General features: G+C 30.6%; 4 protein-coding genes and 2 long non-coding RNA genes across 8 annotated transcripts; 4 read left to right on the top strand and 2 right to left on the bottom strand.

Annotated features, from left to right (window-relative positions):
• Positions 1-26,445: 26,445 nt before the first annotated feature.
• Positions 26,446-73,158, top strand: LOC129614887 (uncharacterized). The gene is made up of 3 exons (XM_055529839.1): positions 26,446-26,616; positions 42,458-42,655; positions 72,846-73,158. Exons 2-3 carry the CDS (start codon positions 42,521-42,523, stop codon positions 73,092-73,094), a joined length of 384 nt encoding a protein of 127 aa, XP_055385814.1. The 5' UTR covers positions 26,446-26,616; positions 42,458-42,520; the 3' UTR covers positions 73,095-73,158.
• Positions 73,159-82,711: 9,553 nt separating this feature from the next.
• Positions 82,712-84,274, top strand: LOC129614868 (alpha-soluble NSF attachment protein-like). 2 transcript variants are annotated; one of them, XM_055529818.1, is made up of 2 exons: positions 82,712-83,005; positions 83,059-84,274. In XM_055529818.1, exon 2 carries the CDS (start codon positions 83,155-83,157, stop codon positions 84,028-84,030), a length of 876 nt encoding a protein of 291 aa, XP_055385793.1. In that variant the 5' UTR covers positions 82,712-83,005; positions 83,059-83,154; the 3' UTR covers positions 84,031-84,274. The 2 variants fall into 2 exon arrangements, with proteins under 2 accessions (XP_055385793.1, XP_055385794.1); XM_055529819.1 differs by having other exon boundaries at positions 82,712-82,987.
• Positions 84,275-88,136: 3,862 nt separating this feature from the next.
• LOC129614871 (RNA polymerase II transcriptional coactivator) lies at positions 88,137-88,812 on the bottom strand. Of its 2 annotated transcripts, none has more exons than XM_055529822.1 (3): positions 88,739-88,808; positions 88,575-88,657; positions 88,137-88,511 (listed from the first exon to the last, which is right to left on the bottom strand). In XM_055529822.1, the coding sequence occupies exons 2-3, from the start codon at positions 88,629-88,631 to the stop codon at positions 88,245-88,247; spliced, it is 324 nt and encodes a 107-aa protein (XP_055385797.1). In that variant the 5' UTR covers positions 88,632-88,657; positions 88,739-88,808; the 3' UTR covers positions 88,137-88,244. The 2 variants fall into 2 exon arrangements, with proteins under 2 accessions (XP_055385797.1, XP_055385796.1); XM_055529821.1 differs by having other exon boundaries at positions 88,138-88,511; positions 88,720-88,812.
• Positions 88,813-99,270: 10,458 nt separating this feature from the next.
• On the top strand, positions 99,271-102,814 carry LOC129614873 (uncharacterized). Its single transcript, XR_008697415.1, has 3 exons — positions 99,271-99,350; positions 99,410-100,953; positions 101,001-102,814. It is a non-coding gene; the product is annotated as an uncharacterized LOC129614873 (long non-coding RNA).
• A 7,932-nt stretch (positions 102,815-110,746) lies between these two features.
• On the bottom strand, positions 110,747-113,475 carry LOC129614872 (uncharacterized). The gene is made up of 3 exons (XR_008697414.1): positions 113,338-113,475; positions 110,956-111,149; positions 110,747-110,886 (listed from the first exon to the last, which is right to left on the bottom strand). It is a non-coding gene; the product is annotated as an uncharacterized LOC129614872 (long non-coding RNA).
• On the top strand, positions 110,751-113,344 carry LOC129614869 (uncharacterized). The gene is made up of 2 exons (XM_055529820.1): positions 110,751-110,837; positions 111,426-113,344. Exon 2 carries the CDS (start codon positions 111,529-111,531, stop codon positions 111,964-111,966), a length of 438 nt encoding a protein of 145 aa, XP_055385795.1. The 5' UTR covers positions 110,751-110,837; positions 111,426-111,528; the 3' UTR covers positions 111,967-113,344.
• Positions 113,476-114,899: the final 1,424 nt, after the last annotated feature.

Raw genomic sequence — 114,899 nt, forward strand, 5'->3', positions numbered from 1 at the left:
GCTCAAAAGATATAAGACCTCAAAGGAATAATAATTATTTGTTTAATTATGTACTTCTTTGTAAGAATTTTTAAGAACTTTTCTTATTTTAAGTTTTGTCTTATTATTTATTAGTGTTTTTGAAGAAAAACAGTAAACTTAAAATATCTCAGACAAAGAATGGAACACAATTTCAAAACGACAGACTACAGGAATAATACTTGCAAGGCTTGCAATACAAGCATACACGACTTGTTTTATATATATAGATTTTTCTGTGGCGTCAAAAAGTGTTGGTATTTCTAGGAGTACTAGAAATTTGGGACAAAAGGCATTAGATAGGATGTTGCAAGTAGGGTCCTGACATTGGAACGTTTTAGTCCCAAAGCAGCCTTATTTTAAGAATTTCTATAAAAATTTTTGTGTAACAAAGACACTTCTTTTTTGTGCTTATCGAGTACTAAGTTAAAAATTTTGTTTATAGTTTCCTCATATTATAAAAATATTTTTAATTCGAAAAATCGAAATAAGCTTAGATAAATATATATTTAACCATAGTTTTGAATATTATTCAATTCATATAGTAAGCTCTAAAAAAATATACATATGCTTATGTTTGTACATATGTACTTAAAACTTTTGCAGTTTTCCAAATTATTGTAACAAATATCCGCCCGGCGGATTGGGCCACGAAATATCCGCAGTAAGGTATGCTTGTGGTAAGAGTTCACTAAAATCCAAATGGAAATCCGGACGCGACGGACTCACAATGAGCGGCTCTCTGGTCTGCGACTGATCCCTGGGAGACGTCATAAATTATATGTGCTGCCTTGCACTTATTGCATAGTAGATCGGCGTTGATGGACCCATTTAGATGAAGACCGGAGGTCATGCGATCACCCACATTGGTGATTGCAGAGAAAAAGGACATAGTTAAGGATGATGACTCTGAGAAAAAGTCTGATATGTTTGCGGAAGACAAAAAAATTAAAACCTAAGAGGGTAATTAGAAAAGGCATCTTATACAGGAGAGTAAATTGGATACTCAGGACTCAAGAATAACCGAGTTAGAGATTCTTTGTAAGGTGCTGCAAAACGAGATCTGCAAATTACAGGCAGGGAATGTAGATTTGAAAAATCAAATGAAATCTGCATCAACAGAAAAGAAAAACGAAGATGCGGAAGTTATAGTATATGAAACCGACGAGGAAGAACTGGCAAAAGAAACTGACTGGATCCTAAAACAGAATAATGCAAAGAAACGAAAAATGGAAAAGTCTCCTGAAATAAATTCAGAGAGGATAGTTAAAAAAAATAATGAAACCAGCCCTAAAATGAAGGCTGAAAATCTAAAAAAGCACAAGCCTCCTCCGGTTATATTGAGCAACATTAGAACTTTACAGAAGAAAGAATAAACGTTAGGGTCAATATGATGAATAATGCCCAATTAAAAATAAATGTGGAAAATGAAAATGAATACAGATTACTAACAAAAGCTATAAATAAGGCTAGACTGGAGTGGCACACGTATGAGAATAAACTGACGAGACCAGTTAAAGTTATGGCTAGAAATCTCCATCCATCGTGTGAGCCAGAGGATATAAAAAAAGAGCTTATTAGCAAAGTCTTTAAATATCTAGATGTTGTAAATAAAATCAAAACGAAGAAAGAAAATGGAAAATATATTTGAGTAAAACTTCCGCTCTTTATGTTGTCTTTTGACCATTCGGAAGAGATAACCAAGATCTATAAAATAGAATACTTACAGCACATGAGAGTATAAATTGAAGCTTAGAAGCATCAAATCCATTCCGCAATGCAAGAGATGCCAGAGATTTGGACACACAAAAGTTTTGCCAAAGAAGGGCTAGATGTATAAAATATGCTGGTAATCATATGACAGCAGAGTGCAACAAGAGGGATCATTTCCAGCCCAAATGTGCGAACTGCAATGAGGCACACCCTGCTAGCTTTCGAGGTTATTTGGTTGCAAAAGAATTGCAAAAAAAAAGATTGAAAAAGAATAAAACCAAACAAAGCAAGGTGTTAAAGGGGGTATCGTATTCACAGGCGCTTCAAAGCAAAACCCCATAAAACAGGAAAATTAAGGAACCTGAGAACAAAACCCTACAAATAAAAAGAATTGACGCAGACATTATGCAAATGATGCAGAGTATGTTGATTAGAATTGACGAGATCTCTAAAAGATCATTAAAAGTAGAAAATGCATACACTGAAGTGTATACGGGGACACCCAAGAAATTAAGAAAAGATTTACGTAAATGAGGTACGTATAGTAAGTTGGAATTCTAATGGTGTTCTTAATAAGAAACAAGAATTGGAGGTCTTTTCAAAACGAGAAATATAGATATTTGTTTGCTGTCGGAGGTTCATTTGACATATTATGCGAGCCTTAAAATAAAAGGCTATGATTGCTATAAAGCGGTATATCCCAGCAATCAGCCAAGAGGAGGTAGTGCAATACTAATAAAAGAAAGTATAGAACATAATGAAAAATTCAAGATAGAAACGGCTGAAACGGATTATTTCGATAAAAATTAAACCGACTAGAAAGGACTTTAGTGTTGGTGCTGTATGCTGTCCACGAAATCGCAGCATAAAGAAAAATACTTTTAAAGATCTCCTGTACAAGCATGGATACAGATATCTAATAGGAGGTGACTATAATGACAAACATACAGATTGGGGTTCTAGAATCATCTCAACTAGAGGAAGAGAGCTAAGAAAAGCTATTCAAGAGATAGGTTGTTGCAATCATTCCACTGGCACTCCTACTTATTGGCATACTGACACTAACAAGATTCCTGATGTTATTGACTGTTTTATAACAAAAAAAAAAAATCAGAAAACTTTCTAAGCCTTGAAGATAACTATGATTTTAATTCGGATCACTCTGCTGTCATATTAAAACTAAGTGAAAAAATAACTAAAACATTATTTAGGCCCAGTTTAACAAATAGCACTACAGATTGGGCGAGCTTTAAATACGAAATAATAAACAAAATTGACCTAAATATTAATATACAACCAAGAGAACAATTAGATGTGGAGTTAGAAAGATTTATTAAAATCATACAAAGAGCTGCATGGAACAATACAAAAATGTTAAAGTACAAACCGACAGCAAATAGCTATCCTGGAGAAATAACTGATTTAGAAGGTGAAAACAAAATGCCGGCCCTTTCTACGTAGATGGCAACGTTCGCGTCACCCTGATGATAAGACTGTTTCAAACAGACTTTCCCAGGTGCTTAAAAGAAAAATCCAAGAATTTAAATCGGCAACATACGAAAATTATATAAAGAACTTGTCAGCTGCGAAGGAAACGAATTATTCCTCATGGAAGGCGGCAAAGAGCAAAAAGAGATCGATTAGGCACGCTCCGCCAATGATGAAAGCAAATGGCAGTTGGGCGAGGAGCAATATAGAGAAGGCCGAATTGTTTGCGGATCACTTGGAAAGCATATTCACGCCAAACGGAATAACCTCAGATGTAAGTTTGGTAGAACCTATCGCAAATGAAGCAGACAGCATAGCTCCACTTACTCAATTAGAAATTGCGGAAGAGATAAGATCCCTGAAGTTGAATAAATCGCCAGATTTTGATCTTGTTACTGCGGAAGTACTGAGATAGCTACCAGACGAGGCATTGGAACATCTCACGAAAATCATGAATGCAGCTATGGATTTTGGGTATGTTCCTTGTGCTTGGAAAGTCGCGGGGGTAATCATGGTGCCCAAAACCCGGGAAATCCTTGAGGAAAACAAAGTCTTACAGGCCCATTTCACTGTTACCAATGATGTCCAAGCTTTTTGAAAAGCTTCTATTAAGGAGATTGAAGCCAATAATAGCAAAAAGGGCCTAATACCGAACCATCAATTTGGTTTTAGAAGAAACCACTCTACAATGGACCAGGTCCATAGAATAACGAATATTATAGAAAAAATTCATGTTTCCATGTTTCTGGACGTAGCACAGGCATTCGACAGGGTATGGCACAGCGGCCTTATACTTAAGTTAGGGCAAATGTTACTATCGTCATTTGTAGAAATTTTGAAATCTTACTTAGTATCAGTATTTAGAATAAAACAAGATGCTCAATACTCCACGCTAAGAGAAATAAAGGCGGGTGTGCCTCAAGGCAGTATATTGGACCCAACGTTGTACCTTCTTTACACGAGTGATTTGCCACAAATAGAAAATGCTACGATAGCCACTTTTGCTGACGATACTGCAATATTGGCAGTAGGAGCGAACATTGACGATTCGACAAAAAAATTACAGGAGGCAATTAACAAAATAAGCGAGTGGACTAGAGGGTGGAAGTTGAAGTTGAATGAAGCAAAATCGGTTCACATAAACTTCACCAATCAGAAAATAGTGAATCCACCACAAATTAACGTAAATGCAACGAACGTAGCGATGCATAACTGAGCAAAATACCTAGGAATAACTTTAAATATCAAGCTAAGATGGAAAGAGCATATAACGAAGAAACACATAGAATTAGAAAATAAATATAGAGAAATTATTGGTTTCTAGGCCGTACGTCCAATTTGGTAATTGATAATAAGATATTAATTTATAACCAAATCATTAAACCAATATGGCAATATGGCATTCAACTGTGGGGTTGTGTCAAGAAGACTCACATTTACAAAATTCAAACCTTCCAGAATATGGAAGAATGCATGGTAAATGCGCCATGGTATATACGTAACAGTGATATCTACGGGGACTTAGGAATTCCTTTGGTTGTGGATGAAATTAGGAGTTGTGCTACAAAGCATAGGGATCGTCTAGAACAGCATGTAAACATGGAAGCAGCTCGGCTGCTAGACAATGGCGTTATGACAGAAAGACTTAAATGAACAAGACCATTCGGTTTAACACGAAATACCAATTTCCTTATGGAAGGTTTTTAATTCCTGCGCGGAAAAATCTAATTAGCGCGGAGGTAATAGTTGGTCTGTAGGACCAGTTTTATCCGTTCAGAATTTAGGTGTCGGAGGAAAAAGGCAGATAGAGCCGTCCTTCTTCGTCTTTCGAGATTTTTTTACCTAGTAGCAAAAAAAAAATTATAACAAATTTTTTTAGAAATTTTTCTTAAACTTTTGTAACTACATTTTTCTGTTATATATTAAAATAAAGTTGGGTCAAACCAATGGTCTCTATTGTAGCATTTTTCCGTTCAACAAGTGAAAATACTGCTTTAAATACAGTTTATTTGTATCTACCACACTACTAAAATTATTTTTATTCATATACGAAACTATTTCTAGAATTGCATATATTTAGGATGAACGATTTATGCAGTCTTTGAAATAAAGCGGAGGGCTTATCATAATGCTCGATTCTAAGGATTGATTGCGTGAGTTAAGAAAATAATTATAATTTTTAATGTCATGGAATTTACCGTTAGCTTTTTGCGTTTATAGAAATTTGAAAATGCTTGCGGAAATATAAGGCGTCAAAAATTTTAGATAACGGTAAATTTGAACGGCCATTTTGTTTTTGAAAATTTACCGTTTGCAAAATTCTTCGTTTGCAAAATTTGAAAAATGCTTATGGTTTTATTGTAAAAAATAGTCAAAAAATGGCATTTTTAGGGTTTTGGGGCGGTATAACTTTTAGAGGGGGAGACAGGTAAAAATTTTCTTCTACGGATATAAGTTTCTAATTAAAATCTATGTACATATTAAATTTCCGTTTTCTATCTTCAAGGGTGTAAAAGTTTTATAAGCATGTCCACGCACTCACGGACGGACGGACAGAGTGAAATTGATATATATCCGACCATAAAGTGTATTGTCTAGTTAAGTGAAAGAGTTACAGAATATTATAAAAATGTCTGTTAAATACTTTTTTTCAACTTTTAGGGTATTAATAAGCTTTTAGTTAACAAAACTAGAAAAATGTAAATTTGGCACTAAGTAAAGTTTTACTTTGTGTTACGTAAATTCCCTGAAATACTCGCCAGCTAGTTCCAGTAACAACCAGAACTTAAATGTCAAATTTCAAGAAATTCCATCACTTCCCAGAAAAAGCAAGAAGCCTATATATTATTATTATTACCTAATTATACACTCACGCATTGTATTCGCATGCATTATAGAATCCAAATATATACCTGCATGGATTTTAGTAGCCAATCACTTTATGCGTATGCAGTAATTAACCGCCTAAAGCGCTTATTATATAGGTAATAAGCGCATAGGTAATTTACGATTTTATGCTATTTTATGAAATTACTCAAAACATATTAGATCTCAAAGGAACTAGTTATTTGTTTCATCATACACTTTTTTATAATTATTTTTTTAAATAAAGAGCTTTTCTTATTTTAAGTTTAATCTTATTATTTATTAAGAAAGAAACGTGTCTATATGGGTGTGTACTATGGGTGTGTTTTTGAAGAAAAATGTTAACTTAAAATATCTCACATACAGAATGGAACTTAATTCTAATAGTGCAGACGTTATACTTGCAAGGCTTTCAATGCAAGCACAGACGATTAGACAACTACAATCATAAGATACATTACAACTAATATCATTTTACCAAAAAATCTGCAAAAGTAAAATTTTTAATTATTAAGGAGCCTAAAAAGAAGTAATTTATAAGGAGTAATTTATAAATACCTTTATAAATTGTTAATTTTTCATATAATATACGAAAATAAAAAAAATTATTAAGCAAACGAAAAAAACCAATTTCTCCAATATTTTTTTTCAATCTAAAAAGTAATTTCAATAGAAAATGAATTCAGGGAAAACATACGAATTATAGGATTGAAGCAGTTCGGAAAAATTTTTTAATGCGTTGGCCAATGCCCTGGTATACGCACTTTGGTATGGAGTCTGATACCACTTAAAGGAGCCGTTTCCGGTATCACATATATATATATATATATATATATATATTCTTGCTCAGCGTAAAATTCTGCGCTGATTTAGTCATGTCTGTCCTTTCGGCAGTCCAGTCGCATGATAACTCAAAAATGAATAATGCAATCAACACCAAACTCTTACAAGTTGCTTCTTTTCTGACAAAGACGGTTGCTATTGAAATTGGACCAATTCGGACAACGGACAATTAAATATTTCTAAAGCCAATAAAAATATTAATGTTATATTTTACAAAAATGTGTCCAATTACAATTTACATATGTTCTGAAAATTCTAATAGAATTTGTGGATTGGTTTGGGTAACTGCTATACAACTCCAAAAGCTAATTTTAAATATTTTGCAAAATAGTAAAGTTAGATTAATGAAACTTGACAGTCGTGTGTCCAATTATAGGTCACATATATCTCTGAAGTTTTGGTGGAATGGCTTGACGGGATGCGGCAGCTGCCATACAACTCCAAAAGCTAATTTTAAATAATCGGAAAAATAATAAAGCTAAATAAAGTATAAATAATAAAGACAGATTCAAGCTACTTGGCAGTTGTGTGTCCAATTGTAGACCAGACATATCTACAATTGGCAACAATATCGTACAGTTTCTATGGAGTGGTTTTATAGATTCAAGTACTGCAGTTATACGACAATTAAAGCTAAGTATTTTAAAACAAATTTTAAATTAAGATTGCCAAGGTGCAAGGTATAATTCGGTCCGTTTATATCGACTGAAATGTTTTAACTTGTTTAAATACATTTTTGGAATTTTACCTGCTTTATAATAAGTATGAACTTATTTTGTTATTTCTTCTAAAAAATAGTGATTTCGATTTAAAAGAACCCATATGAAATAAGGAAGTGCTTTCATGGCCCTCTCTCAGCATTCTTGTTAGATATAATGACATTAGCATGGCTATTAACAAAGAAAGCTTTTAAAGCCGAATTTACAAAATTTCGAATCATTAATAAACCTTTATGAAGAAACAAAATACATACAAATGTATATGTACTTGCAAAGCATTTGGACTGAAATAATACAATATTAGTTGAAATATTTATATGTATATGCCATATACAGCAGATATAATCGTTTTCGAGTTACAACATGTTGAAAAAAGTACCAGATTCTTCATGTATACAAATAAATGCTTACAACTTTGGAATCATGTATCATAGAGAAACTTTTGGGGGCTTGCTTCACAAACGATTGATTGCTATTTATTTTCGGTTTTACAACCGATTTTTTTGAGCCATGGTTTTCGAGATAAAGCTCGTGAAAGTCAGAAACTTTTCTTTAAAAAACCGAAAAATTTTAGAGTTTTTTTAGAGTAACCCACATAACAATTTCCTCAATCGCTGATAGAGCTTCTAGGAAACGTGTAAGCTGCAGACATTTTATTGCTACATACATTTCATTCAATAAATTGAAAAAATAATGATCATAATCTAGTTGGCCAGGAGGAAATGGTGCAGAACTCATGAATTAATATATTATGTGCAAATGAAATTTCTTAATACTAAAATTAAATTTAAAATTAGAGAATTTAAAAATAATGGCTGGTCTAAAATGCTTCATGGTTTTGATAAGGCTTCAAAATCTTTCTGGAAAGTAACAAAAATTATTAAAAGTAAATCTAAACCTATTCCAGCTCTTAAGTCTGGCGGTGATTATTTTTGCACTGCAGAGGAGAAGGCTAAATTATTGGCAAGCCATTTTGCTAGTAAGTTTGGGGCTTCTGATTCTGAATCCGATCAGATAACAGAACAGGAAGTAATAAATTCTGTTAGATTTATTAACAATCAAAATATTTCAAATTTTAAATTTATTGGGCCAGAAAATGTTATTGATCTAATCGCGGGATTAAAAATTAAAAAAGCTCCTGGCTTGGATAACATAAGTAATAACTTTATTAAACATTTTCCTTACAGTTTTGTACTTTATATCACCTTTATTTTCAATTGTTGTTTTAAATTGGGTTATTTCCCTGAGATTTGGAAAGAATCAGGTGTGATTGCAATTTTAAAGCCAAATAAAAGTTATGATGATCCAAATAGCTACAGACCCATTAGTTTATTAAGTAATATTTCTAAACTATTTGAAAAAATTATAAAAATTAGGATAAGTAAACATATTTCGGATATAAATCTTTTCCCTGATGAGCAATTTGGATTTAGATGCAATCACAATACAATCCACCCTTTGTTAAGAATTAAAAAATTCGTCAAAGATAGTTTAAAAAATAAAAAATCAGTTGGCATGATTGCACTAGACATAAACTCTGCTTTCGATACTGTGTGGCACGATGGATTGTTGCATAAAATGAAACAGGCTAATTTTCCCGTATATGTACTAAAAATAATTCAAAGTTTTTTAACTGGAAGGAGCTTTAGAGTAAGGTTAAATGCGACTCAATCAGATAGGCTGCCTATTTTGGCAGGTGTTCCGCAGGGTTCAGTCCTTGGCCCTATTCTTTACAACATTTTTACGTCCGATATTCCTAAATTTCAAAATACATCACTATCTATATTCGCTGATGATACTGCTATATATACGGCTCATAAATTATCAATTAATATTGAAATACATTTGCAATCTGCGCTTATTGCGTTAGAAAAATATTTTAAAAAATGGAAAATTAGTGTAAATGTAGGAAAAACTGTAGGTATTTTTTTCACAAAAAGAAGAAAGGAATGCTATCTACCAAGCAACGAATTAAAATTGTACGATAAACATATACCATGGTGTCATTCCATAAAATATTTAGGAATCATATTTGACGAGAAAATAACATTCAAAAGTCATATAAGTGCAACTGTAGATAAAACAAATAAATTAATTCGATTACTTTATCCATTCATAAATAGAAAATCAAAGCTAAGTGTTAGCAATAAAATATTATTATTCAAAGCAATATTTCAACCTGTGATGCTTTATGGTGCCCCCGTGTGGCTAGATTGTGCTAGGAGTCATGTACAAAAATTGCAGGTATTACAAAACAAAATATTAAAAATGATTCTAGATCTTCCTTTGTATTATTCAACGACTAAGTTACATGAAAAAACCAATACTGATCTAATAGCTAATTAAGCAATCAAACTATATAATAACTTTTGTGAGAAGAATTTGCATTCCAAACACCCCATTATAAGAAATTTAACGGCAACAGACGACCAAACTACTTGAATCGTTGTTCTCTACCTAACTTTTCATATTATCAAATAAAGTAATTTTATATTCTGGCAAATTTTTTTTTGGTTGTAAATACTCCAATTATTTAGTCTTATTTAGAATTTTAAAGGCATAGTTATAACTAGTTTTAAGTTTTATATAAACATAATATTTATATGAGGTTTTTTTCCCATTTTTGCCTTAAAAAGTATAATTAAACAAAAGAAACTTAATATTAAAAATTATGTATGTATTGACAGCTGTAAAGACTCTTATAATAAGTCTAAATCTCTGTACAAAAAAAAAAAATAAAAATTAATACCTATGTAAATAATTGTAAATAATTTTGGGATAAATAAATTATTATTATATATAATCTAGTTGGCTTTTAAAAAATTGCTAAAGCTTTGACAAAACAAGAAAACATATTTTAATCTTTATACAAAATTATAAAATATTAAGAATTGCTTTTGTAACTGGTTCCGTTCGCTTCTACAAATTTCGTAAAATAGCTTCAGCTGTTGGCCTGATAGATACATATACAATATGGTATTATTTATCATGAAATTTTATAGATTATTTTATAGATTTTATGATAAATGAAATCTGTAAAATTAAACCAATTAAGCATATTGTTAGAATTATTATTTTATCCACTCAAGCAAACGGAGTTGCTGAAAGAGAAAATCGAACTCTAATGGAAATGACTTGGTGTATGATAATTGAATCAGGTGTCCCCAAAACTTTGTCGATTAAAGCGTTTTCAACAGAAACAGATCTGCTTCATCTAGTTTAAAAGATAACAAAACTCGATACGAAATGTGATTTGACCATTAACCGAAAATTGATCAGTTGGAATTATCGACATTTGGAACTATAGTTGTCGCGTTATATAAAGGTCCTAAATTGGAGTCGAAAGGTGATGAGTAGACTTTTGTTGGATATTGTTGCAAATTATAAAACGAAAAGACGTAAAATTTTTTGAAAAAATCAATTTAAGTAATTATTTATTTTTAGATATGGTTTCTGTAAATAATGGTAATTCGGTTGGAAGTAATGATGCAAGTGCTAGTACAAAGAACGATTTAGCAATGATTGATGACATACATAATAAAAATTTAAATGAGTCCTTTCACGATTTTGCAGAAAAATCAGGCGAATCATATTATAATGATGCTGAAAAAAGTTTAGAAGAATCATTTTATGGCTTTGAAATTAAAAAAGAAATAAAAGAGAATCGCAAAATTGAAAAACGAGGTAGGCCCAAAATAGAAAAGTCAGGGCAAAAAGGCAAAGATTATTAAACAAGGGCAATCTAATTTTACAATGTTAAGTAATCGAACATCGTTTAAAGAAGCGATAAATAGTTCACATAAATTAAATTGGTTAGAAGCTATCAACAAAATCAACAAAAATATTGTCCAACAGATGGGTTTTCAATACCAAAATTGGTAAAGATGGTTTAAAATACAAGGCAAAATTTGTGGTTTGCGGCTGTGAGCAAGAAACTTGCGTAGACTTTGATGAAATTTATGTACCAGTTGCGAGATATGAGACCTTGAGATTGCTGTTTAGTTTATGTGCTGAATATGGATTGTCATTACATCAAATGGATCTTGTATCAGCCTTTATTCAGGACGATTTACAAGATGTTGTATACATGGAACAACCTATGCAATCAAGCAAAGAAAATAATATAAACAAAGTTTGTTTATTAAAATGACCATTATATGGATTGAAGGAAGCAAGTAGACAATATCACAAATAGTTAAATAATTATTTGCAAGAACTTGGTATGACACAGACAACTGCTGATCAATGTTTGTATATTAAAAACACTAACTCACATTTATTAATTATACTTCTCTACGTAGATGATATACTATTAGCAACATTCTGAAAACCTTTTATTTGAAACAAAATCGCAATTATTAAATAAATTTCACATGACAGATCTTGGAAAGGTTAAAAATAGTTTAGGTTTAAACATAAAAAAGGATTCACCCACCGGTAGTATTGAAATAGATCAACAAAAATATATTGAAGAAATGTTAAATAAATTTAATATGTCTGAAGCAAATGCTGTTTGTACACCTCTGGAAATAAATCCAAAATTATTTTACAATAACGTAACTATTTCTGATGAAGAATAAAGAGATATGTTAAGTAAACCGTTTCGAGAATTAATTGGTGCATTAAGTTGTTTATCGAATACAACACATCCAGATATATGTTTCAGCGTAAATTTTCTTGCCGATTTACAGATCTACCAAGAAAAATACATTGGGAATCAGCTAAACGAATATTAAAATGTCTAATTGGAACAAAGCATTATAAAATAAAAAAGCAGGATAAAAATTTAAAAACTTATAGTGATGCAGACTGGGCAAATGATTTAGTTGATAGAAAATCATGCTCGGGTTTCTTGGTAATGATGGCAGGAAGTCCAATATGTTGGAAATCAAGAAAACAAAAATCTACGGCATTGTCTACCATGGAAGCTGAATACAGGGCTCTTTCAGAAGTTGTAAAAGAAGTAATATTTTTGCGTAATTCATCAAAAGAGCTAAAATTTGAAGAATACATAAATAAATAAATAAGAAAAATAAAAAATAATTAACATAAATTAAATTTTTAAAATTTTTTATTAAATGTAAATGTATTTGGTATTAAATAATAACTTTAAAAAAAATTTTGAATTGAAAATATGAAGTTTAAATTAGAATATGTTCAAAATGAAAGTATTGTTTCTCTTGAATTTTGAAAGATATTTAGATGTATAAAAATCATTGATAGGGAGGAATATTAGAATTATAATTTGACCCACTCTAATTAGTTATCGATGCTCTTTATACAAGTTAATGTCATTGTGAATATACATATATTATAATAATAGGTATGATCACACAATATATTTATGTATTTGTAATAATATAGAGTTATTATTTTATATGTAATTGCTTCACAATTACTTTACTTTTTTATAATGTTAATTTAGTTTCATAGAAAACTTTATACTATAAAGAACAATAAATTATGTATAAATTCTAACACATATTAATGTAATGCTTATAAAGGAAAGTGTGTGAACGTGACGTATTAACATAGGTTTCTTGTTACTCGAAGAAAGTCATAAACAAGGAAAGAAAAATAGTTAAAATATTCAAGGACAGCTTTAAGCAACATTGAATATATTTGCAACAAAATTTAATAGCCACATATTCCGAACTATACGATAAATTGAACATAAATTATTCTTTATAAACAAATAATTTATAGCACAATATAATTTATATACAAACAACAATTGTATACTTTTGAAGCGTATCTACACTCATTCATCATATAGAATGTTTGTTGAAAAGAAATATTACGTGTATTCTCCCCTACAACAAAACACTTAAACTTTAATTATTCTTGGATTTTATCACATTAAAATTCAATATCGACTAAAAATTACATATTCTGTATGTGTGTACATAAACCGTATTCTATAATAGAGAAATAAAATATTTTATAAAATAAATTTTACTTTTATTGTATGCCTTTAATTTGAAGAGGAAATTTATTTTAAAAAATATTTTATTCAAAATATGTGTAAAAAAAGTTTTTATTGAACGTAGTTTATATAAAACTTGAAAAAACTTTAAAAAAGAAAACGGTTACGTTTTTTTTTCTCAGAGAAAAACAAAAATCTGTCTAACCCTTTGTTGACTGGCGCTACTCTCAAGCATCACGAACTTTAAATCATTTAAAAATCGTAAGTATGCATTAAATTTCAATTTAAAGCTATTGATATTTAAAACTATTTCATTATCTCGCATATTTGATCAGGTTTTTTTTTGTGTCATTTAATTTTGGCAGTCGTATCGTAAGTTTAAGGGTAACCGGTCAATATTGTAAAACGAGAAAAAAAGTCCAAATTAATTTTGTTAATTTTTTGTTTTTGTGTTATGTATTTTGTTTTTATTATTTTTAAGAAAAAATAAAAAAAAATTGTTTTACAAATAAAAAATATACTTTCACTTACTTTTGATTATAGTCGTAGGAAACTTTATGATACTTATAAGTATCGGGTCTCTAAACTCAGACTTAACAACCGAATCCAAAAAAATTTTGTTTTGCAACAGATTTCGTCTATTTCTAATCTCCAGCAATATTTTGAATTTGGCGTTTATCACCTATTTATAAAGTTTTTAAAAGTTTTTTCAACTTTTCGTCGGGTTTATTATTTTTATGAGAATTCCTTTCTTTTTGCGAGATATTACGTCATTGTTTTTCTTTTTAAAGTTTTTTCAAGTTTTATACCTGACAGACCTAATTTTACTTTGGAAAACCTAAACAGCTTTAACCATTGAGAAAACGATTGCATCATTATTTTCTCTAAATTTTTCTTCAAAAGAAAATTATAATATAATAAGTTAAAAATTTTTTTTTAAGTTTTATAAAGTTTTTAACTTTCTTTTTCCCAGACAAACCTGGGTTAAATGAATGGTTTAAATTTTTCGTAACTCATGCATTTCCACGTTATAAAAGAAAATATTTCAGATACGAAATAATTGCCGAGATTTTTCTTCATCATTAAATCCCAGAATATATACATACACCCATATTCTGTTAGTATGTCGCCACTGAAATCATAAAATAATCTATCACATTTCGTCAGTAATAATGGTATCCCGAGTGTCATATCACTAAATTGTTGTCATATTAGCGTAAAAAATCCGATATTATATATAATATAGCTACTTCTCAGGTGGTAAAAAGTACGGGTACTTCTAGAAGGGCTAGAGACATGGGACAAAAGGCATTAGATAGAGTTTTGCCTCCAGGGTCCCAGAAAAATCTGACATTGGAACTTTTTAGCCCCGAAATAGCTCTATTTTAAGATTTTCTGAAAAAATTTTTGTATAACAAAAGCACGTTTTTCTTTTATACTTTTTATAATTAGAAACACAAACCAAGAAATAAATAATACGTTTTACGTTATTTTTATTATTAGAAACACAAACCGAGAAATAAATAATATTTGAAAATATAATGATCTCACATATTTTTGTTTCGGATAAACGAATTAATCTTAACGTAAATAAATGTCAGCTTTTATCAGACATCAGATGTTTTGTGACATCTGAATATTAATATTTCATTTGTTATTGTTTTTAACATTACGTTTCGTCAGCAAGCTTTAAAAAAATATATGTACATACAGAATATATGTATGTACGTATGTAGTTAGAATTTTATTTTTATTGTTCCAAACGGAAAACTGTAAAATGCTAAATTTTAATACATTTATATGTACATACATATATTTGAATAAAATTATTATTTTGTTTTTGCCTAAACCTTTTCTTTATTTGAAAAATTACATTCATATGTACATATATATATTTGAATACAATTATTATTTTATTTTAACCTAAACCTTTTCTTTATTTGAGAAATTTATTTCTATATGTTCACCCGCAGTTTTAAAAATACATTCATAATTAGGTATACATTCATAATTATGTATGTTTGCATTTATAATTTTATTTATAATTTTTCCAACAGCAAAATTTCAAAATTTTCGATTCTAATACATTCATATGTACATACGTTCATATGTTGGAACGAAAAATTTTAAAATCTTCAATTCTAATCCATTCATATATACATGCGCACATATATTCATATATTCATATATACATATATTTTTACATACATAAATTATTATTTTGTTTTTGACTAAACCTTTTCTTTATTTGAAAAATTAATTTTTGTAAGTTTACTCCCATGATATAATAATTATGCGTTTAAAATTTATTTCTATATATTCTACAGTTTTGAATATTATTAAATTCATATAGAAAGCTTAAAAAAAATTACTCAGGAAGCTTTAAAAAAAATATACATACATACATATTTATGTACTTAAAATTTTTGCGAATTTTTCCAAACTATTATAAGAATATTTTTTTGGAAATTTTCTTTAAACTTTTATATAACATTTATCTGTTATATATTAAAAAAAAATAAAACACAAAATTTAAACAAAATAAAAAAAAAATTTTAAAATAATGCAAAAAAATAAAAATACGACGACATCCAGGCAAGCATTGATCCAATAACCTTCTGGCTATGAGACTACCACGCTAACCACTAGGCTACGCAGTACCTTGAATTTGCCTTAATAATTCTATATTTTATTCATATTTCGTATAACTCTTCAAAAACCATCCTATTTTACATTATATATATATAGCTACTGCTCAGGTGGTAAAAAGTACGGGTACTTCTAGAAGGGTTAGAGACATGGGACAAAAGGCATTAGATAGAGTTTTGCCTCCAGGGTCCCAGAAAAAGCAAGAATTCCACCCGCCCGCCCTCCACCTTCACCCCCTCCAAAGATGTTTTGGTCCATTTTTTTACAAAATGGTACTACATACTTATGGGGGTAATGTTTGTATAATTTTGATGGCATATATATTGGAAATAAGTTAAATTCTATAAGTGCGAGTTATAACAAGAAAACAAAAAATTAATAATATCTACATATAGTTTTATAGCATGTACGATTACATACACATTTACTTATATACATATGTATTCTTTTTGCGATTTGCTACTAAGGTATAATCAATTATACTAAGGTACAATCGGAAAGTAATCGATACAGCATTGATATGCAATCATGTAAAAGACCTGTATGAAAATGTTTTAACAAAGTTTGGTCCCCAAAAATACGCATAGACATCGTATGCAATACGTATTACCAAATATACGTTAGAATTGGTGTTAACTCATTCTACAGTCAAGCGTTTTATTCGCATGTATTATAAACTTCAAATACATACGTGCATGAATTGTAGTTTATAATTAACAATAATTTATGGCTTAAAGTGTTTATTGTGAAAGGTATTTTACGATTTTATGCGACATAACTCAAAGTGAAGTTTTAAAATAAATTACTCAAAAGGTATTAGATTTCAAAGGAACTAATTATTTGTTTAATTATGTATTTTTGGGTAATTATTTCTCAGAACTTTTTTATTTTAAGTTTTAAGTTTTATCTTATTATTTATCAGGAAAAAAACATATCTATATGCATATTATGGGTGTGTTTTTGAAGAAATAAAGTAAACTTAAAATATCTCAGCCACAGAATGGAACACAATTTCAAAACTACAGGCATCATACTTGCAAGGCTTGCAATGCAAGCACACACGACTAGTTATTATAGTAAAGATAAATCAATCTATACAAATAATTCGTTAATAAGTAAATTATTCATACTTTTAAAAAGATTTTTGAAGCTTTTTCGATATCATTTAGTGACTCGATACTTGGAGTATCAAAGTATACTTACTTTACATACCTCAATATGTCTTTCTGGTTGTTGCATATGTAAAAGCGATAAATATTTTTTTAAGTCCATAACGCTAACAGTTGACGCGATGTCACAAAAAATTTAAAATAGAATTACGTAAAAATATTTTGCTTAAGTACATGAATAAAAAAAAACGAACCAATTTTTTTGGAAGAAATTTTGCAAAATCATGGGAACTTATTAAAGCATTGTGTAAATATTTTCTACATATGTACGTACATATTCAAATACATAACACAAAAAAGCGTAAAGTTTTTTAAATTTTTAGAGTATTTGTGATTTTCGAAGAAAGGTTATGAATTTTTCTTGAGAAAATTGATAGCAACAACGTGACATTTCTTTTAATATTCTGAAAAACCTTTACTTTTGAATCAATCTCTAATAAATTTCCAGTAATGTTATTAGGAGCACAAATTTATAATGCTTCAAATTTTTAATGCGTTTTGTCGTGTAAAATACAAATGTTCAATATTAAAATCAATAGAACCAAAAAATGTTAGCACCGCATGAAAAGTATTAAAGTTACTAGAATAGAGTTTTACTTTGTATTACGTAAATTCCCTGAAATGCTCGCCAGTTAGTTTCGGTCACAACCAGAACTCAAATGTCAAATTTCAAGAAATTCCATCGATTCGTTCCGTAGATATGGTAAAAAATGTAAAATCGGCCCTCAGATCAGTTTCCGAGTCCTGATCTTTCCAAAAAATTTTTAGTTTACTTGGTTAATACTAAGAATTTAAATATTAAATTTCAATGAAATCGGTTGATTATTTTTCTTTATATACGCATAAATCTATATTTGGCCTTTAATAAAAGTCCAGTTGCTAACGACCGATTTCTTCCAAAAGTTAGGAGGTTTCACGCATGGTCGAGCGAAGCTTATACATGAAATTTCAAATAAATCTGTTGAATATTTTCTTCAAAATGTTGAAAAATGTATAACAGGCCCGCTAAAAAGTGAAGTTCCCGAGGCCTGATATATCTCAAAGTTGATCAATCGGTGCACTAGTCAAAATAAACTTATATATAAAATTTCATTAAAATCAGTTCAGTCGAATTTGACATACACGCGTGCACACACAGACAGACAGACCGGCAGACCGACAGGTTGCCAAAAATAGTTTATTTACATTTCCCTACCATGGAGAAGTGCGTTCCCACCGAAAGCTCGATAAGTTAAATTTGTTGCCATCACATAACCTACCAATTGCATACACAATGCAATCGGTAAAAAATTAAAATTAATCCAAAAAATTAAAGATACAACAATATTGAGACAAACATCGATGTAATCACCGTCTGACTATCAGACTACCATGCTACTAAGCTTTGCAGTACCTTGAATTTACCTTTCTGATTCTTTATTATATTTATATTTCGTATAACTCTTCAAAAACCATCCTATTTTACATTTTATTTATATAGTTACCTTTGGGGTGTGAAAAAGTCCTCGTATTAGTGCTAGAGACATACGACAAAAGGTATTAGATAAGGTTTTGTGAATAGGGTCCCAAAAAAAGTAAGAATTCCACCCTCCCTCTACACCCCCTTCCAAGATGCTTTGAGATTGTTGTTTACAAAATAGTTCTACATTTTAAGTATAAGTATTCTATATAAATTAATTTTTGGAAGTTTGAGTTATAACAAAAAGTGTACACTTTCTTAAGAAAATTGTTAAAACTAATAAAATTTACATTGTTTTATATTATTACACATACTTATACTTACACATATTATACATACTTATGTATATACGTGTAATGTATGTATTCTTTTCGCGGTCTGCTGTAAAATGTATTAGTACGCAAAACATAGTTATATACATATAATTTTTTTGACAATTGTACCAATCACATTATATATTATTTGTATTACAAAATTATACATTCACGCATTTTATTCGCATCCATTATAGAATCCAACTGCATACATGTCATAACTCAAATCGAGGTTTTAAAATAAATCATTCAAAACATATTTTATCTCAAAGGGACTAATTATTTGTTTAATCATACACTTTTTATACCCTGCATTTCGTGAAGGATATATTCACTTTGGTATGGAGTTTGTAACCACTTGAAAGATGGACATATATATATATTCTTGCTCAGCGACACCAAACTTTCACAATTTTTTTACTTTTATGCCAACGACGGCTGCCGTTGTAATTGGACCAATTAGGAAAACGGGTTCGGTAGCTGCCATACAACTCCAAGAGGTTTTTTTAAATATTTCAAAAAGTAATAGAGATATTAATATAAAATTTTGCAAAGATGTGTCCAATTACACTTAACATATGTTCTGAAAATTTCAATTGAATGGCTGCACTGGTTCGGGTAGCTGCCACACAACTTCGAAAGTTAATTTTAAATATTTGGAAAAATATTAAAGTTAGATTCATGAAACTCAGCAGTCGTGTGTCTAATTTTAGGGAAGATATATTTCTATTTATTTTTTGTATTATTTTTAAGAGCTTTTCTTATTTTAAATTTAATCTCATTATTTATTAAGAAAAAAACGTGTCTATATGTGTATTACGGGTGTGTCTTTGAAGAAAAAAACACAGAATTTTTTTGAAGAAAAAACACACATTGCAAGGCTTGCAATGCAAGCACACACGATTAGTTTTTGTATACACATTACAACTTATATCATTTAGCCAAGAAATCTGCAAAAGTAAAATTTTTATTATTAAGTATCAGCTATCCGTTAATTGTGCCAAAAAATATTTTAAGATTTTAGTTAGAAGAGCCTAAAAAGGAGCAGTTAAATACCTTTAATTGTTAATTTTTCATATAATATACGAAAATAATAATAAATATTAAAAAAATAATAATAAAAACGAAAAAAACCAATTTCTCCAATAGTTTTTTTTCAATCTAAAATGTAATTTCAATAGAAAATGAATTCAGGGAAAACATACGAATTATAGGATTGAAGCAGTTCGGAAAATTTTTTTAATGTGTTGGCCAATGCCCTGGTATATTTACTTTGGGGTGGAGTCTGAAACCACTTGAAGGAGCCGTTTCCGGTATCACATATTTGGAAAAATATTAAAGTTAGATTCATGAAACTCAGCAGTCGTGTGTCTAATTTTAGGGAAGATATATTTCTATTTATTTTTTGTATTATTTTTAAGAGCTTTTCTTATTTTAAATTTAATCTCATTATTTATTAAGAAAAAAACGTGTCTATATGTGTATTACGGGTGTGTCTTTGAAGAAAAAAACACAGAATTTTTTTGAAGAAAAAACACACATTGCAAGGCTTGCAATGCAAGCACACACGATTAGTTTTTGTATACACATTACAACTTATATCATTTAGCCAAGAAATCTGCAAAAGTAAAATTTTTATTATTAAGTATCAGCTATCCGTTAATTGTGCCAAAAAATATTTTAAGATTTTAGTTAGAAGAGCCTAAAAAGGAGCAGTTAAATACCTTTAATTGTTAATTTTTCATATAATATACGAAAATAATAATAAATATTAAAAAAATAATAATAAAAACGAAAAAAACCAATTTCTCCAATAGTTTTTTTTCAATCTAAAATGTAATTTCAATAGAAAATGAATTCAGGGAAAACATACGAATTATAGGATTGAAGCAGTTCGGAAAATTTTTTTAATGTGTTGGCCAATGCCCTGGTATATTTACTTTGGGGTGGAGTCTGAAACCACTTGAAGGAGCCGTTTCCGGTATCACATATATGTGTATATATATATTCTTGCTCAGCGTAAAATTCTGCGTTGATTTAGTCATGTCTGTCCTTTCGGTAGTCCAGTCGCACGATAACCCAAAAATTAATAATGCAATCAACACCAAACTCTTACAAGTTGCTTCTTTTCTGACAAGGACGGCTGCTATTGAAATTGGACCAATTCGTACAACGGACAATTAAATATTTCTAAAGCCAATAAAAATTTTAATGTCATATTTTGCAAAAATGTGTCCAATTACAATTTTCATATGTTCTGAAAATTCTAATAGAATTTGTGCATTGGTTTGGGTAACTGCTATACAACTCCAAAAGCTAATTTTAAATATTTTGCAAAATAGTAAGGTCTAATTAATAAAACTTGGCAATCGTGTGTCCAATTATAGGACAGATCGCTTTCATCTAGCTTAAAAAATAACAAAACTCTATACGAAATGTAATTTGATCATAAACCCAAAATTGATCAGTTAAGAACATTTGCAAATAAAATTGTCGCATTATATAAAGGTCCCAAAAGATCTAAATTGGAGTCCAAAGGTGATGAGTAGACTTTTGTTGGATATTGTCCTGAATCCGGTGCGTACAGATTGTGGGATGGCCACAAGCAAATTATAAAACAAAGACACGTAAAATTTTTTGAAAAAGTCGATTTAAATAATTATTTATTTTTAGATATAGTTTCTGTAAATAATGGTAATTCGGTTGGAAGTTATGATGCAAGTGCTAGTACAAAAAATGGTTTAGAAATGATTGATGATATACATACATTTTGAAAATTTAAATGAGTCTTTTCACAATTTTGAAGCAAAATGAGACGAATCATATAATGATGCTGAAGAAAGTTTAGAAGAATTATTTTATGGCTTTGAAATTGAAAAAGAAATAAAAGAGTATCGCAAAATTGAAAAACAAGGTAGGCCCAAAATAGAAAGGTCAGGGCGAAAAGCCAGACCAAAGATTATTAAACACGAGCAATCTAATTTAACAATGTTAAGCAATCCAACATCGTTTGAAGAAGCGATAAATAGTTCTCTTAAATTAATTTGGTTAGGGAAACAGAATTAAAATCTTTGAATCAAAATGAAACACTTGGATCATAGTAGATCGTCCAAAATCAGCAAAAATATTGTCCAACAGATGGGTTTTCAATACTAAAATTGGTGAAGTTGGTTTAAAATACAAGGCAAGACTTGTGGTTTGAGCTGTGTGCAAGAAACTTGCGTAGACTTTGATGAAATTTATGTACCAATTGCGAGATATGATACCTTGAGATTGCTGTTTAGTTTATGTGCTGAATATGAATTGTTATTACATCAAATGGATTTTGTATCAGCTTTTGTTTAGGACAATTTACAAGATGTTATATACATGGAACAATCTAAAAAACCTTTTATTTGAAGCAAAATCGAAATTATTAAATAAATTTCACATGACAGATCTTGGAAAGGTTAAAAATTGTTTAGGTTTTAACATGAAAAGGGATTAACCCACCGGTAGTATTGAAATAGATCAATAAAAATATATCGAAGAAATGTTAAATAAATTTAATATGTCTGAAGCAAATGCTGTTTGTACACTTCTGGAAATAAATTCGAAATTATTTTACAATAGCTAAACTATTTCTGACGAAGAAAAAAGAGATATGTTACATCCAGATATATGTTTCAGCGTAAATTTTCTTGCCGATTTACAGATCTAGCAAGAAAAATACATTGGGAATCAGCTAAACGAATATTAAAATATCTAATTGGAACAAAGCATTATAAAATAAAAAAGCTCCTGCTTTATAGTTGCTTAAAAATTTAAAAACTTATAGTGATGCAGACTGAGAAATCAATATGTTGGAAATCAAGAAAACAAAAATCTACGGCATTGTCTACCATGGAAGCTGAATACATGGCTCTTTCAGAAGTTGTAAAAGAAGTAATTTTTTTGCGTAATTCATCAAAAGAGCTAAAATTTGAAGAATACATAAATAAATAAATAAGAAAAATAAAAAATAATTAACATAAATTAAATTTTTAAAATTTTTTATTAAATGTAAATGTATTTGGTATTAAATAATAACTTTAAAAAAAATTTTGAATTGAAAATATAAAGTTTAAATTAGAATATGTTCAAAATGAAAGTATTGTTTCTCTTGAATTTTGAAAGATATTTAGATGTATAAAAATCATTGATAGGGAGGAATATTAGAATTATAATTTGACCCACTCTAATTAGTTATCGATGCTCTTTATACAAGTTAATGTCATTGTGAATATATATATATTATAATAATAGGTATGATCACACAATATATTTATGTATTTGTAATAATATCAGTTATAATTTTATATGTAATTGCTTCACAGTTACTTTACTTCTTTATAATGTTAATTTAGTCTCATAGAAAACTTTGTACTTTAAAGAACATAATAAATTATATAAAATTCTAACACATATTTATATGATGCTCATAGAGGAAAGTGTGTGACGTATTAACATAGGTTTTTTGTTACTCGAAGAAAGTCATTAACAAGGAAAGAAAAATAGTTAAAATATTCAAAGACAGCTTTAAGCAACATTGAATATATTTGCAACAAAATTTAATAGCCACATGTTCCAAACTATGATATAAATTTAACATAAATTATTCTTTATAAACAAATAATTTATATACAAACAACAGTTGTATGCTTTTGAAGCGTATCTACACTCATACATCATGTAGAATGTTTGTTGAAAACAAATATTACATGTATTCTATTCTCTACACCAAAACACTTGGACTTTAATTTTTCTTGGATTTTTAAAAAAAAAAGAAAACGGTTTTTGCCAGAGAAAAACAAAAATCTGATTTAACACTTTGTTGACTGACGCTACTCTCAAGCATCACCAACCTTAAATCGTTTAAAAATTGTAAATATACATTAAATTTCAATTTAAAGCTATTGATGCTTAAAAGTATTTCATTTTCTCGGAAATTGGATCGGGTTTGTTTTGTGTCATTAAATTTTGGCAGTCGTGTCGTGAGTTTAATAATAACCGGTCAGTGTTGCAAAACGAGAAAGAAAGTCCAAGTTCGTTTTGTTAATTTTTTGTTTTCGTTTTATGTATTTTGTTTTTATTATTTTTAAGAAAAAATAAAAAAAATTGATTTACAAATAAAAAATATACTTTCACTTACTTTTGATTATAGTCGTAGGAAACTTAATGATACTTATAAGTATCGGGTCTCTAAACTCAGACTCAACAACCAAATCCAAAAAACTTTTTGTTTTTTAAGAAACTATAACTTCCATTTATTAAAAAGAAACAATTTAGCAACAGATTTCGTCTATTTCTAATTTCCAGCAATATTTTGAATTTGGCGTTTATCACCTATTTATAAAGTTTTTAAAAGTTTTTTCAACTTTTCGTCGGGTTTATTTTTTTTATGAGAATTCTTTTCTTTTTGCGAGATATTACGTCATTGTTTTTCTTTTTAAAGTTTTTTCAAGTTTTATACCTGACAGACTTAATTTTACTTTGGAAAATCTAAACAGCTCTAACCATTGAGAAAACGATTGCATCATTATTTTCTCTAAATTTTTCTTCAAAAGAAAATTATAATATAATAAGTTAAACATTTTTTTTTAAGTTTTATAAAGTTTTTAAAAACCTTCTTATATCAGGCAGACCTATTTGAAATAAATAGTCTAAATTTTTCATAACTCGAGTATTTCCGCATTATAAAAGCAAATATTTCATATACAAAATAATTGCCGAGATTTTTGTTCAACATTAAATCCCAGAAAATTTACACCCATATTCTGTTAGGGGCGTCACTGAAATCATAAAATAATCTATCACATTGCGTTAACTCAATAATGATATTCTGAGTGTCGTATCACTAAATGATTGTCATATTTATCGTAAAAAATCTAATATTATTATAGTAAACACAAATCAATTCATACAAATTGTTCGTGTCTATGAATAGATGGTGATATTTAGCGTAAAAAATCCGATATTATTATAGTAAACACAAATCAATCTATACAAATAATTCGTTAATATATAAATTATTCACACAGTAAGATTTTTGAAGCTTTTTCGATATCATTTAGTGACTCGATACTTGGAATAAGCCTCAATATGTCTTTCAGGTTCTCGCATACGTAAAAGCGATAAAAATTTTTTTTAAGTCATAGCACTAACAGTTGACGCGATGTCACAAAAAAATTTAAAATAGAGTTACGTAAAAATATTTTGCTTAAGTACATGTATAAAAAATATGTTTTTCGGTTAAATTTAAACCAAACGAAAGTTGGCAGTTTAATGGAAGTAATTTTGTAAAATAATGAGAACTTATTAAAGTATTGTAATTTATGTACATATGTACGTACATATTCAAATACATAATACAAAACAGCGTAAAGTTTTTTAGATTTTTGAAGTATTTCGGAGTTTCGAAGAAAGGCTATAAAATATTTCTTGAGAAAATTGATAGCAAAAACTTTACATTTCTTTTAATAGTCGGAAAAACCTTTAGATTTGAATTTATCTCTCACAAATTGCCAGTAGTTTTATTAGGAGCACAATTGCTTCGAATTTATTATGCTTTTTGTACAGGAAAATTTTCAATATTAAAATTAATAGAACCAAAAGATGTTAGCATCGCATGAAAAGTTTTAAAGAAATAGCACACGCAGTGATTTTGAAATTCACCTGACGCCAAAGTTGGTACCACTACAATGTCTACTAGAGTAGAACTTTGATGTGATGGTATCATTTCATGAGACATCTGTGTTAATCTAATCAATATTAAAAGTCGTACCCACCACTTTTTACTTTTTTTTAATCAACAAATCAAAAAATTTGAAAAGTTTCACAAACAAAAAAATGGACTTTTCTAAAAATTTAAAGTAAAAGTTGTTATTGCAATAGGAGTCAGATATAAACATATGTATGTATGTATTACATTTTATTATGTACATATTTGATTAATTTACAACTAGGGTTGATTTTTGAAATAGTCATCTAAGCCGTTTCATTTTAAGGTAATCGAAAACCTTGTTCTTGAAATATTTATTTACCTTGTTCTACTTAATAAAAAATTTCATAAAAAATATTTCGCAACATTATGGTATTGATTGGATACATTGTCAATATCTATTGTTAACATTCTTTTTTAATATTTGTAAAACAAACTGGACACAAGAATTTCGCCTTGATATAAAAAGGATATTTTACATCAATTCTATTTAGTAGTGCAAAATAATTCTTGTATAAAGCAGTTCTTCTTTACAAGGAAAATTTTCAAGATAAATATTTTTAAATTAGCAAATTATTATAATAACTTAATAATATACTTAACTACAAATATAAATTATTATACATATAAATTATTTTAATTTATATTTAAAAAAATAAACGACATTAAATTAAAAAAATAGTTGTGCAATTTTATAACTCAATTTATTGTTACGTAAGTTAAAGCAACAATTTTTGAAAAATTTTTTATATCAAATAAAATAATTCATAAATAATTTTTTGATATGCATGTATGTGCACGTTCTAAATTACATAGAACAATAGTAGATTTATATTATATTTTAAACGAAGTTTTTTTTTGAATTGAAACGAACGTAATCTTAGATAAATATAAAGTGTACAAAATATTCAAGAAAAAAGTTGAAAAACATCTGTTGCAATATTTAATTTATTTTTATTGGTAATTTTAACCAAATGATTTTTTACAAAATAAAATTAGATTACATGATGTTTTAAAAATTCTTTAGTGAAAACTTGAGAAGAATTGAAGCACTTTAAACTTTAGGGGAGAAAAGTTGTATTCATAATAGCATAATTAATAATTGTAGATGACGAAATATTTATTTATTTTCCAGACTTTATGGTGTCAATCAGCATCATAATGTACAATTTACTTGAATAAGTATGTACATAATTATACGAATCATTATAACGAAAAGTTGGAAAATATATATCATATATATGTATGTATGAAAAATATTATATGCGTGAGCACGTATGCATATACATTCATACAATGGTACACAAACATATATTATCTCCAAATGTTTTCAAGAAGTATACACTTTTTATGATTACGTACATATGTAAAACATATTGTGCGTCATTGGTAGAAGAAATTCTATTTAAATAAAAAATTTGTTTAACAAATTGATATTATAAATAAGGAGAATAGGTAAATATGACCGTGTCAGCTTTGTGATTCCCGTACGAATTAATGATTTTAAGTGCTATATGTTAATTTGCACACTATTCCATACATACTCCCGGTATACTGTACCACATACACTTATCCTATTTAAAAGAAATTTTATTGAAAATAATGGATATATTACAATATTCGTTTATGAAAAATTTCAGTACGGAGATTTCAAAAGTTTGCATAACATAAAGGTCAAATAAGTTTCGAAATTATATGTCAACTATCAATACAAGTCAAGAAATTTCAATTAGTTTTACTTTTTATTATAAAAAAGCTTGGGCAAGTAAAAATTTCGTGAAAATTCGATTCCCTGTATCTGTTGATACAGGGAAACTATTGACAAGTAGTTTCAAACAGGGAGTTTTGACAAGTAGTTCCAAACAAAAATTTTACCCATTTTTGATGCCCTAAATAATGATATATAAATTTGTACTCTTTACTGAATCACCCTGTATAAAATAAACATAATGCATTATTCAAATATTTTGTTAGAAAAAGTTGAAATTCAATCTTTTTCTATTCAAAAATATTTCAAATATATTTCAAATATTTTTGAAAACAGTAAAACTAACACGTTGAGCTTCATGACTATAGAAAATGTAAAAAAATAGCTCTAACCCATTAGCAAATCTAAAAGGCTTCGTACAGTCCGTACTCACCTGCGAGCGACTTATCACAGGTGTAATCCTGTAATTTAGAGAAACTAAGTATATGTTTAAGTAAAAGAGCTACATATATAAAATTTTTAACCTTTTTTTCCGTAGAAATTAAATTTGTCTCTGCGTTACATATATTTGCGTTAGTCAGAATGTTCAGAAAAAAATTCGTATGTTCAGAAATGATTCAACACATATTTTCTTATGTTACCCATTTTTGACATTTGAGATTTGCTCACTGGTATACTTTGATATTCAATATGTTAAAATATAAATGCATGTACATTAGTAATTCATTTAATAAAGGAAGGAAAATTAAAACTTAGTTAAGGCAAAATATAAAAATTACATCCATATCCCCAGGGCTCATTATAGTCAATCAATAAGTAATGATTTGAAATGAACTTGAACTTAAGCTTCAAAACAAAAATACAAAGTTGACCTCTCTATACATTGTCGGTTTGCTCTAGCATCCGTACCAGGAGGTATACATGAGTCACATTTTTTGTATGAATATAGCAGTGCTCTGCGAGAATAAATTCATATTGAAATGAAGCTAAATATACAGATGTCATACACATTTTATTAGGTTCTACATAAAGTTAACATATTAACAAACATAATACATATGTTATAGTACTCTTCGCAAGCATTATGTTGATTTACATAAAAAAGAAAATCTAATACGGTAACATATGACCGCAAGATATTGTCTAGTTCAGTTAAAATTTTGCATAAGACTACGAAAATGCCTCTTAAATACTCCTCACAAAATTTAGGGAGGCTAGTACGCTTTTAGTTAAAATACCTAGAAAAAAATAAATTTAGCTATTATCAAAGGTTCACTTAAATATTTCTTATATACGCCAAAATGTATACTTGTCCCATATTTTTTGTTTTATTTACTTTATACATATTTATATTATGTCAGATGTCTCGATCACCTCGGCTGTAAACGAATTGAACATTAAATATTATATCCATATATACTCATTTACATGTACATAAATATTATTTTTTCTATCATAACGTAATACAAATGCATGTAATTAACGCAAAACTTTCTTGGCTGCTTAAGTTTATGAGTAAAACCAAACATAAACAAACCCTTTTTGTACCCTGCACTCCGTGAAGGGTATATTAACTTTGGTATGGAGTTTGTAACTACTTGAAGGAGTCATCTGCGGTATGGACATTGTTAACATATATATATTCTTGCTCAACGTAAAATTCTGCGTCGATTTAGACATGTCCGTCCGCCCGATCGAACGATAACTCAAAAACAATCGACACCAAACTTTCACAAGTTTTTTCTTTTGTGCCTAGGACCCTATTGTAATTGGACTAATTCGGACAACGGGTTCGGGTAGCTGCCATACAACTCAAAGAGTTTATTTTAAATATTTCAAAAAGTAATAAAGTAATAAAAATAAAATTTGTATACATGTGTCCAATTATATTGTTCGGGTGTCTGCCATCCAACTCCAAAAGCAATTTTTTTACATTCGGAAAAATAATAGAGTCAAATTCATGAAACTTGGCAGTCATGTGCCTAATTATAGGTCAAAAATATTTCTGAAATTAATGGAATTGCTTGACTGGTTCGGGCACCTGCCATCCAACTCCAAAAGCAATTTTTTTATATTCGGAAAAATAATAAAGTCAAATTCATGAAACTTGGCAGTGATGTGTCTAATTATAGGTCAAATATATTTCTGAAATTAATGGAATTGCATGACTGGTTCGGGCACCTGCCATACAACTGCAGAAGCTAATTTTAAATATTTGGAAGAATAATAAAGTCAGGTTCATGAAACTTGACAGTTGTGTGTCGAGTTATAAGTCAGATATATTTCTGAAGTTTTGGTTGAATTGTACTCCCATACAAGTCTAAAAGCTTATTTTAAATATTTGGAAAAATAATATATGATTCATGAGACTTGGCAATTAAGTGTCCAATTATAGGTCAGACATATCCGTTAAGTTTCTATAGAATGGTTTCACAGGTTCGAGTAATTGCTGTACAATAACGAAAGGTGCAGGGTATAATTCAATCGGTTTATACCGACTGAAATGTTTTTACTTGTTTGAGTGTCACTTTGTTTCATATGCGTTAATATGATTCATGCACGAATTCTTTTTCTTTGTTGATTTTATTCAACAAAGCGCTCTACGCTGCGTAACAGGCTTATTAAACTTATGAGAAAATAAACATAACAAACATAAAAAAGCTTTGCAAGAAATCTGTGTACAATTTATAAAAAATAATATACATGCTTAAAATATTGGATTTATTTTTTTTGATTTTTTTCCTTTTCTTTTGCTATTTTATTCTTCCGAAGATAAAGAATATAAGCGAAAATACTCGATGGTTGCGCCATCGGATTTGGCTTGTATAATATAATATATGTATGCAGATTAAAAAATTTGTTTTAAAAACCGTTTAGGCGATATTAATCTTTTTAAAATTTCAATAAATGCTACGTTGTACTACGAGTACAAGTAAAAATTTCATACAAATTATTTTTTCCGATTATTGATTTTGTATTTTTTTACCGACCGTATTGTGTATACAATAGGTATATTTCATACAAATTTTGCATATCGAATTTTCGGTGGGAATTCACTTCTCCATAGCAGGGAAGTGTAAGTAAACCATTTTTAGCAACCTATCGGTCTGTGAGTGCACGCGTGTATCTCAAGTTTGGCTGAACCGATTTTGATGAAATTTTATATGTAAGTTTATTTCCACCATGGCACGGATTGGTCAACTTTTGGGATATATTAGGCCTCGGGAACTGCACTTTTAAGCCGGCCTGTTTTACATTTTTGACCATTTTAAATAAAAAAAATATTCAACCGATTTGCTTGAAATTTCATATATAAGCTTCGCCCGATCGTCAGGCGTCAGCAACTTGACGTTTTCTACGGGCCAAATATACATTTTTGCGTATATAAAGAGAAATAATCAACCGATTTCATTAAAATTTAACATTTTTAAGTTCTTTGTACAAAAACAATTAACATGTAAATTTTTTGGAAAGATCAGGACTCGAAAACTGATCTGAGGGCCGATTTTACATTTTTTATCATACCTACGGAGCGAATTAATGGAATTTATTGAAATTTGATATTTGAGTTCTGGTTGTTACCGAAACTAACTTGCGACCTTTTCTGGGAATTCGGGTAGCACAAAGCGAAATTCTATTAAGAGCCAAATTTACATTTTTCTAGGTATTTTAACTATAAGCTTATTAATGTCCCAAAAATTGGAAAGAAGTATTTAACAGACATTTTTATAATATTCTGTAACATTTTCACTTAACTAGACAATACGCATTACGGTCGGTTATGTGCTGATTTTGGACGAAGTATATGCCACTCAATATAAGTTAATATACTATATCGCTACAAACTTGTCAACATATCCCCATAAAAAATATTGCTATAAACTCATTTTGTTTTCTCATCAACATTATCCATGATATTTTTCGCAACATTTATTTCATGATATAATGTGGGCAACATTGTGCCCAGGAACATTCAGTTTTCATTATCAACGTCCTTGTACGTAATTACTACGTATTATATTAACAATAAAAAAATTTGTTACGGTCAGAGTCTGAATTTAAAATTTTTAGAGTTTTAATTTTTTTTGGTATCGACCAATTTTTACTCAGAACGAGAACATTTTGAGCTTCAATTCGAATATTTTTCAATAAATTATTGAATAATTGGAAATATTATAAAATAAATATATAATAATTGGAAATAATATATAAATTATTAAAGTGAATTGGAAATATTTTGTAAATTATAATTCATTTTAAACAACGTGGATATTCATCTAAATGAGAGAAGTGTAATTGGTTTATTATATTACTATCATCAGCTTACAATGACTACCGCATTGGTTCATACTGATAAATTGAAAACACAAAGATCTAGTGCAAGAGCTTCTTTAACAAGAATCAGGAAACTTCTGGAGCAGAAAAAAGACACATTGTCATTACCTGATTTGGAATGTAAGTTAGGAATATTTGAATCTTATTTTAAGCAAATCTTGTCGTATCATAACAGTTACGAAGCTCTTTATCCGGACGACATTACCAATGCCTTATATCATATATTTCCTAATGTGAGGAAATATATGTTGCTGCCAAGGCTTCACTTGTATCTCTCATCAATCAAAAACGAACTCAAGACTCGCATTTCTCTGAAATGAACCAATCCTTTGTTATGAAATCAGTTCCATCTGTAGATAATTTGCATAAAATAAAATTGCTAAGGTTTAATGGAAAATATTCTGATTACTCCAACTTTATTAGTATATTTCAAAAGAGCATGGACAATAATCCGAATTATGAAATAATTGAAAAATGCATATGTCGGTTAGCTCTCTACATGGAGTTGCAAACAACTCAGTACGAGAATTTTAAATTTTCGAAGATTAATACCAGAAAATCCTTAGGCATTTGGGCGCAAGGTTTAATAATAAGACCTTGGTGTTTCAGGAGCTGATTAGCGAATTATTTCAACTTCGGAAAATTCATAAGGCCACAGCTACGAATCATAGAAATTTGATAGATAATGTAAATGCGATCTTGAGTTCTATGCGGTGGTTTTGTGGTTATAAGCAAACTTGATCATGATTTTCAGGATACGTTGGAGGAATCTGCAGATCTTTTAAATTTGCTAATCTGGCATGACTGCTCCAAGGTGCTTAGGAAAAAATGTCAATTTTTGGAAAACAGAGAGACAAAACCATCATCACTGAATTCCGTTTCGAAACAAATTGCTCTCGCTTAAATTATATTCGGTTTCTCAAATGTCAAATTTTAATTCGTTTTCGTATTCGGTTGGTAATGATTCCGGTCATACAATGCTCCCGATTCGCAGAATTATCGGTTTTTCAACGATTTGAAGAGAGTTCTGCTGCTCGTCACTAAGGCAGCTAATACTCATATACTCTTTCGTAACTTCAGTTGAACATGAATCACAAGCTGTATCGCTAACTGCTGAGGCCCAATATCCGATTTACGAGACACGGCCTAGCAATATTATTTTAGCAATTTTTCATGTTAAAAATCATTTTGGTATGTTTCGGTTAGTTCGAGCTCTGCTGGATTCAGGCTCACACCTAAATTTTATAACTGATCGACTGGAAAATGAATTAGCTTTAAAGAAACGGCGGATGATCACTAAAATATTTGGTATATCAAATGCAAATGTTAAAATAAATTTTTCAATTCAAGCTATCATAAAATCGCGAATTAATGACTTTAAAGCCAATTTAGACATGTTTGTTTTATAGTACATTGCTGGGCCCTCGCCAGATTCACCTATGTCGGTTAAGGACAGGAATTTACCCAAATATCTAGAACTGGCTGATTCACAATTTTTTATTCAGCGGAAAGTATATGTTTTGATTGGCGCTGAATTATTTTTCTGCTTGATGTCTGTTGAACAAATCAAATTGGGTGAAAATATACCGGTTCTCTTTACTTGGATGGATTGTATCTGGCAAATATAATTCCAATGTAAAATGTCTTAATGTTAAAGCTCTAACAACCTCTGTAATAGATAATAACGCCGAAACTCTACAGGACTTGCATGATCTGTTTTAGGGATTTTGGAAAACTGAATATCCAAAGTTCAGTGCTATTAAACTTAGTGATGAGCAATGGAGATGTGAGGATTATTAGGCTATTTTATTCCTAAATAGAAATTCAAATCCGAAACAAGAATATTCTAAGTTTATAGACGAGTATCAGAAGTTAAAACATCTTAAACGAGTATCTCTAGAAAAGAAACATTTAGTTAAGTATTATCTTCCACATCACTGTGTTCTCAAACCTGATTCATGAAGTACAAAGTTGCGTGCTGTTTTTGGTGATAGCTGTACCCATCTTCTGGTCTTAGTCTTAATAATATTCTCTATACCATATAAATGAGTTTATATGGTAAAAATTAAGTTGATAGCACATGTAGTGCAGGAAGATCTCTGTTCAATTTTATTAAGATTCCGATTATAAAAATATGCTTTAAAAGTTAACATCTGCAAAATGTATAGACAATTCTAGTAGACGGTGATGATTCTTACTTAAAACAGTTATGTGGAGCTTCTACAGCTCCTTATCTTGCAACAAAATCACCCTCCTACTTGGCAACATTAAATTTATCCCATTGGATCGCAAAAACTTCCAAGAGATATGTACGTTGATGATCTTTTAGGAGGAGGAAATTCATTATCTTCTAATGAATTCTAATAAATCAAATAAAAAATGAAATAGAAACAATATTATCAACTGCTGGAATGGAATTGAAAAAATTGTATTTAAATAATACGTCATTTTTAAATCAAATACCAGTTTTTGAATAAGACAGTCTTTTAACTATCAACGGATTTTGTTGATCCACATCAGATAGTTTCAAATTTTGTATAGCTTCCAATCTTTTTGGGCAAAACAAGATTTCCAAACGTACAGTTTTGTATGATACATAAAGGTTATTTGAATTATATTATAAATCCAATTTATAAAATCCCATCACCGTAAGATCCAAAATATTTTTACAAAATCTCTGACTTTTAAAATAAGACTCGGATGAGCCACTTCTTTTCGACTTGTATTCCAAATGGGAAAAATCAAAAAAGATTTATACCTTCTTGATCAATTAAGCACCCTTCGTTTTGTATGACTCAAATTTTTAGTACGACTCGAATTTCACAGTTTTTGTGACGCCAGTTCAAACGTTTATAGTTGCTGTATTAATTTAAGATGCGTTGATAATGATGGCGTTGTCCATGTAAACTTGCTAACTGTTAAATATAAAATAGTCGTTCAAATTTATTGAACAAAATATGTCCTTTAATAGATTTGAAAATTGATGATGTGAACTGATTCAGAGACAGTTTTGTCTTGGATCTCGGCACATGCTTCAACATGGGTAATTTTCGTCACTAACAGAGTTTTCGAAATTCAGCAGTTAACTGAAAAATATAAAAGAAAACATGTAAACTCTAAGGCTACCACTGCAGATATCTAATCCAGGGGTGCAATTGTATCGGATCTTTTTGAATCCAGTTGGTTTGCTGGGCCACACTTTTTAAAGGAGATTCCGGAAAAACGTTCTTCGCATAGTCTTCTAGCAACAAAAAATTTGGACAATGATTTATTATTATTATTTATTATTATTATAGATAATTATTAATTTTTTTTCTTATATCATTCGTATTTCGAAAAACTGTAAATGCAAAAACAACATTTGTCTTACTTCCAGCAAGGAAAGAAATTATGCTTTACTTAAAATAATAGAAATAATACAATAAAAAAATTTCTATTCCGAAATTAAAAATTTAAAAAACAATAAAGATATTCATTTCAAGTGCATTTTAAATAATTCAATCCCTTTTTATAAACTGAGGATTCCGTGTTGCTACTAAAGGTTGGAGGAAGGCTCAACAATGCAAATGTTCCACTTAGGAAGCTTGCAATTTTCTTACTTAACGATAATCATTTTGTACTGATTACACACTTTCACATGGAAAATCTTCGTGCTGGGCCTCAAGCACTAATAGCGACAATTCGTCAGCGATTTTGAGTCACAAATGTTAGAGCAGTAGTGTTCAAAATTGTTTTCAAATGTATTCCCTGCTTCAAATTCAAGCCAAATTAAGCTGAGCAAATTATGAGCGATTTACCCAAGTCCAGAATATAATTGGAGCGAGAATATCTAACATCAGTGCAGCGTAGAAATAAATGGTTCATTAAATCAAGTAATTTAACAACTGGTACGTTGGTTTTAGTTAACGATGACAATTTACCACTGCAACAAAGGTTAATTGGAAAAATTGTAAAACTATACCCTGGGTCAAATAACTGAGTCCGAGTAGTTGACGTTCAGTGTCGCAACAAGATTACTAGGCGCCAGATTCATTCGTTAGCGCCATTACCAATTGCTGATTGAAATCACGTGGCTACGTGCTTCCAAAGGCGGTGGAATGTTCACACCTCAGCTTTGAAATATATATCATCATAAATTAGAGAAACATGAAAGTTATCATAACATAATATTTGTAGCAGATATAAGTAAGAGATTTTGAATTGAAACATTTTTTGGTTAGATTTCGCTACGTACACCGAAATCAAATTTCCCAGGAACTAAAAATTAACAAGTCAGTATAAACCGATTGAATTATACCCTGCACCTTTCGTTGTTGTATAGCAATTACTCGAACCTGTGACACCATTCTATAGAAACTTCACGGACATGTCTGACCTATAATTGGACACCCGACTGCCAAGTTTCATGAATCTAACTTTATAGTTTTTCCAAATATTAAAAATTAGTTTTTGGAGTTGTATGGCAAGTACCTGAACCTGTCAAGCAATTCCACTAAAACTTCACAAATATTATTCAATATCACACTGATCTATAATTGGACACACAATTGCCAAGTTTCGGGAATCTGACTTTATTATTTTTCCAAATATTCAAAATAAGCTTTTAGACTTGTATGGGAGCTATTCGAACCTGTCAAGCAATTCCATCAACATTTCAGAAATATGTCTGACCTATAATTGGACACACGACTGCTAAGTTTCATGAATCTGTTTTTATTATTTTTCCAAATATTTAAAATAAGCTTTTAGAGTTGTAGGGCAAGTACCCGAATCTGTCAAGCAATTCCACTTAAACTTCACAAATATATGTGATCTATAATTGGACACATGACTGCCAAGTTTCATGAATCTGACTTTATTATTTTGCGGAATATAAAAAAATTTGCTTTTGGAATTGTATGGCAGTCACCCAAATCGGTGCAGCTTCCCATTAAAATTTTTAAAGCATATATATGTAAAATATAATTGAACACATGCATACAAAATTTTATATTGATATCTTTATTAGTTTTTGAAATATTTAAAATAAACTCTTTGAGTTTTATGGCAGCTACCCCAACCCGTTGTCCGAATCAGTCCAATTACAATAAGGTTCGTCCTTGGCACAAAAGAAACAACTTGAGAAAGTTTAGTGTCGATTGCATTATTCGTTTTTGAGTTCTCGTGCGATCGGACGGAAGAACAGACATGTTTAAATCAACGCAGAATTTTACGCTGAGCAAGAATATATATTTATGTCCATACCGCAGATGATTCCTTCAAGTAGTTAATATACCCTTTACGACGTGCAGGGTATAAAAATGATAATACAATGAATAAAAAAAATTTGGTGATATATTTTTTAGTCTAAATTTAAGTTTACATAAAATAAAGTTAATAAAAATTTCATTAGATTTTAAGTTACAATTTATATTTGTAATTATTAGAATGTTTCAAGTTATAATTGTTTGAAATTATTACAGAACTTTTGAATTTTATAACCATTATAAAAATGTGTCGTTTCATATAAATTATGAAGCATATTGATTTAATTAATATAGTACACGCATGAAAAATATATAATATAGATATGTATATATGTATGTGATTATATAAGAAGTATGCGTTGTATCATATCATACATAATTAGCAAACTAGTTAATATCAAAAATAAATTTTCTCAAATTTGAAAAAATATACAAAAATCTGCTTAATACTTCGAAAAAAAATTTGCACTATTTTTTTATCTCTTGCAGTATACCATTTATTGATTTTTAAAAACCAGGAATATGTAAATACACACATACATATAAGTAAAATTTTTGACGTTGCCAGAAAGTAACTCATTTATTATACCCTGCACCTGGATATAATAACTGAGTTTTTTTTTAAATCATTTTTTTAATGTTTTAATCATAGATCTTATTAGATATATGTGGATAGTTAGCGCTCACATATTTCTTTTTACTTTGTCTTGTTTTTAGTGCAACCATATTGTAGGCTACTTTAAGTTTTAATTTAAATTTTCGTTTTCGTAAAAGCGAAAAATATTTAAGGCTAGATTTTTTCGAAGAAAAATTTTCTGAAAAAATTAAATTTTAATTTTTGATAAAATCATGAAGTTGAATCGTAAACATAAATTTATGCTTATGAAAATATGTTAGGAAACATTTTTGATAATTTGTGCCGTCGATTTGGATAATGATATTTTAGATAATCACAGATTAAGTTTAATAAGTATTACAGCATCTGAGTATGTTAAAATTGTCTTTATTATGAAGGAAAACGCTTAATTTTAGATTTAAGAAGAAAAATATTCGCCAACATCTAACAAAGGCTTTTTTGTTTTTTTTTTTCGGTCACTTATTTAATGTACAATGCACAAAAGCAATAATACACAGAAATATTAAGTAAACGTCATTATTGTTTTAATTTTAAACTAATAATTCTAGTATGTCTAAAATTAAAATATATATGTATGTATATGCATTGTCGAAAAATTATAAACTTTTTATTGAAAAAAATAACTCACATAAATTTCTAACTATATTCATATTTCCTGGGAGACAAAGGTTGGTATGCCTAATATACTAAAGAGTAATACTCTAAAAAATTGACTAAAACTCTCATAAAACTCTCATACCACACTACACAATCTCATAATTTTTTTTTCTTTTTTTTTGTTTTTATGCAACTCTCGTAAGGTACTTATAATAAAGACTAAGCACTCGTAGTGTTAAAAATTCTGCTACTCTCATAGCAAAACTACTTTCAGCAAGCCATAAAAAATTTTAATTTTCATAAAGTATTTTTTATAAGGTATAATATATTATATAGAATTTTGTTCTTAGAAGATTTCCTTTAGAAGTCTAGTTGTTAGGCACGGTGATTTTAGTATTGTCATTATTCCTTATCTAAATTTTAACCCTATTGAAGTTAAATTTTAACCCTATTGATACTAAGGATTCTTTTTTTTGGAAAGAAGTCCGAAAAATATTTATTGTACAGAAATTATTAAATTATAGTAAAAGAAATGCAAAATTATAGTTTTATTTGTATAAATAAAGCTTTATTTGAAAATTATGCACATAAGTATATTTATTTTTTGCTTAACAATTTTTAAATTTTAAAATTTATGTAAAAAAAAAGAAATAAGATACTATAGGATTAAAAATATGTATAAAAATTTTTTAAATTTTAATTATTTTTAGTTGGCGTTGCTTTTTTTCGAAGTACAATGTCAACTTTTATCAATAAAATTTTAATGCCAGCAATTTTTTGATTTATAAACATGGGAAAAAATTATTTTAATTTCCCATATTTATAATTTTATAATATTAAATTTTTGAATACAAATATTTATTGATTACATATCATATAAGTAAACATACACATGTATGTATATTTTGTTTCATTTTTGTTAAAAAAATAATTATTAAAAGTGGAATAGATATATGTTTTATAAAGCAAGGCCGATAAAGAAGAACTTTTGTTCTTTTAAAGATCGCATTAGGATCTTTTACTGTTTTACAAGACTAAAATTATAAGAGTAATATTCTTAAAGAATTCCTAATAAAGCTCTCCAAGAGTCTTATGAGATAAAAATTGTAACTTGGGTGGGTCTCAGTCAGTTCACATTTCTAACATGTGATTTACACTACACCTTAATGCACCTAACTAATCGAGGTGTACTGTAAATCTATCTAATATCTTATAAAATAATCATCTATTGTAAATCTTATAAAATAACCATCAATTTTGCAATCTATTAATAAAAATTGAGCAAAATTAGAATTTTCAATAATTATGGTTATTGGTGATACCATATCAGTTTTTTTTCAAGAGTTTGCAATATTTTCTTCAATGTCAAAATTGTTATCAATTAAATTAGAATTTTTACTAATTTTGGGATTCCGATTTTCATGATTTTATTTTTCGGCATTTTCAAGTCACAATCAAGATCTTCAATGTTGATTGCAAAATATTATACGCCTAGATAGAATTTTATTAACTGTGGGTTTGTGTTATTTATTGTTAATTGTTTGCAATTTAGTAAATTTTTTAATTGTAAGTTTGTGTAATCAATTAAATCCTTTAATCTTAGTTTAATTCTATACGAGTAAGAAATTAAAATTAAAAATCAAAATTTTATATTCATACACACGTTCCTCACACATTCCTCTCTCATTAGTTGTACACATGGTATAATTAAACTAACAGGCTTTTTTGCTTATTTTTTTTGACAGGAAAAGTCCGGTACTTTTTTTTCCAAAACGGCAGCTCGAAAACGAGTATATCTGCACCCCGTCATAAATACAATTTTTTTGCTAGAAATTGATCAAAGAATCATCTCTGAAATTATTTGCCACCTGATACAAAACACCTTGTATATTTACGACTAAGCACATAGCTAGACCCCTCTTTAGGAATGTAACGATTAGATGGCTAAATTTTAAAATCAAAAAACTAATACAACAAAATGTAATTATTCTGTATGTGTAATAATACAAAAGTTTTTGGCAACCAACTTTAAAGCTTTCTTAAATGACTTTGAAAGTTTAATTTAGAAATTTTTAAAATAGTCAATTTACTTTATTTTTCATAACACAAATTGATTCTTTCAAAGAATTTAATGAAATTTTCAAAATTTAATATGTTTTTTTTTGTTGCGAATATCTTAAAAACATTCATGTTACACAATTATTAGTAAAAATTGTATAATTCATGATTTTATTAGAAAATGTAATGAACTGAAATAGTACAAACGGAACAACTAGATTTGTCTGATAGTACAAATTGAACAACTAAATTTTTCAAATTTTGATTATTGAAAAAAACAAAGATGTTTATATTTTTTTTAAATCATATTAAATTCATATTTAATATGATTTTATGAAAGTATGATTTGAAAAAAGGTTTGTTGATATAATTCTATCGAAGTTCATAATTGTTATAAATATGTGCGTATTATTCATATATGTAGTATATAATCTCGAAATCATCTGTCATAAAGAACATAAGTTGCAACAATGTTTAGTTAACATTTGCAACACGAAATTTCATATTTTCTTTTATATTTTTTTTTTCAAAATTCTTTTTAAACAAGTCCAAGTTTTTTTTAATTTGACACTTTTCACAAATTTGAACCATAAAGATAAAATTACACAGAAAAGGATGTCATAAAATTCAACACTACATACCATCGCAATACTTATAGACGGTGCTACAGAAACATGTCAGCAGCATTTATACACTGTAACATTTTATGACTAGTTTTTGATTTCACCGAAAACATTATCAAGTTTATAATATATCGATATATTATTATAATTTCCACACACATATATATATAACTATTACATAATTTACAAAATGTACCTACAAAATGTAGATTTATTCTATCATATTTACATACCACAAATTACATGAATATTACTAGACAAAAATTAAATAGTTGAGCATAAATACGTTATGTATTTACATATGGGAAATTTTGTAGATATTTTTTATATTTAAAATAAAAGTAAAACTATTGTGTGTAGCTAAAACACCAAATATTTTTAATTATTAATTATGTACGGTTTCTTACACTGAAATTTTCTAAAGGTTTTTAGGCCTATGTAGAGATTTGAACAATTATCTTTTATGTATTTTACCATTAAACAGCACTGAAAAGACATTAAGAGCTAAGCGATTGAAGAAGCAATTTTTTTACCGAGCGCATTGCATACAATAAGGAAGGTTATGTAACAATTTACCAATTTTCATATTTAACATTACTAAAGTTAAGGATACATTAACTAAGGTTACTTTTCAACTTTCTTAGAATTTTAAATAAATATTTAAATGAAATATTCATAATCTTGTTTCTCTTCTGTACCACAAGTTGTAGAAGTCTAAAACTTTAACTGCTTTTAGACACTAATAAGTAGTTCATTTCATTAAAAGAGAATTCTTCCATCTCCACTCCCTCTCAAGTTATAGCCTCTGCAAATTTGTAAAATTTGAATATTTGGCACGATATATTTTCGAAGCAAATTTCTGTAAACGCAGAAAGCTAATGGTAAATTCCTTGCCATTAAAAAATATAATTATTTTTCTTAACTCACACAATTAACTTTTAAAATCGAGCATTATGTTAACCCCTCTTTAAATTTATTTTTGCTTTATTTTAAAGGCTCCATAAATCGTTCATCCTAAATATATGCAACCCTAGAAGTAGTTTCTTATATGAATGAAAATAATTATTAGGGTAGTAGGTATACATACATAGATTGTTTCTAAAAGCATATGTTGTTTTATTTTCCATTCGTACATTTTTTATTTCCTTGAGAAAAATTTCGCACTCTGAATTTATACAGTTTTTGATCTGGCAGAGAAAAGGGAACTCATGGTTACATAAGTCTAAACTTATCAAAATCTAATTGTCAAGATATAAATGATTTTTATTTAACGGAACGTACTAATTTTGCATGTATCAAATTTTTTTTCTTTTAATTAAATTAACTAATATCGAATACTTTTTAATTACAGATTATTATAGTGCTTTTCTTTTAATTTGAAAAAAAGTGAAAAGGCCTAAATTTAGCAATAAAAATGAAAGTTTCATTAAAAACTGGCTTTATGGTATTAATTATTACTTTTGCTGTTTTGAAGTCAAATGATTGCAGGTACTTACCAACTAGATCGGAAGCAAGCAAGTTGGACAAGTTACGGGAACTGATGATTGATGTAAGTTAACTGTTTTTTGTTTTAATTATAAATCATATCAATATTAAAATATGTTTGTTAAAAATTTATTATTACAATCATAATCGGAGTAATCACAATCTCATTCAGTTATCATAAAATTTACTCTAAAAAGTTATAACTATTAGCGTTACTTTAAAAGTTTTATAGATGTAATTAGATAACCTTTTTACTGACCATATTGCGTATACAATAGGTAGTTTATGTGATGGCACTTCTCTATGGTAGTGAAGTGTAACTAAACTATTTTTAGCAACCTGTTGGTTTGTCAGTCTGTCGGTCTGTGTGTGCTTATTTCGGCCATGTCAAATCAAGAAAGATTTAATCATGTCGACCATTACATTTAATTAAAAAGGTTCGCAACACTGGTTTCAGAGAATTTGTTTTTGATTGGTTTGCGTTTTTTTTCTTACCTTTTAAACAGAAAGTTGAAATTGTAAGTAAGCACAGGACTTTATAAAACTTTTGCGTACGGCAAGGTTCTTTTTTCGATCTTTTATTTTTTTAAATATTTTATTAATGACTTATTTTTAAAGAAATTGAAGGGCGTTGTCACAGTTTTTGCGGATAACGCTACTTTTATTTATTGCTGCCAAAGTCATTTTGAATTAGTGGCACATATAAATGTTTTGTAACAGAAATAAGTTAAGAATAAGAAATAAAATAAAGAATATGAACTTCGACATTTATAGCACTAGCGCAACATAATTATAATTAATGTATTATGATCCTTTTTGTAAAAAACTCTCTCTATTACAAAATTGTTTACCTGTGGTATATATCACCAGCCAGTTTTTATTTTTATTTAATCAATTAATCAAAAAATTTGCACATTTTCTGTTGCACCATAAGTCCAAACGTTCTATATAAAAGATCCATATGTAAAATCATTATATACGTATGATTACTAGATAATGTTTTCTTACAAGCGAACCCTACATTTTGGTATAAATGAAAGGACCACATAAAAAACACTCTGCGTATTACACGTATTACATCATACATATATATATATATATATATTTATATATATTAGTTTTTTAAATAGATTATACATTTAAGACAGCAGTTCTTGCTTAACGTACAGAAAATAACAAAAACGCCAAGGCTTTTTCTTTTTTTTATACAGGGTGTCCAAGACTCAATGGTATTCCTGAAGCAGGGTGATAGAATGCATACAGACGAACAAAAAATACCTTGTGACATTTTTCTTTTTGGGCACTTGTATTCGAGTTGTGGGGCCTCAAAATGGGGACATGCAAAAACCGTCTGATTTTCACATATTTATTTATAACTCGGGAAATATGACAGGTAAATCCAACTTTGTATACTCATTTTAAAGCTAGTAAAATTCTCCTTATAACCAGTGGTTGCAAAGACTTTTTTAGTTTCAGAAAGATTCAAGTGCAAAATCAAAATTTTTAAAAAATTTTGATTCTAATTTTTTTTTTCATTTTGGAACAGCAAAAATACATGTTAATAATGCATAATACTGCGTACCCGAATTACTACTCTAAAAACCATTGAGCTGCAAAAGATCTGAAAAACTGTCACACTACCATTTATGATTTTATAAATTTTCAAAAATGTTTAGGGTTAGGAATAATGTCGTCTGAAGCTTTTTAAAAATACAAACTTATATCATAATGTGCTTTTGAGCATTATGATTTGAAATTATCGTATGCAACTTGAAAATTATTATAATAACTATTATTTAGGAAAGATATTTTATAATATTTAGCTTATGCAATCCCCTTAAAAATCATCGAAATTGATGTCATAAAACTTTCGTAGTACAAATTACTCAAGAGAAATCGCAAGAAGCAAAGATATCATTCATAAGATTAAAGGTATAATTTAAATTTATTGTACGCTCTATGGTCCCTAAAATGCAATAGAACTTATTGCTACATATAGAATAACAACATATAGGACAGAACATGCTATCATTCTTGGCACTTGCTTTCTTGATGGTAAAAATGGATTAACAAAGATTTGGAATGGAATATTCGAAAAGATCGCCGCAATACTCGAAAGAACTGTATAAACACGCCCATATAAGTACTCCCACGAACAAAGTTAGGAGTGTATTTTTAGAAAGTGTACCCTCACTCCCTAAAATAAGTACACTCACAGAAAAAGTTTGGAGTGTGTTTTGTTGGTAGTTTTGAGTGTATTTTTATTTTCGGTGTATTTCGATGTTACGAGTCTACCAAAATCTGAACAAAATCCAGACGCTTTTTGTCCAGAATGGGCAGTGTCTTGGACAGCGTCTGATCACAGACGAACGGCAGTAGCAAAAGCTAGTTTAGAACAGCATGAATATTTATATATTATATATAAAGTGAAATGTCCAATAATAAGATTATAAATGCGATAGGGATATCTATCAAAATATCAGCGCAGACGCAGCTATCGAACTACGTTCAAGCATTTCTGAAAACTTGTGTAAAGATATAAAAAATTAATTCTGGGTACTCCAAATTTTTTTTTGCCCATCTGCACGCTCCAACATAGCACATTTGCCATTGCAATGAGAACAACAAAAGGAAAAACAAATAAGAACAGAATTACGTATAAAGAAACTGATTGGGTTTTAAGAAAATATAATATAACTAGAAGCCCTTAGTGCAAATCGCACTAATTTCAAATATTTTTGGAAACAAATTTTTAAAAACAATTCTAAAAGACTTCGTAGAGTTCGTACTCAATTGTGGTGACTTACTTTAAGTCGCTATATCACAGCGATAATCCTACAATTTAGAGAAATCCTGTATATGTATAAGTAAAAGAGCTACATATATAAAATTGTAGCCTTTTTTTCGGAAAAAACAAATTTACCTCAGCGTTACTTATAGTTGCGTTAGTTATTCGCATGGCATTCAGCAACGATTCAACACATATAGGTTTTATGTTGACCATTTTTTGCATTTTAGATTTGCTCAGTGGTAATACACTGAGACTCAACGTGTTAAAATATGAATGCATATACGTTAGTAATTCATTTAATATAAGAAGGAAAACTAAAACTTAGATAAGGCTTGTCGCAAAATATAAAAAATTATATCCATATGCCCGCAGTGCTTATTGTAGTCAATCAATAAGTAATGCTTTGAAATGAACATGAACTTAAGCTTCAAAATAAAAATACAAAGTTCACCCCTCTATGCATTGTCGGTTTGCTCTAGCATCCGTACCATGAGGTATACTTTTTTTATAAATTCATATTGAAATGAAGCTAAATATACAGATGTCTTGTACACATTAGGTTCTACATAAACTTAACATATTAACTAACATAATATGTTATAATACTCTTCGCAAGCATTATGTTGATTTACATCAAAAAATAATCTGATGCGAACACTAAAAACACTTAGCTAAAATATTGCATGAGACTACGAAAATGCCTTTTAAATACTCCTCACAAATTTTAGCTAGGCTAGTACGCTTTTAGTTAACATACCTAGAAAAATATAAATTCATCTCTTATCAGAGGCTAAATGTATGCTAACCATTTGGTCCCTGAAAAATTCCTTACTTAATTTTGGCAGCAAATGCAAATGAGGCATAGTATGTTGATTAGAATTGACGAGATCTCTAAAAGATTATTAAAAATAGAAAATGCATACACTGAGGCGTATACGGGTACACCAAAGAAATTAAGAAAAGATGTACGTAAATGAGGTACGTGTAGTAAGTTGGAATGCTAATGGTGTTCTTAATAAAAAACAAGAATTGGAGGTCTTTCTCAAAACGAGAAATATAGATATTTGTTTGCTGTCGGAGGCTTAAAATAAAAGGCTATGATTGCTATAAAGCGGTACATCCCAGCAATCAGCCCAGAGGAGGTAGTGCAATACTAATAAAAGAAAGAATAGAACATAATGAAGAATTCAAGATAGAAACGGCTGAAATTCAGCTCATTTCGATAAAAATTAAATCGACTAAACAGGACTTTGTGTTGGTGCTGTATACTGTCCACCAAATTGCAGCATTAAGAAAAATACTTTTAAAGATCTCCTGTACAAGCATGGACACAGATATCTATTAGGAGGTGACTATAATGCCAAACATACAGATTGGGGTTCTAGAATCACCTCAACTAGAGGAAGAGAGCTAAGAAAAGCTATTCAAGAGATAGGTTGTTGCTATCACTCCACTGGCACTCCTACTTATTGGCCTACTGACACTAACAAGATTCCTGATGTTATTGACTTTTTTATAACCAAAAAAATATCAGAAAACTTTCTAAGCCTTGAAGATAACTATGATTTTAATTCGGATCACTCTAATGTCATATTAAAACTAAGTGAAAAAATAACTAAAACATTATTTAGGCCCAGTTTAACAAATAGAACTAGAGATTGGGCGAGCTTTAAATACGATTATTTCGTTATTAAACAATATTGACGTAAATATTAATATACAATCAAGAGAACAATTAGATGTGGAGTTAGAAGGATTTATTAATACAAAAACTGCATGGAGCAATACAAAAATGTTAAAGTGCAAACCGACAGCAAAAGCTATCCTGGAAAAATAACTGATTTAGTAGGTGAAAAGAGAAGGGCCAGACGTAGATGGCAACGTTCGCGTCACCCTGATGATAAAATTGTTTTAAACAGACTTTCCCAGGTGCTTAAAAGAATAATAAAAGAATTTAAATCGGCAATATACGAAAATTATATAAGGAACTTGTCAGCTATGAAGGAAACGAATTATTCCTCATGGAAGGCGGCAAAGAGCAAAAAGAAACCGATTAGGCACTCACCGCCACTGATGAAAGCAAATGGCAGTTGGACGAGGAGCAATATAGAGAAGGCCGAATTGTTTGCTGATCACTTGGAAAGCATATTCACGCCAAACGGAATAACCTCAGAAGTAAGTTTGGTAGAATCTATCGCAAATGAAGCAGACAGCATAGCTCCACTTACTCAATTAGAAATTGCGGAAGAGATAAAATCCCTGAAGTCTCCCCCACTTCCGGAGGAAAAGGGCAGATAGAGCTATCCTTTTTCGTGTTTCGAGATTTTTTCACCTAGTAGAAAAAAAAAAACAGAACTCAAATTTTTAATTTTAAGAAACTCCATCAATTAGCTCCATAGATATGATAACAAGTCCCTGGTTCAGTTTCCGAGCCCTGACATTTCCAAAAAATTTATAAGTTCACGGTGTTAACGAATGTAAACATTAAATTTCACGGAAATGGGGTGATTTTTTCTCTTTATACGCGCAAAAATGTGAACTTGGCCCGTATTTTTTTGTTTCATTTATTCTATATTTACATTATGTCGGATGTGTCGATGACCGTGTCTGTAAACGAATTGAACTCTAATTATTATATACATATATTCACATTTACATATACAGTATTTTCCTGTTATAACATAATATAAATGCATAAAGACCTTTTTGGCTACTTACGTTTATGAGTAAAATCAAACATAAAAAACTTTTTTGATTACTTTATTAAATATGCGTTAATAAGATTCATACACGAATTACATTTCTTTCTTGATTTTATTCATTTTGCAGAAAATGGTTAATAAAACAATAATTTTAGGAATAAATTATACAGATACGAGTGCCATCGCCTTTGTGCAGCGCGTAACAGGCTTATTAAAACTTGTGAGAAAATAAACATAACACAAAAATAAAAAAGTTCTGCAACAAATCTGTATACAATTTATAATATGATATCTGTACATACCTAATTTGTTGGCAGAATTCAGAATTATTTTTTTTTGTTTTTTCGTTTTCTTCTTCTATGTTATTCTTCCAAAGATAAAAAATATAAGCGAAAATACTAGATGGTTGCGCCATCGGTTTTTAGCTTGTATAATAACATATAAAAATAAATATATTTTCTTCAGAGAAAAATGTTGAGTGAGTAATAAAACTAATAATTATAATGTACATACATGAAATGAGTGTATATGCATATTGCATAGTAGACATGGATGTACTTATATAAAGTAGGTATAAGCAAAATTATTAATAACAATTAATATTTCACAGTTATTGCGGAAAGAAGAATGAAAAAGGAAAGACAAAAAAAAAATATTCTAATATTCTAATGGATTATTAATATTGTATAGCAAAGTAAAATAAAATTGAATTGAGTTGAAATTATTTATTTACCCAAATTATAAATTAAGATATTATTAAAAACTCTTTGAAAATGCCAATATTATTTATTGACTTTAATGTTTCTGGTAATTCATTATAAGTTTTTAAACAATTGTGCAAGCAATTACTCAATATTTCGGTTCAAAATAAATTTGTGCTTCAGTAGATTCTTTATAATTTTAAATGCAGCCGTGTATGGTTCAAATTTGCAGATATCGCGGAGGCTCAAGTATTTATTAGAATAAAGCGAACAAGTTGGGTAAAGTTTTGGATAACAATGAATATATTTTGTTGGTCTCTTATTAAATATATCTAATTTCCGCATTAGAAATCCTGGAAACCCACTCCAGTTAGGATTAAGGTATTTAATATGCGAAAAAATATAAGAAGAAAATAACACGTACAAAGCATCAGCATTCAAGAAAATTCGTATTATGAAACCATAGGGCGACACCTTACTCATATCGTAATTTATATGATTTCCTCAGTTCAACTTGCTTACTACCTACGAATATTTCACCACAGCATCGTGGACTTAAAGTTGTATGGTGCCACGCAAGGCGAGCTCGAAAAAGTCATCGACATAGATTTTAAACAGGTTCGGTTCAAAATAAAACTCTGTGATACTCATAAACATAAATAGAAGATAGAACATAAAAAGAAGAGTATCGTAGTCAACGCAGTCAAATGCCTCACCAAGGTTAAGAAACATCCATACCCTTTTTAAGGAAATCCGTCAAATTTAGACCTGCTGCTGTGGTGTTGCAATTCTTTTCAAGCCCAAGCTGCTCCCTGCATAAAATTTCACAACGTAAAGAAAACGCATCGAGACGATTCTTTAATTTCAAAAATTTTTGAGGAAATCAGTAGAACAGATGTGGGGCGATAATAAGATACATTTGTTCTATCCCCACCCTTAAAATAGGTGTGACAACAGCTGTCGTCAAACACTGTGGAAAAATCGGGCCTCGAAAAGTAATGTAACTGAATTTTACCAGCAACGAAACAAGGTGATGAGTAAATTGAATGATTAGTACCACAGATATTGACTTAATTCCAGTGGCCGCTGTTGTCGTTAGTAGTAATACATTATTCTGACTTCCCTCTCAGAAGTCGCACGAGGTCAAAAGTTATAAACATATTGCGAATGAATTGGTCAGGATAACGGTAGTCCAGGGTCTTGCAAGAAGGCCCAAATTCCCCGGCAGCTAAAAAAAAAATAATAAGCTATTTCTGCAACCTCGTACTCAGTATTATTCTCCCCAACTAAACTGGTAATATTCGAATGGGTTGAAAAAGCATCTGAGTTATATATTATTTCTCTATACAAGCCCCACAGTTTTTTGAAATAAAAATCCTTTTTAGATGGCGATCTTACAACTTTCACCCCATCACTATATGGTAAATATAATTTCTTTATATGCGCGTTATCTGAGTACCTTTTTTTATACCTCAGATAAGAATCCCTTACTTTCATACAAATTGAAATATTGTCTGTCAACCTAATTTTTGTTTTAGTTGTCGCACAGGAGCCCATTTGGCATTAACTTTTTTCACATTTGATAAATCGCAAACGAAATTTTCAAAATTCTCATACAAAGCAACACAACCGTAAATATTACTGGTCTCCACATCCTCAAAATTCAAAACGGTTTTAAATTCATCTATTTTTCATAAATTCATCTATGAAATCATCGAACCCAGTTTCATGGGATCTACATATGGATATTAAGTTAAGATTCAACTCGCATAAATTGACTGCTAAGAAATTAGATTTATTGGATTCGTCCTGGAAAATATAAGAATGCCTTATATCGTCTTTAACGTAAATTACCGGACCGTTTAAAGACTTCTCGCTATTCGAAAAATAGGGTGAATAACACCGGAAGCCAGAAAATTAATTTTTATGGATAGTAAAATTATAAGATAACAACGTCCCAAGATTATACATTTTATTGTAAAGACTTTATATATTGCGATACACCACATTCAAATTTTTAAGGTACCTAACACCCACAGAACCTTGTAAAACAATTCACCCTAATACTCTCCTCAATAAAATCGATTAACATGATAAAGAACAAAAATAACAAATTGCAATAATTTGCTAACACAAAACCAGCTTCAAAAAAATTAAAGAAATTATCAAAAATCAAAAAAATAAAATAGAAATTTAAAATAAAAAAATAGTCCAATCTAGTTGTAGTTGCGTGTAAAACTACAAAAATATGTAATTTAAAAAATTTGTAATTCTGAATGTACGAATTTCCAAGTTTTGTATAATAAAAATAATTAAGAAGGCTGACTGAGGAAGAGAAAAAAGCTAAAATTAAAAGAAGTTTTAAATATATACATATAATATAAATTTTTACATATATAAATGTAAGTTAATAACTTCTGATATTTATTTTAAAAAAATAAAAAATAAAATAATTTTCATATTTTCTTTTATTCTTATTTTATTAACAATAATTAGCACCGCTTCAACCAATTGTTACAATAATTAATGATCATCTTTTTTAAAATGTCAGAAATTAATATGAGTTTAGGAAAACTTCACCTGATTAAAAAAATTCGATTTGTAAAACTCCGTTTCAGCATTTTCAACACGCGCAATCAAAAATTCATTTTCATAAGTTGCGAATTCTGCAAAATAGCATTTTTCAATATTTTATTTTTGCGCGTGTTAATTTGCGTAACCAAAAGTTCGTTCCCCAAAAGTTGCGAAATCTGCAGAATAGCATTTTTCAATATTTTAAAAATATTGGAAAACAGAAAAAAAATAAATTCAATAAATGTAATAAAATTAATAAAATTGCAATTTCATAATTTAAAAGTGGTAAAATTTCTTTATAGTTATGCATACAATATGAATAGTATTTGCGAACTTTTAGAAGTTGATTACATTAAATGAAATTGAAAAATATTAACATATTGCAAAACGAAAAACAAAAATAATTAAATAAAATTGCAATTTCAAAATTACGAGTAAAAGACAGTAAAAAGTGTTTGTAGTTATACATTCAATTTAAGTAATAATTGTGAAGTTGTAGTAAACAGTTGAGTGGTTTACTTTGAACTATGGTGAGATTTGTATACGCTAGTACTTGAATGATTTTGCTTCATGGTTTTGGTATTGCTGTAGTTTTGGCTTAAAATTTTGCTTTAGTTGTGGTGAAATTTCCAAAACGTCACTATGATATGATTTAAAATCTGATGTAAGTAAAAGTAAATTTTTGTTTTTTTTTTTGCGTGAAGGAAAGATGTTGAAGTGATATATGCGTTGTAGATCTGTATAAATTGAATGACGAAAATGATGTCATTACGCAGTATTACTTTTGGAATGTCGATGAAGTAGCAGCGTTATAGATCCTTTTGATACGATCAATATCATAAGTTGTTCTAATTTTGTAAACTTTGCTAGCGCTATTTTCACGTAGTAATATTTGCTGCTCTTTGTTGACCCACAAATATTGGAAATTCTTTCTAAGTTTCATTTATACTGCTTCGTAATACAGTTTTTCCGCAAGAGTGTGAAATGATGGCGTAAAAAATTTGCTTATTATTTTGAGTTGTCACACCGACTTCATGCGTAAAACATGTTTAAATTGCCTTTTCTTTACAAGAATTATAGTTCAGTTTTAATAAATACAATTTATCGCTATTTTTTTCACTAATTATTTATGTTCCATTAAAGTCTTTTTATCAACGTGATAGGTAGTTCACCGCCAATTATGTTATTTTCATTTTTTTCATTCTGCAATTCATCTAATTCCATACTGTTAAATTCCTACTCTAAGAATTCAATTTGTTTTTTCAACAGTAGTAGGGCGTTGTTTTAGGATATTAGTTTCATTCAAAATTATGTTATTTGTTTGCAATAAACTATCAAATTGTAATGATTGCATACTAAGTGTCTTGTGTATTTCAAACATGGTCGTACCAAAAGTCTTTTAGTACTTTGCCATTGCAGTTTTTGGGCTTAAAACTGAAAAGATGCTGCGGAGTTTATCAAAGCTTTTCCTGAAAAAATGTTTAGCTTCTTCTATTAATAAAACGGATTTAATGAAGAAAAATAAATATGCGTTGCCAGATCTCACTGCATTAAATAGCATATCGTTCCTTTGCACACTTAATATGATAAAAAGTCCGGCACTCTCCAACACATTGAATTCCCCGTGCCTTTCCAGTTATGTTTTTGTTACAAATGGCGCATAATTTGCTCATTGTAATATAAATACTTTTTAATTATTATTATATTTAATCTTTTTGTTTCAACCTTTAATTCAGTTAAACTATAAAATTTAGCATGTTTTGTTCTGATCTTTTGTTTTAAGGGTCTTATGCAACAAAAAAATAGCATATGAACATTCTGGTTCTACGTGAATAAACTATATCTACATCCATGTGAGGGTATGGATAGTAAGCGTGAACTACTTCCTCAAATATCTTTCATCTAAAATCTGGAGGGGATTCAAAGGCGTATATGTGGAGATAAGTAACAAAACACAAAAAAAAATTAAAGTAACAAAAACAAAAAAAAATTAACGTAAAGGATTCCCCTTTTAATATTTCCTTCGATTATACGGAAGACGTAAATATAAAATAGAACTCAGCACATAAAAGAAAAAGTTGGGTCTGTTACAAGTAATAAGACCATTTGACAATGCAATTGATGCCAGAGGTTCGGATATACAAAAAGGTTTTGCCAAGGAGAAGGTAAATGTGTATATCATTAGACGATAGAGCGTAATTAGAAAAATAATTTTCATGTCAAAAGTGAAAACTAAAATGAAGCGCACCCTTCTAGTTACCGAGAATGCTAAGTGACTAAAAAATTAAAAACACGAGAACGGAAAAGAAGTGGTCTTAACAGATCCTGCGTAATCATGAAATGCATTTCCAATTCATTTTTCAGAAAAATGTCATCAACTTCTTTACTTTATATTTCAAAAAATAATAGTGTGAAAAATGCGTTGCCTATGTTTATTAAGTATTTAATATTAATACTAATGTATTTAAATATATATATATGTATTAAATATGTAGATGTATTTAAATATATATTTTTTTGTGTTTATTTTGTTTGAATTGCTTTTGAATAAAAGTTTCGGATACTCTCAATACTTACCGCATTTTATATTAATAAATTCTTTTATAATAAATTAGCATTGTTTAGTTTTCTTGTATATTTTTAAATCCTTCACTTCTATGAGTTGCATGTTCAGTTACGAAGATTTTCGAATAGCAAGTAAATTCTTAATGATCAACCGTGTGCATCAATCCCAATATTTTTAAGGCCACACAAAGTGGTAAAATTTTTACTTAATTCTGCTAATATTTGTATAAAATTTTGAGAGTTTATTATTTAATTTGAATCAAAACCGTTATTATTTCAATTAATATTTTGTTTATGATTAAAGATGCTATTAGTGTTATTATTAGTATTACAATTATTATTATTGGTATTATTTGTTTTATTGCCTTATTGAAATGTTTGGATTGACATATTTATTTACCATATTTATTTTGTTTACTGTTTTATTTCTTGCTGTTTTCTCTAAAGCTTATGCTTTTTTCTTGACTATCTTGCATTGTTTTTATAATGCAGGGTGACCATTTGTTTTGTATAATATGCCAAAAAGGTTTTTGGGCTGCACTATTTCTCACTGTAGTTATTTGCAGGGTGATTCAATCCGCATTTAACACATCTTAGGTGGTAAATTAAAACTAAATATCACCAAGATTCCCAAGTGAAAGGGAATAATAAAGTAATACAGGAAGGCGCCTTTAAAAATATTACGTTCTCTGGATTTAGGTACTTATTACTTACCCAAGTTTAAAATTATTATTAAATTAGTTAAGTTTTTTGCTATAAAAGTGCAGTAAAAAAGGCAAACGGGAGATTTTAAAGGCAAGATTTGCATCACGCAGACGATAAAGCGATTTAGACTTTCTCAAACACTGGAAAAAAGTCAGTATCATACGAAAGTTACATAAATTACTCACCAGCATCTGAAGAAACAAATTATTCTATGTAGAAAGCAATGAAGAGTTTTAAGAAGCGGGTTAACCGAATACCCCTATTAAACTAGAGATCAAGCTGATTCATTATTTGCTTATCATTTTTATAACATTTTTCAATAAATAAAATAAATTTTAGTGATACTTTTGTAGACAAATTTGCAGCGGTTGAAAACACATCTCTACTCACACAAAACGAAAATTCGGTTAACTCGAATTAAGCCCCAGTTTTTTATCTTATTGCCATTAATACATTTCTCTTATTATCGATGAGAATGGAATTAACTTTTTCGCAAAAAGTCGTGTATGCAAACGAATAGTTGGAAAGTGGTGGAATTTGTTATGATAGAAAGACCAGGAAAATAACGCAAAATCGTGTAGGGCAAACTTTTTAAAAAATTGGTGTTAAGAAAGTTGATACCAATAATATTGTAGAAAATAATAAATTGACTGCAAACTATTATTTTGGTTTTAGAATGACACATGTCAAAGAAACGAAGTTTGCAATTTTTATGTATAGACAGTGAAAAGGTCTAAGAAGAAAACCAAATATGTTCCACAATATTTCTCGGCGTAAGCGCATTATAAGTTTTGCCACGAAACTTTCGTTTTTTTTTTAAATTAAGAGATTGAAACCTTTACAATTCGTGAACTTAATTTAATCGTATTTATATGAAATACGTGGAGTATTTAACGCATAGAAGAGGTTCAGTAGAAAATATTCTAGGTCTTCAGAATTATTTATTTATTTATTTATTCAATGTGTCTAAAGAGAATCACATAGCAGATTAACTAAGATTATTATAGTGTGAAATCTGCAAACTTATAATGTTATAAAGAATTCATTGACTAACTGTTATTTTGAAATTATTATTGACTACCTATTAATTTAATTTAAATGAAAGTTGTTATGAGAGTTATACCTTTCCATATATAAAATTATATACCTTTCAATATATAAAATTAGAAATCAACAATTATAAAAATGAAAACAAAAATAAAATAAAAAAAAACCAAAAAAAATTAGAATCACGAAATTTTAAGAAAGCAATTTTGATTTTAAGAAAGTTTGGTTGATGAGCTCTTTTTTATAATTACATAATTTATGGCAATAAACATTGAAGTTGATGTTCCAAATTGCGAGTATGTTTAGTAGCGGAATTATAGATTGTGACTATGGCTGCAGTTGGTAACGATATATTATAATTGATAGTGGGATTTAATGCTGAAGAGTCGACAAAAAATTACATGCCTACATAACAGCAAGTACAATGTTTAGGTAAATGAACAAATAGTTAGAAAATTAAATCTGTATATACCTTTTGTATATATAAATTTGTATTTGTATAGGTGGAATATTAAACCTGTATATGAAGATAGTAGGCTCTAAACCAATATATTTGCAGATTAATTAGTTTTTAGTTAAATTCAAAAACGCTTTGTGAGTAGTTCAGGATTCATATTTAACATTATATGATTTATATTCATTAAAAAAATGAGATTAAGCCTTTTTGTATATATAAACAATATTATATATAAACAAGACATTTTGAGCAAAAAACGTAATTGCAATTATTTTGCAAATAATAGGTTTTGTTGCAACTAAAGTTACAGATTAGTAGAAAGAAAGAATTTAGTAGAAAGCTGATAAGAGCTTCAAGCAAAATGTTTAATAAAAGACTTCAAACTAACATATTACTTTATTTCGTCTATTGTGTACTTTCATGTAAATTATTGATATGTTTCGTAAACAAATCAAAATTTCATGTCCATTTTAAATAGGCTTCTGTCATTTACTACTATAAACCATTTGTGAAAATTTGGTGAACTTAGCTCAATTAGTTTTTGAGTTATCGTTGGGACGTACGGATAGACGGACAGACAGACCGACATACAGACGGACAGACAAAGCTAAATCAACTCAGAATTTGACACTGATCAAAATATACACTTTAGTCTATATCTCAGATCATTGTTTCTTAGCGTTACAAACGGCAAGGCAAATTTAGTATACCCTTCGAACATACGTTCATACCAGTATAATTATTACGGGTGTTACCTATAATCCGTATACATTATACGGCGACCGTGGCCTTGGAATCTCGCGGATAAATAAGAAAATAACAGTGATAAACATTATATTATCTCTATAAAATAAGAACTATAAAAAAGTATATATATATATATAATTAAACTCTGATAATTTAGCAAATTAACTAATAAATTGAAATAATATAAAAACAAAAACCCAAATCAAAAATAAAATTAAGGTGTACATGGAAATATTCAAAATATTCTAGTGAAAAAAATTAATAAAAATATTAATTTGCTTCTTAGATTTTATTGGGGCCTTTAAATTCTTGGCATAGAAAAGGTTTTCGTGCTATATCTTCTGTATCATAAAAAATTTTTCAACACTTAGTGGCTTAAATGAAAACTGGGGAAAGTGGCCAAAATTCTGTAAAAAAAATTCAAAGTTTCAAAAAATTTTCGAACGAAATTACCCGGTTAGAAAAACTGAAAAAATAAAAAAGGGGGAAAATTTTATTTTTCCTAAAGTTCGAACAATTGGTATTCCGAAAGTACACAAAATACATAATCAAGAAAGATGTTTATTTTGAGCCCTTCACTAGACCTTTCAATAACTGTTTGTTTGAAGCCCCTATCTTTTTCGGAACGGAAGTTATAATCAAAAAAGCTTAGATAACTAGAAATTTCGTGAAAATTCGTTAAAATCCCTGTATCTCGAAAACCCTTGAGATTTCGCACCTACTCCGGAACAGAAGTTTTACCCATTTTCAACCAATGGTATATGTTGTTGTATACCTTTCTGAATCACCCTGTATATATATGTTATTTAAGTATGGGAAAATCAGAATCAAATTGATCACAATTGAAAAAAATCACAATTTTTGATTCAATTGGTAATATAAACAATAATAAAATAATAGAGACAATCAAAGAGAACCGTGACCAGTTAGTGATTCTTTTACATATAATAACAGCGACTCCTCATTATAAATCTTTACCAGTCATACATCAACAAACTGAACAAGAAGCAGCAGAAATAGCACCATGAAAACACCGAGATAAGTTTTAATTTATAATTAAAATTTTTACAGTACATTCATACATTATATTATACCTTTATATATAAGGAAAAGAACAAAAAGAAAACTATGTAAACTATATCTGTATAGTTAATAAAAACTATGTCTGTATAAAGCCATAATTTTTAAGTATGAACTTTATGGACTCAAATTAAAAATATTAAAAGAAGAATTCATAAAAGCTACCAAAACCGTTTTAAAAACAAATTTATCAACAAACTTCCCCACATTAGAAGTAAACAAGAGTAGAATAATACCATATTAGGGAAAGACAAAAGTATATAATTCCTTTAACACTGAAATCAAATTTTCAAAAATATTTTTAGTAAAATTAACCCCAATTCAATTATTCTTAATGAAGATACTAAATTATCCACTAAAATGGCTGAACAAAGTAATATAGAATTCCTAGGACTTTCTGCTTCAACGATTAATAAGAACTATTCAGGAGATCCCTTAGCACTCCAATCGTTTATAGATTCAATCAACCTATTAAGTACTATTGCAACGAGCCAGCCCTTGAGAAACCTTTTAAAAACATTTATATTGTTAAAACTCGAGGGTAAACCAAGAGCAAAAGTAGGGAACAAAAATAACTCAGTAAGTAATGTAATTCAAACTTTAAAATGCAAAATAAAGGCAGATATCTTTAAAATCATAGAAGGAGAATGTAAGCATTAAGAACAGATAGAGAGTCCTTATCTGAATTTTTTAAATAGGCTAACGAGCTAGCTGATAGTTTAAAACGATCCTTAGTTATGAAAGGAATCAGCGATGAAAAGACAGAAGAAATAACTATTGAAAGAACGGTTAATATCGGCTAGAACTGACCTTGTAAAATTGGTAATAGCATTAACAAAATTTAGGGACTCCAAAGAAGTAGTAGCTATATACAAGGAAAATAAAGAGAAACAGGTATTAGCGTACGGAACTAATCAGTACAAAAATAATAAGAACACTTATAAATATAATAACTACAATAGCAACACTCGAGGTAGAAAAAATAATAACAATAATTCTTTCGGTAATAATAATATCAAATCATTTAATAGTAATAATAATAATAGATTATTCAATCATAACAATAATAACAGATTCCAAAATAGGAACAATTATCGACAAAATTTTAATAGACACGCAAACGTTAGATATATGGGAAACGCCAATCACCCTTAGTGGCAGTAAACCTGAGCCCATAAATAAATTAATAAAAAATATTTTCTATCTAGATCTTAACTTTTCTGACTATATAAATATGTCGTCAAATTTAAGTACAAAAAACATTAATTTACTAGTAGATACTCAAGCAGACATTTCGCTAATTAAAATCTCAGCGATAAATAAACATCATAGAATAAATAAAGAGGAAATATAAATATAAAAGGAATAACAAGGGATACAATTAAATCTTTTGGAACTTTATGGTCAAATTTATATATTAATATTAATGATCTAAAATGTCTATTTCATGTAGTACCAGACACATTTAAAATAACAGCTTAAGGTATATTACGGAAAGATTTCTTAAAAAATTATAAATGTAATATTGACTATGATGAAATGAGTTTAACTATTAAAACAAATTTTGATATTTTCACAATTTCAATTTATGGTGAACCTAGTAATGATACATTAGCTATACCTGCTCGATGTCCTTCTAACGAATTAATTTTAGATCAAGAAATATCTGAAGAAACTTTTATTCCAATTACAATAGCATTATCAAGGTACCCCATAGTACGGGTAATGAATATTTTTCTAGAACCGAAAACAATAATATCTAAGATAGTTTTAAAAACTCAACCACTATCTGATTTCACTATAATAAAGACTCATAAAAACGAATTTAATCAGGAACGTAAAAAGCCTGAAAATATAATTTCGAAAAACACAGAACAAAATTATTATTCCAAATTAAAACCATTATATAGAGAATATAGTGATATTTTTCGGAAGATGACAAAATGACTGTTAATAATTTTTATAAATAAAAGTTAAGAATAATTGGTAATAATCCGGTATACATAAAGAAATATAGATTACGCAAAAGGAGGAAATCAATAAACAAATAGAAAATTTTGCAAAAAGCGAATTAATTGAGCCAAGTGAATCAAATTTTAATAGTCCAATTATATTAGTACCCAAGAAAGGAAGTTTAAAAAAATGGCGTCTTGGTATAGACTATAGGCAAGTTAATAAAATGCTAATAGCTGATAAATTCCCATTACCACGTATCGAAGGTATACTCTATAATAAAGGGAGAACTAAATTTTTTTCAGTACTCGATTTATATTCGAGATTTCACCAGATCCCAATAGATGAAGAATCTAGAGATATTATTTCTTTTAGTATAAATTCATTGTCATATCGTTGAAAAGTGAACTATTTGGTCTTAATGTTTCACGGAATTCATTCTCAAGAATGATGTCTTTAGCATTCTTTGGTGCAACTCCTTAACAATGTTTCATCTACGTAGACGACATTAAAGTAGAACAATGTTCGGAAAAACATAATTTAAATCTTGAATAGGAATCGGTATTCGCAAAATGTAGAAAATATAATTTGAAATTAAACCTAGGTAAATGTCAATTTTTTAGAAAACAAGTAACGCATTTAGGACATAAATGCACAGATCAGGGAATCTATCCTAATCTGTGCATTTATCCTAACGATAAAGATTCAATTAAAAGATTCATAGCTTTCATGAATTATTACCGGAAATTCTACCACATTTTGCCGAACTAGCCAAACCATTAAATAATTTAACAAGAAATAGAACAGATTTCAAATGGACTTAGAAAGCTCAAAAATCATTAGATAATAGACGCACTAAATTTTGCTGTAGGCGCAGCATTAAATCGAGAGTACAACGGTTTTTTATTACCTATTTCATTCCCGTCAAGATCCTTACCAAAAGGAGAAAGTAATAAATCAACTATAGAAGAAGAACTGGCTGCAATACACTCTGCAATAAAATATTACCATCCATACATTTATGGAACACATTTTACAATAAAAAGTGACCATTATCGTATCTGTTTTCATTAAAAAATCCCTCTTCAAAACTTACAAGAATGAAATTACATCTAGAAGAACCAAAGAATATATCAAAGGAAAAGATAATATCAAAGGAATGTATCAAAGGAAAAGATGTAGTTGCAGACGCATTATCACGGATAAACATCTCTGACTTAAAATCTACGCATGACAACATGGCAAAAATTGTGCTAGGTTAATGACTAAAAATACGGAAAATACTGCTAATAAAGATAAAGTACAAATCTCTGAGGAAATTTTTATTCCTGAAAATATTAAAATATATGAAAATAGTAAAGGTTGGAAAAAGCCTAAAATAAAATGCGCAAAAGAGAATAATAAAATATTCATGAATATGTTTAAACACAAAAATTGTCTTAAAGTAATAGAAGCTACAAATGAAAATAAAAGAAATTTAACTTTAGTGTTAATATTTCAAAAACTAGAGCTCACCACAAAGGATTTGAATATTGATCACATTCAAATAGATAATAATGATAGTTTGTTTTCATTCATAAGAATCGATGAATTTAAAAAGACCGGCAATAAAATATTAAAAAACTTCAAAATTGAAATAATTAAAGCACCAAAAGCAGTAATAAATAAAAATGAAATGAAAAACTTATTGGAAAAATTACATAACGATCCAATCTTCGGTGGTCATGTAGGACAAAAAAGACTATATGTAAAATTAAGAAGCAATTATTATTGGAAAAGCAAGTATAAAGATGTCGTAAAATTTATCAAAAATTGCGAAATATGTCAGAAAAATAAAATAATATTCAAAAATAAAGAACCTTTACAATTTACAGAAACCCCACAAAAACCATTGTACAAGGTTATAATTGGTACTATAGGATCTTTTCCTATATCTAAAAAAGGAAATCAATACGCTGTAACTAAAGTTTGTGACCTAACAAAGTTTGCAATAGTAGAACATTGCATACTTTTATATGGACCAATGAAAACAATTCTTAAGGAAATCTGTAGCTTATTGAACATAGAACAAAAATTTTCAACTGCTTACCATCATAAAACATTAGGTTCTGTTGAAAAAACCATATAGTTTTAAATGAATATCTAAGAGCATATACGAGTATAAATGAAAATAAAAATAATTGAAATGAATACCTATCCTAGTTAACTTAATGTCATAATATTACTCCAATTACAGTATTCAGAGAAAAATTATTTCCATTTGAATTGATATATGGTCATCCTCCCATAACCCCAGAATTTTTTTTAGATAATAAAATTAGTCCTGTATACAATTTTGATAATTATTCTAAAGAAGTAAATTTCAGATTACAAATTATGCATAGAGAGGCTCAAAACCTCTTAAATAAATCAAAAGAATTAAATAACATAATATATGATAGAAATATTAAAAATGCTGAATTTCAAATAAATAACAAAATTTTATTAAAAAAAGAGCAAAGGCATAAGCTAGAGCCACAATTTATTTGACCATTTACAATTACAGAAATAAACGGTTCAAACGTAAAAATAAAAAATTTAGAAAATAACAGAGGAAATATATAAGAATCACATAATAAAATTTGTTGACAAAAAAATAACAAAATATTTATTATATACATATATAAACACTTATTTTTATAAGATATGAGAATCTACATAAGTAATACATTGGCCAATGATTTTAGTTAATAGATAGTATAAGTAAATCTTAATAATTTTTAGTTAATATAAATAATATTTTAGATTAAAAATGATTTACAAAAATAAGTAAAATAATAAATAAATAAATTCTTAGACTCTAAAACATTTCAATATTTTATCTTAAAAATTTCTTAGCAATATTTTAATCTTCATATATAATTTATTTAGTTTCAAGAGCATCTTCAATTTCTAATAGCATTATACAAACCTAAATAAACCGTTCTAAATTTAAATCCAAAAATACACAATGCAAAGGCACTTCCATCACCCAAAATAGTGTAACATAAATATATATATGTTTATATATATATATCATAACCTAAAATATATGATCATAAACATATTACTTTATTGACCTAAAAATAGCTAACAAACAGAAAGAAAGTAAATATAATAAGAATCTTATGCAAGTACTAACTTAGATATGAGTTTAAAATGTAACAAAGAAGAATAGTAAAAATATATCTATAAATAGTATGAAATGAAGAAAATCAGTACAGTTATACAAGTTGATTTAAGTAAGTAACACTTGTGGTTTTATTTAAAAATTAATACGGATGTTACCTATAACCCGTATACATTATAATTAGGAATCCCTCTAAATAAACTATATCTTATAAACTAGTAAAAATTATCCATGTCGCCTTTGGATGCACCTAGCCTGACGAGGTGTGTCAACGTTTTGAACTGTAAGGAGAGCAACGAATACACTTGACGTGTAAGTGTTTTGCCTTTGGATTTAATGCATCAATTGGCGATGATATTTTTGATTGCGACGAGTACAAAACTCTTGACGAAGATCTTCTAGGATTTTGTATGCTCCAACAAAGTTTGTGACATTATCGTATTATATTCGGCTACACAGCCCTCGTTTAGCAATAAAACGCTTCAATGCGGCAATAAATGTTTGAGAAGCTGAACAATATGATTGGAAAAATATACAAAAACTGCGACATATGTTTTGTATAGGCATTCACTCGAAGACCAGACAATGTCATTATAAAACCACAGAAATCCGCACCCATACCGAAAAATGCACGAGTAGGCACCGATCTACGTTATCTCTAGGGATATCTCCCATAATTTGACTTCGCTGCTTTTGTTGGAAATGAAAACATCTTATGTAATTTCTAACAATTGTGGTGATTAAGGTTTTTCCGTTTATAACCCAAAATCGTTGTCGCAAAATAGCAGGCTGTGCTTGTGACCCAGCATGAAGGTTCGAAAAATGCATATGCTGGATCAATAGTTTCATAAAGGTACTAGATTTTGGAAGCAATGTGGGATGTTTGATAGAGTACGGTATGTTGGATTGATTAAAGCGGCCACCCCAGAAAAGGATTGGGAAACCTAATATTACTTTCTACAGATACTATATTGAATTTTTGCAAATACTGTATATCATCCGAAAAATATTTTCCCTGCAGTAAATGAATCAATTCATAAGGCATAAAATCATAATATCAATTCATAAAACCGTAAAGCATAATATAATTCTTCAGGCGATAAAATGTCCAAACTGCGAGAAAATGGTTGAGAACGACAATTTGTAACGAATCTTATTACGAAGGCAAATATTCGAATTACTTTATTGTAACTGCTTAATTTTTCAGTCAACTCAAGTAAATTGTTTTCTGTCGATTTTATAGTAGTAAAAGTTAAATTTTTTTTCAACCGAATTCCAGGTATATTAGTTTTTGTACTAATTTACTCTAAAGGGGGCCAAAAACTCTCATCTTTATTTAAAAAATCTGTACCGTTGTACTAATCGGATGAAATAAGCTCTTGAGCGGTAGTTCCCCTGGACAACATGTCCCGAGCATTTAATGAAGATTAATCATGCCTCCATTTGATTCTATCAATTATCTCCTGAATTTGCCAAACTCGATTAGAAACAAAAGTGTTGAGCGTTAAGTAGTATGAGGTTAGCCAAGCCAGGAATTCATCCACAAGGCAATTTTTTCTGAATGCCGTTCTTTCGAATCTTGTGCGGAACACAATTTAAGGTATGGATTGAGTCGTAGATGGTGATATTCGTGATCTAACATAAATGCAGCCACCATAAGTTCTCAAATTAGCATCGGCGAAATCATGCAACTCAAAAAATTAAATTTCTGAAGCAAATAGTATGTAGCGAAGTATTTGAATATCATTAAGTAGTGATAGTTGCGCATTAAAATCTTTCCAAATGGTATGCAATTCAGCTGGCAAATATTTAACCCAGTCGAGTTTTAGAAGCTATAATCTCTCCATAAAAGCTTTGGGCCATATAACAATAGGTTTAATAAGTTCAATCGGATCAAACATTCTCGGCAAATCTCCTAAAAGAGACCGCTTGGATATTTTTGAATTAGCTTTGGTTTCCTTCTGTAATATTTAAAAAAATTCATCAGCAGGAGATTGCCAATATACTCCAAGAGTTTTTAGAAAACATACACCTTCCATTGGAATGAATTTTTCACGATCACAATCAAGAATTTCAGAGAAAAAAAGTTTCATTATTAGAGTACCACTTTTTTACATCCATTCTACCAGATTTTAATATTGAGTCGATTTCATGACGTATGTTGTTGATTTCTGCTAGAGAATAACCCCCAGTGAGCAAATCGTGTAAATAAAAATCCTTTTTGATGATTCGGGGTCAACTAGGAAAATTTTGCTAATTTTTATTTGCCAAATACAGTAGAGCTCGAATTGCAAGGAATGAAGCAAGTGCAGTGTCATTGGCTAACGTTTCCAACCTGTAAGACCTGATCCTTTCATTCGAATTTGCTCTCCGCAAGATGCATTGATAAAACGAATCATCTTCTGACACAAATATGGTGATATAGTTTACAAATAACAGCCTTTAGCGCATATCTATGAGCATGGAATCATAATAAGATGGAAATAAGATCATCCGGGATAGTGACACCAATTATGAGAACATCGTTTAAAGAAACGTTTGTTGTTGTATTGGAGCTTCCAATAAAAACAACGCGAAGCTTTGTTGAAAATGAAGCCAACTTAAAAACGCAATGATGAAAAACCAAATACTACTGGAAAGATACTAGAACAATTAAAATCCAGATTTGATAATAAGATCCTCATGTTCCAAGAGTTAATATCCAAAATATTTGAATTGCCGAAAATTTCTAAAGTTTCTTCCTCACAGTTGAGAAGGTTGCTTGACAACGTGAATGCGGTTTTTAGCTCTATGAAATCCATTGGAAACGAAGCAGTTATTGCGAACGCCATGATCATCTACGTCGTCATTAGTAAAGTGAATTCCCATTCTCAGAGTCCTTAAAATTTTCGAAGCTGCTTACCTTGGCCGATTGCGCTGCCGTTCTTAATAAGCGTTGCCAATTTCTAGAATGTCGTGAAACAGAACACGTTCAAACTACAAATAAATATTAAAACATGCCACAAAACAATAAATATTCGCTTTCGTACTCTCCTGTTCAAAACTCCACGAATTTTGCAATGATAATACCATGGCATCTACAAATGTTCCAAATTCATGAACATCCGGTAATGGAACGTTTTCCTAAGATAAAGGCGCTTTCGGTCTGTATAAATTGCCAAAAAAAGGTCATACGATGAAGAAATTTAATTCTTCTAAATGCAAGAATTGTTCATAACCTCATCATTCGTTGCTACATTGTTTTTTGAATACTTCACTGTTTTCGGCTGAAAATAGCTACAGCTGTTATTTATACTCAAAATCAGTTCCAGCAACTTTTTCCTGTTCGTGCACTATTGGCTCGCAATTAAATTTTATTACGGAGTTCATGGCTCAAATATTGAAACTTAAGAAATCCAATTTAAACAAATATATTTCTGTGGAATACAGATTCCAAAACTAAAGTTAAATTTTCTACAAATGCAGTAATTCAATCTCGTATCAAAAAATTCAACTAACATTTACAGCTTTGGATTCTACCTTCGTTATACAGTATTTTGCCAGACACTAATTTGTCTATAGAAACTTGGAGCATACCTAAAAATTTGGAGTTTGCTGATCCATTCTTTTATAGACAACAAAAAGTTGATCTTCTAATTGAAGCCGATTCTTTCTTTGAGCTTTTATTGGTGGATCAAATAATATTGGGACCAAGTCTTCCAACTCCTAAGAAAACGTTGCTGGGTTGTGTAGTATCTGGAAAGTATACGTCAACACCAACGAAGAAAAAAATCAAATGCTATCATCTATCATCTAATAAAGAATATGAAGAAACCATCGATCTAATTCAACAAAATCAGTCTCTCATCTAATTGGCAGTGGACATGGTAAGGAGTCCAAAGTGGGAAGGAGAGACATGTGCCCATTGGTCATTCAGGCTGATTAGCCTCACATCGTTCTAATTGAAGACGATGGAAAAAATAGTTTATAATTATGTCAAGGGGGGGGGGGGGGGGGACGGGGGTTCTGTTAAGGAGGCCACTGAGTGATTGCCAGCATGCGTATCAGGCGAGGAGGTCGACAAAAACCGCTCTGTTCTACCTTGCTAGTACCCTGGAGAGCACAATAGAACAGGGAGAGGTGGCGTTATGCGCGTTCTTGGATATCGAGGGAGCTTTCGTGGATGATACCACCTCTCTATGGATGTCCAATATGTTGGCTACGAGAGTTGCAGAGACTGCTGTGGGACAGAGCACGCGAAAGATGCGCCTGGCCAGGGGATGCCCACAGGGTGGGGTTCTGTCTCCGTTTATGTGGCCTGTGCCTGCTGCGTGTGCGGTGCTGCTGTAGAGAAAAAATTGTAGGTGGTAGAAGCTTGGAATCAAGCTGCATGTACACGGGCAACCCGGGCTCTTATGGTTTGTAGGGCCATCTCTATGTCGTGCCGCTCCTGACTTATGGAGCAGTGGTATGAGCAACAAAGGTGGTTCTTAGTACGGCTAGAAAGAACCTGAAACGAATGCAGAGAGTCGCATGCGTCTGCATCACAGGGCTATGAAAACTTGTCGAAAGGCGGCAATGGAGGTGATTTTTGGACTAACTCCCTTGGCACCTCGTTGTAGAGATGGCAGAGAAAGTTACCACTTTCAGGTTGCGAAGAAATGGAGTTGCAATTATCGGAGTGAGGGATCGAGGACATCTTGTCGGGGAGTTCGCGCTCCTATCGATGTCTAGGGCCGACATGGTAAGAAGGTAAAGCTTCCAGAAAAATTTTGCCTCGTTCCGGAGTAACAGGAGATGGCACGCAGATGGGTCAGAAACCGTTATGAGGACGGGTGCGGGGGTGTTTGCGCCAAGAACCAAATTCTCCGAATCTATGGGAAATTTTCCCAGTTTGTTTCGGGCCGAGTTGCACGCCATTAAATTGTGCGTAGGGTTCAGTCTAAAAAAGGGGGTATCGGGGACAGGAGATAATGATTATGTCAGATAGCCGGACTGCGATCGGAGCGCTGAGCTCGTTTTCAGTATCCTACGAGGCGGAATGGGGCTGTCTTGAGAAGCTCAATGAGTTGGGTATGCGCAACACTGTGTTGGGTGCAAGGAGGGGACCCAACACAATGTGTTTGCAAGGGGGCAAACACACCTCTTCTTGGGCCGGAGCTCTTCTGCGGAATCGGACCACTTACTATTCGTTGGGAATTAAGGAAGGAATCAGAAAGAAGGCGGTTGGAGCGCTGGAGAAGTCTTCCGGGGCTGCGGCAAGCCAAGGAGCTCCTGGGAGATTATGACCAGAAACGATTTAAGAAAATTATAGGGATGGGCATTTTGACGGGTCACTGCAGGCTTAGGGGACACCTCAGTCGTATGGGCCTGGAAAATGAGGATACTTGAAGATTCTGTGCAGAGTATGGGGAAACCTCGGTGCACTCCTGGGGGAGTGTGGTGCTCTTCCTCATAGGAGACGAAAGGTTCTGGGGGCTTTGCTCTAACGGCGGCGGAGTTACGATCTTCCGGTCCTTATAAGTTGCACTACTTGCACACCTGCCTGCCACGCACTCGGAGGGGGGCGCACAATAGAAACTTATACGTGGTCGCGGTGCACTATTGTCTCCGTTAATCCACAACCTACAAATCGCTGGGAAGGGAGTTTTCCTATATAATAGATGTTAAATGCAAGCCATATTTAGAAGGTGTTACTGTGCCTATATTTGTTGACGATACGTCAGTATTGATAGCAGGATTTAAGACTGAAGAAGCAGAAAAAAATTACAGGAAGCGAGTAAATGAAAAAATACATGGGAAATAAAGCTAAATGAAAATAAAACTATACATCTCTGATACCAGGTCGCCTCAGAGAGTATTTTTAACCTCACTACGTCATGCGGGGCTCTGGCGAAGCGGACTATCTTTTCCCTAGCTACTCCTGGGACGAAAACATGGAGAAACAACAAAAACAAGGAGTACGGGAAAACACCGAAGGGAGAATCTCCTTATTCGGAGCTGTAAGCAACCCTACCTACCACCGTTGGGAAAATCAGGAAACCTGGATTACCTGAAGTGGCGAGGACTCAGTGGTGCCGAAGTAAGGAGGTACTTGCGTTTCATGGAACAGGGGAAAACGCCCGAAGAAGTCAGGAAATTGGCAGAAGATAGAAGTATATGCGTGGGAGAACAGGCCCAGGCTGCTCATGGGGGCAAAAGAGGACAGGAGTCCTTGACACCCCAGGAAGAGCAAGCGAAAAGAAGAAGAACTGTGCAGATGGATGAGGCGGGAACGAGCACCACATATCCTGCTCCAGGTGTTAGCTATGCCGCTATCGTCAAAGTCATAAAGGTCGCAATTTTAGCGAGGGACTACCCTTCGGTAATGCTGGCACAGTAGGAGCTCTCCACGTTGAAGGAGGCTATCACTGGCGAGGCAGCAAAGGGCCTGGAAGAGGTCATCCAATTTGAGCTCGTGAAAAGGCTCAGAACTGACTGCGAAAATGAGAGATGACATCCACAAGCCTCATGTCAGGAGTGGAACCTTATCGATTTTCCAGGTTCAAAATAGAGGAATATGCACCCGTGTCTGAAAAAATTCTTACACCCGAGCCAGAAGGAAGGCGGCGGGGGCCAGGTGCTAAAGATTTCCACTGATGGCGCATGAGCAGGTGCCATTGAAAAAGAGGGCCACGTTTTGTGGGACCGTTTCGGGAAGATACGGATTCAGAATGAACAAAAAGGATGGCAGTGGACCAGCAGCTATTGGGCCGAAGATATCTTCGGCTGAGGCTGTAAAAGCGGAGGCCAAAGAAGACGGGGAGAACGCCCTCCTTCACGTTCGATAGCGAAGATACCCGATAAGCTTGAGCTAATCCTTCTTAGTCTCAAGGAGCGATCTCCAGAGAAGGTGATTCTTGGGACAAAGGAGGAGGAAAAAACTGGGGTAGCCCAGGTGAACCTCCATCATGTCAGGGCAGTTTCGGCTATTTTGGCTAGGATGTTCACCAAAAAACATCTAGGCATTGCGATGACACCAAAACCCTGGATTTACAGAGGACATATCAATAGGCTGTCAGTTAGAAATGCGCAGGCAGTATGGGATAGACAAACCATTCCTCCTTGGAAACCATGCGGCTTGGTGGATCACGCGACTGGAGGGTCCCAGGAGTGAGGTCCACAGGCTTTTTAACAGAGCTTGGCGGGAGGGCGCTTGGGAAGAGTTTAGAGTGAAATAAGAAGACTGCTGAGCTACGGCCAGCATGCCTATTGGGCGGAGAGGTCGATAGAGAGCGCTCTCTTCCGGCTTACCTTAGGAAGAACATTAGAACTATGTGCGTTCTTGGACATCGAGGGGGCTTTCGACAAAACTTCACATGAGGCAATCGCGAGAGCCCTGGAAAAGAGGAGCGTGGGTCCTATTACGTCTCTATAGTTGTCCAACATGTTAGCTACGAGGGTGGTGGAGGGTGCTGTGGGGCAGAACATCCTGAGGACATGTGTGGTAAAGGGGTGCCCGCAAGGTGGGGTTCTGTCTCCCCTGATGTGGAGTTTAGTGGTGGAAGGGCTCCTTGAGGAACTTCCTCGTCAGGAAATTAATGTCCAGGCTGATGCTGATGATATTGCCATCATCCCTTGGGCGAAGTTTGAGGGAACTCTCTACGACATAGTCCAGAGAGGCCTGCGGGTGACGCAGACATGGTAGGGGAGTGTAAGTCTCAGACTTAACCCCAGCAAGACGACCCTGTGGCCATTCAACAGAAGAAGGCAGCTACAGCACCTGCACACAATCCGTGTGGGCGGGGCGGTTGTTAAGAGGAACTCCGAGGTCAAATACCTGGGGGTGATATCTGATTCCAAGCTTCTTTGGCGAAGTCATGAGGAGGCTGTATGTGTACGGCCCACCCAAGCGCTTATTGTGAGCAGGGCATGGCAGGACGTGAGAATGCTCCCCGTACATCATGCACTGGATGTATACCGTGATGGTTGTGCCAATTCTGACATATGGAGCAGTGGCATGGGCAAGAAGGGTGACTCTTGGTACGGCTAGAAAAAACCCGGAACGGTTGGAAAGACTCGCACGCGTTTGTATCACAAGGGTATAAGAACGTGCCCAACCGCGGCAATGGATGTGATTTTGGAACTGACTCCCCTGCACCTCGTTGTTGGAATGGCAGCGAAAGCTGCCGTGGGTGCAGAAGTTCGAAATAGTCTTCTCAGGAGGGTTTCGCTCCTGGCGCTCCCTAGGGGTGCCATAGTAAGAAAGTTCAGCTTCGATAAAAGGTGTACCTCGTTGCTGGGTAACGGAACGAGTTGGGAACCTACATTTTTGGGTCTCCTGGCGGTACACTGATGGATCAAAAACCTGCATGGGGACGGGGGCGGGAGTATTTGGGTCGATCCAACTTCTTCGAACCTATAGGAACGTTTCCGAGCGTGTTTCAGGCAGAAGTGTATGCCATTGAATTGTACGTGCAATTCAGTCTTGAGAGGAGGTATCGGAGACAGGACATAGTGATTGTGTGGTACAGCCAGGTTGCCATCGGAGCGCTTGGCTCGTTTTGAAGCAGATGCGCTGGCGAAGAGGGGATTAACACACCTCTTATGGGGACGGAACCCTTCCGCGGCATTGCACCACATACTATTCGTTGGGAACTGAGAAAGGAATCAGAGAGGAGGCAGTCGGAGTGCTACAGAAGTCTTCCGGTACTGCGAGAAGTCAAGGAGCTTCTGGCAGATTATGACCAGAAACGTTTTAAGAAAATTATGCGAATGGGCTAGAATCAGGTGAGAATCCTCACCGCGCTCTTGTCAAGTCACTGTAGACTTGGGCGGTGCCTCAGCAGGCTGGGCCTTGAAAGCGAAGATACTTGCAGGTTGTGTGGGGAAGATAGGGAGACTTTAGTACACTTTCTGGGGGGGGGGGGGTTGTTCTCGTTCGCGCGAGAAGGGAAATACTAGGTCCTCCGTGCTCCACAAATTGCTCGAGTACATCAGGGCGGTGAATCTCATGGTGGGGACACAATAGATCTCTGGCCGCGCTGCATATTTACCACGCGTTTACAATCTACAATATAAATTTATACATGTAAATTTCACAAACAAAAATTTAGAAAACACACCAAAATTGAATTTATTTATTTATTTATTTAAATGGCGTTATAGTATTGATTTGAAAAACAGCGTAAAATCTAGATATGATATTAAGCTCAGCTATTGGGTTGTGCCAATCAAACACACATCAAACAAACTTTTCAGAGCAAGGTCGTTCTTCATATGATGTGCGCTTGGGACCATCCAGGTGCGTTTCGGGTTGTGTTAAAAACTCTCGTTATTTATAAGCCTGATGACAGTTTGATTTCCCCTATTTTTGTCTTTGGATGATTTTTAACACATTTTTATCAAAAAAAAATAAAAAGAAAAACAAATTAAAGAGAACTTAACCATTGGATTACCATACAATATGCATAAGTGTACTTATTCTCAAATAAACGCATTTTGTATGATACTTTAAAGAATATCTTCTTTTATTCGTGTTTACCTTTATAATTCAAATTATTTCTTTTTCACTTGTGTTTATATCACTTCAACATTTACAGTTAAATTTTTTGTTTTCTTTAACTATTTTTTTAACATTTATAATCGTTAATCACTGTAGTCATACATATATCTCCTTCATTTACCCTAATCATACATAGCTTGGTGCATTTTCTAAAATACTAATTTTTTTCATATGCAAACAGTTTTTAGTATGTGCTATAAGAAACTAATTCTTCCCACTATTAAATTTTTTACAAATAATTTGTTTTTTGTTAAATTGCAGGTTTTGAATTCAAGCAAAGCACCACAAGATTTTGAAAACGATATTACTTCAAACAATATAAACACACCAATATCCAATTTAAATGACGATCACCTTTCGCCCTTGGTAAGAAATATTTTTGATAACAACAACAACGCAAAAGAAGATTCTAAATTGTTAGCGTATCTAAATCAATACAGTAACCACGGTACTGCTTTAAAACATCATATTCCAAGGAATTCATTCAGTCAACGTAGTGTAAAATATTAAAAATCCTATAATGCACAAAATACCTTTAAAAATGTTAATTTAAAATAAAGAAGCGATGTCTTATTCAAAAAAGCAGATTTGTTATTAATTATTATATAAATTTGTTATATAAAAATTGCTAAACAAAGAAAATTTGAAACAAGATTTTGTTCATAAATTTGTTATACCTTCTTGTTCCTCTTATTGTTAATGTGTTCTTTTTACCGACCGTATTGTGTAAACAATAGGTAGGTTATGTGATGGCAACAAATTTTGCATATCGAGTTTTCGGTGGGAACGTACTTCTCCATAGTAGGGAAGTGTAAATAAACTATTTTTAGCAACCTGTCGGTCTGTCGGTCTGTCGGTCTGTCGGTCTGTGTGTGCACGCGTGTATCTCAAGTTCGGCTGAACCGATTTTGATGAAATTTTATATGTAAGTTTGTTTCTGCCATGGCACGGATCGATCAACTTTTGGTATATATCAGGCCTCGGGAACTACACTTTTTAGCGGGCCTATTTTACATTTTTGAACATTTTGAAGAAAATATTCAACTGATTTACTTGAAATTTTATATATAAGCTCAGCTCGACCGTCCGCAAAAATTCATATGTTTTGGAAGAAATCAGGCATCGGCAACTAAACGTTTACTACGGGCCAAATATACATTTTTGTGTATATAAAGAGAAATAATCAACCGATTTTATTGAAATTTAATATATGAACTCCTCGTATTAAAACAATGAACATATAAATTTTTTGAAAAGGTCAGGGCTCGAAAACGGATTTGCGGGCCGATTTTACATTTTTCACCATTTTGAAGAAAGTATTTAACCGATTTACTTGAAATTTCATATATAAGCTTTGCTCGATCATACACAAAAATTCCTAACTTTTGGAAGAAATCAGGCATCAGCAACTGGGCGTTTACTACGGGCCAAATATACATTTTTATGTATATAAAGAGAAATAATCAACCGATTTCATTGAAATTTAATATATGAATTCCCCGTATTAAAACAATGAACATGTAAATTTTTTGGAAAGATCAGGCATCGGCAACTAGACGTTTACTACGGGCCAAACATACACTTTTGTGTATATAAAGAGAAATAATCAACCGATTTCATTGAAATTTAATATATGAATTCCTCATATTAAAGCAATGAACATATATCTTTTTTGGAAAGATCAGGGCTCGAGAACTGATTTGCGTTCCGATTTTACATTTTTCAGATACAGAACAAATTGATGGAATTTCTTGAAATTTGATATTTGAGTTCTGGTTGTTACCGAAACTAACTGGCGAGCATTTCAGGGAATTCGGGTAGCACAAAGCGAAACTCTACTAAGAGCCAAATTTACATTTTTCTAAATATGTTAACTATAAGCTTACTAATGTCCTAAAAATTGGAAAGAAGTATTTAACAGACATTTTTATAATATTCTGTAACACTTTCATTTAACTAGACAATACACAATGCGGTCGGTTATGTGCTGACCACATCAGATTTTTTTAAATGCGTACCATTTAATAATTATAAAAACCTCCATGCCCACTTTTCTTCTTTACAAATTTAAAATTTAGTAAATTTGTGGTTTACAAATACATCATAAGCTCGCGATAATAAACTATCACAAAACAAATATCATATACACATAATGATCACAAAAAACTATCATATACAAATAATGATAATCATCATTCAAGATGTTTTGGTAAGGTTCTATAATGTATAACATTATATATCTTGGGTTCCGCAATGGTTTAATAAAGCTTTCCCGGATTCTCAGGAAAACTTAAATACTAAGGTTTATTTTTACAAGAATACTTTTAACAAGGTTTTTGTTGATATTAAATTATGAGCCTATTGGTTTTTGCGGATCATTTCAATTTAGATCCAGGAAAACCTGAAAAACCGGTATGAGTATTATGTGTAAATATGTGTCTTTACATTTGTGTGTAATTAAAGGCATACATCTAGTCGCTAACCTAACTGCGGCCTTAATGGCTGTGTTTGTCGGCATTGCAAAAATTTATATATGTACATGTTACAAAAAAATATTTTCCGATTACAAAATTTTAAAAATGTACGAATTTAAGACCTTGTTTGTAACGAGAAGAGTGCAAATTACCGCACAAACCAGTTTAGGTCATTACAATAAAAAGGAAGGCACAATTTTTAAAACGAACTATCATGAAGGGGTTATTATCAATGGCATTTAACGGCAAAATAACCACTGCGCTGGAAAGTATAAGGCTACTGCATTAAAAAAACTTCCAAATTGCTTTAATCGGGTCAACTTTGATTTAATTAGTATGTTTTTTTTCAATTTATTTTCTATTGAAATTATTTTTTGGTTTAAAAAAAAAAGTATTAAAAATATATGTCTTTTTTGTTCTCTTAATACTTTTTTTATTTTCATTTTCGAATGTTATAAGAAAATGAGCAATTAAATTCATTTAATCGCTTCTTTTATGTTCTAAACTGAAACTTCTAACTGAAATCTAAAAATATTTTTTTGCAGAATTATAAATTTTTAAAAATTCTATTTTTGCAGATTTATTAGTTAAATTATGTAAGTAATATATATATATATATACACATATATATTTATACATAAATACAAGTAATAACAACAAACTATTATTTCTATGCTAAAATTTTTTTCAAACTTGAAATATTTTTGTTGCATTAATACACAATTTTTAACTATGCTTTAGAAAGTGTGTCTACGATTTTCGAAAGTACTTTTTTTACCAAACATCTATTTTGGTAGATTTCAAATTTTTGTTTTGTCGAATATATTTTATATTAATTGTAAGTTAGCACTATTTCCAAATTATTGGAAATACCAATATTTTCTTCAACATGAGGTTTTTTTCAGTAAAGTTTCGTATAGAAGTGAAATATGCTTATAGTTTGGTGAATTTACCCTAAGAAATTTTTTCAATTTAAAAATTTATTTTAATTTTTTTTCGTAATTCAACTCAGTACTCTTTTGAATGGCAATGAGAAGGTATCGCTTTATTTTCTATAATTTTTAATAAAATTTATTTTGAATGCAAACTTCCTTCTTTTACTTTTTATTTTATTTCAAACAACAAAATAAAACTTCAAAATTTATTTATATAAAAATATTTTTAGGTGTTTTTAGATTTAAGAACTTAAAACATAAAAGGACGGTGATAACTTTTTTTCTTCATAGAAACTCTATACATTTTTTCAAAAATCATAACAGGAAAATAAGAGTTGCTCTCGCTACGTGGTGGGCAGGACAGTGTATAAGAAAAAGGAAAAATAAATAATAAACATAAATAATTTTTTTTAAATTTTTTACATCACAAATTATAATTATAAAGATATATTGTATAATATCATATTCTTTTATAAAAATTTTTTAATCTTGATTCTCATTCATTTATACTCGTAAGAATAAATAAATTGCTCATTATAACACATGGATAATGAGTAACAACTATAACAAATCTATCATAAAACCAGCATTACTAAATTTTAAATTCCCACAGCTGCGCAAAATAAATATATCGAGATGGATAGGGAACAATTAACTAAACTCATTTAGGAAATCGTTGAAACACAAACAAAAGCTGTAATGTCGAGTATAATGAATTCGCCTGAGGATACACCTGTAGGTGATTAAACAATTGCACCACAATTCAAAAATAGTTTATTAGAATTAATGGAAAAAATCCAGGAGAGTTTTCCTCTAGGAAACAAAGCTACGAGCGCATATTAGAAATATACGAAGGCGATAGAAAGAAACAAACAGTAAAATACTTCGAAGTAATAAATGTTATTTGAAATAATATTTGGGGACAAGACAATAATGTTTTGCAATCGTATGATTGTCCACTTGATTGGCAACTAATTTCAAAATATGTAAGCGAACACTATGCTGGCAAACGAAATCTTATTTCGTTGGAGTATCAGATGACCACTTTGGTACAGGAATCTGATATGATACAAAATTATTATCAGAAAGTATATTCGCACTTAGCATTAATATTAAATATTTTACCTTGTTACAAAATAGATAATAACATAATGCGTGTTTTAGCACAAATACATAGAGATAAGGCTCTCGATACCTTCACAAGAAGATTGAGAGGATACAATGATTGTTAGATTAAGAACCTGCTGACTTACCACAGGCTCTAAACCCATGTTTAAAATTGGAAAACCAAACATGTAGGAGTGATTATGCTTATAAAAATTCGAAAACGCAAAACACAAATGACAATAATTATCATGCCCAACCACAACAAGAAAAACCACATTTCCAAAATAAAAATAATCAACATTCAAATATTAAATTTGAAAGAAAAATTTCCAAACATTTTGATCAACTTTTCAAATTTTAGACAATTTAATTATCAAACACAACAACAACCACTACCTAGACCATCAGCACCAAAACCTTTGACTTGTTCGGAGGCCATTAATGCAGACCACAGTATTCAAAGAAAAAATATAAAAATTATGTATAATATCGAAATAAATTCACACAGCTACATAAACTTATTTGGTGAAAAAGATAAATTAAAATTTTTTCTATTATCAATATTAAAAAGTTTTCATGGTATACTAGGAAAAGCCAGCTTAAAAGAGCTATCTGCAGTCATATATGTATATAAAGTAAATAAATATAAAAGACATTTAAAAAAATCAAAATTAAACAATTAGAAACAAAACCACAACTGATTATTCAATTTTCACGAAATATCATCCATATCGAATGGCCAACAGCCTGCAGGACAGACTTCTGATCTATTAACGGAGGGAATAATTAGGCCATTTTGAGCACCATACAATTCACTAGTGTTCACCAACGATTTCCTCCACCAACAAATTTAAAACAATTACGTTAATTTTCATGCATTTTAGGATATTATAGACGATTTGTCAAGGAGAAGAGAAGACGGTCCAGTTCTCAAAAATAAATTCAAATATAAAAAAATCTTTTTAAATACTAAAGCTTTAGAAGGATTTAATAAAATGCGTTGATTTCAATCGAAAATATTTTATATTAGTATCCTGATCCAAAAAATGATTTCGAATTAAAACGAGAAAAAATAGAATTGACCTTGTCAACTCTTTGATAACCGTACGAATTTGTTATCCTATGTGCGAATAGATATACCATAACTGACTGATTTAAGTTGTCGTATATTAATTTATGCAAAATTTCAGTACTGTGTTTCTCAAAATACTGTGTGTACCAAACTACTATTAAAGTTTTATGGCAGCTACCAGAAAGAGCCATGCAATTTTAACGAATTTTATGTGATATAGCCAAATAAATTTTAAAGTTATAAGACAGCTACTCGAACCAGTACCCCGATGATGTCTAATTTAAATAAGGTTCTGACACTTACTACAATAAATCATTTGTGGAAATTAGGTGAACTTAGCTCAATTAATTTTTGAGTTATCGCTGGGAGGGACGGACGGACATACAAAGCAAAATCAACTCAGAATTCAACTCTGATCAAAAACATACACTTGAGTCTATATCTCAGAGCATAATTTTTCTTAGCGTTACAATCGGTAAAGCAAATTTATTATACCCTTCGAGCATACGTTCGTACGGGTATAAGCAGACGCATCAAACTTTGCAATAGGTACAATTTTAAGCCTATTTTATTTATTTCCCGAACTATTTCTACGGCGCTAACGAAGAATAAATGTGAACCTCAAAAAATTTTTTTGAATAGACTCAATCCTATTAATATTTATATCGTAAAAAGGTGACCATACCCTATCTGTATGTCGCTCTACATGTGTAGAGCGATTTTAGGACATAAGGAACATTAAACTCCTTTGACCAGCGTTTAATGAAACCTAACATCGAGCTTGATCTGCATATGATATGATTGTAGTGGCTTATGAATGATAACTTGCTATCGAAAAAAACACCCAGGTCCATTATTGAATCAACTCCCATAAGAGCTTGGCCATTGAAAGTATAGTTTGTAAGAAGTGGCCGTTTTTGCCTAGAGTAGCACATTTGTGTATATTTACTTACATTGATTTTTAGGTTATTACTTGAGCACCAGCCTTAGAAGCGCTTAAGATCATTCTGAAGACACATTGCATCATTTGTAGAGCTTATTTTTTTTTAAATTTTCATGTTATCAGCTTCTTATTCTTCTTATTGTTAATGTGTTTTTTTTTTAACTGCGTACCATTTAGCTGGTTAGTTTTCATACTTAATGTGATCACTTTTTATACCCTGCACTTCGTGAAGGTTATATTAACTTTGGTATGGAGTTTGTAACTACTTGAAGGAGTCATCTGCGGTATGGACATATACATATATTCTTGCTCAGCGTAAAATTCTGCGTTAATTTAGACATGTCCGACATGTGTAATTTAGACTCACAGAGACTTCATTGAGAGCGATCCAACTCTAAGAATAACCATGTCGAATGCCTGCTTGCCGCGGTAAAACTTCGACCAGGAGTACAGGTTTCTGTTTTCCGATCGATGGACCTGGTTCTTGTTATATGTATTCGTTTGTTATATGTAAAATTTGTCACAATTATTGCAATTGATTTTGTACACACCACATGTTTCATGTTTCTTCAATTTATCCTTAGTCGAATTTAACAAGTTCCTAAGTCGGTATTTACTATTGGTTTTCGATGTCCGAATATTGTGTTTCTCTAGTTGCTTATTTATCAAATTTGTAGTGTGATGATCATAAGTGAAGTTGCCCATGTTGTTCTTTGTTCTTCCAATAACCTATTCTGTTTAAACAACGTGCTCATATTCTCCTGCTCAATTTCTCGTTTTTTCCTCCTAATGAACTTGCAAATACATTCAATAGAATAACTGTTCTTCACAGCCGTGTCCAAAATGAAGTTTACATCTTATCTGATTAAATTTTCTGTTTCTGATGTTTGTGTTGATAACCATACTTTCAAATTTTTTAGTACTTCGTAACACTGGGAAAAATCGCCTTGACATCGAACGATACCATTAATTCATCAGGTCCAATCTTTACGTTTTTTATTTTTTCTATAAATTCCTCTCTATTTTTAATGGAGCAAGAAATGAAATTCATTTCCTCAAACCTTTTAACGAGCCACTTAAAAATTTTGCTTGTTGAGGCCGTTAGCGGAAATGATCTCCCTGAACTGCTCACCTTCCTTGTGAATATTAGCAAAAATAAAAAGTATTTCATTCCGAATAAAAGGGAGTTTTCTTTTTATACAACTTAAAAAAGAATTTTTTTGCATCCTAAACTGTTTTCAGAAGCAGTATTTTCACTTATTGAAGGGAAAAGTACTGCAATACAAACCATTGGTGTGGCCCAATTTTATTATATTATAAAAGCTACATCGCGAATTTCGATATACTTTAAACAATGTCTTTATATCTAACAAGTCCCAATGCTCAGAGAGAAACTTGAAAGCACGACCTTATTTGATATGGGTTTTTTTAAATCGAATTGGCTATTTTTTGAGAAGAAATATTAAAATAAATTCACACTTATTATAAAGCAGGTAAAATTTAGAAAATATATTTGAAAAATCAAAAAAATATATTAATATTTTCATTGATAATTATTTTAAAATTTAAAAAAAAGTGGAAAAACAACAAGCACATCCTTCACCTTCAACGTTTTATATGTTACTGAAAGCATTTCATTATTTTTAAGTGAACAGCTTTTTTTCTAATAGGGTAAGCTAACTCAAGATATGGGAAGTAACTGTAGTGTCAAGTTGAAAATATAATTAATGAAAGATAATTATTGAATATTGATATAAATACATAGTAAAGGAAAAATTTGAAGAGGGAATTAGAAAATAATATCTAAAATACAATCAAATATTATTTGTTAAATACAAATTTTATATAAACTTCAAAATTTTACCTCTATTTTTATTTGAAAAAATATTAAAAATTTACTATCATTTATATCAATTACCTAAGAAAAAAAAATATTTAAAATGTTTGGAAAAAACAATCATATATTTTTATGACCGGATTTGAATATTTTTCTATTTTTGAAATAAATGGTATTTTACCAAACGACTAAAAAATTCCGACTGTAAAATAACAGGTATTTTAAAATTTTTGTTCAGGTATTTTAAAATTCTTTCCCTTTAGAATTAAGATAAGTCATACATACACATGCAGGGACATCTTATAAATAGATTGCTCTTGTTTACCTGGTAATAAAATATGAAAAAATAGCACAGCAAAATTTTTGAAGCACTCAATATAACATGTTTGAAAAAGTTTTAAAATAATTATTTAAAAAAAAAATTATTGGAAGTAGGTACATACATATTTATTTTTAATAACTTAAAAACTAACTGAAATTATTTGAAACAATTTTATAAGTAACGTATAAATAATCAAAATGAGATAATTCAAATTGTTGAAATGTGTCAACCTATATTAATTTTATTAACATTTTTGTTAGCCGACACTACTCAACTTACCTTATTGGGAAATACAAAATGTGCATAAAAAATCATTCAACCTTCCTCATTAACATTTGAAACCATACTGAAATATAAATTTGAAAATTTTTTTCATTTTTTCTTTCCTCCTACCTTTCTTTCTTTTTCGTGCAACAGAATTTAAATGGGAAGCTTTTTAAAAAATGTGTATAATATCCTGAGATTTTTTAAAATATTAAACTCTTTTTTACTTAAAAAAAAAAAAAAATTAATAAAAAATATGACACGATCAGTGGTATTTAAAGAAAAAGCCAGCAACGAGGCCAAAAATTCGTAATATTTCGTAAAAAAAATTGAGTATGGGGGGACTTGTTAGATATAAAGACAGAAATTATATCAGTGTTGGCGCATATAATTTTTTTGAATCATTATTGTGACATTTTGATTTAGAACTTCAAATAAACATTAAAACGAAAGAACAAAATAAATTTGTTTTTGTTGCAGGAAATGTAAACAAATTACAGTGTTGCAACAAATGGTGTTAACTTACAGCAGAATTTTACAATGGCAGCAAAAAGGACAACACTGATTGTATACATACTTTACATTTGGCATTTACTCTTTAATTCTTTATCATAGTATGCCAGTTTTTTCTCTTACTTTTTCTTATGTATTATTATTATTTTTTGGATTATTAATTTTTTTACTCCATTATCTAATGTAATAACAAGAGAGAGGAAAAATTAAGGGATTTGGAAAGAATATAAAAAAGAATATATTAAGGACTTATTTTTTATAAAAAGGTCATAAGTTTTGCTTTATTTTTAGTGTGAAAGTAGCCTCATTTTTGAAAGAGGTCGTTCCTCTTGGAAATGGAACATTGGTGCCGTGAAAGTTATTTTTCCAATACAAACTGTATACTCCCAGAATGCATTTGTTTTTTTCTGCATGTTGTTTTTTCGTTTTCTTTTTGTGTTATTTCTTCTGCAAGCGTTACAAATCTTACTGGTACTAGTATATACATTTTTAAAAATTTTAGTACCGCGTTGTGAAACAAAATGGTAACGGAATGTTGTACTAAAATATACAAATTATGTTTTATTTACTCGACCCTAGATGGATTGTCATAATCTTTCATATTGCTAAATTGATGTTTTATTTTCAAATATAAAGTGGCAGCACTTCTAATTCACTTTTAATAATACATAAGTCATTTAATTGTGAATAGGGTGAAATAAAATGGTTAAAAATTTATTTAGTACCATAGGTATGGGAAAATAGGGCTAATATTTTTTTGTTTTTTCTCAAAAATTGTAATTATTGTTAAATTAAGAAGATATAAGTGATATATTAAATATTAAAAAAATGAGTCTCATGAAAATAATCAAATAAAATAAAATAATCCGATTTCGAATCTAGTCACATAACAAAATCAATTTTGAGGATAATCAATAACTGCTGATATTAAATTAGGCATGTATTAAATGTCAGGTTAATCGAAGGAATAATTGCTCTGTTTCTATTTTTAACAGTTTTTTTTTTAGATCAAAATTTCCCAAAGGATTATACATATCGAAATAATTAAAATAAAAACAAAAATCACCATTGGAATTTAAAATTAAATTTTAAAAAGATTAAAGATGGCAGATAATGAACAGAAAGCGTTGCAGCTCATGGTTGACGCAGAGAAGAAATTGCAGTCCAAAGGTTTTTTGGGTGGAATATTTGGAGGAGGGAATAAAGTAGATGAAGCTATAGAATGTTATCAGCGAGCTGGAAATATGTTCAAAATGAGTAAGAATTGGAATAAAGCAGGCCAGGCGTTTTGTGAAGCAGCCAATTTACATTCAAGAGTTGGAAGCCGCCATGACGCAGCTACTATGTATGTTGATGCTGCAAATTGTTTTAAGAAGACGGATGTGGATGGAGCAGCAAATTGTTTGATCAAAGCTATTGAAATATATACTGATATGGGAAGATTTACAATGGCCGCGAAACATCACCAAACTATTGCTGAAATGTATGAATCTGATGAAAATACCTTACCTAAAGCAATCCAGCAATATGAGCAAGCTGCTGATTATTTTAAAGGTGAAGAATCGAATAGTTCTGCTAACAAATGTATGTTAAAAGTCGCCCAATATGCTGCGCAGATGGAAGATTACGATAAGGCCATACAAATTTATGAACAGGTTGCTACCTCATCACTTGAAAGCTCTTTGTTGAAGCATTGTGCCAAGGAATATTTCTTTAGAGCTGCTCTTTGTCACTTAAGTGTCGATTTATTAAATGCTCAGCATGCTTTAGAAAAATATGCTCAGCAATATCCAGCTTTTCAGGACTCTCGAGAGTGCAAATTGGTTAAAAAATTATGTGAACATTTGGAAGAACAGGATATTGAAGGTTTTACCGAAACAGTTAAAGACTATGACAGCATTTCAAGACTAGATCAATGGTACACAACAATTTTATTGAGAATTAAGAAAGCAAATGATGAAAGTGCAGATCTACGATAAATAAAAAAACTATGTATTAAGCGTTGTTGTTCTCTTAAATATATTAAAACAAGGAATATAAAATCAAGAAAATCAAATTAGAAAAAAAACTGTGTTGCAATTATAGGTAAATGTTGCTTTTCCCTATCTTCCCACTCTAGCTTAATTTTAATATGAAATAAAATTAAATTTGATCATTCCAGATATGTATATTGAATTTAAATAAATATTATTGAAATTATACAAAAAGTAATTATTTATTTAAGGTACGTGTTTTTAACCCTTTCGGGATTTATCAAAATAAATCAAAATTAAAAGCAATTTGGCAAAGCTCTTATACATAATATTATGTACTATTGTAGACGTTGTTAATGTATGAGACGACGCGTATTTAAACAGTGTAAAATAATGTGGCAAATAATTTAAGGGATGATTCTTTGATAAATTTCCAGCAAAAAATTTTTTGGGGGAGGGAGGGCGACTTATACTTTATTTCCGTAGAAGAATTTTTACCTATCTCTTCTTTAAAAATTATAAAATGCTTATGCGGAACCATAAGCATTTTTCAAATTTCGCCGCCGCATACCTTTAAAAAAACAAACTAGCTGTTAAAATTAACCTTTACCTAAAACTTCCTTTTTCCAAATGTTTGACATCGTTTTTCTAGACCAAGAGTCCTAGAAATCTAAAATTTTTGGCAACTTTTAGATTAATATGTAACTAGACATTTCAATAGAAAAAAATTATTTCCATATAAAGAAAACTTCGAGATATTTTCGCATGGCGCCGACACCCTCGAATCGAAAGTAAAGTAAAGTTTTATATTTGAGCCCCCAGATGTCGTGTAGTCGCTGATTTGTTTTTTATGCATTAGTTAAAATTTTTTATTATGTAACTGCAACAAAACAAAATTATGTTGAAAAATTTTTATATTTATTTATTTTCTTTCTCCGTGGACTATATTTTTTAAAATAAATTATTGCATTTTTTTGAATACTGTCTTTATAGCTAGATTTTGCTACTTTACCACTTAGTTACCTGTTAACAATACAACAATAGTTATTAACAATTTATAGAAAATTTTAAAAAGGAAGAGATAATAGGTCTTTCTGGGATAAAACCAAAGTATATCTATTAATAAAACGCATAAATTTGGAGCAAATATCTCTTCGAGAAATTAAAGCCAGTGTGAGTATAAGTAATGCCACGGTCCAATATGTGATAAAAGTTTACAAAGAAAACGGAACAGCAACTATTAAGTCCCGAACTGATCGACCAAAAATATTCATTTCGAAAGAATAGCGAGTTACTATCAACATGGTAAAAAAATAACCAAAAATTTCAGCTCTTTCTATTCAGCAAAAAATGAAAGATTTATCAGAGAAGAACTGCAATCTTCAAACAATTCGAAATATATTACAAAATGTTGGTTTTAATGAACGTTCACCTAGACAAAAATCTTTCATATGAAATATCAATAAAGCAAAACGACTTAAATTTGCTAAAGAGTGCTCAAATAAACCGAATAATTTTTGGAATAACCGAATGATTTTTGGAATCCAAAAGAGTAGCGAAAACCATATATTGCTTTTAATAAAGAATCCAAATGCTGATTGTATGAGACTGTATGAGTGCTGCTGGAGTTGGCAACCTGGTTTTTATTGATAACATTATATACAACAATGGGTATTTAAATATTTTGAAAAGTGATATAAAACCAAGTGTCGAAAGAAATGGGTTTTAATGTGCGATCATTCATGTTTCAACAAGTTAATGACCCTAAACATTGTGCGAAAATCGTTAAAGAATGGCTAAATTTTAAGTTACGCTTACATCGACACCTGACCTAAACCCAACAGAAAATTTGTGGGGTTTATTGGAACGGTGTATTAGAAAACATGAAATTACGTCAGCAACATCGCTTAGAGGAGTTCTTTTTAAATTAATGAACAAATATAACACCTCAAGAGACTTTCAAATTGGTTGTTAGTATGAAAAATCGTTTAAATAAACGGCAACTAAACAATATATTAATAACAATTTCTTACCAACTTTTTTTTTGGATAACGTGAATGATAATATTACTGTATAAATACGTTTTTGATGTTATTTTTTGTTAATTTTTCGTTTTGTTTTAATGTTTTTGTTGAATTATTTTTTATTAATTAGTTATATTTTGTTTGTACTAAACAAATGATTGCCGTAGAAAAGAAACTTAAAGAATTTAATTGAATATCTTTAACGGTTTAAGATCTAGAGCTAAAAATATACAGAATCATTTAGTGTATGAATATTTTTTTGACTGATTGTACATATCTAAAAAGAATTATATGAACTTTTAATATGAAATAATTTGCAATAATTTTTTATGAATTATGAAGCATATCATAGATTACACATGAAAAATATATACATACATAGATATGTAATATGTAATTATGAGTATAAGAAGAATGGAAACTGACCTTGAAAATCTGACTACACAATATAGTTTTAATAAAGTGTATATATTTAAGCTTTTATAGCTTACTGGCAACTATCAGAACTTGTTAGAATTTCCAGCACATATCTGGGGTACAATTAAACACATGACTGGTTATTATTCTTGTTTGGGTTGTATGAAATCGAGCCTGTCAAGCCATTTAACAAAAACTTCAAGAATATGTCTGAGATATTATTCGGTGCATAACTGCCGAATTCCATGTAGATTTATTAATTTTCTAAATATTTAATATTAGTTTTTCGGATTTTATAGCAGATATTCAAAACTATAAAGCCATTCCAAAGAAAAGCTTTAAGGATATATGAGCTATAATTGAGCACATGGTACAATTTCATTTAGCTTATTTTATTTTATTAAATTGTATTAAATATTGGCACCTATGGTTGTGTTGCAGCTACCTCAGCTAGGACTAGTTACAATTTGCAACCGACTTTACTAAAAAAGAATCAATTTTTGAAAGTTTAGGGTTTTTTTGTGTCTTCTACAGATTGACATGTATATCGACGCAGAATTTACGTGGAGCAAGTTTATGTATAAAATTATTCAATTATTATAAAATGTATCCAATTTCGAGAGCAAACTGTATCCAGTCTCTTGAAGTAGAAATTATACTTAGTCTTATTTTGTACAAACAAACTCATAATATAATTTTGCATTTTTTAACAATGTAAGTTTTGTTATTTATAGTAAATTCTTCAAGAAATCACACGCAATTTCTACTGCATTTTAAATGTAAAGTTAAGGTCAGAAAATATATATGTATGTGTACATCACGCGGGTGTTGAACTATGTCGTAAAGGCGATTCACCATGAAAACCGACAAATTTTATAAACTGTACAGCCAATTCATTTTGTGTTACACTTAGTTTACATCAAAATATTTCTGGTACGTTCTTGTCTTAATGTTCTAGGTTTAAATACAGGAAGAGGAGGTACTCATTTAATAAAATATATTTCTTACTTCTTACAAATTTTATAAATCTGCTCAGTAAAGCCAGCAAATAACATTTTTTAGAAGCTAAAGCAATTTCGCAGCAATTTAAAAGTTTTGTAATATTTATTTAAGTGTTTTAGAAAGAAATGTATCCATATTGCAGCAAAATTTTCAAATGTAGCCAATTTCTACGTTTTAGCAGTTTTGAGTATCTTTGTATCCACGATAAATTTAAAGCAAAAAATGTATCCAAATGGATACAATTGTATCCATGTGTGAATGCTAGTTCTATGTATTAAAATACGTGATATTGGTTCATTGCGTCTTGAATTATGCACCCATATTCTGTTATTCGCCGTACTTAAAGTGACGCGATATTATTGGAAAAATATTTTGGTTTTCATCATAGAATTTTACATTTCGAAATTGATTTTATTAAGAAAATTATAAAACTTTTTGAATCAAGTAATGCAAATAACAGAATATAGGTGAAATATTATCTTTGCGAAACTTTGTTAAAATTGCAGATGTATTTGCTGTGTACAATTATAAAAGGTGCAGCTGTGCATAATAAAATCGTGCGTGGGTTCAATTGTTCTATTTATACATGTATTGAAAATTTTTGCTCAAAATCGCATATTGACTTTTTCCATTTCCTGAAACGAAAGGTACATCCACTTCAAAATGTTAAAAAAATTATTCACTTGAATAATTAAATTTTTTTTTAGCATTTCCATTCTTTTATATTTTACAAATATCAAATAAAGATTTTTTTTACTTGTAACAAAAATTTATTTATCAGAGATCTTCAACAGCCGCTGTTATTTCATTCGCATAATTAAGCAACATTTTCCACTGTGTAACTGATAGAGAAATTCCTTTTCTTCCAGGCAAAATTTGCCCATCTTTCTCATAAAATTCTCGTATATCGACCATCTTTTTGCCCCTGAATTCACTAATATTTACCTGTCGCAACTTTTCAAGTACCCATTGTCTTTTGTGTGCGACCTCTTTTGAATCTCTACTATTTTCAATCATTTTACCTCTTTTGCTTGGAGGGTTTCTCTATAAAAAATATTTAAGAGCCAGTTAAATTAAATATGTAGACTAATTGCGACTATCATTTACATCTTCTGGGCCAGAATCAGAGTCCGAAGTGTCTTTCTCTTTTTTATTTTTCGGCATTTTTTTAAACTATAATTTTTAAAATTCTGAAATGTTCATAGAAAAATTACATATGTACATATGTATGAAAATATAGCGAATTACTTACAATTTTAATTGTTACTTACCTAGTAACTTCTTGATGATTACAATAACGTCAGTTTTTTAATTTGCGGTTTTTTGGTTTTTAGTGATGTGGCCCTTTTGTAATAAAGCAGTAAATCAAATGTCGATATCGATATCAGAAATATCTTGATGTAAACACTAGGGTACTACCAAAATATGTAAATGTCAAGCCGGTTGCATATGAACAACAAATTACCATATATTACGTTTCGTGTCGAAAAGTTTTTAAATTAAGCAAAATGTTATCGAAATATAAAAGTGTTGTTATTATGTAAGCAAAACTAATAAAAAAAAATTGGGGTGACTTATACATAACCGACCGTAAAGTCAATTTTTGTTTGGTGAAAGTGTTGCATAAGATTGCAAAAATATCTTTAAAGCACTTCTTTTAAGATTTATGTTAATCAACAAGCCTTTAGTTAACATATCAAGAAAAAGTTTATAATATTTCTCTATCACGAAGAAGTGAATATTTTTGCAAACTTGACATGCGAAATTTGGTGTTGTAGCATAACCTCCGTTATTAATTGTATGAAATGAGAACTGTAACTTGATGAACGGTTTATTTATTTTCTTTTTGAATATAAATACATATTTCTTTAATCAAAGCGTACTATAATGAAAAATTTTCATTTCAGCACCGGCATCGATTTTTTTTTGACAAATAAAAATTTCATTTACAATTATTTTGTCATCTATTATTTCTGTTGAACATTAGAACTACTAGTTATATAGATTGGCAGTAGAGTCTATATTTCCCTTTTTCTCTAATATAATTTCCTATCTACTCATTTTCACAATTACACAAATAAACGCATATAAACGCAAGGAAAGTATAACAAATTAAGTAACAAAACAAAAGTAACAAAATCCTTAAAATTAACAAGTAACTAAAATCCTTAAAGAGAAAAATATGTGTATGAAGATGTGACATCTTAGATGTCCATAAGATAAAAATAATAATTAATGATCAATATGTAAAATAAATGATGAAAATGAAAACGAGTATTGACAATTGACTGAAATAGAAAAACTAAAATAGCACATATTCGAAAATAAATTGACAAAACCATGCAAAATAACAGTCAGAAAACTGAATGAGTCATGTGAATCTAAGAATAGTCTAAGGATACAAATATATATTGATGTATATGTGAAATCTTCTCGCTAGTTATTCAGGACGTTTAGCAGGTAACGAAATACGACAAAGAAGAATTACGAAAAGGACGACTCTAAAAAAAGATTAACATTTTCATATCAAACAAAGTAATAACGTAAGAGGAGTAACATACTCATAATTAGCATCTAAATTTCAGAAAGTAATATAAAGGAAACGCTTAAAAAGAAATTGACAATAGCATAGTGCAATATGATAGTGCATGATACAAGACTTCTTACTAAGAATTGACGAAATCTGAATGATATCAACTACTGTGTAAAGCCGATATACTAAAGTATCGCAAACTCTAAAAAGATTTGTAATAAATGTCTTTAAACGAAAGACGAATTGTCTCATATTTATAACTGTAGGTTCTTTTTTAAACTAGAAATAAGGAAGATGTATATAACGTATGTATGTGTGCTGTTGCAATTCGTTTTAGCAATATTTATTCAGATAAAAGGAAATCATGCTATTAAAATAGCTTACTAAAGTAAAGGACATCACAAAGCATAATGAAGAACGCAAAACAGAAATAAAGAAATTTCAACTTAGTATGATTAAAATTAATGGTATTAAAAGGAACTTCAATGTTGATTGAGTACATTGTCTACCGAGATGCAAAAAGGAGGAAGATTTTTTAAGGATCTCCTATGTGAGTGTGTAAATACATTTTTCATAGGAAGTGGCTATAATAATAAACATGTGGAATGGAGTTCTAGAACGACTGCAATCAGGGATAGAGAACTAAAGAAACCTATTTAGGAATTCAGTATCATGCCTCCAATCGTATTGATTGGAAACCTCAATGAGACTTTCTAAAAAACTGATAAATAATTAAAATAGACGTTGTTGAATGGTTGCAGCAAGCTGTATTAATAGAAAAAAAATATAATTCTAGGTTAGGTTACGTTAGGTTGTCGCGGTCCCCCGAAGGGTACACATGGGCCAACTAGGCCCGTTGTGGTACTGCCAGATCTCATCTTTTCAGCGCCTCATTCAAACCAGCCGAAACTCCACAAAACCATATCCCTGACGCTTACATCCGCTAAGTTCGCAGCGTGTCCGAAGAAATAAGGCCCAAGAAACCTCAGCCTAGAGCCCACCAGTCCCGGACATAAGCATAGATGGTGGGTCACCATTTCCTCCTCTCCTTCATCACAATAACTTCTAAAAAGATCGTTTGCGAGGTATCCCATTCTCCTTGCATATTCGCCAATCAGACAATGGCCCGTCAAAACCCCTACCACAGCATTGATACCCTCTCGTCTAAGAGAGATCAGACTTTTTCAGGTGGAATTCCAAGAGTCGTTCCATGTCTCGCAAACTCGCGTCCTTACAGTTCCCCAGAATCCCACTGTTGCTCCCCCACCTACCGTGCCTTCGAGTTTGAATCCGTCCATGTAAAAAAGGATGGATCCGCCCTCAAATGCTTCCTCGCTCAGCAAGGCTTGCCTAAGCGAAACGAGGTCCCAAAGTTCCTCGCGAATGAGAATACAGGGGAAATATAATCAATTGTTCCCACCACGTGTCTCCAGTCCGCAAGAACGGAAATATGTTCTCTCGCCATCCCAGTAAATCTAATGCCGACTCAGTACATCTAATGGCGGCAGATGGAAGAGAATCTCAAGCGCTTGCGTAGAAGTGGTGCATAATATCTCACCCATGCAGACTATTGCTACTCTTTGAATTTTGCTTACCAATCTTAAGGTCACAGCTGTACTGAGCGCTGGCCCCTACGTTAGAATACCGTACATCAGGATAAGCCTTACTACTGCGGTGTATAACCAATAAATTATGATTGGTTTCAGGCCCCACCCCTTCCTGATGACCTCTTCACACGAGTAAAGCGCAATAGTTCACTTTTTACTCGCCCCGTAATGATGGACTTCCAATTCAAATACGAATCCTTCCTTGATAATGGATAATTTGCGGATTTCGTTGAGCTATGGTTGGTATCTTGTATCTCCTGCTGAAAATAACTAGTTCCGTCTTTTGTGGGTTGATAGTCAGCTCGCAGCCGGCAGCTCAATCAAGAGCTTATTTAGGACATGAGGGTGCTTCCCAGACACAAGCACCGTCAAGCCGTCAGCGTAAGCTATCACCTTGTAGCCCTCCTCCTCCAGACATACCTCCAGACAGATTAATCACCAGTTTCCAAAGAAGAGAAAGTACACCTTCTTGCGCGGTTCCCTTACTAACGGAGTGCTCAATGTCCCAAAAGTTAGTCCTGATGGTTCTGTCTGACTGTATGTTGCCTATCAGAGTGCTCAGAAAGCCAGGAACTGACGTTTTGGTGACCTTCGCTTCTTAAATTGAGTTTTACATATTTTACGGAAGGTGTTTAACTCTTCAGAGCACGATTGTGGTTTCCTTTTGCGTCTTATCCGAGTTAAAGGACACTGTCCAGGCGTTCTTGGACGCAAAGGAACTCCGCGTCTCAGGAGGTCGCTTAGCAAATCTCGGAGCCCCATCCAATCTGTCCGCTTGTGGTTTCTGAAAAAAAGGAGAATTCTGCACAGCAACGAATTGAAAATTCTATATAGCGATGGTTCAAAAAGGAATGCTCTTGCAATGTTTTCCTATTCTTTACCAAGTCACCAATAGTTTGTGGGGCAATGGCTAAATCTATAACCTCCTGCCTATCTTTAGTAATGAAAGAGGACTTTGAGCCTTTATTACATAATGTGAGGATAGTGCTCAAGATAAAATCAAAAAGTGACTCAACTCCCGTGTTCGTTCGTCACTGCTGTAAATGTTGAACTCGATCGTCACTGCTGTAAATGTTGAACTTGTTCCCATCAAAAAAAAAAAAAAATATCTCAAAAATCGGTATTTTTACAGAAGTGACGGTCGAATTAAAGTGTGGCGAAACATTGAATAAAGAAAATGTAACATTGAATAAAGAAAATTTATGTGCAACAGTGAAATATGGAGGTGGTGGAGTAATCGTATGGGGTTGTATGGCAGAATCTGGAGTTGGAAAGCTTATGTTTATTGAAGGAATAATGGATAAGATGATGTACATAAATATTCTTAAGGAACATCTTAAAAAAAGTGCAATCAATTTAGATCTTGGAAATCATTTTCATTTGACCCGATCACACTGCACATATTGTAAGGAAGTGGATATTATATAATGTTCCCAGTACTCTCAAAACACCTCCCCAATCTCCAGATATTAATCCCATTGAACATTTATGGGATGTTTTAGAAAAAAGGGTTCGAACTCATCACATTACATCTAAGACACAATTAAAGGAAGTTTTAGCAAACGAATGGGCAAATATTCAACCAAGTATTACTCAAAATCTAGTCAATTCAATGTCTAACAGACTAGAAGGAGCTTTGAAACGAAAAGGAATACCTATTTTATATTAGCTGCTAATATTTTTTTATATATTAAGATAAAACATGTGCTGCTTCAAACTTTTTTCGCACCGAATTTGCGTTAAAATTTTTGTTTAATTTTTTTTTCATTTTTTTGTTATAAATTTAAAAATTTGCCATAACGTATTGAATAAAGAATTATTTATTTTTTTATATTTTTTTCAGAAATTCGGTTCAAACATAAAATTTCTAGCTGTGCCTATACTTTTTTCGGTTAGGTTCGCATTGAATAAGTATACAACGGTGTATTGAATGATTTATTTAATTCGGTCTGCGGTAACAACTTAAAACTTTAAAATTAAATTATTTGAAAACATAAAAATCACAAATTAAATCTATACAAATTTAAAAATTTGAGCTTATACAGTGAATGTTGTTTTAAAACTCAAAGTGTGATAAAGAATTCATTTTAAAGTGTGTTGTGTGTTGTGCTAAAAATCAACGGATTATTGATTAGTGAACTACAGTGTCAAGGGTATATTGGTGCTGGTTCTGGTAAGAATTCTGCGGATTGCAGACTTCAACTTGGATTTCAATCCTTTATATACCGATCTGATGAACCTATCGAAATTAATGCTGGTGGAGTTAATGTAAGTGAATTTATTATCATTGATACAATTTCACACAAATTTTTACACAAAATTTTACACAAAATTTAAAAAAAAATAAAACATATAAATTTTTAAATAAAAACTAGAAATATATTTTTAATTAAAATAAAAAGTCAAAATATATAAAAATAAATCAAAAAATTAAATTTTAATTTAATAAAAAATCAATCATACATATTGTAATTTGATATACATTAAATTTTCAAATTAAATTAAAGTTAAACTCACACAAAAGAATTTTAAAATTAAATGAAAAAATCTGAAAGATTTTTCCCTGCACCATATCCGAAATTCAAATCCAGAAACCTTGAAACTAATAGCAAAAATTATAGCTTAACATTAGAAATAACATATTTGTTTGAAAACAAGACTTTTGATATGGCAACAAACTCTGCTCCAACAACAACTACCTCAGATTCCAAGGTAATTCCAAACTTTTGTTCGATTTTATTATTAATGTAGAAGAAATCCTTTAACTTATTTCGTGTACACAAGATACACCATACTTCAAACTTTTACTTAGAGCAATTAGGAAGAAAATAGTTGGCCCAGCCAATGAAGATTTAAATATGTATGAAACATCTTTCAGCTGACCAATGGTGCAATGGTTATTGCACTGGTCGTTTAACTGAAGGGTCTAGGGTTCAAAGCCCAGTCAGGTCACTATAAAAATTATATTCGATATTAAATAGCTTTATACACATTACATATAAAAAAAAAAATTAATATTAACTAATTGCCATATTTCAATAATATTCAATATTAAAAAAAAATACCAACATAATAAAAACAGTAAATATAAATAACATTAAACATTAAATATAATCGCCAAACTGTGAAAATTTTAACAATAGAAATTTCAGTAACAATCAATTTAATCGAAACCATAATTTCCATCATAATCAACTTAGTTTAATAAATCAATTCTCTAAACCAAATCAATTTTCACGACCAACTGATCAATTTCCTAAACCCGAACAGATGGACATTTCACCTGGTAATTCAAACTTCCGCAAACCTTCTCAAAGTTATTTCTTCAGACAAACAAACAAACCTACATTTACAAGTAAAGAACTTTTCAATATATCTTCATCTCACTATCAAAATTTAAACCAATATTATAACTAAAATTATCAAAACTTAGAGCAATATAATGACCAGAATTGTCAGAATTCGGAACCCGAAATTGATGAGACAAATTTTCGTCCCACAGCCTCAAAGAACCAATCGGATACATAGATATCAACAAACATGAACAAAACTCTCCTTTTGGAAGACTTAAAATTCCTTATAGACACACGTTCATCTTCATCTTTCATAAATCCTGAACATATAAACCCAGAAGACCTTCAAAAAACAAACCCTATAATAATTAAAATTATTTTAAATTCTCATAAATTAGACATACAGGTTACATTACTAAATTTTATCGAATTCAACCAACCATAACCTTCCTCATATTAAAATTTTATAATTATTTTGACGGTTTTCTTGGCCTAGATGCATTGACATCCTTGGGAGTCGCTGTAGATTTTTAAAGTAAAATATTAAACACTCAAAATTACAATTACTATTTAAACCTAATTTCATGTCGAATAAATATAACATAGAATCAAACTCAAAATTAGTAGCTAAGTTACCGGTAGGGAATCTGCAATTGTCCGGATTGGTATAGTTGTGTCGAAGTTATATACTCTTCGAATGAAGTCAAACCATCTTCTTGGAACAACCACTAAAAATCACTCCGTACTAATCTGGTGAATTCATTGAAATTAACAAATTTATTGTTGAGTGCCCTTCCAATTCTTTTTCTGCTGATATTACTAATTCACTCAGGACTTCTCACCTTAATAGGGAAGAAGAGAATTTTCTGATAAGTATCTGTAGACAATATGACGATATATTTTATAACGAGAACGAAACTCTAACTATTACTAACCGGGTTTAACACAGGATAATGACAACAGACGACATTCCCATTTATACGCAATCATACAGGTATCCATTCATACACAAGGAAGAAGTTAGTCGGCAAATTAATGGCATACTTAGTCAGGGAATAATTCGAACTAGTTACTCTCCTTGGAGTTCTCCGGTTTGGATCGTACCCAAGGAAAGGGATGCATCTGGAAAACAAATAAGGAATTCAGTAATAGATTACCGTAGGCTTAACTAATTAGACTATTAGACCATCAAATAGAAATGGATCCAAGAGACATACAAAAAACGGCCTTCACAGTGGAAGGTGGACATTTCGAATATGTTAGAATGCCATTTAGGCTGAAAAATGCCCTTTCAACCTTTTAACGCGTAATGGACAATGTTTTCCAAGATCTTTAAGGCAAAATATGCCTAGTCCACTTGGATGATATAGTCATCTACTCAACTTCCTTACGGGAACATAAAGAAAGTTTAAAAAAAGTTTTTGACATACTTCGGCAGTTCAATTTAAAGGTTCAACTCAATAAATCCGAATTTTTACATAAGGAAGTCGCTTTCTTAGGACATATTGTTTCTGCCGATGGTGTGAAACCAAATCCAGAAAAAGTTAAAGCTATGAAAAACTACCCCGTTCCAAAAACACAAAAACAAATCAAGAGCTTCCTTGGACTGTTAGAATAACTGATAAAATAACTAAATCATTAACAGAATGTTAAAAAAAAGGGCAAAAATAAGTTTTAGTGATAATTATATTAAAGCCTTCGAAAACTGTAAAAACTTACTCATAAACGACCCTATCCTTCAATATTCTTACTTTTCAAAACCTTTCATTTTAACTACAGACGCTAGTAATTTCGCGATAGGTACTGTCCTATCACAAGGCCAAATTGGAAGTGATCTACCTGTCTGTTATGAAAACCAAATATTTTGGGCCATATCTATTTGGGCGGCAATCTAAGATCGTTACAAATCACAAGCCTTTAACTTGGCTGATGAGCTTGAAGGATCCTAACTCCAACCTTGTTCGTTGGAGACCCAAACTTGAGGAATTTGGCTACCAAATAGTGTATAAGAAGGGAACACAAAATGCTATTTATGAAATAACAAATAAAACCGATGACAGGTTTAAATTCAATACTACTAGTAAAGTAGATGTAATAGGTATTATCAATAAATTGAAAAATACAAATGCAAGTGGAGCTGATGAAATTTCAACAAAATTAGTAAAAAATTGTCGTGACGAGCTGGCAAATATCATCGCAGATTTAATTATTGTATCAATTAAACAGCATAAAATGCCAGATATGTTAAAAATTGGCAAAATCGTTCCGATCTACCAACGAGATGGAGATTTAGACAATATCGAAAATTTTAGACCAATAGCAATACCTTCTATATTCAGCAAGATAATAGAAAAATTTGTAAATTATCAATTTGCCCATTATTTGCAACAGAATATGCTAACAAATACATTTCAATATGGATTCAAAGCACAAAATAAAGCAATAAAAAACTTATATGGCTATGAACGCAGAACATCTACTAACGTTATTCATAAAAAACATGACATACTTCCTGTTAAGCTGACAATTTAACAAATGCTAACATATCATATACATTGTACACAATATAATGAATAGTAACGCAAACACGAACATAAATTTCAAATTGGTACACGAAAGCCACAATTATAATATACGAAAGCCACAGTTATATAAAAAGATTTAACGATGAGGAAATGATATATAACAAATCAACGAAAATTTATAACGAGTAACCTGAAAATATGCGTCAAATTAATCTAGAGCAATTCAAAAAGTCAACAAATTTTTTTTACCTTACAAAATTAAGAAATCTATTGATATAATATATGTATATAAAGTTTTTCTTAACATTCCTATATGAAAACAACATTTTAAAATAATGCTTCTTTACTAAAATAATCTAATTTTTTGTAAATTGTAATTTAGTTCTATTATAGTATATTTTCATTTTATTTTTAATATCACCTCTAATTATTAAAAAAAAAAATGTAAAAAAATGTGTTATAAACAGACTCTGTAGAGCTTAATGCTGCTTTTGAGTACAATGTTTTAAAGAAAATAAAATAAAAAAAATAGAATAAAAACTAGAATTTCAGAATTTAACCGTATTTAATCGTATTAGGCAAAACTATCAGTTTTCACCATTCACATCCCTAGAAATTCCCTTTCGAAATAAATTACGTAAAACATTCAGAATTTTGAAACCAACAATAGATAACATTTTTTTTTTTTTTACCAAGAGGAAGGGTGAAAAATCTCGCAAGACACTGCCAGACGAAAAGCAGTAGTGTGGAACTTTAATCCACTAAAAAACACCCTCTTCAAAATAAAATATAAAACTAGTCGAAAACGACTAAAAATTAATTTTGCTCTAACCTTTTTGATTATTTACAAGCTTTTGATCTGGCACAATACTAAGTACTCATTGTTCCAGATAAAAGGCTTTAAACTAACTCGAGAGGTCTCGTACGTTTAAGTCTCCTAACAAAGTTTTGATTATCAACCAATCGAGCCGCCTCAATGTTGGCATGATTGGATAAACGAATTTTATGATTGGCTGCTTGCTTTTTAATTTCGTCTGAGACACTTAGGATCGTGAGATCCCTGTGTATATCGGCATTACCGACATACCAGGGGGCGTTAACAATGTCCCGTAATACTCTATTTTGAAATGTTTGTATAGATTGGATATGAGTCTACGCAGCGCAGCCCCACAACTGAATACCGTAAGCCCAGACATCAAAATTATATAATTATATATCAAAACTTTGTTGTATATTGTCAATTTGGAACGCCTCCCCAAAAGCCATTCAAACTTTCTATATTCCTCCTCTAGTTGAGATCCCTTTTTCTTTATGTGCTCCTTCCATCTGAGCTTCGCGTCCAACGTCATTCCCAAATACTTCGCTGTGTTTGTGGACGGAATCAAGACGCTATTTATTCGAACCGAAAATGAATTGTCAATTTAATATTAGTGAAATTTATGGGTACTGATTTCACCTCGTTAAGTTTTATATTCCACTTTCTAGTCCATTTTGAGATCTCATCACTGGCCTTTTGTAATTTAAATCATATTTTATGGATGTGGTGAAATTAATTCGGCCATCCACTGGTGAAAAGGATTGGCCGATTTGAAAGAGAAGAATCCGTGATCTTTTAGGTTATCATAATTTTGTGATAATAATAGATATGATAGCATAATAATTTTTAGATTTTAGTCAATTCTTCGTACAGAAAACTTAATATGAAAATAGGTAAAAATCTTCATTTTTCTAAAAAAAAACAACAAAAAAAAATGAACCTTCAGAAATGTCATTTCGCTAAATTTATCAATTTTAACAAATGCATATGTATTACATTCACAATTACATTCACAAAAAAGGCAAGGTCCAGGCCTTGACTTTTTGTAATGTCAACGTTTGGATTTAATTATAAAAACTAAAGAATTTTTTTAACTATCTCGGAATAGGTAATTTTTATGTTTTGTTTATTTAAGCTCAAAAGATCAACTATTTAAAATTTCTGCAGATTTAACTATTTAAACTATTTAAACTATTCAACTATTTAAAATTTCATTTGGTTTGTTAACAAGTGACGATATATCAACCCATATTGCTAAACTGAAATGTCTTTGGAATGAACTGAGTAATGCTTTAAAGGAAATTTAAGAGAATGTATTACCAGAATTATTGTTGGTCTTTAAAGTGTTGCTTATTGTTCCGGTGGAGTTTGATTCTTTTAAATCAGATTGGATGCTGTTAACCAACAATGAAAATTGCAAAATGGAATTTTACAATCATTTACATCACTCCAGAATTAAACGGTATTGTGAAACGTGACAATGAAACAATTGTATAAATGGCTCGAACATTCAGGTTTAGTAATAGGGAATATGAGCTTCCAGAAGTTTTATGGGCTGAATTGACTTTGACAGCAATATGTATTTTACACAGAACAGCAAAATCATCAGTAAAGAATAAATGAACTATGAATGGGCAAAAAATCAAGAATCAAAGAAAAATGTAGGAAAACAAAAAAGAAGAACAATGGATTTTTATCAATTGTTCACAAGGTTATCTCATTGGGTGTAATGGAATTGAATTTTATATAATATGGAATGCACAACAATGTAAACTAATTATAGCAAGAGATGTTATATTTGAAGAGAAAGTTATTGATTGTAAAAATGAATACGAATATGTCAGTCGATCATTTAAAGATATAAAAAAATCAAACAATCTAAATATTGAATTTTTGAACTAAATAGAATGTGAAGATGAATAGAATCAGAGAAAGATCTGTATCAACAGAAGATAGTTACATCAGCTTATTAGATAAAGATAATTATTTCGAAAACTGCGCAAATGGTGAAAATTTTGAATTAATTCCTACAGAAAGAAATCTTCGCAATTGTGAAATAATAACATTAATAAAACATTATGAATATTTTATATTACCGGCTGAAGGTATAGGAAAAGCACAAACACTTCAGCAACGTGTCAAGATGTTGTTGCCAGTGAATACAATGTAGAATAGTACAAGGCCATGGATAATGAAGTTTAAGCGTTATATGAAAATTGTACATGGAAGTTGCCAAATCTTTCTAAAGGTTCCAAAGGTTTGCCATGTAAATTGGTATACCATATAAAAATGAATCCAGACAGTTTTGATTGAAAAATTCTAAGCTCGCCTCGTGATTAAGGGTGTTTCTTTCTAGTAATTTGGATGAAGAAATATTCACGAATCAACCCATTGCATATAGGGATGAAACGGAAAAAACTGTACACACTTAAAAAGAGCTCATATGGTCTCAAGCAGGCCCCGAGATGTTGGAATAAAAGATTTGTGCAATTTGTGAAAAAGTTGAATTTGAAGGAAAGTGAAACCGATAGCTTTTTGTTTTTTAGAGAAAAAAAAAGATAGCAAAATATTTATAGTACTTTACAAAACCAAATAGATAAGTAAAGAGTTCAAAATAACTACAAAATGAGCAACATATTTTTTGGGACTTGATATCAAGAAGGAGAAATTAAAGTGTGTTAACTGGCATATACAGAAAAATTAATCAGAAGGTTTAATTTCAAAAATTGTGAACCAGTTGCAACTCCAATAATAAAAGGCAATGAGCAAAAATAAAAGGCAAAAAAATCTTCAATTAAAGGAAGTGGTAATCTTTTTGGTTATAGCTAGTCAGATTTTGCTGCTTGCGAAAAATCTGGTAAAACAACTTCTGATATTCTGAATATGTTTGATGATGGAGCTGTATCATTAATGAGTTAGCGTAAGTTAGTTGTAGCTACTTCAACAATAATAGCACTCAGTGAAGCTACTAGATGATTGTATTTTTCGCATGTTTTTAATATATTTAACACGTTTTACTGCCAAAACTATGAGAGATAGAGCAAAATATTATATAGGTTAATTTTTAGATCTCGTCGTAGCGTATTAAAAAAAAAATAACAAAAATTTTTGAAAAATTTCGAATTTTGTAAAAAAAAATCAAAAAAAAAAGCAAAAGTTCTGACTTTGACGAGCTGTATTTCGAAAACTATCACTCAAATCAAATTGATTGTAAGACCAAAAATAAGGAACAATCAATCGTCTGTAAAACAATAATCTACTAATAACACTATGATGTATGGTTTCGAAGTTATAAGCATTTATTTAAATGCAGGAAGAATCCGGTACCTTTTTTTCAACAGGCTGCAGCTCGAAAACGAGTATACGTGTACCCCCTACCACCCATACAAGTTCTTGCTGAAAATCAATCAAAGAATCATACCTAAAATTGTTTGCCACTTCCAATATTGCTTATAACTTCCTAACTTCCTGCTTATCTAACTGCCAATATTGCTGTATCGTCGGAAAATATAGCTAAAGTTACATCGCCTTAATCTGGCAAATCGCTTATATAAAGCACGTAGAATGTAGGACCCATAATACTGCCTTGAGGTACACCAGCCCTAATTTCTGTAAGCGGGGAGTACTCGCTGTCCTGTTTGATATGGAAACTACCAGATAAATATGATTCAAGTAACTCCACAAATTGCAAAAGTAAAAATTTGTTAAGTTTATATAATAAACCGTCGTGTCAAACTTTATCGAACGCCAGGGCTCCATCCAGAAATATTGTCTTTTCCACAATCTTTGTTATTCTATGTACTTGCTCAATTGTTGCGTGCTTTGTTCTAAAACCAAATTTTTGTGTGTTTGATGGTTTGGAATCAATTTCTTATTTTCTATTAATTTCTATATTTTATTTAAGGCTGAAGCCTTGTTAAAAACAATTTTTCCAAAACTTTTGATATAACTGGTAGTAGAGACTTATTCAAGATCTTCCCCGATTTTCCTATCATGATAACTTCTGCTACTTTCCAAGTACCAGAAACATATCTCAGATTAATTGCTATATTTATCAATTTTTTCAAAAATGCCATAGCCTTTTTCGACAATTTTCTTAACTTCTTAGCCGTAATGAGATCAAAACCTGGGGCCTTAATCGGTTTTTGTAATTTCATCGCATGGCAAATTTCTTTTTCATTAAATAAAGCCATAGTGCTTTCATCCATATCAAAATCTTCTACTAAAAAAACAATATTTTCATTTGGTTGAAAAATTCCCTTCAAGTCATCAATAGCGCAGATTCATCCCTGTTACTTTGTCGGATCAAAGTTAAAATCCAACAAGTCGGACTTCTAGTAGAATATAGGAACATCCTAACTCCCAAATAACTTTCCTAAATTCCCATCTAGTTAAGGTCAATCTAGAGCCCCGATCCACATATAAAATTCAGCCCGCGCATAGCAGATGCTTAAAAATATTCATTTTTACGTTACATCTTGGTGGATAATATATTGAACCAACATCAAAGTTCCGCTTTGTAGACTCAAGACTAACCATAACGCATTGAACCTCTTCAGTCTCTATTTTGGATTCCTCATCACGCTAAACAATAATGTGATATACATATATGCAATATATTTTTAACAGTTGTATTTATTTGGAACCAAATAGTGAAAAATTCTATTTTAGGAAAAATTGAAATTAAGAAAAACAAAAAAAGAAAACTGAAAGAAAAGTAATTTTTTTTATATTTAACAATTAACAATTTTAAAATTAAAAATTAAAATTTAAAAAGAAAATACCAAAGCTAATAAAAATAAAGTACAGCTGATTTAGTTGCGCTAGCCATGATTATTTAAATATTTTTGTGATAGATTAACAATGTTTATGAACAAACTTGAATAGCAACATTTGTTTATGAACACAAATACAGCGCAGTTCTCACCATATATCGCGATATACTGTGTTTATAAAACGACCTATCATTACCTCCTGTTGAATGGCTACCAGGTTGAGTTGTCCTATAGCATCTATAACCCAGTACATCCAAGTCCTTCCTCAAGTGTGTTTCTAATAACAAGCGTATATCGGTATTTTTAGCTCTAAGAAAAACCAAACCACCAAATCGTGCTTTCTACTTAGAACGACGTTCAATGTGCAAATTCGTATTTTAATGATTAATATGTTTCACCAATCGCTTCAGGGTTGCTAGATATACGTTAGTGTATCTACTTTCTATAGTAGTTAGTCTCATTGAGATTTCGTTAATTCTTTGTAGCACATCTTGCATCATTTGCTTTATGCTTCCGTCAATTTCTTTAGGTTTTTGCATTGTATTATCGTCAATTTTTTTATTATTCATGCTTTTCTCAGGTCCTTGCCTACATAATTTTCCCCCCTTTTGGAAACCTCTTGTGAGTATGCAACAAAATTTTTTTACCTTATTTGATGTAAAAGCGTTAATAGTTCTTGGGCTCCCTTTATGATTACCCAGGACCGATTCTTTTTCATTCTCCTTTTTTTTAATTCCTTAGCCACTAAGCAACCTCGGTAACCACGGTATGCCTCGTAGCAGTTTGCACACCTGGCCTGAAAATGATGTTTCTTATTACATTCTGCCGTCATATAATTACCAGCACATTTAACATATTTAAGGGGCTCAACTTTTACTATCATATGCTGAAGATATTCTATTTTATATTTTATTTATGTTTTCAGTGTGATCGAAGGACTACAGAGAATTTGGATAAGTTCACGTTTAATATCCTGTGGCTCACGTGATGGATGTAGGTTTCTGACCATTATTTTAATTGGCCTCGCCAATTCATTTTCATAAGTATGTCACTTCAATTTGGGTTTATTAATAGCTTAAGTTAATTGTCTATATTCATTTCCATTTTCAACATTTATTTTTAATTGATCATTGTTCATCATGTTTACCCTTATGTTAATACTTTCCTCTTTGAGGATCCTTATCAGCTGCGTGTAATTAATTGCATTACTTACTATTACCGCCGGTAGTATATGTTTTTCAAGTTGAGCAAGAATGCTATTGATTTCCAGTTCCGGTTCCATTTCTGGTGAACTATTGGCTTTTCTCTTTTTGTTTTAAAAAATCCAATCGGTCTCTCTATTTCTCTTCTTCATCTGTTTCATATACGATCAAACCTATCTGGCACTGTGGAATGAGAAAATTTTTAACTAGGTCACGAGGTCAATGACAGGTCATTAGTTAAATTAATTACATTATTGTTTCCACATTTTATTGAGAAATGTACAACAAGTTAAAAAAGTTTATTGAACTTTTGGATAAAGTTATTGATGGGTTGTTTAATGGTCTTGCCTGTGGATTTGTTGTATTTGTGATCTGTGGAATGAACCATTGTCGATGTAGAGAAGGTAATAGTGGTTTACTGCTCTTGCCCAGCTTTTGTTGGGGAGAATTTAATTGTAAGTCAAAGTTCAAGGAAGTTTCTTAATCTTCTTTCAATAGCAAGTTCTGTGAAGTTTATTAAGAAAAGAGAACAAGAGTTTGTTGGTCTTTTCGGAGTTGCGCGGTGAAGTTTATTAAGAGAACAAAGCAAGATATGCTGATAATATCTATAGAACATATATTATCATCAGAAAACATATACATATAAAGAATACCACTAGAAAAAATACATAAAAATTAAAAACATAACGCATTACACTGCTGCTAATTATATTTTATTATTTATTTCCTGAACTAAATTTTTATCATTTTATAAATTTGTATTCTAACAATCAATGACTCTAAATTTAATTCTAAAATCAAATGAAATGAATGAATATGAACTAATTAGTTTACTTTATAACAAGATAAAAAATACTTATGGTAATAATATTAATAATGACAAGAAAAGCAAATTTAGTTGCACTTGAAATTTTTTTTGAGAAAACCCTAATTCTAAAGATTTGCAATATGATACTTTCATCGTATTTCTGAAAATATTACATAGCACTAAGTATATTATGTGAAAGATGTTTATTTTACATGTTAATAAAAAGAAGAAATAAAAATTTTTTTCGGTTGAGTGCTATTTCGATCCATAGGACACTAGTTTTGAATCGAGAAAATCACGTTTGAAGTTTAGAAAAAATTTGTTTCAAAACTGATTGGATTTTCTAAATTTTGGTCAGTTAGTTTATTATAGTTTTAAGGGTTTGACTATAAAGTTTTACTCAATTTCGACCAACGGATCGGGAGCTATAGCAAGTTAAGTAAAAAATGTCCAGTACGATTTTAATCCATATCCACTTTTTCGGATTTTAATGTTAATTTTGTATGAGGTGGATCGAAAAATTTATTTGATATATCAAGTAAGCACAAATAAAAGAAATCATTATTATTTATGTCATACAAATTTCTTGCTATATGCCCATTAAGGAAAATAAAAATCGCAACACTCCTTTTAGCACTCCATCCGTTCGTCCGTCTGTCCATGTGTCTATTTATTAAACTTCTACACCGTTAAAGACAGAAAGTTTAAATTTTATATGTACATAGACCTATCAAACATCTCGCTCCTATTAAAAACAAAGATGGAACGTGGGCAAAAACTGACAAGGACAAGGCAAATGCGTTTGCGGATCATTTGGCCGATATATTCTGCCCGCATGACAGCCGGAGCGTGTATGAAAATGAGGAATCTGCTTTTGTTGGGGATAGCGTGACTATTCCAATTGCCAGGGAAAGAGATGTTATAGAAGAAATAAGGGCTCTTAAACCTAGGAAGGCCCCAGGATTTGACCTAATAACGGCCGATATTTTGAAAGAATTACCCAAAAGGGGTATAACGATGCTTACGCGCTTAATAAATGCGTGTATAAGGTGCAATTACGTGCCTGAAATTTGGAAAGTTGCAGAGATAATCATGCTGCACAAACCTGGCAAACCTATAGACAGGACGACTTCTTATAGACCAATCTCTTTGTTGCCAATGATTTCAAAACTACTAGAGAAACTTTTATTGAGAAGACTCCAGCCTATAATTGAAAGTAAAAGGTTAATCCCGAATCACCAATTTGGTTTTCGCCGCAACCACTCAACCATAGATCAGATTCATAGAATAACTGACCTAATAGAGAATTCACTGGAACAAAAAGCAGTATGTTCTATCATATTTTTGGACGTAGCCCAGGCCTTCGATAAGGTTTGGCATTTTGGATTAATAAAAAAACTTAGGCGATTACTACCAAGGCAGTATGTTGACCTGCTCGAATCTTACCTGACTAATAGGGTATTTCGAGTTTAACAGGAAGAGGAGTACTCTTCGCTTAGGGATATCAAGTCGGGGGTACCACAGGGGAGTATATTGGGCCCGATATTGTACTTGCTATACACGTGTGATATTCCTGAATCGGAAGAAGTGACAGCAGCTACATTTGATGATACAGCAGTTATCGCAATTGGACGAAATGAAAATGATTCTACACAAAAATTGCAAAGGGCCAGTGATGAGATCTCAAAATGGACTAGAAAGTGGAATATAAAACTTAACGAGGTGAAATCAGTACATGTAAATTTCACTAATAGGAAAGTTGACAATTCATTTTCGGTTCAAATAAATGGCGTCTTGATTCCGTCCGCAAACACGGCGAAGTATTTGGGAATGACGTTGGACACGAAGCTCAGATGGAAGGAGCACATAAAGAAAAAGAGATCTCAACTAGAGGAGGAATACAGAAAGTTCCAATGGCTTTTGGGGAGGCGTTCCAAATTGACAATATACAACAAAGTTTTGATATATAATCAAATATTTAAGCCTGTCTGGGCTTACGGTATTCAGTTGTGGGGCTGCGCTGCGCAGACTCATATCCAATCTATACAAAGATTTCAAAATAGGGTATTACGGGACATTGTAAACGACCCTTAGTATATCCGTAATGCTGATATACACAGGGATCTCACGATCTAAAGTGTCACAGACGAAATTAAAAAGCAAGCAGCCAATCATAAAATGCGTTTATTCAATCATGTCAACATCGAGGCGGCACGATTGGTTGATTATCAAAACTTTGTTAGGAGACTTAAACGTACGAGACCTCTCGAGCTAGTTTAAAGTTTTTTATCTGGAACAATGAGTACTTAGTACACTATTGTGTCAGATCAAAGGCTTGTAAATAATCAAAAAAGTTAGAGCAAAATTAATGGTTAGTCGTTCCGACTAGTTTTATAGTTTATTTTGAGGAGGGTGTTTTTTAGTGGATTAAAGTTCCACACTACTGCTTTTCGTCTGGCAGTGTCTTTCGAGATTTTTCACCCGTCCTCTCGGTAAAAAAAAAAAAAAAGAAAAAAAAAAAATATGTACATAGATCTCTATTAGAAACTTATTTCAGTAGAAGAAAATTTTTATCAATCTAGAAAAGTAAAAATTTTAAAACATTTTAAAAGCTCTGATCCAGCAGCTGTTAGTTATAAACGATATTGAATCAAACTCTAGCAATAATTATATACTACATAATTGTTAAAGAATGGCTAATAAAAGTAATTATTGCATAACTTCTTGCAAAACTTTATTACGTAATATTGAAGTGCTAGAAAAGCTTAAAAAACGGATACATATGTACATACACATATGAGTAAAAATACATATACATATGTTCACAAGTATCGGATGTATCTTAAGTTTAAACAATCACTATAATTATTTTATTTTATTAAAATAAAGTTTCTTTGTAGCTCTTCTTTTAGCCGAGTTATTTATTCTTAAAGATTTGCAAAATATGCAATTTTTAGCTGGTATAGTATAAGCTATTGACACCCTATGACAATAATAGAAATTTAGCAAAAATTCGACCAATTATTGACACCCCCATTTCATAGCCGTTAAATTTTTTTTTTTCTACTAGGTGAAAAAATCCCGAAAGACGAAGAAGGACGGTGCTATCTGCCTTTTTCCTCCGACAATGGGGGATCGTGAGTTCTACCCTAAAAAATCACCCAAACTCTGAGCGAATAATAGTGGTCCTAAAGACCAACTATTACCTCTGCGCTATGCTTTTTCCGTACGGGAATTAAATACCTTCCATAAGGAAATTCGTTTAAGTCTTTCTGTCATAACGCCATTGTCTAGCAGCTGAGCTGCTTCCATATTAACGTGCTGTTTTAGACGAGCCCTATGCTCTGTAGCCCAACTCCTAATTTCATCTACAACCACAGGATTTCTTAAGCCCCTGTGGATATCATTGTTACGTATATACCATGGCTCATTTACTATGCTCCGAAGAGCTTTATTCTGGAATTTTTAATTCGTCATTATTTATCATATTGACCTTAACGTTTATTCTTTCTTCTTTTAATATCTTCACAATAGGGGAGTAGTTTTTAATGTTGCTCAGTATAACCTTCAGCCTTCATTTTAGGGCTTGTTTCATTATTTTTTTTAACTATCCTCTCTGAATTTATTTCAGGAGACTTTTTCATTTTTCGCTTCTTTGCATTATTCTGTTTTAGGATCCAGTCAGTTTCTCTAGCCAGTTCTTCCTCGTCGGTTTCATATACAATAACTTCCGCATCTTTGTTCTTCTTTTCTGTTGATGCGGATTTTATTTGATTTTTTAAATCTACATTCTCTGCCTGTAATTTGCAGATCTCGTTTTGTAGCAAAGACTCTCTAACTCGGTTATTCTCCAGTCCTGAGTATCTAATATTGGGTTTTCTTTTTATTGTCTTCTTCAAACTTATTAGACTTTTTCTCAAAGTTATCATCCTTAACTCTGCCATCTTTTTCGGCCATCACCAATGAGGGTGATCGCATCCGTTAAATAACATTTTTTTCATTTTGATTATATAAGGAAAACCTTAACCTTAAAAATTACCAAATTTACATATTAAAGTTCTTATAATGATTTTGATCATTTTTTCTCATAAAATAAATTCTGTAATATTCCTTTATTATTTTTTAAAATTGAAAACCTACCAATTAATTAAAATTTATTCTATAATAAGCAAAAAATGAAGAAAATATGCCAGATTTTAATAGTATAGTAGGAATACATGTTTTTAGCACTTTTCCAAAAAATTTTTGAAAAAAAGTGCATATTAGTTTCACTCTGTCCGTCCGTCTGACCGTGTGTCTGTTTACAAAACTTCTACACCCTTGAAGATAGAAAGCTGAAATTTTGTATGTACATAGATCTTTACTAGAAACTTATTTCTGTAGAACAAAATTTTTACATATCCCCCCCCCTCCTCTAGAAGTTATACCCCCCCAAAACCCTAAAAATGGCCTTTTTTAACTATTTGTTGCAATGAAACCTTAAGCATTTTTGAAATTTTGTAAACGCAGAAAGGCAGCGGCTTGCTTTCCCTAGCGCGGTATACTATAGTTAAACTTTAGAAAAACAAAATGGCCGTTCAAACTTACCGTTGTCTAAAGTCTTTTTTTTTCCAAATTTTTGATTTGGTTTTTCTTCTATACCCCAGCCTGCAGAAGCTTGAAATTTTAGGGGCTTTTAGACATTAACAAATAGTTCATTTCGTTAGAAGAAAATTTTTTTCCATCTCCACCCCCTCTCAAGTTATCGCCTCTTGAAATTTGTAAAATTTGAATTTGTGACACCTTATAGTTCCGAAACCGCAAGCTTTTTCAAATTTCTATAAACACAAAAAGCTAACGGTAAATCCCGTGACATTAAAAAATATAATTATTTTTCCTAACTCACACAATTAACCCTTAAATCGAGAATTATGTTAGCCCCACTTTATATTAATTTTTGCTTTATTTCAAAGACTGCATAAATCGTTCATCCTAAATATATGCAATCCTAGAAATAGTTTTGTATATGAATGAAAATAATTTTAATAGTGTGATAGGTATGCATAGACTGTATTTAAAAGCAGAATTTTCATTTGTTGAAGGGAAAAGTGCTACAATACAAACCATTGGTTTGACTCAACTTTATTAAAAGCAGTATTTTCATTTGTTGAAGGGAGTTACAATACAAACCATTGGTTTGACCCAACTTTATTTTTAAATGTTTTCATGAAAAAACCGTTATTTAATTAGTTATAAAAAAGGCTATTTTATAAGATTTTAATATTGCGGTAAATTATATTATTTCTGTCTGATATAAAAAAGTTTTAATAAACTTTTAAAAACTTTATAAAGTGTTTGCATGCGTCTAGGATAGTATTTTTCGAACCAAAATGAGAGAAAATCATGGCATTCTCATTTTCTCATTATTTAAACTTTAAATTTTCAAGTTTTGTAAAATAAAATTTTGTGTTTTAAAAACTAAAAATCTTACAGCTGTTGAAACATGTTTTTCTTGGTTATGTCAGAAGGTTTTTCATTTGAAAAAAAGAATATTTCATCAACAATAATTTTTTTTCAAAACTTTTCAATTAAAAATAAAATAAGCAAAATAGGTTCACAAATGGTTTTTTCTCAATTTCACACTTTTATAATCCAAAATCAAAATTATCGGCTTTTCGTACAACCAAAAAATATTTCTTTATGTTTGATGAATACATACTTTGAAATTTGACATTTATGACGTATTTATAAGGTTTTTAAAAGTTTTTTCAAATTTTCCATCTGGTTTACAACTAGAACTAATACATCAGCCAAGTGGCCCAATACGTAAGGTAAGTTTGTTTAAAGAACTTCTGAATTTGAGGCTATTAGAAACTGTTTCTATAATTGAATATTTAAATAAATTTTTTGATTTAATTGAAAAACTTTCAAAAGTAAATATTAAATTACCAGAAGAATTGATTTCAATCGTGATGTTGTCTGGTTTACCAAACTCGTTCGAAAATTTTGTCATTGCAATTGAATCCAGAGATACTTTACCTGATCTTTAGATCTTAAAGCAAAATTGCTTGAAGAAGGTCACAGACGCTCAAATGTATCTGATATTGATTATTGCGAAGAAACATTTTATTTAAAATGTAAACCTAAACAATTAAATGAAATTTAATTGAAAAATAATAATTTAGTTGAAAAATAAAAATTCTACATCATCCAATGAAAAAATCCGTAATAGAACATGTTACTACAATGTTTTCAATTTTAATTTCTATTAACCCAAAAGATTCTAATCACCTAATAAATAAAAATATTTGGGTTTTTGATAGTGGATGTACAAGCCACATGTGTTTTTTATTTATTAATTTCAAGCAACATATAGAGGTAATTGAATTAACAGCAAACAATTTTATTAAATCATATAGGTTCGAGAGGTCAAAGATTTCATCGAGAGGTATACCATGTTTTACGGTTGAATACTCTAAAGAAGCAAAAGGATATCGGTTATACTGTTCTTCACAGAAAAAAATGTATGCAAGTCGCAATGTATGTTTTATAGAGAAAATTGATCCTGAAGTGATATTTAATGAATTTGAAATTAAAAATAATACTGGAAATTCTGATTTTGGAAATATAATAATCAGTAATAATGTAAGTTTTGAAAGTGAAAACGATAATTTCAATAATGACACTAGTCTTGATGATAATACGAACAAATATTCAGTCAGCAATGAAATTGATATTAGTAAAAATGATGATAAAATTTCAGAACGAGAAGAATGTGAATCAAAAGTTAATGAAAGTGATTTTACGAAAAATATTAATGACATACGAATTGAAGAACTTAGAATAGAATCTCATTGTATTAAAGAAGTAGAAGCACTAGAAGCACGGATGATGATAATGAAAATAATTATGATAATTTTAATGATGGCAAAAATAAAGGCGGTAGGCCAAAAATATTAAGAACAAGTAAACCAGGTCGTCCTATAATAATTAGAACAAAACTAAATTTAATAAAATCATTGAATGATATTGATACAGTACAGAGAAGTTGTGTCACGAAAAGATGCTAGTAAATAGATTCAAGCAATGGAAATTGAATATGATACGTTAATTTGATACATGAGAACTAATGAATCTACCAGATGAAAGAAAAGCTATTCTATGTAAATGGATATGTAGTACAAAAAGAAATGTGGTGAAGTTGAACGATATAAAGCCAGATTGGTAGCCAAAGGATGTAGTCAAAAATTTGGATTTCATTATAATGAAACCTTTTCTCCGGTTGCCAGATTTAGTACTATTCGCTTATTATTTTCACTTGCTGTAGAATATCAATTAATTTTACATAACGTTGGCGTTACTTTTGCTTTCCTGAATGGAAATCTTCAGGAGGAAGTGTATATGTTACAGCCTGAATATTTCTCTAATTCAACAAATCACGTATGCAAAGTTAAAAAGTCGTATGGACTCAAACAATCTGGTAGGGATTGGAACAGAAGATGGGATCATGTACTTTTGTAAAGTAGGATTATCTCATTGTATTAGTGATTTTTGTATATACTTTATGAGATCTAAGGGTAAATTAATTTTAATAATTGTATATGTAGATAATTTACTTTTAGATTGTCAGTCGAGCGAAATGATCAATGAGGTAGAATTCAAATTAAGCATAGAATTTGATATAGTGGACAAGGGTCCTGTTAACTATTTTTTGGAAATTGGAGACCGGTAAAATTACGAAAGAAATATAATCGAAATAACACAAGAACAATTCATACGAGATTTAGTAGCTCAATATAATGTGTTTGATTCGCGAAAATGCCAAACTTCCCTGGACCCGGGTACGATTTTAAAAAACTGCGAAAAATGTAACAAATGCTCAAAAGTGGATCATAAATCCTACCAGTCTCTCATAGGGTCAGTGATGTATATATCTGTAGCAACTCGACCAGATTTTGCAGCTGCTTTAAGTAAACTATCCCAATTTAACAAGGATCCCCATATGGAACATATGGTAGCTGCTAAACATCTATTGAGGTATTTAAATACTACGGCTGATTACAAGATGATATATAAAGCAACCAGACAACCGTTATATGGTTATGATGATGCGGATTGGGCTGGAAACCACACCGACCGGAAATCTCATACCGGATTTGCATTTTTCGTAGCAAATGTCCCTGTGTCTTTGGAATCAAGAAAACAATAATCCGTTGCTTTAAGTACAACAGAAGCTCAATATGTAGCGTTATGTGCAGCGACAAAAGAAGCAATATATTTCAGAAATCTTCTTAAATTAATAAAATTAAATGACTTAATAAAAGAACTTACTGTAATTTATGGCGATAATTTAAGCGCAAAAAACCTAGTTAAAAACTCAATTCATCATTCAAAAATTAAACATATGTACATATGTAGATATTTGTATACACTAAATCAGAGGTTCAACAAAAGAACTTTATAATTGTTAAATATATGCCTACTGATGAAACGAAGATTTTAAAGAAAGTAAAACATATGTATGAAGCTGATGGCGATTTTGGGCTTGAAAAATTGAAACTATACAAATGTTGAAAATAGGAACATTTCAGAGTTTTTAATATGTCATAATTGACAACTAATTTGTATTATATTATTCCTTTTTTTTATATTACAATTAATTATATTTCTCATTCTATTTTTAACTTCCGATTCCGACTAATAAAGTACTAAAACCAACACTAATGTGTTTTGAATATGGATCAAAATGCGTCCCAAATCGAATAATAAGTAGAGGTGGGTCAAAATGCGTTCCAAATCGAATAATAAGTAGAGGTGGATCAAAACGACATCTACGTATCCATAAAACTAAACTGATAACATATACTGGAAGATCAGCCTCAGAAACCTGTGAAAGTAGTCGTAATACAAAAATCGTGAAAGTAGCTTATACATTTTTTTAGTGGTATTCCTTATGTATGTTTTTTGATGATACGAGTAATATACATACGTTCTATAAATATTATCATAATTCGACTTAAAAAAATTCAATGCTTTATGCAATGTATTAGCTTTTCCTACATAAGAAAAAAAATCTGATGTGATCACCACATAACCGACCGCAATGTGTATTGTCTAGTTAAGTGAAAATGTTACAGAACATTATAAAAATATCTGTAAAATACTTCTTTTCAATTTTTAGGACATTAGTAAGCCTATAGTTAACATACCTAGAAGAATGAAAATTTGGCTCTTACTAGAATTTCGTTTTGTACTACCCGAATTCCCTGAAATGCTCGCCAGTTAGTTTCAGTAACAACCAGAACTCAAATATCAAATTTCAAGAAATTCCATCAATTCGTTCCGTAGATATGGTGAAAAATGTAAAAAAGGCCCGCAGATCAGTTTTCGAGCCCTGATCTTTCCAAATAAATTTATATGTTAATTGGTTTAGTACGAAGAATTTAAATATTAAATTTCAATGAAACCGGTTGTTTATTTCTCTTTATATACGCAAAAATGTATACTTGGCCCGTAGTAAACGTCCAGTTGCTGACGCCTGATTTCTTCTAAAAGTTCATAATAAAAATTATGAAATTTCAAGCAAATCGGTAGAATATATTCTTTAAAATGGTCAAAAATGTAAAATAGGCCCGCTAAAAAGTGCAGTTGCCGAGGCCTGATATATCACAAAAGTTGATCAATCCGTGCTATAGTCGAAATAAACTTACATATAAAATTTCATCAAAATCGGTTCAGCCGAACTTGAGATACACGCGTGCATTTAGACTTCCCTACTATGGGGAAGTGCATTCCAACCGAAAACTCGATATGCAAAATTTGTTGCTACCAATTGTATACACAATACGGTCGGTAAAAATTAATTTTTTTGCTTTAAAGGTACATAACCCGTT

This window comes from Condylostylus longicornis, unplaced genomic scaffold (genome assembly GCF_029603195.1).
Source record: "Condylostylus longicornis isolate FDR11 unplaced genomic scaffold, ASM2960319v2 ptg000125l, whole genome shotgun sequence".
Lineage (NCBI taxonomy): Eukaryota > Metazoa > Arthropoda > Insecta > Diptera > Dolichopodidae > Condylostylus > Condylostylus longicornis.

What these genes read in the sequence shown, in the direction of transcription:
- LOC129614887 (XM_055529839.1), top strand. Translation starts at nt 42,521, where the DNA reads ATGAAAGTTTCATTAAAAACTGGCTTTATGGTATTAATTATTACTTTT. An exon ending in TACGGGAACTGATGATTGAT is followed by an intron (nt 42,656 to 72,845) that starts GTAAGTTAACTG and finishes GTTAAATTGCAG; the next exon opens with GTTTTGAATTCAAGCAAAGC.
- LOC129614868 (XM_055529818.1), top strand. Translation starts at nt 83,155, where the DNA reads ATGGCAGATAATGAACAGAAAGCGTTGCAGCTCATGGTTGACGCAGAG.
- LOC129614871 (XM_055529822.1), bottom strand. Translation starts at nt 88,631, where the DNA reads ATGCCGAAAAATAAAAAAGAGAAAGACACTTCGGACTCTGATTCTGGC. An exon ending in CTGATTCTGGCCCAGAAGAT is followed by an intron (nt 88,512 to 88,574) that starts GTAAATGATAGT and finishes TATTTTTTATAG; the next exon opens with AGAAACCCTCCAAGCAAAAG.
- LOC129614869 (XM_055529820.1), top strand. Translation starts at nt 111,529, where the DNA reads ATGTATGCAAGTCGCAATGTATGTTTTATAGAGAAAATTGATCCTGAA.